Source organism: Uloborus diversus, chromosome 4 (assembly GCF_026930045.1).
Source record: "Uloborus diversus isolate 005 chromosome 4, Udiv.v.3.1, whole genome shotgun sequence".
NCBI classification, from domain to species: Eukaryota; Metazoa; Arthropoda; class Arachnida; order Araneae; family Uloboridae; genus Uloborus; species Uloborus diversus.
In genome coordinates, this window is record NC_072734.1 from 163,509,202 (window position 1) to 163,653,380 (window position 144,179).

The following is a 144,179-nucleotide window of genomic DNA, read 5'->3' on the forward strand; positions in this document are numbered from 1 at the left end:
GTGAGAGACAGCAGGCAAGTGTCATACTGGTCCAAGTAGAAGAGAACATACACCCTCTGTGACTTCCTGTTAACACAGAAAAGATTTGTACTTAGTTGCACAAATCAGGATTTGCATCAAAGAAAGGAAGAATGCTCTGGACAGGCGAAAGAGTTTTCTGTAAATAATCTGGTTGCTTTTACTTTCCACATCCTTTCTACTGCAAATCGAGGGGATTAGAAAGTCTACTGGGAATAAGAGGGTATTGGAATGCTCCCTCTTATCATGCTGTTGCTAATGGAGATCATCTTTATTTGCCATTTCATACTGATGCTGAAAATGTACTTAAATTTAAATCTTGTATAAGTTTCAATACATGCGCTAGTAAATTCGTGAACTGTATCGAAACTATTTGAAAATCATGTCAAAAAGGGTGAATGCTAATTTACTTGAATGTGTTGGATGGATAACTATTCGGTTACATCACGCTTTCAGATATATCACGCTTTTTCTTTGTCCCCCCAAAAAGCGTGATGTAATGAGGGGTTACTGTAAAAAACTTTCAATAGGTTAGCTAATTTTTAATATTTTGCCCTAAATAATTCCTATATAAATGTATGAGAAATTTTAATGCAATTGTCCTGCTCCGGACGGGGAAACTGCACATGCAGTGCTTAAATTTTCTGTTTTTTGTTAAATTGATTGTTATTTCATGTTACTGTTTCAGTTTCCAGAACTACTGTGTGCTTCTTATAACCAGAATGATGAATCACCTCACCAACCTGATGGAATTTGTCTTATTTGGAACATGAAATTTAAGAAAAATACTCCTGAGTATATCTTTCATTGTCAGGTTTGTGTTTTTAATCATATGAATAAAAATCTTTTTATTACTTTCTTATCAAATGAAATTCCTCATTTAATAATTTGTGTATTTATATCCAAGTATTTATATTTATTTGTTCGTCATTTTTTCAGTTGAAAAATAAAAGATGTTACCAGTGTTATTATTTATGTTGGAATTTGATTGTATATTATATTTTAAATACATGTTTACCAAGTATTTATCTTTACCAATCAACTTGTATTCTACTATAGAATTTGAAAACTTAATAAGTTACTACTTTTAGCTGTTTTGATAGCACAATATCAATTTAAAAAAAATAATAACTTAATTCCTTTCCGGGGATGTTAGGATTTTTTTTCTAGTATATGGTAGCAAATATTGGGCATTGCAATTTTTACAGCAATTCCCCACAAGTTATTTAAATCGGTTGTTGATAAAATCCTCTGAAAATCTTGGAACCAAGCTGAAAATAGTTAGTGGCTCAGCTCATATATGGAATTACAAAGTATTATATATTCTTATGTTTAGTATTTAAATATAGGCAACCTGGTGTCCAGAAATTGTTGATGCCCAAGTTTAAAATCGGAGGCACATTTTTAAAGTAAGTTCCGTTTTGAAATAAGAAAGAATAAGTACATGTAGAGCAAAAAAATTTATTGCACGAAAATCTGCCACCCTTATGCTATTTTTCGACATAGCTTCTGTGATTTTCCAAGCATTTGTCATAGCGTGGTACAGGTTCTTGTATACCTATTCATAGAAAGTTGCCGCCTGTGTAGTCAACCATGCTACAGGGCTCTTACAGCGCTTTGGCTGGGACGTTTTTGAACATTTTTTGGACTGTTTCAACCTCATTCGCAGCAACTTTCACTTGTTTCGACATAAGTCTTTCCTTAGCAATTGGTGTAACAACGAGATGATGAGCTCAGAGAGCATGTTACCCCATGAATGACTACACAGGCAGCAACTTTCTACGAATAGGTATACAAAAACCTCTATCACACTATGAAAAATGCTTGGGTAATCACAGGAGCAATATCGAAAAATAGCGTAAGGGTGGTAGATCTTTGCAATAAATTTCTTTACTCTATCTGTACTTGTTCTTTATTTCAAAACAGAACTTACTTTAAAAACATGCCTCGTACATAGATTGTAATTATTTTGAAAAGTATGCACCATGCTGTTTATGGTACATATCCATCAACATAGCAGAGTTTATAAAGTGTACAAAAATACTAATTTTTTTCTTATTTGTCTCAAGTGGGTGTTTAAATTACTTAATTTTTATTACATGTAGAAAGATACAAAATGCACGTTTTTTTCAGGTCAATAAAGTTTCACAAATAATGTAAAATGAAAATTTTAATGATCTAAAACTAAAGAAGTAATAATTTGTTTTATAATCAAAAACTATTTATCATGTGCTTGCACCGCATATCTTTGAGCACAAGGGGTTAAAAACCTTTAAGGAAATAAATTTGTTTTAACTAAAAATTTTAAAGTAGTAATTAAAAGAAAAGAGAAAAAACACATACAATATATAATAACGTTTTAACTAGTTAAATACCCCAGATTAAAAATTTCATAAGGTATCTTATTCATTGATGCTAAAGTTAATTAAAAAATAGTTAATGATTATTTATTATTTTAGTCTCCAGTCACAACAGCTTGTTTTGCAAAGTATCATCCAAATCTAGTCATAGGAGGAACATATTCTGGCCAAATTGTTCTGTGGGACAACAGAAGTTGTAAAAGAACACCTGTGCAAAGGAGTCCATTATCAGCTGTTGCTCATACAGTATGTTTAATTTTTAATTCTTTTTTACTACTTTTTTTCTCTCTTGATTCAAAGTCACTGTTCTATAAGAAAACAATTAGCTAAGTTCATATAGCTCAGAGTTGATAACATTATGTAAGAAATGAGAAAGATAGCAAATGTTTAAAAATTGAAGATTAATTTTGAACAAATTACAGATTTATTTAAGACTAGTGGTACCCGCACGGCTTTGCCTGTAATAGAAAAATTAAAAGGTCTTTTGGTTCGCCTGTATGTTTACAAATAATGTATGGTGAATTTTCTCGCCAATTGGCTTGTACAAATGTTACGGTTCCACGTTATGATAATTTCGTATCTTGCCAATTGGCTTCTGCTGATTTTACGGTTCCACTTTATGATAATTTTGTAGTTTACTCGTCCATCTTATAATTTTGTTCTTAAAATTGGAATAGAAAAGGAACCACATCGAATTTTCGAAAAATCGCTTTGAGGTGCCCACTCCCATGCTACAAACTAACTTTGTGTCAAATTTCATGAAAATCGGGCAAACGGTCTAGGCGCTATGCACGTCACAGAGATCCTGACAGACAGAGAGACTTTCAGCTTTATTATTAGTAAAAATTAACCTAAGAGTCAAAAATGCATATGCTTGTTTTTGGATAGCTAACAATTCTTTCTTTAATGTAGAGAAATAAAGAAATGAAGAGAGGCTAAATAAAATATGTTGAAAGGGTGGAAGTTAATTTATTTTGCCTTGTTTGGAGTATGCTGTTCAGTTTTGATCTCCTAATTTTAGAACGTTGACTGGCACAGCAATTTTTAGAAAACTGGTCTAAAATGTCGATTTGATTTAATCACATTATGTTATCAAAACAATCCTAGTGCTTAGTTATCGCCAAAAAGCTAAAAAATGAAACCACTTACCACAAAAAAAAAAGCTTCCATGCAAAGCCATGTGGTATGTATGTACCCAAGCAAAAAAATGGCGACAAACTTGTTATTTCTGTCCAGCCTGTAAAGAGCAGCTAGATCTTTGTGTGGAATCTATGTTTTAAGAAGTTTCCCCAAACAGTAAAGTATTATTTTATTTCTTGAATTTGAATTAATTTTTATAATCATATTTTTTGTTAGTTTTTTAATAAATTTTGTTTGCGCAAGCCAGCATTATTTTTTGTTCTTTTCTCAGAAGCCATCTATCGGTATTAGCACTGATATATTCCAAGTTTAATGATAGCTGCACAAAAATGGCAAGTAAAGAAGTGCAAGATAACTCTTAGTTGGCATCCTAGAAAATAACGCAATCTCGTAGTTGGCAGTCAACGTGTTAAGAAAGATATAAACTTTTTGAAAAAAGTTTAAAAGAGAGTTATACTAGATTAGTAAATAGGTTTTCAGATTTAGATTATAATTTCAGGCTTAGCTTAATGCATACAGTCTTGAGTAAAGGATAGCCGGGAGGACATGTTCCCGTTATTTGAAGTTATTAAAATGGAGGATATTCATGGGTTAAATTTTCGTTGATATGGTAGAACCAGAGGTCACTGTTTTAAGCTTTTTAAACTTTAAGCTAATCTTGAAATTAGGAAAAATTACTACTTTATTAGGGTTGTAGGCATTTTGAATAGCTTAATGTTGTGAATAAAATATGACAACGTATATATAGTACAAATTGAGAATGAAAAAAGGTTAAAAAATAAAGGTCCGGTTAAAAGAACACGAAAATTACGTCAAAAACCGGGATCTCAAACGCTCCTCTATTGCTCAACATTGTTGGTCCTGCGGTCATAATTTTATTTTTTCTTCCGCCAAAGTTATTCACGAGTGTTCGTCCATTCATGATTTAGATTTTTGGGAGTCAATGGAAAAATGCTAATTTAATCATCAATGATTTGTCTAGCACTCCCCCTTTTCCTGATTTAATTTTTGTCCGTGTTGTTTTCTTCTGAGTGCAACTGTCCTCTGGAGTTCTGACGTAACCTTGACGTTATCGTTTCCGGTACTGCTCTCATATCTTTTACAACTCGTCTCTCATTCCATTGTTCGCATCGACTGTGTTTTAGTCGGGTGAACCTGTCTTCGTTTTTAATGCACTGATGATGGCACTTGTATTTTAGAGTGCCGAAACAGCTGTTTGCTGGTTTTTTAACCTTTTTTCATTCTCAATTTGTACTTTATATACGTTGTCATATTTTATTCACTATGCAGTACAAAGTTTTCAACTACTTTTTATGTAGCTTAATGTTATTTGTAGTGAAATCTTCATTGGGGATTGAGAAATCAATAAGGATATGCCTAACTGGGCCCACAGCTCGTTGCTGGTCCTTAGTTTTGTGCTTGTATTTTTTAGTAGTCATGCATAAGTTAAAGAGTTGAAACTTTGCTTTTAGGAAAAGAGCCCCTCATTTGAGTAGCTCTACTATTTATTTTTCTTTTGTTCCCACTTATTTAATTTCCCTCGCAACATAGCAGAGCTAAGCACTAACCCCTTAGTGATGTTTTCCTCACTTTTTATTCTAATTAAAAAAGCCTTGAGCTTGAAATAGACAACTTGATGAGATTTAGTGAATAAAAATTCCAGTGTGATTCGTTTTTTATTTTTTTAGTGATCAATTTTTCAATTTGTTACTTTTTAGGGATTGATAGATACCCCACCTTATTGGAATTACCTTAGTTTGTATTTTAATCGTTATACATTAACAATTGAACTTTTGGAATGAACAATTATAAAACCATCAAAATTAGATTTACAGGGATTAAAATTCAGAGCTATATATTGAGCTTCCTACTATACCTCAAAACTCAAATTTTGAATTGGTAGCCAATGGCTACCAGAACCTCATAAAATGGTAGCCAAATCTCAAAAAATGATAGCCAAACTTAATTTAAATTATTTAATTTATTTTATTCCATTTATTTATTTAGAATGTGTGTATATGTCATTGGAGTAGCAAAGAACTTTTCTTATAAAATAATAATTAAAATAAGTAAATAAAAAATATTTAAAAAAAAGAATAAATAAAATAAAAAGCAAGCTAAAAAAGGAAAAGAGAGTTGAGGATTTTTTTGGGGGGGGGGAGGAGAATTGAACTGGGGGGAGTGGGAACGGGCAACTCTGCCCAGATATTATTTAACACATCTTTTGCAAACTATAATCTATATTAATTTCTTTAAACAAAACACATCACGATATTAAAATAAATAAAAAAAGAAGATTATTATTATTTATTTGTTTTTTCAGCTTTCAAAACTTCTAGAAACATCACTGCTTTCAACCAAAAGACGAGTTAGTTTCTTGATAAAGAAAACAACAAAATACCAAAAACTTAAACAGAATTTAAAAAAAAAACCTGAACCATTTGAGATTCTACAAAAATGTTTTTTTTTTTTTTTTTGCTTTTTCAAATGCATGCAAAATTTTTATAAAAATCGAAGCCTGAGTGTCAAAAAATGAATAAATAAAAGAAAGGCAAACAATATAAAACAAAATGAAGAAAAAAAAAAGGAAAAAAAAGATCCAGCAGAAGAAAAAAAGGGTTCCAGCCCGGTTCTTTCCACCTTCTCCAGACACAAGGGTGCCATTTTTTTTATTTATGTGTTTTATAAATACGATTGTACTTCTCTTTATTTATTTTGGAACAGAGATTTTCCTCTTTTTACTGGTGAAGATGGACAATCTACAACGCAGCCAGCGCCATTTTGAAAATTTACCGCGAAACTTAAAAATAACAATTTTTTTAGGAGAAATAAAGTAAATAAACGGATATGTCCTCTCCTCCAGTAGGTTTTTTTTTTTTTTAAAGAAAAAAAAAGGAAAAACAAACAATATGATTCAAACAAAAAATCAAAAATCTTGCAAAAAAATTTTTTTTTTTTTAGCGAGATATCGTTTTTACCTTGTCTTGATGCATTTCGACTCAAAGATGCCATTTCTGTTTATTCATATGTAAACCAAATGTACAAGATTAATTCTTTTCATTTATTTTGGAAAGGATATTTTCGTCTTAACTGGTAAAAATGAACAATCTAACAGCGCGACGCCAATTTGAAACCGCGTAGTTTAAAAAACACCGCAAAACGAAGAAACAGCCATTTGTTAAGGAGAAATAAAGTTGAAAAAGGAATTTAAGATCAAAAAAGCATAATTTACTAAATTGGTGTGTGAAATTTGTCTATTTTTACGATCGCGTGTAAAGAAAGCCGAGTTTTCAAAAGTTTTGTAACGAATTTGCCGTCGTGATTGCGATTTTTGTTTCTATTCAGAGCAAGCACAATTAGCCACAATTGCATATAAATATAATAATATTTAAAATACATTAAATAACTTGCATTTCTTCCTCCTTTCTCCTCCCCTATCCGATGGCCGAAAGTTTAGTGGACAAGAGGAGAATACTCCCCCCCCCCATCCCCGGCGATCCGATAGCCGAACTTTTAGTGGATAAAAGAATTTGGGGAAAGGTCATATGTCAAGACTATAGGTCAGGGAAGGTTGCATTGGCGAATGGTAGCCACATTGGCGACTGAAGTGAAAATAATGGTCGCCAAATTTTGAAAATTGGTCGCATTTGGCGACTGGCGACCGCGAGCTTTGAGCTTTACTTCCTACCAAATTTTGTCATATCTCCTCTTTGCATTTGGAGTCTGAAAGAAAGACTTCATGACTCCATGGAAAAATATTTCTATGAAAAGCAAGGGCAGTTCCAGAAGTTTTTCAAGAATGGGGAGATTGGGTTTTATTACTTACCTTTTACTACATACAGTGAAGCACCATTTATATATTTTTGAAGGGACTGTATGAAAAAAAGCATAGAAATGAAAAAAACATATTATAGGTATAGGTTAACGTGTATTAGACTGTGCAGGGACCAATTTAATAAACGCATAATTGATGAAAACGTATAAAAGAGAAACATATAAACAGTGCTTAACTGTAACTGATTTGCACATGAGAGGAAGAGAACCCTTCCACAGTCAAATAAATAATCTAGAGATGTTGCCAAGGAAGACCAAAGGAGGCGAATGGAGGTTCCCGAACCTATTCCTTTCAAGTCATTGAAGATATTCTAAAATTGCGTTGTTAGAACTTCAACTTTGAAAACCTTTTGGGAGATTGTTCCAGAACCTCCTCCCCTTAACATCATCAAAGGTCTTCTAAATTTGCTTTCTGAGAACTTCAGTTCCACAGGAACTATTACCCGAGATTTTATGGGAAATTACCGGAGGAAAGTCGCTGAACTCGATTCCACCCCCTTACATAATCTAAGAAGGTCTACAATCATCGTCTTCAATTTTGAAAAATTTCCTGGGGAAGGAAGGGCTTGAAATCCCTTTCTCTTAACATCATCAAAGGTCCTTTAAAATTGTACTTTTGAAGCTTAAATTTCAAAAAAAAAAAAAAAAAAAAAAATCCAACTCCCCATCCAAAAAACCTTAACACGGCTAAAAATAGCCTACAATTATGTTTTTAGGGCTTTAATTCCAAAACATTGTTGCTTACAAAATCCCTCAAGGGAGTGGTGATCGCCTCCATCGCCCTTTCCTTGTATCCACCCTTGATAAAAAGACAGAAATCTGCTTTTTAAAAAACTTGAGTTATCAATATTGTTTAATACTACAATTACAGTGGTCTTAGTATACCTAGAATTACGGCAGGGTTCATTTTGACCCTCTGAGAAGACATCTGCATAGTTCCCTACACAATGTTATATATTTGTAAAAATTAGTTTAAAATAAACATTTTTGTTATAAATACAGTTTATTTAAAGGACTCAGAGATTTTAAGAATATGTAACTAAGTATTAAAAAAAAAACTTAAAACACCCTTATAATAACCAGTGCTATTTCAGTTGCATTTTAGAAACTAGCAGCTAATTTTCCCTTTAATGTACAAAAGGATTATGAATGTTTCAAGTTCTTGCAATAATATGTTCCAGGAGGCATTTTTGTGCTTCTGCTCTATTTCAACATTAGTAAATGTATGTGCATTTCTTTTTTCCTCAAAGGGGTCAAAATGACATGTGCCAATACTACTTCCCTTTTCTTGGGTTTAACCCTAGCGTCAATGACCGGGTACCTGGATACCTTTTTGCGACTTTTATCATAATTTTTACGCTTTGTAACTAGGTCTTGGTAAAATTGCTTTTAATCCTTGTTATTTGCATGAATCTGAATTAAGCAAAGTTGTAACCGTGTTTTCAAAAAAAAATTTGGGGGGAAGTTTTTTAGCCTTTAAAATTTTTATACCTAGATTCAATAACCAGGTACCCGGGTACCCAATGCACTGCACGTCATAAGATGCCCCTTCAAAATGCTTCTGACACCAATTTTTGATGATTCTCATGTAAAATGAGTCCTCGAATCAAAATATGACCACTGTTCTCCCCCTCCCCCCTTTGACAATGCGCCCCCAAAGTGTATTACGTTTTCGGCAGTTACATAGTAATTATTTATATTTGATAGGGAAAACAGCATTGTATTCACCATTAATATTCCTCTGAAGGGTTAGAGAAGTCTATAGTTTGAAAGCATGACCATTTGTAGCAAGTTGGGACACTGGGACACTCAAGCGCGTACCCCCCCCCCCCAAAAAAAAAAAAAAAAAATCTAAAAAAGCCTCGGAAACAATTTTTTTTCGATAAAGGTTGGTTTTTCAATTTTTTTCATATATTTTCTTGGTGCAAAACCAAAGAATTGGACTCACTTCCCATGCCCGAAAATTTTTCGCGCTGTAAAAAAAAATAAAATAAATAAATAAATAAAAAATTAATAAACATTTGAAAACATTGCATATTACATACGAGTCACACTGCAGATCTTAGACGCAAAGAAAGTTTCCGTATAATTTACATTTATTAAAATTACATTTACAGATATAATTAAGATTTTGAAGAAATTAAGTACACTCATTATTATATTTCAGAGGGCACTACACCCGTTGGTTTTCACCATTCGATCAAATGCTTCAAAATTATCAAATCATTTGATCAATCGTGTCAACACTAGATTTTGTTTTGTTTTAAAACGAAATAGTTGTGACTTTTAGTCGCTCCAGAGTTGCTTTTGTTATGATGTGAAGTACAAAAAAATATTACGGCTTCTTCTCTTTTTGTTGATGTATGAACATAATGTTACATCGTCAGCGATACCGAATTAGGAACTTCGTAACTCTCAATATGTAGACAATAATATTTCAGTTGGAATATATTGTCTTTTTTTTTTTTTTTGAGTATACCTACGAATGTCAGACGGCATGACAGCAAAGGTTGAGCAAATGATAGTGAGGATAAAAAATACAGATATTATTTTTCGGTGCAACAGGCCTATGTGTATATGGTATGAGTTTCGTGGGCCCCATGTGGTCCGCGGGTCGTAAGTTGAACATCACTGGTATAAATAAATAAAATACTACGAATTCACTATGAAATAGAAAAGTGTAAAATCTAATACATCCAGTATTACGAAAAAACTGGAGAAGCACATTTTTTTTCTAACAGACTTAGCATGAAACATAAACATAAAACTCTGGAAAACAATAAACCATTTCGTTTTTTAGTAAAAACAGGATACACAAACTTCCCCAGATGAGGGTGGAAGAAAATGTTTCAATTAAATAGAAGAGCTGTCAGACAAAAAATTATTTTTCTGCTCTAAATCTTCGAAATTGAAAATGGGTACCCGGTTATTGAAAGTAAGGGAAAAGTTTGGTCATTGACGCTAGGGTTAAAAAAAACAGACGTAATTTTCTTGAAAACTTTATACTATTACACAGCATAATGATTTAGGAATAGTCGAGGAAGGATTAAGCTATTTATAAAAATACAGGGGAACAATTAGCGAAAAAGTTCGCTTGGGTCAAAAGCAAATTCTATTGTTAAAAGAGGGAAAAAAGTTATGTTCTCTTTTTACATCATTATGCTTAAAATATAATTTACTTTTTACAAAAACTAACGTTGTTCAATTTATTCCTGGGAGGTCAGAAAAATTGGCTGGGTAACCTAGAGAAGCCTTTTATTTTCGTTGCAAAACCTAGAAAAGTGGCTTAGTGTGTGGTCACTCTGTACATGTGTAATTGCATCAGTTATTGTTCCTATTCATGAAATAGGAACAATATCCAAACTATCCATGTTTGAAATATAATAATCTATGATTTCTCTAGCATCCAGTTTACTCTATATGTATGGTAGGATCTGAGAATGCTCACAATCTGGTGACCATATCTACTGATGGGAAGTGTTGTACATGGAGTGTTGATATGCTTTCAGCTCCCCAAGTAAGTTCGATGAAAAAAATTCTTTTCTGATAGATATTTCATGAGTTTTAATCATATCAAAAAAAAAAAAAAATAAATAAATAAAATAAATAAATAAATAAATAAAATAAGTAAAAGAAAGAAAAGGTAATTTATCACTTCTCGCTACTTACGGAGGATGATGAAGGTATTCAGCACTTAGTATATCCGACCCTTTCTCGGCATAGGGAACTCAAATTGGTTTCCGGTTTTTACAATTCTAAAATTAATGTGCAAAAAGAATATATAATCATAAAAATTTGAATTTTTTGCAAGCATTTAAAAAATTTGTGTTCAAAAATTTGATAAAATCCTTTTTGATTGAAAAAAATGTGTGCATCTTTCTATATGCAGGGCTGCCAACCAGATCCGTTCTTCACTAAAAGTCTTTTTTTGAAAATCAGTTTACGTTGAACAATTTTAATGTAAACATAATTTTTCAGCTGATTCCGAATTACTGGCTGATTAATCAGTTCATTCCTAATTTTAACATTTAAAAGTTAACATCCTTTTTTAGGCTTTAGGTCGCTTTTCTAACTAACTAAAAACTAACAAAACAGGACTAACTAAAAATCTGTCAATAGCCCTGATGTGCTAAATTTTGAAATGGAGTTAGAATAGTAAAGAGAACATCCAAACTTGAGCCAAACAAGCATAGAAGTTCAGATGCTTCAACTGGGCTAGTGAGTGCAGAGCAAATTTGAAGAAACATTTGAATGGAAAAAAATGTTGATAGCTTTTCAACTTAGCAAACTTGTAGACAGAATAAATTTAATTGAAGAATATTGATAAAAATAAGTAAAAATATTTAGAGGTATAATACAACAGGTTTATACTCGCCATTAAATAATTGGTAGATTTTAGAAATTTAGTAAGAGTGTCATCATCTGGTTTGTTTCAAAATTGCATTATTATGAATTAACTAATAACATATGCATTAAAAGAACATATATTTTTTAAGGATTCAATTGAACTCAATCAACAGAAACAGTCTCGCACTGTTGCTGTGACATGTATGGCTTTTCCTCATGATGAATTCAACAACTTTGTTGTTGGTAGTGAAGATGGAATTGTATATTCTGGTGAGCTGTTTTCTTATTTATTTTTAAATAAATTATTTATTTTCTTTCCTACTGTACAATTAGAAACATTTTACAAAATATTTTGTATATATTTTTTTTTTCATTGAGCATGTTATTTCTGATACTCATTTATCTATGAATTTCAAAAATTACATTTTTTCAATCATTTAAAGTAAAAATGAATTTCAGTAATGTACTAGAAAGAAAAAATAAATCACTGGAGAAACTAGTTGCTTAATTTCTCAAATGAAGTAATAATTTTGAAATTATACAAATAGCAATAAGCATTGCTTAATCATAATTATTTTTATCATTAGCATGTCGCCATGGTAACAAAACTGGAATTGTAGATGTATTTGAAAGCCATCAAGGTCCAGTCACTGCTATCAGTACTCATAAAAGTACAGTTTCTGCTGAATTTCCTGATCTTTTCTTAACTTCATCATTTGATTGGACAGTGAAGCTATGGAACTTGAAGGTTTTTAAAATTCTTTGTTTTCCAATATTTATTAATAAGATAATGCCATTTGATAATTTCTTAATGAATGTCTTACCACATCTGAGGCATTCAGAGCTAAAGTGGATCAAGTCCATAAACTATAGTTCTGAGAAAATCAAAATTAAAGTTAATTAACACTAGTTGAAGATAAGTGATTTAGACATTAAAAAAAAAAAAAAAATCTGCATAAATACTAATTTAAACATTGGGTCATTTTATTCTTTGAAAATTCAAGAAGAATAGTTCAGGTGTCAATTTTAAATCAGAAATAGTTTTGGATTAAATTCACTTTAGCTCTGATTGCCTCATATTCAGATGCAAGCAATTTTAATGACTTTTGAATTAAAAATATTTCTTTTGAGCTTCACTTGACCTAAATGTTTATTTTGAAATGTAATGGGTTGAAAAGTAAGATTAAGTAATTGCTTTGAGTTACTCACAGATTAATATCTAATTACTTTTATTATAAAAATTGAAAAATTTGACTTACAGCCTAAATATTATTATGAAAAGTCTTAATTTTTATTTTAATATTAAAACCTTATCAAACAGTTGGCTATATATTCTCTTTTTATTTATCACTATTGTTTTCAAAACAACAAAATATGAAGATTTTTTTTTTTAATTGAAAATATGGTGTGGTTTTAGATATAAAATTGTATGATTTGTTGTTATTCCAAAATAATATTATATATATATATTTTAAACTGAAAAAAGTAAATAAATAAAATAAATAATCATAATACAACAATGCATTTTTTCTTCCATCTGAACTTGTTTCATTTTTAACTAGTTTGATAATGTTTTTAAAAATATTTTTTCCATTAACAGGAAACTCAGCCTCTGTATTCTTTTGAACATAATTCAGACTATGTTTTTGATGTCAGCTGGTCGCCAGTCCATCCCGCATTATTTGCTTGCGTTGATGGTTTAGGAAATCTTGATCTTTGGAATCTGAACTGCGATACTGAAGTAAATATTGGTTTTTTATCTTTTAAAAACTTTGTTTTTGGAAGAAATCACTTAAAAATTTATTAACATGTAGAATTGATTCTTAATCATGCTCATAACACCCGGACCCTCTCTCTTCCACCCCACATCATGAAGTGAAGACTTTACTCAGGATTAGTTTCATATTGTCAATACTTGGACTTAGTAGTGGCTTCTTCATGTAGGGGGAAAAAAACTGACCCTTTATTATCTTTTCCTGTGTTTGAGAGTTTAAAATAATTAAGAGGCCCTCACTTTCATACACCCCCTCACTTTTTCGACCTCTAGGCAGCCTGCGCATTTGCATCTGAGGTAAGTTATATAAAAAGCATTTTTTCTGTTTGTCTTTTGTACACTAGCCAATTTTGTTATAACACAAATTTAGTTTTTTCTGAAAATTGTATGAGTTTCATGCTTACATAGAATATTAAATTTTTTCTTTTTTTTTTGGCGGTTGTAGGGAGGGGGTGGTGGAGTGACACCAAAAATTACCGCCCCGGGTGCCAAACCATGTTAGGTTTGCCACTGCATTTAGTTATCATTTATGAACAAATTGTATTCACTGTGTGTTAAATTAAGTTATTACCTAATTAAGTTCTTTATTGACTTAAGAATTTTCTTCAATATGTCTCCAGTACATACTATTCATTATTTAATGGGGGTTTTACTATCTCTAATTTTTAATGAAACAGTGCGAAAAATTAAAAAGTTTTTTTTTTTAATGTTTAAGAGAGAATACTGGAGTTGAATCGCAAAGAATTATGCTGAATATTTTAACAATTGATATCGCATTTATCCTGATATGCAGGGCTGTGGAGTCGGAGTCGGACTGATTTTCAGGTAAAGGAATTGGAGTCGTTAGAAAACATGCTGACTCCGGGCTTCTTTTTTTCTTTCATTTTCACTGGCTCTCCTTGCATTTTTTTAAAAACTGACTACCAATTGATATGTTAGGCAACAAAACATGTATAAAAAGCTACTAATGAGAAAATAACTGCCATTATAGCAATTAGCTAGCTTGAGTGCTTACCGAACTTTCTGTAGCCGTCCCTCAGTTTGCTTGCTTTTTTAATTAATAACAACTGACAGCAAACGGTTTTGTTGCCTAGCATTTTCACGTAATCACTTTCAAATAAAAATAGAAATATAGTGTTTTGTTCAATCTCAGTTATAAAATAGTAAAAGGAACGTAACAATTTAGTAAATCGAGGCCCGTTGCTCAGGTGGAAAGTTGTGAGGGTGATTGGCAAATTCAACTAAGCTCTGGCGCAAAAGCTTAAATCCAAAAGATCCGGTGAAATAATCTAATATTATTTTTCTTTATTAAGACTATTTCTATAAGCTTGGTTCTCACTAAAAAGCATGGAACAAAATAAGTGTAAATGATTTCTTGGTTACAACACTCAATAATTGCAGTTAATCTTAAAATCTTCATATTAAGGTTAATTCTAAAGCAACCAATAAAGTTTAAATTAAAAATTTAGCGACGAAGAAATATAGGTATAGTAAAAGCTATTCGTACAAATTTGTACATCGCCGCATTTTGTGTAAAATTAGCTCCAGATGTATATGTGCCCTATTTTTGCTGAAATTTTATTGTGATGAAATATAATTTTAAATATATTGGGGAAAATTTTCAGAAATAAAGTATTTAAATTTTTTATAAACTCTGAAATTAACTGGGTCACCTACCAGATGGGATTTTCAATTTTTTAAAGGGATTTTTAAGTCATCTCACTTTTAAACTCGTAACTATTGGAAAATTTGATTTTTGAATTGAATTTCTAACATTGTATGCATCTTGGGTTTACAATAAAAAACAAAATGCGAAATTTTCATAAAAAAGAAACAGTATTTCAATCTCTGTTTAGAGGTTTCCCCCTTCCCCTGAAGGGAGGAAGGAATTGAAAAAATACAATTAAATAAAAAATAATAAAAACATTCGGAGTCGACAATTTTCCTTCCGACTCTGCAGCCCTGCTAATATATGCAATAAGAACCTCACAAAACGTAAATATATGATTCTGACAGTGGAATTAAACAGATCTCTAGTAATTAAGACTTGGGTCATTTGTGAAGCAAACATCTGGCCTGCTGCCGTGGGCTCAGATTTTAGACTTGTGGGCCACTTTTGGTCCATGGGCTATAGTTTTGAGACCCCTAATCTACATTTATGAAGATATCATTAAACTAATGGAAAGATTTGAATCTAGTTAAGCTTTTAGAATCATATATCTAAAGATAATTTTAACAAGCTTTGTCAAAATCTTTCTTACTGTTATTAGTTTTACATGAATAATTTTTCATGACTCTAATTTGCATTCCCCCCCACTGCGCTATTTATTATTTATTAGTATGGAAATTTGGCTCAAAAGAAATTACAGAGGGGGCTAACATTTGTTTAGTACTAGCATTGCTCTGGCTATGTGGTCCTGATGTTTCTTTCCCATTTTCTTCCTTCAGTCTTGTTCTTTTCTACCATTATTTGTTTTGTTTAATAATTTTGATTTAGCAATTCATATTGAAAACTGATAAACCTTTTTTTATAGCTTCCTACAGTTGGTACTTTGATTGATGGAAGTCCAGCATTGAACAGAGTTGCATGGACACATTCTGGGCATCATGTTTCTGTTGGGGATTGTAATGGAAAAATTTGGTTATACGATGTTGGTGAGGTAAATTATCAGTTTACTGATTTTTCTGTAATTTTTTTTTGGAGCAATGACGAAATTTCTATTTATCCCAACTTGAATGAAATATTTTTGCACATAATAGATGTATGCTAGTCAAAAACACATGCCTGATAATCAAAAAATTGCCATTGAGTGGACTAGAGTCTAAATAAAGTGTATAACACTTATGTTATTGCTTGTTTCTAAAATAGCAATATTAATTTCAAGATTTTTTAAAAGAAGAATGATATCATTAAAATGCAGTTCCATGCTTGTAAATTATGATTGAGAAAATATCATGTACTATAAATTCTTATATTATCAGATATGAACTAATTTTTCAAAGTATTTAGACTAATTTTCATATTATTTAAAAAATAAATACAATTTATAAAATTTTTATTTTTTCAGCAACTTGCTAATCCTAAACCAGATGATGGGACCAGATTTGCAGAAACTTTAGAAGAATTTCAATCAAACCAATCATACTTCCATGGTGATATGTTAGCATCTGCGCAACCTACTCAACCTATGCTTTCGCCATCAATCTATGGAACCCCCGTGCGTTAAGTGGTGCAACTATGATAATCAGAATTTCTGTTTAATATCTGTGGTTGCAGAGCTATTTTGTGATAATTGTTTGATAAAGAATCTGTATGATAGTTTTATTTAGTAAATGAATTTCTTTTAAGGTATTTACTAGTTTTCTTTACAAACTAAGCATATTTCATTAAAAATAGCTGTCTAAGAACATATACAAGAATTTTCTCTGAAATACAAAATTGTTTTACAGGAAAAATGGAGGGGGTGGAGGTGGGGGTTTAATTATTTTTTCTTTTTCCCTTTGATTACTGATATGCCACAGCAAATAGCCTGTATTTTGTTTTCACTACATAACATATATTCAATCAGTGGTTATAATGGATTTACATATTAATGAGCTTCTAAAACAATTAAATTTAACTCAATATAAATTGATTTTTTTTTGTAAAGGTTGAGCCTTTTTGGTCTTCATTTAATTTTTTTGTATGCATGTAAATTTTTAGTCTATTACATCCTAAATAAAGCTGCGTTAAAATTTTAAACATATTTGTGTACTTACAGTGAAGCACCGTTTATACATTTTTGAAGGAACTGTATGAAAAAAGCGTATAATAGATATAAGTTAATGTGTATTAGACTCTGCAAGGACCAATTTAAAAAACATATAAATGGTGCTTTACTGTATTTAGACTCGTTGTCAAATTGAATAGTTTTTGAATGAAGTGTTTTCTTTGCCATAAAAACAAACACAAAGCATTCAAAAGTATAGCGATCTTGCTGATTGATGTTCTTGAAAAATCAATGCATTTCATTATTTTACTTTACAAGAAAGTTTGTTAAGTGTAATCTTTTTTGAGGTTAATAAAATGCATCCCAAAAATTAAAACATTTCAAAGGAAACATTTTTGATGAACCACAAAATATTATGGTATGTGTACCGAATTTTGAGAATAACATATGTTTTAGAACACAAAATATTTCAATGTATACGGATTAAAAAAAAAAATTACACTACAGCTTTTTAATTAGACAAGTGATATGCATTATTTTATCAACTTAAGTAAAATAACATGTTGCATGGGAAAGTAAAAGAAAAACCCTTTATTAATTCTTCAAATCGATGCAATTTACACATAAAGCTTCACAAATATGCACAAGGTAGCCCACAACCAAAAATTTCAACATTTTGTAATAGCTCACTTCAAAGGATTCTAGGGTTTTAAGTTGAATCAACTGTTTCCAGGGTAAGGTTCATGTTTTGATTTCTTTTTCTTTTTTTTCTTCTGAGGGTCACTTTTAATTATCATTTTTATTTTCCCATTTTCTTCTTTTCTTGTCACTAAGGAAAATGTGATACTTTGAAGAAGGTTTCATAGTTAATTTGAAACAAACATGATATATTCATTGATCCCGACAGCTTCAGAGCATTTTAGAGCAGTATTGTAAACATCAATACTGGTCAATAAAAAATCAATAGTTGGTTAAACTTTAACAATTTACACTGGTTTAAGAAATTAAAAGAATTTTCAGATTTGGTCAATTATCTCCAGAACTACTGAACCGATTTTAATGAAATTTCGTATGTGCATACATTGCAGGGACCGCGTTAAGCATTCGCCAATGCGCCAAATACGATAAAATCGGTGAACAAAATTCGAATTTGGCAAATTTATTGGCGAACAGAAAATTCTCTAAAATATACACAGAGGGAAAAAAATCCCCCTTCAGAAGTCAATCTAGATAAAAATTAAGTCCGTTCACAAAATTTGGTCCCCTAAAAACGAACCTTTCACAAAACTCCCAGACTAGCAATCTGAAAGTTGTTTTATCCTCGGAACACTCCGAGCAGATTGAGGTGTGCGCACGCGCGTTAGCATCGGATTGGAGGAAGGATGACGTTTGCCTCTCGCCTCTTTGCGTCACTGTACTTGCGCCTCTCGCTGATTGGATATCGAGTGCGCAACGTGGCTACTGAGTAAATAGTGTCGGCGGATGCCTTGTTGAATGGCACGTTTGTTTCATTGTGTTCGATGTCTGAAACATCGGAGTAAGATAGGAATGCAGCCTTTACTTCGTTAAAAGCTTTTATTTCTACTCTTAAATTTATTGAAGAATGATAAATATCACTTAAAGTTGTTTTTAGCCATTTTTTCCTTTGAAAAATTACATATCATTTGGAAAAACTACTTAATTTGCATTTTTTTTCTCACCAAATTCCTAAAAACGACAAAAATATATATTCCTGGATATACCCCTGCCCTTATCCTCAAAAAATTGTCAAAAATTAAGCTATGCTTCACTTTTTGGTTAAATATTTCTGCTGACAAAAATACATTTAAAATGAGTAAAAGTTAGTCTTTGACTAAAACTTTTGAAATTTGGCTAACACTTTAAAAATTCGGCGAATTTACTGGCGAACGATTCGAAATCCTTAGCGTGATCCCTGCATTGAAGCAATACAAAACAATAAACCCCCCCAAAATTTAAAATACATACGCATGATCATAAATAACACTCATTAAGAGTCGGATGGCATGAAACAGCGGTTGCAAAATTAGACAAAAAATGGGTTAGTAGGGTGCATGGTCCCCTCTAACAGACGTATAGGCCTCGCAGTGTGACTCCATACTTGAAATGAAGCAATTTATGCTTAAGCAATTAATTTCACTCGTTCTACAACGCCATTCTAAGGCTATGGATGGTTCCCGGAGGGGTGTTGCGAGTTGTTATTGCCCTCCCGAGAACGTCCCAGACATGTTGTATAGGGTTGGAGTCTAAAGATCTGCTTAGCCAATCCATCGAGTGAATGTTCTCCTCTTCCAGAAATTTGCCAACCAGAAGAGCTTTCTGTGGCCTTGCATTAACATCCATTAAAATTAACTTGGAGCTAACAGCCCCCCTCAAGAAGTGAGCATAGAGCTCCAAGACCACATCCCTATACCTTGCAATTGTCACAGAGCCGCTCGCAAAGACATGGAGGGGTGTGCGGCCATCCAACATGATGCCTGCCCAAACCGTCAAACCACCACCATAATGGTCGATTTCTCCAATATTGGAGGGTAGGTAGCAGGTTCCTACTTCTATACATGTAAACGTAGGACAAGAATAGTCGTTTAAGCTGAAATGTGACTTGCTATTTGCCTTCTAATATCCGCAAAATCGACCATTATGGCAGTGGTGGTTTGACAGTCTGGGTTGACATTTTGGATGGCCGCACACCCCTCCATGTCTTTGAGAGAGGCTCTGTGACAGTTACGAGATATAGGGATGTGGTCTTGGAGCCCTATGATAAACTTTTGAGGGGCGCTGTTAGCTCTGAGTAAGTTTTAATGGATGTTAACACAAGACCACATACAGCTCTTTCTGGAAGGGGAGGATATTCACTCGATGGATTGGCCAAGTTGATCCCTAGACTCCAATCCTGTAGAACATGTCTGGAACGCTCTCAGGAGGACAATAGCAACACCCCTCCGGGAACCATCCATAGCCTGAGAACGGCGTTGTAGAACGAGTGGAATTAATTGCTTAAGCATAAACTGCTTCATTTCAAGTATGGAGTCACACTGCGAGGCCTATATGTCTGTTAGAGGGGACCGTACCCCTACTAACCCCCCTTTGTTTTAAATTTTGCAACTGCTGTTTCATACCATCCAACTCTAACGAGTGTTATTTATGATCATGCTTGTGTATTTTAAATTTAGATGATTATTTGTTTTGTTTCAATGTATGTACATACCAAGTTTCATTAAAATCAGTCTAGTAGTTCTGAAAATAATTGACCAAATCTGAAAATTCTCTTAATTTCTTACACCAGTGTATAAAGAATTCCATTAAAAATTTTGAAGGTACTTCTTTTGTTTTAAATGCTCTTTATTTTAACATTCAATTACACAAAAAGTCTTAGAAATACTCTACACATTCTTGATTAGAAAGCATAAAATAAAAGTAACATTTCACGAACAACCAACATTTTCACAAATGAACTTTAACTAAGATACTGGAATCTTTCAAACCATGATTAATTTTCACTAATTTTAAAAGAAGATTCATGTTCCGGAAAAATAAAAGTTACATACTTGGAGAGAGGAAAAAGATTTTCTGCCAACAGTTTGCATTGGTAGTAAGTATGTATATTTTTCTGGTAACAGTTCAACTTCAAAAATTGATTACTTGCATTTATTGTTTAAGAGCAATGTAACAAAATATTTTGAAATTTGCATGTTAAGGAACTTAGGAAGCCATCTTTGAAATTCCCAGTAAAAGGTTCAAAAGATGGCTTATTTTATTAATTCTAAAGCAAATTATAAATAAGTAAAAGTAATTATACTCAGTGAAATGTTTTATTATGGCTATGTCTCAAATTTCATTAGTGTCCCTAATATTACCCCCCCCCCCCCCCCCCCCGTCTTCACACCAGCAAATCCCCAGACATTCTGCAAAAATCTCTTTGATATCGTAGCTGGGATCGAACAGTAAAAAATCAGCCGGCTAAGTTTAATAGTTAATGGATATATATATCCGATGCATCCCTAGTTTCTAAAGAATTCCATCTCAAATTACAGCTTAACATAATTTTGAAAACACTTCCCGATTTCCATATACGTATAAATTATAAACCCTTGTCTTAACTTCGGATTCTCATAATACTGCTGTATGCCTATTTTATTTTAGAAAAAATAATAATAAATACAGAAAAATGCAATAAAATCTTACCTAAAGAATTGGAGAATTCAGGACTGGAATGATCAGTTAAATCATAATTAGAAACAGCAGGAAATGGGCTAGTTTCTTCAACAGTGTCAACATCAATTGTCTCATATTCATCTTGAAAACTTGGAGATGGCTTATAGCTTAGAAAAAAAAAGATATACAAGCTATTAGTTGGCTCAGTTTCGAAAATAGGTATAAACTTTACTTGTTTTCTTATTTTTAGTTAAAATATTCATTGAAATAGTTGACAATTCAAACTTTGTGCTTGCGTTTGAATAAAAATACAATTTTAATTGTTTACCAAAATATGACAGCATATTTTTCAGGCATATGTTAGCTATGCTACTTTCATTTTACCCAGGGGTGATAGTGGACTCAAGTAAAATTTTTTGAAGACTGAAATTTTCAGAAACTATGAAAGTTTGACCCCTCCTTCTCATCCCCCAAAATCTCTTCAAATATGCATACAAAATCAAAAAAAAAAAAAAAAAAAAAAAAACATATATATATATATATATATATTTTTGTTTTAAATAATTTTTCAGTTTTAGAATGTTGTCAGCCTAAAATGTTCGGAAAGGGCAACCCAAACCTTTCAGAATTTACAAGGTCACAAACATCCTTGATTTTACCAAATGCACGTGAATAAAGTTTGTGCGACTAAAATTATTTTGATCTGTTAGTAAAAAAAAACGTAAGATTTTAAGAGAATTTTTAGCGATGATGACTCTAATGTTGAGAATCAGTGTTAAGACTTCTACCATACACTGAAGAGCCCAAACATTATGAACACCTCTAACTTTTTCAAAGAACTCGTCTGGAGGATGTGGAGACACATGATGAGGTGGGATTGGTATATAACTGGGGCTGGAGAAGGTAAGGCTTCATTCGAGCACTTTCTTTTGCAAGTTATGGGAAAGGGTAAAAATCTTACGAATTTGAGAGAAGGCAGGTTGTGATGGCCTGAAGACTAAAAACGAGTATCTCAGAAACTGGAAGACTGGTAGGTTGTTCACGATCTGTCGTTGTTAGTACTTATGCAAAGTGGAAAAACGACGGTGAAACCAACAGTAGGAGTAAAGGTGTTGGACGCCCATGCATCGTCAAAGATAAGGAACATCAGAGATTAGGCCGCTTGATCAAGCGAAATCGGAGGCAGACTTTTGGAGACTTGGAGGCAGGAGATCAACTAACAGCTCAATACAATGCAGGTGTGAGGGGAAGTGTTTCCAAACACACAGTTCAGCGGACACTTTTGGATATGGGACTGCGCAGCAAATGTCCCACTCGTGTGCCTCTATTGACCAATCATCATCGCCAACTACGCCTGCAGTGGGCTCGAGAACTCAGAGACTGGTCCTTGGATGACTGGAAGAGAGTTGTCTGGTCCGACAAATCGCGATTTCTTGTTCATAACGTGGATGGTCGTGTCAGGGTTTGCCGTCTTACAGGTGAACAGTTGTTCCCGTCTTGTACCGTTGGTTGTAAACAGGCTGGTGGTGGCGGTATTATGATTTAGGGGACTTTTTACTGGCAGGCTCTGTGACCCTTAGCTGTGGTAGAACATACCATGAAGGCTGTGGATTATCTGAACATCATGGCAGATCAGGTGCACCCGTACATGACGTCAGTCTTCCCTACTGGAAATGGCATCTTCCAGCAGGACAATGCTCCATGTCACAAGGCTAAAATTGTGCTGGAGTGGTTCCAACAGCATGATGAATTTCAATTAATGCCTTTGCTACCAAATTCACCGGATTTTAATCCTATAGAGCACATTTGGGATTTCATGGAAAGGCAGCTCAGAGATGAAACACCACCATGTAAAGATATCTCAAATTTGCGTGAACGCTGCATTAACATTTAGTACAATCTATCCCCAGACGTATATCAAGGGCTTGTGGCATCCATGCCAAGACGAGTCGCAGCTGTTTTGCAGGCCAAAGGTGGCACAATGCGTTATTGATTGGGTGGTCATAATGTTTTGTTTCATCAGTGTATTTAAATTACAAGTGCACTCTTGCACCTCCCCATCAGCATCCATGCTTGGTACATCATTTAACAATGGAATTGGTTAAGAAGAAGGCAATATTTTCACCCAATGAATTTCAAATATTCCCAGTCTTGACAATAGCCTAAATATGTTGGAAATTTTAATGCCTACAATCTTTTTTTTTTCAAGGATAATGCAACTATTTGCATAAAATGAAAATAGTTCAAGGCACTATAAAAATGTTGTTCTCATGTTTGCATGTTAGTTAGAATCAGTTGATAGTTTCTGTCATCAAACATTTCTTCTTAAAAACGTTATCAAACAATATTTTATGAGATAAATTAATACCTGTGTGCAGAACAGTAATGTAAGAAATAACAACATCAGAAAAGCACAAATTCACAGATTACTGCAGACACGTGTTTTGGCGTTACAGGAAACACCTTTTGATTTCTTTTCATACATAAGCTCATTACTTTTTGCATTGAAAAAGGCATTCCCTGTAACGCCGAAACACGTGTCTGCAGTAATCTGCGAATTAGTGCTTTTCTAACATTGTTATTTCTTACTTTAATATTTTATGAGTCAAATTCGGAAAATTAATTTTCCTTCAGAGATTCTCTTTCGCATTTTGGACAACACTGAACCTGAGCATCCCCACTTATGAAAAATGGTGCTGCTGTACACATGTAGATAATTAAATGTGAACAAATATTTTTTAAACAACAGAAATACCATGTATGTAAAAACATATTATTCATTTAAATAATTAACCAAATTAATTGCACAGTTTGCAAACCTTTACTCATAGATGTCATACTTTTAAAATTGGAAAATTATCTAATAAGTTAAAATAAATGTAATTTAAAAACAATTTACCTAGAATCTAACTGAGGCATGGTAGTCTTTGTTTGTGGTTTAGATGCTGAACAACTGCCTTTTTTCGTACGTTTATTGCCAGATTTTGTAGCATGACCATCAAGCTAAAAATAAAAAAACATGCATGTAATTATAATTTAAGAAAACATAGTAAATATGAAGATAATTCCATACGAAAGATGTACTTTTACCATCAATGTAAAAGTAAATCTATTGATTTACAGGGCACAAAAAAACTTCTGATAGGACCTGTTTAAAAAACAAAACAGGGCAATTTTTGGGGCACAATTAAGCACACTCAAGACTATTTCACTCATAATACATAATTTTCAATGTTTCCAAAACAGTATGCAAAGTTTAAAAATAATAGATTCAGGAAAAATAATAATTAAAATAGTTTTTAGAAATTAAAATTATTGTAAGGGCAAACCTAACCTGGCAGCATTGTGAGGCTGGTCAGATCCTAATCACAGCATTTAGATGCTGCCATGTTAGGTTTGCCCCAACTATAGTTCATTTACACTTATTAAAATACAATGATTTACACATAAGCAAGAGTACACACGCAGAGCTTATGGTGATTTTTCCAAAACATAAGTAAAATGTTTTACAAATTTCAGGAATATGACCTACATATACAGTGGAACCCCAATTTTACATTTTCTGTTTCATACATTAACCTGCTTCCGGTGTCATTTTTTGTTGGTTCGTGAAAATTGTTGTACTACTAATATTGTTAAAATATTTTGGATTTTACGTTACACTTTTACAGAAAATTTGCTTAATACCTTTTCCTAAAAACAGATCACATTAAATTTTTTCTCAAAAAGACTCACAAAAAATTTCTTGCGGGTTCTTTTTCTCAAGTAAAATTTGTTTTAGGTGTTTAAAGCCACTACGTAATTTTTTTTTAGCGTCTCATTGCCTTTTTTTGTGAGTTGTAGGCCCAAAGGGTTTTCTCTGATCGTCCGATCACTGGATTGTTTCTTTGCAGCATATAAAAACCATTTTTGCTTCAAAATACAAGCACTTAATTACTTTCTAAGATACAGTATTTTAATTTTGATTATTTTTCTGGAAAAAGTAAAATTTGTTGCCACTTATAATGCAGAGCTCCTTATCGCTTTTAGATTCCATGGATTCCAACTGCTATTGCATTATCTGACCATGCTTTTATTGTAGAACTGGTTTCAGGTGGTGTGTGTTAAAGTTTTCCTTTCAGCAACATAGCCATTTTTATCATTTTAGAAAGTTTAGTCACTGCACTCTTTACCTGTAAGAAAAGTCTCAATTCAAAGCATTAAAACTCTTAAGGCAATTTATATTTGCAATTAAAAACTGAGAGACAAATTTAGTTATCAAACAAGTAAATACAGTTGGACCCTGATTTAACGAACCTTTATTTAACAAATTTTACTTTCCCCCCCACCTCGACTAAAATGAAGGCAAAAACCCCTATTTACCGAATAATAAACCCCAAATTAACAAATTATTTTAAAAACCAAAAAAAAAAAAAAAAATTTTTTTTTTTTTTTTGTTAATTTGAGTTAAGGAAAACTTGGATTGTTTTCCAAAGGTTGTATCCATATTATCCGAAATAGAAAAAGTCTTTCCTTGGAATCAATCTGCAAATTTTGACGGGCGAGGGGGCAGTCAACGAATATTGATTTTGATGCAGAAAGCAATAATGAAACTCACATTAAAACTTAACTTTTTCAAATGCTTTACCTGGCCTATTAAACTGTAAAAACATACATATCATACGGAAGGCTGCAAATGATATAGTATTTTCTTCTCTCCATAAAGCCGAAAGAAAACTACTATTTTGAGTCAAGTATCAAGGAAATTGTCAAACATCAAACATCATTATTCAGTAGTTTAAAATTTCAAATTAACTTTTGTGCATTCAGTCGTGAAATGCTGAATAAAAAGTTTCTAATTCAGTTTCACTTTCTAATTATGGATATTTCTGCACAGTTGCTTGTTAGGGGTTTCAGATAAGGCAAGTGCAGTTTTTGAAAAAAATTTTCAGACCCTGATATTACGAATAACCACGTATCAGCGTACAAAAGTTTTGGTCCCGATGAATACGTTAAATCGGGGTACTACTGTATTACACTCACTAGTTCATTTGACTATCAATTTACAATGCTTAGATCGTTATCTCCGCCCACGGTTTTACATCTTCCTGCTTAGTGCGTTTTTTATCACCAGTCAGACGTAATATGTAAAATTGGGGTTCCACTGTATAGGAATTTTTTACATTTAGTAAAATAGAGCACATAAATTTAATGTTCCATTTCTGGATTGAAAATTACATTTAGTCAAACTTCATTTTCACAACACTTGAACTTTTGACAAAATATTGTTATAAACAATGAGACACCCGAGCCGGAATCAACACAAAACACAAAATTAAACAATAGCACAAAATATTGTTAGTATTTTTAGGTTAACAATATTTTAAAGGGTAATTTAAACTGAAAATAAAATACTGGTGAAAGAGGGTGAAAAATTAAGCACACACTACGTAAATGTCCCAGCCCATAAACAACATGCTAGGATAGAGTACTATGGCCCGAGGTGAAAGAGTAATTCTAAGGCCCTGTACACAAAATACTCAATTTTTAAAAAACGAAAGTGTTTTATTATTAAATCAAAAAATCATTCTGGCTAGATAAATAACTAAAAAAAAAACATACCTCTTTAGAGTAAAGATCACTGTCATCTAAAAACAAAATTTTTGATTAATAAAGCTTCAGTACCTAAAATAACATAGAACTTAAAAATAACGCATAAAATAAAAGAGAATAATTTATATCCCTGAAAAACAGAAGAAAAAAAGAATTTATTTGCAATTTATATACGTTACTTCAGGCTTTGAAAAATACTTTTCTACACTTAATTTTAAGCACTCAGAGGATTTTGAAACTGTAAGCAGATATTTTGTCAAATTTTGAACAAAAAACTTTTTTACCATAACACATTACAGTCGAGCACCAACTTACGTAAGGGATGCATTCCCAGGCTCCTTGCGTAAGCCAAATTTCACATTGTGGAAAAATATACATATACAATTTTTTAGAAGCATACCAAATTCTTTTAGACACTTGTAAACACCCCTCAAACTGATTTAAAGCCTTCCTTAACTATACATTACAGTTTCTTACATAAAGAACTGAACTTTTACTGTATTTAAAAAATAAAAAAAGGTGTTTTATTAAACATAAAATCCTTTAAGATGCACAAAATGAATGATTGATGGGAGGGAAAGACATTAAATAAAACACAGTATGCACAGTATGTAGTAATAATAAAATGTTGTACTATAAGAGTACAGTATTGTAGGTACAGTAATAATATTTGTAATTTAAAAAATGAAGTTGATGATTTATGCTCCATGATCAGATTGTTATTCTTATCTAATACATATTTAAATACGGTTGCTTCGTCTTTTCTTTTATAACGTTTCCATTTATGGCAACAACCCCTCTTCCTGATTTCTTTAATCCAGAGTACAAGAGCAGCTTCCATTTTCATAATATTTACTTTGCTTAGACTGCAAGCTTCAATATTGAAACTAAGTTCTGAACTTTCACGGATATTTTTTTGTTTTGACTTACAATGGTACATATGGAAGATTCACTCATTCTTATTGTCGTGCTACCGTCGACGTTTTGCAGTTGTTCAAGCCTATCGAGAATCTTGACGCTTTTTTTTTTGTCAGAAACTTTCATTTTCTTCCCATCTTCATAAAATTTAGATGAAACAGCGCACTATGGTGCCATTATATTTCATCAATTTTAATATTCAAATACAAATACAAAAGTGACGACCAGCAGCAGGCTATGGGCCCAGCTAGGCTGGTCCTAGTCAATTTACAATCCCCAGTGAAGATCAATGGCCCTCTTAAAACTATCTACCCCCTTGCTCATTACCATCTCTTCCAGTAAGGTGTTCCAAGGTTCCACTACCCTGCTAAAATAATAATTTTTCCTAATATCCATGTTAGCCTGAGATTTAAATAGCTTAAAACAATGACCCCTTGTCCTGTTTCCAGTGCTAAACTTTAGCCCCGTAACATCTTAAATTTTAATAAATTTAAACAGCTGAATCATGTCCCCTCGGTCTCTTCTTAGCTCAAGACTACATTTTTAGCATTCTAAGCCTGGAATCGTAGTCTAAATGAGAAAGTCCATTTATTAGCCTTGTAGCCCGCCTTTGAACCCTTTCCAATATATTGATATCTTTCTTAAGATAAGGAAATCAAAACTGAACGGTATGCTCCAAATGAGGTCTTACCAAACTTCTATATAAGGGCAGAAGAACTTCTTTAGATTTGTTTGAAATAGATCTATTGATAAACCCAAGCATCTTATTGGCTTTGTTATTGTTAGATTTAAGACTTTAAATCAGTTTAAAACAATCAACTTCATTTACATAATTTTACTTAAGAATGTTTTTTTTTTAATCGGAATTTCAGTTTGACAACACTCTTAAGGTTTTGTACATTCTTCAAGATTCAGTTTAACAGATTATTCCATGTTTTGATGTGTCGTGTTTGGTAGTTATGTTATATGTTTAATATGTTGTTTGTTAGCCATTTTTACTATTAGTCGAAATAAAATTCTTTTATATGAGAATATTGCTGAACTCTGCTGAGTAATTTAACAGGTTTTGGTCCCAGGCATAATTCTCTACAGATAAATAGTAGAATTTTGACTATAGGGTTTGTAAAATGGCGGAAGAAAAAGAAACCTTCGTGAAACTTAACGGCACAAATTATGAAATTTGGAAGTTTAAAATAGAAATGTACTTGACTGATAAAGACTTATGGGATGTAACAGTGCATGGTATGCCTGAAAAGGCTGGAGATGAACAGAATGCTTGGGTTAAAGCAAATAAATCAGCTTGAGCTAAAGTTGCGCTGTGTGTTGAAGATAATCAGCTGATTCATATCAAGCATGAAGAAAAGGTATGTGGAATTCCTTACGGAAAATTTATGAACAGAAGCATTTAAATACCAAACTATTTTTGCAAAGAAAATTGTATACATTCAAGTAGAAAGAATCTGTTAGCATGAAAGATTATATTCAAATTATTTTAGAAGTTGTTGATCAACTTAGAGGTTTGGGAAAAATTATTCCTGAAGATGATATAGTGGCATTACTATTGTGTGGAATGCCTGAAGGTTATGATTCGCTAATTACAAGTTTAGAAGCGCGACCTTCACAAGCATTGTCATTAGAATACGTGAAAGGAAAATTCATTGCTATATATGTACGTAAGGAAGAAACTAAAATTTAACTTCGAGCAAAATGTGTTAAAAACAGCTGTAAAATCTAAGAAGATTAAAACTGAAAACTTCAAGACGATGTCTGAAAACAAATTTAGAAGAGTTTCATTTTTGTAAGAAGCCTAATCATATAAAGAAATTTTGTCATTTGTGGAAGGCGGAGCAGCGTAAATTAGAAGACCATAAAGTCAAGAAAATTTTAGATGAAAATAAAGAATGCAAACATATAGAAGATAAAGAATTTCAATGTTTTAAAATTAATTCTAGGAATTCTTGTAAAAATTGGTACATAGGTTCGGCTTGTTCTGCACACATGACAAATGATAAAGATTTCTTTTCTGGAAATATGAAGTCAAAACAGGGAAAAGTAAGAGTTGCTAGTGGACAGCTATTGGATATTAAAGGAATAGGTGATGGTTTTATTGAATATGAAGGCAAAGATAAAGAAACCAAGTATATAAAAATCTTCAAAGTAGTGTACATTCCTGAATTAGATAATAATTTGTTATCTATCAAGTGTCTTGATCAGAAGAACTATTTTATTATATTTGGATCCAGTATGTGCACAAGTAAGAAAGATAATGAAACTATTTTTGAAGGACATTTAGAAGATGATTTATACAAATTGAACACTATTGAAGTTGCAAGTAAAGTTACAGAAGAATCGCATGTAAATTGTATACCTACGTGGCACAGAATATTTGGTCATCGTGAGCCTCCAGCGATTCAACAACTACAGGCAGGGTTCATACTCTATTCAGATGAAAACATTCCATGACTTTTCCAAGACTTTTTCATGACTTCATAAAAATTTTCATGACCTTGTTACATGAGGAGAATAGCACTCTATTTAACGTCAAACTTGCCATTTTTTGGAAATGAGCATTAGGGCAATTCCATGGTGTCAGACGTAAAAAATGAAGAAAAATTTCTCAGTTTTAATTCCATTTACCAAACATAAACTGTTCCAAAATGATCAAATTTATTTACAAGATACTTACTACATCCCACTGAATAAAAAATCATGTTAGTTTTTCAAAATAGATCCCTAAAGTATAAATTAAAAAAATTTAAAGAGTTGGTGTCGGACCAGGGTTGGTTAAAAAAACCAAAAAAAAAAAAAAAAAAACGGTTTTTTTGATTTAAATACTATTTGCGAGAAAAACAATTAATTTTCGGAAGGTAATTAAGGTTCCATGTAATTAACAGTTATTCAATAGTCACATTATACCTAATTTCTTGATTAATTAAAGAGATTAGAACAAAATTTTGTAACTAAATTAAATAATTAAAATAGCCTTCTGAGGGGAAATATTGATTGAAATGTTTGACTTGATTAACATATTAGTATGCATGTATACATAGACCCTTTATGATACGAAATACTGGCTTCATTTTTGATTTCATCTAATGAAAGCCAGATTAGGTCTTTTTTTCTACTAGAATTAGACATTCTTTTTAAAACAATATGAGTAAGTAACTTTTGTAAACTGCACAGGTAAGCTAAGGCAAAGCAAATACCAAAATCCCAATTCCGATGAACAAAAGGGGGAAAAAACTAAGAATTATCTGCACCCAATAGTCATAAAGCAGCATAGGTGTATAGCCAATCAAAATCTTTTGAGCACACAGAATCCAAAAAAAAAAAAAAAAAAAAGACACCAATGGAGAGTGTAGTTTATATGTGAAGATTTATATATTTCACAATCAATTTTTACACATACATTTGCATTTTGCTCTGGGAATTTAAAAATTTTTCTTTTAATCTTCCTACATTATAATATAAGGAACTATTATGTATCATAATATGAAGTATAAGCTTTTTTTTTTTAATTTGATTCAAAAAATATTATTTGTGTTCACCTGCAGAACAAATCTTAATTTTTAGGTGCAAACAATTAAGTTAGACTGTTGATTACCTTACAAGTCATAGTTAAAATTCCAGGAAAGTGCAAATAAATGGGCAAAAATGTCACACCCCTGCAACAGGAGTGATCAATATAATGGATTGCATCTACAATAAAAGATTCAATCCTTAGTAAATCTTAACTAATCATGCAAATTAAGCATAATGATGGAAGTTGACTGAAATCTGCTTTATGGCACATATATGAAATAAAAAATATATTAATATTTTTTTTCGATTAAAGCTTGTAATACATTTTGAAGAAGCAACTTTGCAATTTTAGTATTTATCTCTGCAACTTAGCTAGGAATTTAGCATAAATGGAATTTTACATTTTTCAATATGTGTGGGGAAATCAATGTAAACCTGTAAAATGGATTGTTTTTTTTTTTTTTTTTGCCTTTTTAAAAAAAAAAAATTTTTTTTAAAAACCGCATGGTTTTTTTAAAAAACCAATTGGTTTAAACTATGATTAAAACCATGGTTTAAACCAAACAACCCTGTGTCGGACGTAAACACACAAATAGTAAAACTGATGGTTCACTTAAAAATTGATAAAAGTCTGTGAATTGGCTTACATTTTAATTTTGAAAACAACATAAATCTGAAGTACACTTATGATTGAAGCATATATTACAGTTTTCAAATGATATTATAAGGAATAAAATTATTTAAAAAATATTTTTAGCTTGGTGTCGGACGTAAATTTTCGGTATCGGACGTAAATTGTTCATATTGGATGTAAACTATTGCTCTTAAATGTAAATACATAACAATGATTACAGTTATAAATATGTAAATTATAGGTTACATATACTGAAGCAAAATTTACCAAGTAAATTCAAAAGTAGGGTTGATTGGGGGAAGTGGGACACTGGGAAGTGGGTCACCCCTCCAAAAACTGAAATATCCATATGGTTTTTATACTTTTTTACATTGATCATATCATGGTTCATCATAGTGATTAGTTTTGCATATATTTGGGTTAAGTGGAATTTTTTTCTAGGTCAGAGAACTTAGTCAAAAAAAAAAAAAAAAAATCTGAACAATATTTTTTGGCGAGTTTAAGCAGCATTTTTCAAAGAAGTGTTTCCCGGTTAGCATTTATTTTTTTACGATCATTAAACATTCATGTACAGTTTAACTTAAAGTGCATTTTGCAGTCAGAATTTTTGAGTAAAATATTATTAAAAACTGTTTTAGAGGAGGGGCCCCACTTACCCCGTAAAATTTTGCTATAAGACGTCCCCACACTATGGGGTAAGTAGTCCCCCCCCCTAACAGTGAGGATTTGAAAATCAAAAGCAACTTTGATGAAATATTTGTATTACTGAAATACAAGACAACTATGATGACTTAGTAGGAATTGATAGTTCAGCTACAAAAGCTGGTGATTAGTTATTTGTGAAACTTACATGAAAGAAAACCATCAAGATTTATATGGGTTGAATGTTGATAATGGTTCTTCCTAAGCCAACTTTACATAGACGCAGTCATTTAGTGTTTCTAATTTCTTTTTACACTTATAGTTTTGGCAAATTTGTCAAAATTGATCTTAATCAACTGTATTATGTTCATTCAACACACCTTTTCTCAAAAGGGGTCCTACTTACCCCTATCAACCCTAAATGTATATACAATAAATTCACTAAGTTGTTTTTTATGCATGTTTCGCTTTAACTTTGAAATTAAAGGCAAAAAAAGGAGAAACACAGTTGAAAACATATGTTATTTAAAGGAATGTAACAGTGTCGGACGTAAATGGTGTCGGACGTAAAAAAATTTTTACGTCCGACACCTAGATTTTAGTAAAAAATATTCGCTTGTTACAAAATTAAAATAGGTTGCATCAAAGAGATTGAAATTCTTACTTTGTACCCAAAAATACATGTATGTAGCTTTAAAATTATTGGCTCAGCGTAATTAACTGCCCATTTTGGTGTCGGACGTAAAACACTTAATGTACCCCAGAGGAATTCTTTTACAAATCAAAATGAATTATATTTTGACGCATTTTTGCAACATCACCAGCAACACTCTGTATCTTTAAATGGTTATTCATCTCAATTCATAATATTAGCATGTATTTTTTGGAAAAAACAGAATTTCTTCGAGAGTCTCCAAACATGGTTTGAAAATACTCAAGATGTTGACCTTGGTTTAAGCTGCTGTAACTTATTTATAACTGAAGTGATCAAATTTTAGACAGGCATTTCAAAATATACAACTCTTTACCTTTAAAATGACACCTCATTTGTTTACATATTTTAGTTTTGAAAATTTGATCATCTGGTTGACCTTATCATGGAATTGCCCATTAACAAAACTGCTATGTGAATGCCACTACCTCTTAGAAGCTTGTGATGGAAAAAGTATAAATGTAAACCTAAAAAACTAAACTATTCTTATTTCTCTATATCATATAAATTTAAGTAAAGTAAAAATACAGTGAATGGAATATAATGATGCTTAAATCTTCATATTTTTTTTATTAACAGGCAGAATAAAAATGAATGGGACAAAGGTTGAATGAGTCATACGTTTCAATAAATTTGCTTCAAAGGTTATCTTTTAGTGTCCACAGTGCATTTAATCATCTACATAACTTAACAGTTTTTTGGTTCTTTAAAGTAAAGCTGCATTCTTTAGTAAATTCATGTTTCTAAACCAGATATTTATTTAAATAAAAAATTCAAAAATGAATAAATCTTCTCATTCAAATGTACTTGTTTGTTTATTTGCACATTTTCAAATTCATATAAATTAATAGGTTCAGGAATTCCAGAACATAGTGTTTGATTCATGATGTTGAACGCAGCAGTGGGTCACGTGGATTATTTTTGCGGGCCCTATGTAGGGCACAAAATCAAGAACGTGCAAGTTTGCTATTACAGAATATAAACTATTAGAAGTGTTGAAAACAATGGAAAATTCAAGATGAGTGATGTCCAAGCAGTAAAATCAAATTGCCAAAAAAGACGAGCGGCTGCTACAGAAGTGGATGCAATGAGATTTCAAAATTCAAATTTGTTTTTGAGATCGCTCAATTTTCCAGTTTTATTAGCTTTTATAAGTTCAATACTGTTAAATCACTCTAGGTTTCCAATGCTCTTTCAGCTACTGTTACTTTCTCTCTGGCCAGGACATTTTCCCATGACTTTAAATAAATTTCCATGACTTTAAATGAAAATTTCAATTTTCCATGACTTTTCCAGGTCTAAAATTTGCTTATTTTTCCCCCATGATTTTCCAGGATTTCCATGACCCGTATGAACCCTGTACAGGATGAACATTTAGCTACCAGTCTTAAAATGAGGAACTGTAAATGTAAAATTAAATGTTTATGTTGCGTAAAGACAAAGATTGTTCAAATTCCTAATCCACAGAAAAGTGAAAATAGAGCATTGAAAGTTGGAGATCTCTTTCACTCTGATCTTTGCGGAGCATTTCCCCTGCAAACTCCAAGTGGAATGCGTTACATGTTGACTTTGATAGATGACGAGTCAAGATTTTTTACAGTTTATCTGCTAAGACAGAAGAGTGGAGCAGCAGATAAGATAATAGAATTCTTCAATTATGTAAAAACCAAGTTCGAAAGAACTCCTAAAGTACTATGTACCGATGGAGGTGGGGAATTTGTAAAAGAGAAGCTGAAGAATTATTTTGTAAGGAATGGCATAAAGCATCAGCAAACAGTACCCTATTCTGCATCTCAAAATGGAGTCGCGGAAAGGCGAAACAGATATTTGGTTGAGATGGTCAAATGTATGCTGGAAGATTTCAAATTAGATCAAAAGTTTTGGGGAGCTGCAGCAATAACAGCGTGCTATTTGCAAAATCCTTTACCAACAAAAGCGCATAGCTTGACTCCTTATGAAATATGGAATGGAAGAAAACCGAAAGTTCAACACCTAAAAATATTTGGTAGCAGTGTTGTATATTACACTGTAAGAAGGAAGAAGTTGGAAAATAGAGGAAAAGAAGGTTAGGTATATTTCTCGGTTATGCAGAAAAATCAAAAGGATATCTAGTATTGAATAAAGAAAGCAACAAAGTAATTGTAACAAGAAATGTATTTTGTGTTGACAATTGCAACAATGAAATTTTAACAAGAGTTGAAGAAGATAAATAGCAAATTAATGAAGTAACTTGTGATTTATAGGAAGAAAATGAACCTAGGTGTGAAGTTAAAGAGACAAAAGACAAATGTAGACATTCTGAATGATCGAATAGGGGTGTATCTCCAGATAGATATGTATGCACTTATAAAACTGTTCAATCCCTTGAAGAACCTTCTTCTCGGAAAGAAATGAAAATGTTGCTGCAGGAAGAGCAGGAAAAATGGATAGAAGCAGCAAATGAAGAAATAGAATCTATCGAAAAGAAAGATGTATGGGAATTGACAGATTTGCCAAAAGGAAGATCAGCAATTGATACAAAATGGGTATTCAAAATCAAACAAGATGAAGCAAGCGAAATAAATCGCTATAAAATGAGGCTCTGTGCAAGAGGTTTTAACCAGAAGCCTGGTGAGGATTTCAGTCAGACATTTGCTCCAGTTTCGAATAATGCAACATTAAGATTATTGCTCACATTAGCAGCAGCACGCAATATGAAAATTAAACACTTAGATGTGAAAAATGCTTTTCTCAAAGCTGAGATTACAGAAGAATTATACATAAAATAACCAGAAGGCTACATTAAAGAAAATGAAAAAGAAAAAGTATATAAGTTAAAAGAAAGGTCTGTACGGTCTAAAGCAATCTGCAAGTGCTTGGAATGAAAAGATCAACAAAGTTTCAGCTTCAAATGGTTATTTGAGTAGTAACGTAGATCCATGCTTTTACTCAAGAAAAGAATCAAATGGTTGGAGTTCTATTCTACTTTACGTTGATGACATTCTGATTTATACTTTGGATGAAGATACAGAATTAAGAATGATAAATGTGTTAAAACAGCATTTTGAAATATCCGATTTAGGGAAAATCACTACTTAGGTGTTCAAGTAGAACGACTTGAAGATGGAAGCTTTGCAATTAATCAAGAAATGAAAATTAAGCAATTAGTAAAGAAATATGGATTTATTGAAGCAAAAGAATCAAATATTCTAATGAATTCTGAATTTATAAAAGATGAAGAAAAATCAGAGGAATTGGAAAATGGTGTCGCGTATAGAGAAGTAATTGGACCACTTCTATACATTTCAACAACATCGGGACCGGATATAGCTACAGCAGTTGGAATTTTATCAAGGAAAGTAAGCAAGCCAACAGAAAAGGATTGGAAAGCAGTAAAGCAAGTAATGCAATACTTGAAGAAAACCTCTTATTTCAAACTGAAATTTGGAGCAGATACAGCCAGTTTAGAAATATTTGTGATGCAGATTGGGCACGAAAATATTTCTGATCGAAAACCAACAACTGGTTACGTCATCATGCTTGGAAGTTCATTGATTGTACGGGCAAGTAGAAAACAAAATTCAGTACCTTTGTCTTCAACTGAAGCTGAATTTATTGCAGTATCGGAATCATTTAAAGAAGGCAAGTGGATAGTACAATTACTGAATGAAATCAAAGGTGATAAAAATAAAACATTTGTGGTGCATGATTATAATCAGGGCTGTATAACAATGGTCAAGAATGAAAGGGTGAGTCAAAGATCAAAACATATTGACTTTAGGTATTGTTTTATTAGAGAACTGTATGAAGGAAAAGCTATAGACAATAAGTATTGTGAATCAGAAAATATGATAGCAGATATATTTACAAAACCTTTAGGTAAACTTAAATTTGAAAAATTTAGAAAGAAAATTATTTCTGATGTAGCTGATTGAGGTGGGGTGTTTGATTTGAGACTTTAAATCAATTTAAAACAATCAGCTACATTTACATAATTTTACTTAACAATGTTTTTTATTATCGGAATTTCAGTTTGGCAATGCTCTTAAGGTTTTGTACGTGCTGCATTCTTCTAGATTCCGTTAAACAGATTATTCCATGTTTTGATGTGTCGAGTTTCGTAGTTACGTTATATGTTTAATATGTTGTTTGTTAGCCATTTTTATTATTAGTCGAAATAAAATTCTTTTATATGAGAATATTGCTGAACTCTGCTGAGTAATTTAACAGTTATTAGATATGCTGCACTGTTGACTAAACTTTAAATCCTGACTTATTAAGGCGCCCAGATCAGTAACTTTTTCTGCCTGACTAATGACTGAACCTTGCAAATAATAACTTGTACACTTATTTCCTTGCCCTAAATGTAGCACTTGACATTTCCGAACATTAACAGCCATACCCCATTTATCAGCCCACTCCGTAATATGATCTAGATCCTCTTGCAGCTGATTTTCTTGTTCTTCATTTTCTACAATCCCCATAACTTTGACATCATGAGCAAAACAATTCATGTTCCCAAAAATATTTTTATGATTATCATTCATAAAAACAATGAACAAAACAAGCCCTAACACTGATCCCTGTGGAACCCCGCTTAAAACCTCACTCCATTTAGAATAATTTCCCCTTTCAACTACCCTTTGTTTCCTTCCGGTGACTGGTTTTTTACCCAAATGAAAATTTTACCTCCTATTCCTATATCAGCTAATTTGCTGATATAGGAATAAAAAAAAAGAAAGAAAGATGCTAAGTGAATGCTATAACAATGCAATGCGTAGACTAGTTTGGTGTGGGAACTTTCACTGTTAGTGATGCCTAAAGGGATATAATAACATTCACGAAATCAATATTTAGTAGTCAATAACAAAGCCAATACTTCCTTCCAAAAAAAAAAATTGTGTTGTGGATGAGGAATTGGCGTTAGCTCTTAAATTTGTTACTCGCAAAAAATTCGCATTATAGCCATTTCACGTAAGTTGACTCGCATTGTAGCGGGAGTTGACTGTATATTCCGTTCTTAAAAGTCATAGTAATTCAAAGTAAAAAGCTAAACATTGTAATGAAAATAAATTATCAAGTTTACTTTGTTGAGAATAAAGATTATTTGGAGCTAATATCAGTACAATACAAGCCGAGATGTAACCAATGCCAAAGCTACAAACATCTGAGACATGACTGTGCGGTTTCAGCGTTTAAAAGCCCAAGTGGGATAGTTCCACCCTCTAGAGCAGCGTTTCTCACCCAATGGTCTAGCAGACTGGCACCAATTTGCAGAAAAATTTGACTGGTCCCCTGAGATTTTTGCTTGTTAGTGTTAAAAAAAGTTCCTTGCTTTAAAAAAAAAAAAAAACGACAAGGGGGAAAAAAAAATTCTATATAATGTCTCGTGCGTGAATTTTGTGATTAATTTTCTTACTTTTCAATGCTTTTTCAGCAATGTTTATCACTTCTGTATAATTATTACAATAATTACTTATCTGATGCTTAACATTTAAATATTTCTTGGAGCAGTTCTTTAACACTAAGTAAAGTTTTGTTTTTATAAAACTATTTGTATTATTATTATACATTTAAAAAAAAGAAAAAAACCTCAGTCCTTCGCAAAAAAATGTTTTTATATGTTTTTAACGATCTGCAAATGCAAGTTTTTTTTTTTTTTTCAGAAAAAAAAAGAAAAAAAAAAAAAACACCAGTCAACAAATTTTTTTTAATGCTCTTGCGAGTCAGCAGGTAAAAGAGGTTGAAAAATGCTGCTCTAAAGTCTGACCCAAAAGGCAAATTTGCTTCTTTGTTTTAATGTTTTTTATGCTAGGACAACAAAGATAGTAAGCCAGAACTGGAAAAAATATCAGAACGGCTTCAAACAGCTAAGACAAACATTTATCCTAAAAAACTCCCAGAGAAAAGTAAATGTGAATCTTGTAGGGGAAATAGGATTTGGATCCATTTTCAGAAAAACATATTAAGCAGATTTTCTGAAAAAAGGTAAAATAAAATGCGAATTTTTTTTTTTTTTTTTTAAATTAGCGATTTAGCAATTTTCACGGACCAAAGGAAAACATTGTTTGAAACAGGACAACATATCAAACTCTGGAAAATTAGGGTTCCCCTTTATAACTTAGATGTTTTCTTAAAGTATCAGCAATGTTTTCCAGATAGAAGTGAAAACTGATGTTTTATCTGAGACATCATTAATCTTTACTAATAATAAAGCTGAAAGTCTCTCTGTACAGAGGATGTCTATAGGATGTCTGTAGGATGTCTGGATCTCTGTGACGCGCATAGCGCCTAGACCATAGGGCCGATTTTCATGAAATTTGGCACAAAGTTAGTTTGTAGCATGGGGGTGTGCACCTCAAAGGGACTTTTCGAAAATTTGATGTGGTTCTTTTTCGATTCCAATTTTAAGAACAAAACTATCATAAGATGGATGAGTAAATTACGAAATTATCACAATGTGGAACCGTGACATGGGCACAAGCCAATTGGCGAGATACGAAATTATCATAACGTGGAACCGTAACATGGGTACAAGCCATTTGGCGAGAAAATTCACCATACATTATTTGTAAATATACAGGCAAACCAAAAGACCTTTTAATTTTTTTATTACGGGCAAAGCCGTGCGGGTACCACTAGCAGTAAATAAAAGAATTGAAAGGATGATTATGACATTTTTAATTATGGTAAAATGAACAAGCATTTCTACTAACCTTGCAGTAACCTGACTTTAGCATTCTTTGAAGCTCCTTTCTTAGATTGTTGCCTGCGTTTTTTACCTATCAATAAATATATAAATGAATGAATAAATAAATACAAACATCAAATGTCAGTACATGTTACACATAAAATAATTATATAAAACCTTCTACGAGTGCACATCAGTCAAAAGAAAAGTAGAAGCGAGCAAAGGAGACAAAGTTTTAAAAAATGTACAAAATATCAAGAAAAAAAAGTAAGTCACATTAAAAAAAAAAATTGCATTGCCTTTAGAGATAAAAATACAAGCAATCATGACACTTATTTTAGCTAAGAGATAAATACGTGGATAAAATCATTACGTAACACTAGAACAACTATAGTTGAGGCAAATATAAGATGGCAGCGTCCTTATGCTGTGATTGTGATCTGCATGACATTCAGAATGCTGCCAGGTTAGATATAGCTTAACTACAGAAAAAAATTAACCAATTGAACTTTCAAGTGAAAAAAAAAAATGTTGTCTAGAAATAACAATTATCTCAATTTTGACTAAAATTCAAAGAATTCAAAAGAAAATGCAATCTTACTTTTGCTTTGATCAGGAAAACTGTCAACTGATGTCTCAGCAAAGTTAGGCTGTGCTCTATAAGGGAAAAAAATCTAAAAAGATGTTATTTTGACATAAATTTCGGCAAGAATCTTGCCCTGAATTTTATCCGTTGGAATTATTTTTCAGATACGAGAATATTAAAGTAAATATGGTACACATAAAATTTTATTAAAAATGTGTCTCACCTCGTTGTATTTCGTTTGCTCTTCCGAGTAGTCAAACGCATGCATTTACCCAATTCTACTTTATAATCTTTTAAGTCATGTTTGTTATTGCAATTAGGACATGTGACAGTAGTACTCAATGGAGGTTCTTCTTGTTCTATAAAATGATTTTTAAAAAAAGAAAAAAGATTACTCTCTATTTTATATAAATATATTACAATTGAGGCAACTAAGTAGCAAAGGAATGTCAGTGCCAAAATTTAAAAAAATGGAGATAACCAGTACAAATAGTAGGAGAACCTCTCTGTTTTAGGGCAAGAGATGGTACTAGTAGTCCTGCTAAGTTCCGATATACAGCACGATTTAGAAAAAAAATAAAAAATAAATTAATTAATGAAAGCCAACCTAGGATCTAAACTTTAAACTTGTTTTACTCGAAACTTGAAATAGCCCACTTACATCCCCTTGCCTCTCATTGCCTCAAATAGCAATGATTACAAGTAGTTATTTAGAATTATTACAATTAGAATGGTGATTTTGCAAAAAACTAAAATGTATGGCAGCATTAGAAATCAGTAAAAAATCCTACTGGCCCTTCGGACCAGTCAACCTGAATATGTACTGGCCTGCAAACAACATCACTAGTACACTTTAAATTTAAATCTAAATATGATTGTACCAAAATTATAAGTTACTTTAATCTTTCTTGGTTCACTTTTAGCTAACTGATAAAACTTTAAGTGAAACAACAAATTGCAACTATAAATATTGAGATAGATATACTTAAATATACAGAATTACTGTACTGCAAGAAAAGGTCAAAACAGTAAACATGATATTAAATCACAATGCAAACACTTAAAACTGAACAGCAATATGAAACAAAAAGGCAAAACGTTAATATTTTCTCTACTGATGAGGCTTTTAAATATATTTAATGTTTCAAAATCAAAATTTTTTTATTTGGCAAAGTTTGTCAATCAACATTTAAATATGGTATCTTAAATAGAAAAGTGTACAGTCTGAAAATCTGTTTTACTAAGCAACCCTTAAAATAGGCTACCAAAAATTTGAGAATTGACCATTTTGACTTAGTTTCAGGATGTTAAGATATCGCTTCCTGAAAATGGAAATTTTAAAGAAAATCTAGCATTAAAAGGGAATGTTCAGAGTGAAATTAATAAAATACAAATAAATAGCTAATTTACCTGAAAAAATGAAAAAAAAAATGTATCAAATTTGAATAGGATAAGATCTGATATTAAAGCAATGCATCATTTAGTAATTACATTTTAAAAATGTATAAATGTAGTACAGTAAACTGTATACAACAATACTGTTAGGACCTAAAAAAAATATTGTAATAGACAGGTTATCCTTATAGACAGTTTGATTATTCATGCTGACATTTTTCTGGGGCCAAAAAAAAAAATTGTTATAGACAGGTTATCGTTATAGACAGTATCGTTATACACAGGTTTCACTGTATTTATGTTTTCAAAATTCAATCAAATTTGAAACTGATTAAATCTGAAAATGAAGTATTGCTTGATTTAGTAATTATTTTTAACTACATATTTATAGTTAAAATTAAACAGCAAAACATAAATTTAACTGCATTATTAACATCACAAAATTAAAACTAAAGTGCATTGTATTATGTCTTATTAAGTTACACATCTGACACATTATTTAAGTTGACTTTTAAAAAGCTTTCGATACATGTAGTACCACATGTTGCTCTGTTAAGGAAACTTGTTTGTATAGGAGTAAAAGGTAAAACTTTAATTTGGGTTAGAAGTTGTATACTGGGAGCAAATAAAGAGTAGTTGTTTGGGGTGATAATTCTCCATGGACTGATATATATATATAGTGGTGTTCTACAAGGGTCGTTGCTTATTATTTTCATTAATAATACAGTGAAAGGCTTTACAGGAATATTAAGATTTTTTCTTTGCTGGTGATGTCAAAGTTATAGAGACCCCTTTCCTTTCCTTATGCCACTGTTCCCGAGGTTCACTACGAATACCCAAAGTTTGGCAGAACAGTTTGAAGGTTGTTATTTTAAAGTAACAATAAAATGAAACATTGATTTTTTTAAATTTAAATTGAATCAAGTGAAACTAAAATTAGTTGATCAAGACACTTACCTTCATTTGTTTCTCTGCATCAACAATCAGTTTCAAGACACATAATTAGGAACAGGGAGAAAAAAAAATATTATTGAATTAGTAAGAAACATACACAAAGAATACAAAGTTCTAAAATTCCTCTTTATATAAACTGCAATAACTTTTAACTTTAATTAGCTGCAAATATTGCAAAATGAAAATTGGGGAGAGTTTTATGCAAATTGATTTCATGACATAAATGTGAATGCACAGAATTTTTTTAATGCTTGAAAACTAAAAGGAGTTTGTTTTAAAATTAAATGGGATTTTTCAAGTTGAACATGGAACAATGCGTTAAAATTATAATGCAATATTTGGCCAAAAATTGAAAATTTTATTAAAATATTTATCTTTTTACTATTGCCAATTGAAACTAGAAGATGTTTAACTATTTTTCGAAATGTAAATGCATTTTTATTAAACGCCCTAAATTTATCTACATTAAAAGTATAATTATTAATTTGCAAAATAAATAAAAATGAAAAAAAGTCATCCCCCCCCCCCCAAAAAAAAAATACAGTGAAACTTCAATAAATCAAAGTTACAGGGAAAGTGAAAAAAATTTGAATAATCAAAAATTCGGTTATGAAAAACAAAATGATAGAATAAAATTAAACACTACCGCTGAAACCCAAATTTATAATATGAGTCAAAATTAATTGAATAATGTACCAAGGAGACTATATATCTACTTGACATAATCAACATGTAATATAATTGTTGTATAAATTCAACAATTTGTATAGGTTGGAAAACAAATTAAATTTTTATGCCGAAATATAAAAAAATTTTTGTAACAAAAAAATTTTTTTTTACGAGAAATTTGTTCTTTTATTAAATCATCCTCAGATACTTTTATTACATCAAACGGCAGCATTCAGACGGAACTATGAAAACGTGCAATACATCTGCTGCTCTGATATCTTGAATAGAAGGTAATTTTGCTACTAGCTCACAGGGTTGGCAAAAACCCGGGTTTTTGTGGGTTTTTCTAGGTTATTGCGGGTTCTTGTGGGCTTTTCTAGGTTTTAGTGGGTTTAAGTTCTGTATGCAGGTATTGTTATATAATACATTCATTCATTAATATAAAAATAGATTCATTAATTTAAATTTCTGAATCATATTTGATCAATGTTACTAATTATTATTATTAATAATATCAATGATATTAATTAATATACAATAACACATTTTTAACAATAATATTGTTAATAATATCTATTATTAAATTTTTTCTCCTATTAGTATTTAACAATTTGTAAAGTTAATTTGATTTCTTACTACTTTTGCATATCTGGAATATATTTTAGTAGCCATAAAAAATATATAGTTTTTTTTTTTTTTTTTTTGTAGTTAGAATATAAATTCAACCCATTTTTAAAGCAGTAATTCAAAATAAATTAGATCCAGAACCAGTTAGACTTAAGTTCACACAGAACTAAGTGGAGAAAGAAATTTCACCTACCCAGCATTTTGAACCAAGTTATCAAGGTTCAAAAATATTTCCTTAATTCCTCATAGATTGGTCAAAGATTATGATTGTTTGATGCCTCAAGTGCCTAAACAATAGTTGTTGAAATTCACACAAAGAGCGCATTTCTAGCTTTTTGAAAAACTATCAGAAATATGTAACAATTGCATCTGAGCACCAAAATGAATTTGGGAAAGAAATTGCAAAAACATTGGATTATGTTGCAATTTACAAGGAGTCCTTGAATTAAGACAAGCAGCTTAGAATCATATCTTCAGCTCTTGAAGAACTGCAAAAAGTCTCAACTACATTGCCATGTTCCATGGAAATTTGGAAAATTTTGATGGAGTCAGAAGAAATAAAAAACAGCAAAGTTATATAAAAAAATAATGGTACCAGCAGATTATTCGACCAGAGTACTAAAGAGCTCATTGATAATAATGATAAGTATTAGTAACAATAAATAGTAGCATAATTAGAAAATTTTTCTGAATGATGAATTCAAAATTGAAAATTTAAGAAATTTTTTCCCCAGAATTTCTTTGTGTGAAAGTATTAATTATATGTAATTGTACATTTCTACGTTCAAAGAATCATTAATACTTGAACGTAATTCAAATGAATTGGTAATATTTTTGATACCTTCAAAATGGAAAAAAAAGCTTCTTTTTTAGAAGGATCAAGACTTCCTTTGGCGAAAAAAAAAAAAAAAAACCAATAGTTATCTTGACAAGAAATTCAAAAAAGTTCAATTAATGAAATTTATTAAAAAAAAATAAATAAATAAATATTCCGAGACAAATTGTCTCAAATACACCTGATTTCTGATTTTTATTTGCTTATTTTTTATTTTGATGAAAGATATGAGCTATCTCAGAAATTAACTTTAACAAAATCCACTTTTCAAAAACACGGGCGGAAAACCTAAGCGGGTTTTTCTGGGCTGGGTCCACTTTGCCAGCCCTGCTAGCTCACAAGCCTTTCTTTCTCTTCTTCACCAAAAAACATTTTCGACACAATAAAATATCTTTATCAGTAGGGTACTGAGTCACTTAATTTCCGTCATCAGCTGAAACAAAATCCATTAAATCTGTGTTTGATGGAATGTTCATTTTCTTCTGTAAAAGAACTACTGATTTTGTAAATTTAAGTCAGAGATTCATTAGATTCATTCGTCCAGACGTCTTCTAATGCAATGGTGCCGGTTTATTTATTTATTTTTTCAAATTTAAGAAAAAAAAAATTTATGGACTTAGACTAGCAAGAAAAATCCGACATTAGCTAACAAGAGAATTTTGACATTAGCAAGAGAAACCAGATGACGGTAATGAAATAAAATTCTGGTAATCGAATATTTTGACACAACGAAATTTGGCTTATCAAAAATAAATAACACTAATTCTTAATTCAGTTGGAAGGAATCAACGTTCACTTTGGCTTGTTGAAGTTTGACTTAGTAAAGTTTCACTGTAATATAATAAATAAATTTTGTTTACATTTATCTGAAATTCTGCATAAATTGATGAGTTTCTTCCCGAATACCAATTGATCATTTGACAACTGATAATCATGGTAACATGTTATTTTAAAAATCAAGAATCTTGTAGAACACCTAACGTTATTGTAACACAATTTCTGTACCTCAGAGCCAGACAGACGTTAGACCAAAAATTCTGATTTTCCGTTTATTAGTGCACTGTAAGCAAAAGCCAATTCCGCATTGAGACATATGAACGTAGTTCCGTAAAAATAATTCTTCTCAATTTTTTACCAGGGTTAAATAGCACATGTCCCATCCTCTGCACGTGTCAAAAAAAAAGGTTTTCCTCCTGTAAATTCACCATAATGTGACTTGATTCTCTCTGGCTTTGAGCATGGGCCCCACTAGATGGCGCCGACCCTTTACGGGCCTAGACAATTTGTGATGTTTCTATGTTAAACCGATATGCCACTATGATCTGCTCTGGAAATTCTCGAAAAATTCAAAACTTCATATGTCGCCCAATTTTACCGCAAGAGGCACTGAATCCAATTCTGTGCATCCACCAACAATGTCAACGGTTCCAAGTTTGTTAATTTTTGATTGGACGTTGCCCATTTTGACCGCAAGAGGCGCTGAACCCAATCCTGTGAATCCACCAATTAATAGCAACTTAATGGAAAACAGGGATCCCCTGTAGCACCCTCTTTGTTGCCATGAGTTTCAGCGATTGTCACGGCCTATAAAAATTAAATGCGGCCATGCTCTGAGGCACAAATTTAATGCTATTATATTTTGATTACAAGGATTAATTCAGATTGTTGTTTTTAAAGAATATTTCAAATTTTAAAGGGGGTAAAGCATTAAAAATAAAAATACAGAAAATATACATAAAAAAAATCAAAGTGTTTCCTTTTTCATATCATCAATCATCTTTTTTATGAATGACGATGATTGATAATTTTTGACAACAAATTTTTTACAAACACATATTCTCTAATATAAACAAATTTCCATGAAAAGAATTCAGAATTAATTGTTTTAGTGTTTAATTAAAAGATTCCCCCCCCCCCCCCCCGATTTCCTCTAATTACACAAAAATCCCTTCCTTTGGGGAATTCTTAATCAAATACAAATACAAATGTGATGACCAGCAACAGGCTCTGGGCCCAGCTAGGCTGGTCCTAGTCAATTAATTAGTCCCCAATGAAGATCAATGGCTTTCTTAAAGCTATCCACTCCCTTGCTCATTACCGCCTCTTCCGGTAAGCTATTCCAAGTACCCACGACCCTGCTAAAATAGTATTTTTTCCTGATTTCCAAGTTAGCCTGAGATTTAAATAACTTAAAACAATGACCCCTTGTCCTGCTTTCCCCGCAAAAATTTAATCCATTTACATTTTTCATTTTGATAAATTTAAATAACTGAATCATGTCCCCTCTGACTCTCCTTTGCTCCAAGCTATACATATTAAGCCTATTAAGTCTGGTATCATAGTCTAAATCTGAGAGTCCCCTTACTAATTTAGTTACCCTTCTTTGAACCCTTTCCAATACAAAATACATATACTTCTTTCATAAACATTACAACTTTTGAAGTAGCCATTATAACTTCGGATTCTTTTGAATGAATCTTGAAAGGTGGCAGCTATGAAATAAGAAGCAAATTAAAATGTGTGGCTCAGATGCTGTATGTCTCCCTCTTATCAGTTTTTGAATAATATTGGTTTTTTTTTTTCTTTTTGACCAATTAGTACGCGATATTTTTTAAAAACATATTAAGTCAGGCAATAGAGACGGATTTATGTTATTGTTTGATCCTTGAAGTTGATCATCAAATTTTGAAGTGCTTCTTTTTATTTTTTGTGAATTGTGTTTAATAGGGAAAGTTATTTTTGCTTTTCCACTTCAATAGTAGTTTGTTGATGCATAAAACTAAAAAAAAAAAAAAAAAATCTGAGAAAATAGTTTCTTCAAGCTTTGACCGTGATAATGTTGGGGTGTGTCGCAGTAGGGTGATTGCTTGGTGCCTAAAGCAATGAGCTATACAGTGGAAGGATCATTTTGAGTTTTAAAGCTACAGTTAAATCTTTTTATTAGTTTTGGCAAATAGTTTGAAATTACAAAGGGACTTTAATTAGGTTTTTTGAAAAGGTGTGTATGCGTTTTAGTTGAAGAAAAATGATCATTTGACATCAGAAGAGTGGGGGGGGGGGGGGATTGTTTTTATTCAACGGATTTGCTTTAAATTCTTAGCACGGACATCGAAGTGCGGGTACTGCTAGTAGAACATAAAACATGAGAGGTTGAAGAAATAAAAAAAAGCTCGAGTCACAGACAGGTCAAAATAATGGTAAAACACACAACTATTAATTTTCAAGCTGTAGAATTCAGTTTTACAAAAACGAGCGAGCAACAAAAGGAGATGCAATCCAATTGAAAAATGTGTAAAGAATCAGGACTTACACATAAAAGAGTGAATTTTTCACTTAAATATGTTCAAACACCATTAAATCACTTTGAGAAAAACTGAAATAAATCACATAACAAGCCCCAGTTTGAATATATTGGTCATTAATGGCAAAAGATGGACACTCACTTTTCATGCTCCAAGCATTAATGTTTACAAAGCAAAAATATTGTTAAAGTAAAAACTGACAAAAAGGACATTAACTTCATAATTTACTTGATCATCTCAGTCTGGAAAAAATATTAACAATGCTTCTGGTTAAAAAGCCGACAAGCGATTTTGATACTATTTAAGTTATTAATGGTCAAATATTCATTAACTTACTCAGTTGCATCATCAAAAGTAAGTACTCCAAGTTTTGCAGCTTGATGCATTCGAAAACAATGCTCTATAACTATTTCTTCAAAAATATCATCTATAATTTCTCCTAAAATTGATCTTCTTTCAGCTTCACTATCGTAAGGGGAATCATCATTATTACAGGTACATTTTTCTTCATCTGATGAACTTTCATGCGAATGTGCTGAAGCTTGAGATGGTTCAGAATGATTAGATTCAGAATTGCACTCAGGTTGCTGAGTATTACTTGCAGAATGCTGATAAAGTGGAATGGAGGGTAAATCATCTTCAGTTATATCATAAGGATCAGGATAATAGTTAGTAGAGCTGCTAACTGAAGGTTGTATTGGATGAGAGTTGCTAGATGAGGGTTGTATTGGATGCGAGCTGTTAGATGAGGGTTGTATTGGATGAGAGCTGATAGATGAGGGTTGTATTGGATGATAGTTGCTTGTTGAGGGTTGTATTGGATGATAGTTGCTTGTTGAGGGTTTTATTGGATGATAGTTGCTTGTTGAGGGTTTTATTGGATGATAGTTGCTTGTTGAGGGTTGTATTGGATGATAGTTGCTTGTTGAGGGTTGTATTGGATGATAGTTGCTTGTTGAGGGTTGTATTGGATGATAGTTGCTTGTTGAGGGTTGTATTAGATGATAGTTGCTTGTTGAGGGTTGTATTAGATAATAGTTGCTTGCTGAGGGTTGTACTGGATGGTAGTTGCTTGCAGAGGGCTGTACTGGATGATAGTTGCTTGTAGAGGGTTGTATTTGATGATAATATGTTATGAAATCCCTATTCTGGAGGAAAAGATATTAAATACTGAGATTACACCCATACGAATAAAAAAAATGAGCTATAATTGTTTTTTTTTATTTCAAGGTTTTTAACTTAAACATTAGGAAAACATGCAACATAATAAAGCATGAAATAAAAATCATATAATTAAATCATATTAAAATACAGTAGAAGACCGTTATAACGCACACCTTGAGACTAGAGCTTTTGCGTTATACAGGTTTTTGCATTATATAGATCATTTCACAAATTTTGAAACTAATATTCAAAATATATTTATATATTAGCACTTCAGAATGAGTTTTATCTGCAATGAGTATTAAAGCACTAATATTACAATTAGTTATTCACAAATAAATATGTTTCACAATCAAAATCCTGTACTACTGCTAGCTTCATGGTTTGCATAACAGCTGCATTTTCAAGAGCCATCTGGTATTTTCTGTTTACTGTGAGTACTAATTTTCAATTTAAAAGCTTTGAAATAAGATGGAAAGATAAAAAACTTTCAAAATTTAATTTGCCTAACAATTTTTTTTTTGCAAAGCAAAACAGAGGGATTTTTTAAACTTCAAAACCTATTGTTTACTTCTGAAAAGTAGTGCGGTTTATAGAGAATTGCGTTATACAGGTCGGCGTAAACAGGCTTCTACTGTAATAATAACATAAATAAATCATATTGTGATTTTTTTTCCCCCTTTAACACCAACGCATTGAACCTAAATATTTTTACAGTAGGATTCACCGATCCAGACCCTACGCAGACTGAATGTTGTTTATTTTGCAAAGCATGCATGTTCTTCTTCGATGCCTGCCTGTATGTTGGTTATTTTACGTTCCTTGAATGTTCCTCTTGGCGATTCAGGTCATGTAAAATAAGCAAGATTACAGTGAAATAGGTAGCCATTTGCACAAGATTAGCCCGTTTGCTCCTTTGTCTTGACTCTTTGTTTTTCAAGTAATTAGCATACTATAATCAAGATTTCAAGAAGAAATCATTATATTTTAGATTATATTTCAGATAAATTTTTATTTATGCCTTCAAAGTAATTGAGTCGCCTATTTTCAAAAACGGCCTAGTGCAGTGATTTAAAATTTTCAGGAGGGCCGAAAAACTTATTACAACTATATCAATCAATTGTGGTGTATCAATTGTGGTTCTATCTATACTTCTAGCCTAGTATATTCAAACTGAAAGATTAATTTAAAAAATAATAAAATTAACTAATGGTAATTAAGAAAAGTAATTTGCACTTGGCCGGGTTTGAAACTCAATATGTCACTTGGCCACTTTTGATACTCAACTATTAGGTTAACGATTAAAATAAATAAACTGAAAACATTAAAGTAAATATATTTAAGTACAATATATATCTCAAAAAATTAATACAATACTTTTGCCTCATAAACTCTTTTACAAACTGAAAAAATTATTCAAGAACGAAAAAAAAAATCCCAGAAGTAATGCAAATTGATAAGGAAATAAAAAACTTGAATAATAAAGAACGATTAAAATGAAACTCAACCCCTTACTTCTTCATCTGGATCGATAATTAATTCGTGACAGTCTTCGTTATTTTCTTCAATAATATCATCCTGGTGTGGGCGCAGTTCTGAGTAAAACTTAAGGGTATTTAATGACCTCCAATTGTCCCCAAAATGCTTTGACAGCAAATTATGTACATCATTAATTTTCGCAGGAGCAATGGGTTTCCCAGTTGGAATGATGTTGAGGCGAATGTTCTCTGCTTTCTGATTTTTTTTTGTTATGGATTTATATTGTCCCAAGTCAGATTGATAATTTACTTCTCCTTTTATTAATATCCGATTCCCAGATTTCTTAAGAAAAAAGCGTTTCGTGGCTGCAAATTTAAAATGCCAGCTTTGCGGAGGTTTCATTATAATTTTGCACTCAGATTTCCAGTCGTAAACAAGGCAATCAGAGCCAAGTTGCTCTACAGTCCCATAATTTTTAAAAATATCGACAAACTCCTCAGGGCGCACTATGACTTCTAATTTTTTTAAGTCACGTTCTATAAATCCGAAGACTCTGTCAGGTGGGAGGAAAGAGTGTCCCACCATTGGAAATAGCAACTCAATAATAATGTCTTCTGGGGCAAATTTTATCAGCCAGTGGTGTAGCATCGTTATTATTGTTGAATTTTTATTTTGCCCGCCGCATCCGTCCGCGACTAACCTCAATTTCTTAATTCCAGTGAAATCTGTGTTAACCAAGCGATGGAAAACGGCTGAGGCGATTTCGTTGGATCCTTTGGGTAGAACAGTTTCATTCCACACGTATATGAATACGTTGCTGGGGTTGAGAGGAGTTTTTGAATCTCCTTGAACAATGGTGAAATTGTACATTGGAATTTTCCTACTGAAGTATGACGCCTGGTCGGGGAGCCGAGGCAACATTTGGTTTTTTTGACAGTCGAAAGAAATGGTCAATAAATCAGGACGACGTTCCTTAAGTTTTTTATAAAAAGCTTTTCCTTTCAATAAATGAACTTGTTTCAGAGAGGCTAGTACTTTTTTTTCGTTCTCACGTTTTTCCGCTTTTATTTTTTCATTATACTGGGTGCAAACTGAGCATACATCACTCCGAGGTGTACCGAAACCCAAATTGTAATTTGTATTAAATATTTTACGAAAATAACTTTCCTTAACATGTTGTTCCTCATTACACTCCGCCTCATACATTTTCCACAGTTTTTGTACGCTTAACTCGGATGGAAGGTACATGCGAGCAACAGTTTTACTCCGACAGTAGTGTGACTCGCAGCATTTCAGTTTTTCAATAAACTTTTTAACAGATGAAAGTTTGTCGCGATTATTTGCAGATTTATGGTCGCCACCACGACCCTATGAAGGCATTGTGCCGCTTAATTTATGTCTCTTTATTATTCCCTGAACCCGATGCTTTTTAAGGTTTAGACTTCGTAAAAACGTTTGTCGACATACCCTTAGTTGAGTTCCAGATGGAGTTGGCACAAAGAATTTCCCAAAAAACATCTTTGGTTCTCTGTCTAGGAAAGTTTTAGACTTCCGGGACGGGTCATCAGCGATCACATATTTTAGTATGAAGGCATCTTGCAGGATTTTAGTTTTATGCGAATAGAAACGATTATGAAACACCGATACATCTTCCCGGCGAAGATCTGCACACTTGTAAACTTCTTTATTTTCATGTTTGCAGTTTGGCATTAAGGGTAATCCAGGATCACTGTATCGCATTCGTTTTTCCTTGCTTCGTTGCCAAGAGCTCTCATTTCGAACCCTTTTCCGTGCTAAGGCTGGTTCAACACACTGCGGATTCACTTCCATTTTTCTTTATCAAGAAAAAAAACATGAAACACTGAAAAAACTGACTTCCATAAAAGATTTTAAAAACAAACCTCAAACTCACTCAAATAACCTTACTTCTCTAGAGCCACAGACGAAAAGTCTACACCTGTCTGTTGCTATAGTAACGAGACATGTCTCATTTCTCCGAGGGCAGTTGAATAACGGTTAGAGCTTTAAGTGCGGTACATTGGCTTAGATTTTTTTTTCTGGGGGGGGGGGAGGAGGCGAGGAAGAAATCCTAGCCTCCCCCCCCCCCCGAAGAAAAAAATCTAAGCCAATATACCGCATTTAAAGCTCTAACCATTATTCAACTGCCCTCGAAGAAATGAGACATGTCTCGTTACTATAGCAACAGACAGGTGCAGACTGTTTGTGTGAAGGGCGCTCCAAGCGGATTATATGAGAAACCCAACTTGGCCGGTTTTGAAACTTAACCGAATCTTTCCATGTTAATTTATCATTGAAAAAGGCCGCTTTTGAACGTAAAATTTTAGTTACCATAGCGCTTAGTAAAACTGAGTGGAACTTATAAAATGAAAATCGAGAATTTTTGCACTTGGCCGGTTTTGAAAATAGGCGACTCAATTACTTTTTCACGTTTTTAATTTAGTTGCTCAAATGGTATGTTAAATTCCAACTTGATCTTTTTACATCGTATTATCCGCAGATTATACAAAGATTTTTTTCGTCTGGCCGATTTTCGGACCTGCGGGTTATAGGCCGCCCGCGGATAATACGCAGGAAAATACGGTAAACCCAAAAACCCTCAGCCTTAAAAAGTTACGATATCTAGTTTTCCCGCCAAGTATCTGCCAAACTATCATTCTCCCTGTTTTCCTCTTTCATTACAACTATTTTCGCTAGAACCTGCCCCCATCACCAACTGCTTACCAGTGAGGATAGATCCTATAAATTGTTTTCAATCCTGTTTAACGGCTAGCTCTTCTCTTGAAGGAACTATCTGAGTTAACAAAGCTTCCTGCCAAACAATTTAAACTGGGTTGTTTAAATTTAAACGACCCTGAAAACAATTTATAGGATCTATCGTCACTGGTAAAGAGGTCATGATGGGGCAGGTTCTAATGAAAATAGTCGTGATGATAGAGAAAACCAGGGAGAATGGTAGTTTGGCAGATACTTGGCGGGAAAACTAGATATAACTTTTTAAGGCTGACGGTTTTTGGGTTTAGGATGAAGGCCTTCTTTTTTGTAAGAAAGAGTTAAAAGTTTTCTTTGCGGTGAAATTTTTACAACAGGGTTGTTTTTGATGAGATATCACATCTTTTTGCATAGATATTACTTTGTCTGTGTTTTTAGAGTGGAGAAATTCAAGTCATAAATTTTCAATTGAAACAATGTATTTTGTGTTTTTAAGAAATAATAATGGCAAGCTTAATTTTACGTCATGATATCTTCAGACCAGTAAGATTCTATGTTCGTTTGACGAGAATTGGGCCATTTAAATTTTATTGCAATCTTTGTATATACTCTCTGTAGCAAAGAAAATTGCTTGGATGATAAAATACTACATGTTTTAAATTATTTTGTTTTCGAGTGTTTTACAACTTGGCAATAAATTCGATTACAGTTTCTTTATTTGGCAGGTGTTATTTTCATGAAGTTTTTTTTAAATGTTTTATAGCTTGCGGGCTATTTTAATCTAGCTTTTTGACTTTTTTTCTTAAATGATGGATTATTTTACATTTTATGGGCTATTTTCATTTGTTTGGTGATTGATCTTTCTTTTTGATGCAGCTCTCAGTCTTGTTTAACGTCTTTGTTTTATTTTTCCTTAGTTCAAGACAAAATAGCGTACGGTATCGCTAAACAAGTAATGGCGGCAGTGAATAAAATAAAAAATATAATCTCCACTAGGTTAAAAATATGCCAAATCACGAGCCTGTAGTGGAAAAGTAGAAAGCAGTCTTTATGCTGGCGGGGGTTACTTTAATTGAGGTTTTCACTTATTTTCAAACATGGGGGATTATTTTACATTTTAACTGCTTATATTACAGTAAACTCCCGATTATCCGCGGAATTGGGTGGCACAAGTGCCGCAGATAATAAAAATCGCGGATAACCGCAAAAGAGACTAAAATGGGGGACAAATCAGGTAAAAATTGTCCTATCTCAAGTTCTTAACTGTATTGATGCATAACACTTTCTGCAAACAGTGCAAATATATATAGAGTACAGTACAAATGTTTTGTATTTTTGCACAACCGTCATACATCATCCGTCGTCATCAATAACAAACAAGTGTATGTACGATGAAGAACGCACAATAATAATAATAATAATAATAATAAAATTAAATCAAATCAATCAATCAAGCAAAAACAACTGAGTGTAAATTTACAATTTTTCAAAAAAAAAAACAGCCACTGGTATTCGCTTTTTACTGCGAAAATACATGTTCGTGATTGTTGATTGATTCACGGATAATCCGCCCCGTGGATAAACCGCTCGCGGATAATCGGGAGTCTACTGTAATTATTTGGTGATTTACTTTTCATTTTAATAGAACTCTTTGTCTTTTTCAATACCTTGTTTGGTGTAAAGTTTAATAAAAAGACGAAACAACATATGGTATTGCCAAAAAAAAAAGAAAACCTAAGCTATTAAACATATTAAACTTGGATGCGTCAGAAGATCTATGCAACTGTTGGATCTGTTTTAGCCTTGATTGAATTTCCTTTTCCTAAGACAACCTTTTAATAACTGTTAGATATATTTCATCCTTGCAATTTCAGTCAGAGATGAACAAACCCTATGAGCTGTAAGTAAGTAAAAAGAATTTAGGGGAAATTAGTGATTTTCAAATTTTAATTACTCTGGCCCATGATGTCCCCGGTGACTGAATTTCTGCATATGGCCTCAATGACCCCTCAAGAATATTTATACAAAAGATCATTAACAAAGATCCCCAGGGGGCAGTTACAGACCTCCGGAAGGAATGATTTGGGCGATAGAAATGGGAGAGGGGGTTCAAATGGCACGAGGAATGTCAGCGAAATTTCAGCTCGATCCTTCTTTGCGTCTGGGCTGTATCCCTGTCAAAGAACACAAAAAGGTTTTGGAATAGCGATTTTCTAACTTAAATTTCTCCTCCCTTGATGGTATTTTGGAACAATTCATCAGGGGCAACAAGAGATGGAGTATACTAAAAATCAACTCCGTGGGTTTTCATGAGGCTAAGATACAGAGGGGTGAAAACACCCAACTTGTTCTGTTGTGTAAACTGTCATTAGATGCATGTTTAATTTCTTTCGTCTTTCTTGGCAGTGGATATTTGGCTTTGTTGGTGTCTGACATTTGGTTTTCTTGTTGGCTAGGACGCTATCACATCCTGTGATCAACTATATGCTATAAATTTCTCCCCCCTCCCATTTTCTTGCTAAATTACTTTGAAAGTGTCCTACATAAAATACAAGCACAGAAAAAAAACCCTGGCGAAAGCATGGGCGCCCATATGCAAAATTTTAAAGGGGGGGGGGGGGGGAAGGCTCAGATATTTTTATCATGGTTTAGCAGGATATTTTCTCATGGTAACCGATTTCAGTACAGATTAGAGACATTAAAATTTGACATTTTCAATTACATATTCATTTATGGCTGGAGAAGAAATTTTTTATATGTTTGCAAATTAAAAATTATTAAAAACAAGGATGTCACATTGGTCCCCCCCCCCCCTCATATGGGCGCCTATGGGTGAAAGCAAGAAAGGATAATGCAAAATATCTCATTTCAGCAGCAACACTGTATTACTTTACATACTTCTGAAACACTACTTTCAGAAGAGCACGAAACGGAATTATCTTGCTCCATTTCTAATATACAACACTCAATGCAGAACTAAAACTTTCCAGAACACACACTAAATTGTGTCTTTTGTCACATAGTTAAGCAACAACATTTTACTGAAAAGGTATTTTCAATAATAACAGCGATCGATGGACAACAAAGCAAAGCAAAACAAAACAAAACCGAACCGACAACAATTCTATTCTATTCTATTCAAGAGTCACAACTGACTACAACTGTATTTATGTCGAGGTCTGCATACTAGTGCCTTGCCTCCATTATTTTATATACCGATAGATGGCAGCACCATCACCGGATCGAACAGTTAATGAGAATTTAGAACTAGTCCAAGAGCTAATAGCTACCTGGTACTAGCACCCCCAGAGGTATCATTTCACTTGGAGGACATTGAGACCACGAGCATATTTAACGTCGCCCAGTCCCCTTTAATGACGACGGTGGGTCTTCGACCAGCGGGGATCGAACCCGAGCCCCTCCGGCCCCGAGTCCAATGCCCTACCGATCAGGCTACCACGGCCCCAACCGACAACAACTTCAGCAATTTCGCAATCACGCAGTACAGTTGCCAAAACGAAAACTGAAACATATTTACAATGAAAATGAAGGTGGCAGAGTCACTGATTTTGCAAGAAATAGACTCTCCTGGAAAAATCTTAAATGAATTTTCCGCTCCAGAATCTCGATGAAGAAAAAATCTTCCTTTTGTGACTTCTCCGAATTTTTTCCATGTGCAAAGTGATTCTTCATATGCACTAGAGTCCCTATATGAAAACGAGGGACTCTAATATGCACAGGCAGAAGATAAAACCAAACGACCGTAGTTCAGAATATTAGCAACTCCAACGAACTATAGGGGGCACTAAAGTCGCTGTCTAATGGCGGACTTAAAAACTAAAACAAACGCACATGGTAACGAAGGAAATGCTAAAAGTGTTGTGATTTTTGTTCGTACGTATGATTTTTTCGCTTTATTCTTTTTAAATTAATTTTCAAAGTCTTGTGAATATTCTGGCTAACGTAGAAAGAAATGAGAATTCAAGAAGCATTACTAAACGTCAAAGATTAATGCAAACTACGTAGTTCGTAGTTCTAAGCAGCTATTTCCACAATGTTGAATTCGATATTTATCAATTCTTGATAAAACTAAATAATAATTGTGGCCTGACAAGAATAACAATTAATGCTAGAAAATTCAATATGACATTACAAATTGTTATCGAAAGAAGATGATACTTTTTTGCCTTGCTTGGCTAGCGCTTATTGTTTTCCATTTGTAGCTGAGTTATTTCTCTCGAATTCCCGAATCGGTTAATTTAAAAATTTTCTGTTTCGATTTTTCTAATTTCTGAGTTACGATTTAATTGTGTCATGTTATGCAAATCATCAACAAAATTCTCACGGATATATGGTGGTAGTTTTCTTTTCAGTTGATTGACCATTATTTCTTTTCACTTATCGAATTCTGTAATCTTACTACCATTTTATTCCACTCATGATAAAAATTAAAAATGGTTTAACTAAAAATGCGAAATCTCGCCAAGGCTACTTTGCTCGCACTATACTAAAACTATAACCCTAAACAAATTTGGCGAAACCTTTCAGCTGAGAATAAAAGGAATAAAGTAAATTCTTTCTCGGTTATTCATTTTGTTCTACGATAATATATTCAAGAAAATATTTTGCATACTGTCCATTCCAACTAAATGCTGCTGTAAAATATGGTAAGTTTAATTAATTTAAGATTAAAAAAAACCCCATATTCTTACAAATTCATACAAAACAATAAATGTTTTTACCTTGTATAACGTTATCCAAGTTTGTTAATCCAGAATTTTCGCTTTCACCAATTATTAAGGAAATAATGAAAACTAACATTATTTTGAGAAGCTCGAGAATGCTACTAAGGGACGAATTAATTTCTGTAGCTGAAAGCAAACTAAGACACATCGATTGCGTTAATAAATACTCAGAACAAACTGCCTGTGTTTACGTCAACAGACACACGTGGAATGCAACGTGGCAATGTTTTAGTTTCATTTGCAGTTTTGTAAATCACCGCAAGGTAGCGTATTCGAGAGCTGGAGTTCCGAATGGGAATATACATACGGGATGATTCGGAGAGATAAAAAATATATTCAGTAATAAGTTATCGCCCTATAGTTAAGGCAGACATACATGAAGTACAAAAAATATATTTTGGAGTATTTGTAAGTCATAAAATCTACACACGGGGAAAATATAGAAAATAATACCTTGCAGAATCTATACACATTTTCTACGTTATAAAAAAAGTATGTTTTCTCAATTGATAACCTATTTGACGTTGAAACAGCAAAAATTGGACAAGAATATTTCAAATCAGGATTTTTTTTTCTTTTTTTTTTTTGCGTCCTCAGCACGTTACGTTGCAAATTTGTGCGCACTAAATTCAATTAAAATAGTGAGTTTTGCAAACGCTATACTTTTTGCACACTACGGGGAAGGTTAAAATAAATAGAGACGAATAAATAAATAAATAAATAAAGATAGATGTGTAGGTAGATAGCCGCCGAAGGCGTCAATTTCGGCGTAAAAAGGTGAATGGCAACTGGATTTCGGCAATTTTGGCATAAGAAAGGTGAAACGCAACTGGAAATAGGTATAGAAAATATTTTATTCAAATTAATATCGAAAAAAATAGATATGAATAATTAATACCACTGTCAAATTTATTTAAACGGCCGCTGTAGGCGGTGAACTCGGCGTAAAAAGGTGAATGAAGAGTAAGTCAAACAAAAAGGCGAATGGCGTAAAAAAAACGAGCCAGCTGGTCGCCGCAGGCGGCTAAAAGGTGTTTACACATTTTAGTTCATGAAAAATGATCATTTAAAATTAGGGGGGGGGGCGTAGATTTTTTTTATTCAACGGACTTCTTTTAAACTTTTAGCACGGGCATCGCCGTGCGGGTACATTGTTAGAATTTAAAAAAAAAAACTTGCATATAAACAATATTTTTGTTTTTGGCAGTTAAATTGTGCCTTCAAAAAAAAAAAAAAAGGAAATTTTTCATTTTTGTTTTTCACGGAGTAATATGAAAAATGAAATATTTTTCGAATGAAAGATTTTCTATTCGACTGTGAAAAATAACTTTGAACAAATAAATGATCAAACAAAAGCATAATTGAATAAATGAAAAGATAACACAACAGAGTAAACTAATAAATAAATAAGTTAACAAGGAAAAATAAATGAGTAAATAAAATAGTGACTGAATAAGAAAATAAGTGACTGAATGAATGAATAAGTGAATTATTAAAAAAGTAATGTAAATAAATTAGTGAAAAATTGAATACATAAGTGATTTTTAGTAAATTATTGAATGAGTAAACGAAATGAATTATGCCCCATCCACTTTGCCCCGCATGCACTTGATTAATCGTAAAAAATATTAAAAATATAATTAAGCTAAACATTTACTAAATAAATAAGGCACTGACTATTAAAAAGTCCCAATTAAATGTTTAAAGTGATAAAAAGAACTTTATTTGTTAATGTAAGAATAATTTTTGACTTACAACAAAATATTACAATTTGAGTATCCATTTTCGAAAATTGCGAGCATTATCATATAGGCGTCCCTTGTATAACACGGTACTTCTACAACACGATTTCGATATGACACGGTAACAAATTTGCGATCATTATAACACCGTTTCGATATTACACGGTACCAAATTTGTGATCATTATAACACCGTTTCTATATTACACGGTACGAAACTTGAATTTAATGCTTCATGGTTTTCATACAACACGAATGTTATGTTTATAAAAGATAGAATTTCATTTTTGTTTAATACATTCTGTTAATTTTTGCTAATAACTCTAACACTTAACTTTGTTTTTATGAAACTTGGTTTCGATACAACACAGTACACATCCCTCGATTTACATTATTTCTAAGTCTCGTATAACACGGTTTCGATATAACACGATACATCTTATATAACCTGATTTTTCTCATGCACATACATAATTAGTATTAAAAATTAGTAAAAATGTTATTTTTTAAAAAAAGTGTCGTATAACACGGTTTCGATACTACACGGGGGACACCTTGATTTTCACAGGTAATTTTTTCTTGACTGAAATAGGCTACATATGCCACGACTAGGGATTGCAATACGGGACCGAAAATTCAATACCGGTATTCGGTATTTTTAAAACGAGATACCGGAATATCGGTATTAATACCGGTATTTGAAATTTCTTAAAAATTGCTTCAAAACATATTGTTTCGTTGCCACATTTCATAATTTTGTACAAAAATTGTATTATTATGAAAACGTGTTGCGTAAAAATATAAAATGAAGGAACGAATGTCATAATAAAAAATCAATTCTGTAAAAAACATAATGCATCTATTGAATTGTCTCTAAGCATGGAACTCATATTAGTGCTCAACTTTCCTACAGTTGAAACTACTCTTTCTGAATCCTCGCAGGTCAGTGGTACTGTTAAGAATGCGTGATACACCTCCTCTAATTCAATTGCCTAAAAGTATTTTATCTCCAAAAAAGGGCCGTGGTAGCCCGATCGGTAGAGTGTCGGATTCCGGGCCGGAGAGTCCTGGGTTCGAACCTCGATGGTCGAAGACCCACCGTCGTCATTAAAGGGGACTGGGCGACGTTAAATATGCTCGTGGTCTCAATGTCCTCCAAGTGAAACGATACCTCTGGGGGTGCTAGCACCAGGTAGCTATTAGCTCCTGGACTAGTTCTAAATTCTCATTAACTGTTCGACCCAGTGATGGTGCTGCCATCTATTGGTATATAAAATAATGGAGGTAAGGCACTTAGTATGCAGTCCTCGACATAAATACAGTCGTAGTCAGTTGTGACTCTGAATAGGAATAGGAATAGGAATCTCCAAAAAAAAAAAAAAAACGGTCTGTCGCATAGCATTTTTCGATAAAACCTTTTGTATGTGTGTGTGTGTTTCTTTCGTATTGTGTGTATTTCTATTATTTCTTTAATTTAAAGCTAGTTGAAATTTCTTTCCTGAGAGACGTTACTTTTCCAATATTAACATCATTTTCTCTTGAACAGGAGGGGTTTGTGTTTATTTTTTTATTAGCCCTTTGGTTTGAAACTTACGATCAACGACTAAATTTAATCTTGTTGGCTTCTCTTATTTGTTTTAGCTTTCTTTTCAAAATGCTTTGCAATTATAATTATGTAAATATCTGAAAATATCTTTCAATTCGTGGAACATATTTATGCTCTTCCTCTATGCAAATTTTCAAGGCAATATATAATTTCTAAACATTATCTTACCAAGTATGAAGCCATATAGCGAGACGGCACAACAAACCAATACTGGTGCCAACAAATTGTCATTTGTTATGCTAACAAGAAACGGTTTTTGTCAAAATATAGTACGGTTGAGACAAATAATTAAGAAAAAAAAATCATAAAGCATTCCTGCAATCAATGGTTTGAAAAATTGTTCATCGGACAAACTGGGGGGGGGGGACATTCAAAATCACACACGAAATTAATTTTCCCAAAAGAGAAAATGAGCGTACAGGGTAATGGAAAATAAATACATGGTGCACACCATATGGGGGGAGGGGGAGGGGTAAGAGGGGGGGGGGCTTAAGTCCCCCCCTCTTGAAATTTGAACTTTCTTGCTTTTAGTACTTTTTTCTTTGCAAAATGTAAAAACACTTCTTCTCCAGTAATTCATGAATAAGTTATTAAAAACGTCAAATTTTAATTACTCTAATCTGTACTGAAATCGGTTTTTATGGGGAAAATATTCTGCTGAACCATGGGGAAAATATTTGAGCCACTCCTTTAAATTTTGCATATAGGCGCCCTTGGCGTGCACAAAATACTTTTGTTAAATGATATTCTATTAGTTTGTGCTTTTGAAGCAAAATTTTTACATCAATAAATTGATTTCGGTTCTGTATCATGGAAAAATAAATGTACATCTTCTTCTTTACTAATAATAAAGCTGAAAGTCTCTCTGTCCGGAGGATGTCTGGATGTCTGGAGGATGTCTGTGACGAGCATAGCGCCTAAACCGTTCGGCCGATTTTCATGAAATTTGGCACAAAGTTAGTATGTAGCATGGGGGTGTGCACCTCGAAGCGATTTTTCGAAAATTCGATGTGGTTCTTTTTCTATTTCAATTTTAAGAAAAAAAAACTATCATAAATTACGAAATTATCATAACGTGGAACCGTAACATGGGCACAAGCCAATTGGCGAGATACGAAATTATCATAACGTGGAACTGTAACGTCGGTACAAGCCAATTGGCGAGAAAATTCACCATACATTATTTGTAAATATACAAGCGAACCAAAAGACCTTTAATTTTTCTATTACGGGCGAAGCCGTGCGGGTGCCACTAGTTTAAAATATAAGTAGATTTTGAATAAAATAAATTGCAAATTCTTGAATTAAAACTATTTATTATTTTCAGCTAATACCGAAAATACCAGTATTTTCCCCAACAAATACCGCTACAGTGAAACCTGTGTAAGTTGACCACTTGCGGTGCAGTACTTTGGTGGTTAATTTAGACAGATGGTCAACTTATAAAGGGGGTAATGATTTTTAGCCTACTTTCCCAGTAAAAATCAGAAAAAGAAAAAAAAAATTAATTTGAATTCTGAAATTTTGAATTTAAATTATGTTTTTCGCAATCACGAACTGAGACAAGACCCTACTCACTGTAGTTATTGTTTCTAGAAAAGGCTCCTGTCCCCCCAAGCCTGCCTCTCCTCCTGGGCGGTTACGTGTGTATAGTTGTGTGTGTAAATGTGTAGGCTTGTGTGTGTGCGTAGACCTGTGTGTATGCACGTAGGCGTGTGTGTGTATGTGTGTGAAGTCGTGTGTGAGAGTGCGTGTGTGTAGGACATGGACGCCTCCGACCAGGAGAAGCGGATAGCTCAGGAACGGAGCAGCCGAGCAACGCCGCCTGCAGAGGACGGTGAGCGGTGGTGCTGCAGAGGCTTCTGGTCCAAGCTGAAAAAGGTACGGAACATCAAAAACGGTCAAATGAGAACAATAAGCAATCGTGATTGCTCAAAAAGCATGAAAGAAGGCTTAATGCATCTTAAAAATATCGCGAAAAACAAAAAAAAAAGTCAAAAATAAATAAAACAATTAAATAAATATCGAAAAATTAAAAATTGGAAAGTAGGGTATTGAGATGGGGGAAAATGTCTGTCGGTCTGTCGGTGTGTCCCCCCCCCCTAATAACTTTTGAATGAATAGTCCGATACGAACAAACTTTTTTTTGCTCGAAAGACCTCGGCGAGGACACCTCATTCCCATATTTCACTTTTTGATTTGAACTGTTTTTTGTTCAATTTTGAACAGTTCAAAAAAACTTAACATTAGCGCCTACTGGGAAATTGAAGGCAATTCCGAACTGTGAGGCGAATTTGCTTTAAACAAACTTTGTAGGAAAAAGCTTTTGATAAAAAACTTGTATATAAAATACCTTTTTGATTTGAACAATTTTCCGTTCAATTTTGAACAGTTCAAATCTCTTAACATTAGCGCCTACGAGGAAACTGAAAATCAATGTAGATTCCGTACTTGATGGCGGGTTTACTTCAAACAAATTTTGTTGGAAACAGCTCTTGACGCCTAACTTCAGACTCCGATTCCGAGAATTTAGGGGCACCTGACTCACTCCGACTCCGACTCCTGTGCCCGAGAATTAATCGGACTCCGACTCCCCGACTTCGACTCTGACTTCGTAGCTTTGGCAAAAATTTATACACGGAGGACAAATGACTGAGTCAGTTTCTCGGATATTCGACTCCGACTCCTTTATCTCAAAATGAGATTGACTCCGACTCCTACTCCGCAGCTATGATTTTAGCTGCGAAATAATTATTGTTGATATGGCTTTTTTTTATTTTCACGCTAAAGTTTTAATTTACAGTGGCTCCCAAAAGTGTTCGTACACCTACGACTGAATGAAATACGCCTTTATCGATTGGTTAGAATTAATATTTCCGAATAGGTATTTTATTATAAGATCTATGATTTATTTTTAACAAAACTACATGAAAATTTTTAATAAAACATTAAAACTTAATTTTTAAAAAATCAAAAACCAAAAAGTGCCGGAAATTTTATCTCACAAAAGTCTTCGTACACTTTGAAAAAACGTCAAAAAATTAGTAAATAATCTAACTTTTTAGTAAGTTATTATTTAGTAGAATATCATGCAGTAACAGCAACAGCTTTTAAACGTCTGGGAATAGATTTCATTGTTTTTTCTTTCTTTTTTTATGCAATTTCTGAGTAAGGGTTCAGCCGCTCTTCGAGTCTTACTGTTTCTAGTTCGCTTTTCGTTTCAGTGATGTAATTTCGTTATCTAGCCGCCAGATATCTCCAAATACGTTCCATTAAGTTTAAATCTGGCGATTGAGGAGATATTTCTAAGTTTAAGGACAATTTTTGAGGCACTAAACGCAAACGTGTACTTCTTATCATTATATTGATAAAAAACAAAGTTGTTTCCGATTACCAAATATTGGGCTAATAGTTTAAGATTGTTTTTTAAAATATTTAAATGAACAGCATGATTCATTATTTCTTCTAAAAATTCTAAATTTCCTAGTCCTGATGCAGTTATGCACCCTCACACAAGAACACCTTCACCGTCCTGATTAACTGATCCAACTAAGTTCTTAAGATTAAATTCCCCATTTTTTCTTCTATTGACAGATATACAACAACTTAACCCAAAATATTGAATTTATTTTTATCTATAAGTAAGCCGTTGTTCCAAAACGTTTTGAGTTTATTTATCATTGATTTTACGACGGAAAGCGTAAGCTTACTGTTTTTCGCACGATCAAGAAAATTTCTGCGTGAAGAGGTCCCCTTTAATCCAGCTAATCAGAGAACTTAGCGAAAAATTTTAAGTGAAAATTAAACATAAAATGTTTCATTGAATTCTGCAGAAACTTTTTGAGCACTCAAATGTGTATTTTTCATAATTTTTTTTAACTGTAAACCTCCGATCACGCTTCGTTAGCTTTGCCAGTTGACCTTTTCTTACCTTGTTTTCGATCCGATTTCTATCTCAAAAGCATTTTATCAAGCACTTCACTATAGAATGGTATAAATTAACCAATTTAGAGACATTTCAAACCAATTTACCGCTACTGTGAGGGAAAAAATCAAATTTCCAATCGTGTTTGTTGTTTTCTACGCATACCTGCCATTTTTAAATAATAAGCAGAATATTAGGGAATAAATACACAAAAAATTAAAGGCAAATGACTTTATAGTATCATTACAATGCAAAAATAATAAAAAAACACATATGATAATTTTAATTATGAATTTATTTGAAAATATTTCAGTGTACGATGACTGTTGTGGCGTATCTCTTCTCTGTCTCTTCGTTTTTTGACAAATTTCAAAAATAAAACCTGGTAATATTTTGAAAAAAACTACTGGGTTTTATTAAGAATGGCATAGGAATGGTGTGAAAAAAAATTGGACTTCATATTCGAATTCATTTTTGCGTTATTTTGGTTTTACTACAAAATTTCAAGGTGTACGAACACTTTTGGGAGCCACTGTAGGTATTTAGTTTTCGGGGATTAAACTCGAAGTCATTTATGTTTCTACATAAAGATATGCGCAGACGATTATTATTATTTATTTATTTATTTATTTATTTTTTTTTTTTGACAGTGAAAAGTATTTCTTTGGGTTGTGACATTTTATTGTTAAAATTTATTTTGCTAAGTGCATTAATTCATTTTAAAAAATATTTTTGGCAACAGGGGAAAAAAAAACGATTTTTTTTGATATGATGTATTTATTTTAATGAGCTTATTAATTTTAATTATTATTTTTTCGTTTTGAAAGCTGTTAAAGATTTTTTTTAATGGAAAAAAGTGTATTAGCTGCTTTGTTTAAAAGGTGCTGCTATTTTATTTGTTCGTTTTTTTTAAAATATTTTTTTTAATTTATTTATTTATTTTTTTTACGCATCTAATTTTTTTAGATTAGTGAGGAACATTTTATTCCTAGAAATTAGCTCAAAATATTTAAAAAATATGTTTGAAACAATTTGCGATTTTATCTGTTTTTGAGAATATTGATCAGGTACTAGAAAGTAGTATGGATATACGGGAAAGTAGGCTCTTTCAGTTCTAGACAGAATTTCTTGTTTTTTTTTTTTTTTTTTTTTTTTTTTTTTTTTTTTTTTTTTTGTCATTTCTTGCACTATGTATTCATTTTTTGACTGATTGACACTTATTCTTTCTGCTCAACTCACTTTCATTGTTTAGCATTATTTTGAAACAATAATTTAAAATGTTATTCAAATATTTTTAGAGATTATTTTCCCAGAATGAGGGATAATGTGTCACGCAAATTAAAAATTTCAGTAAATTGATCAAAAAAAAAAAAAAAAAAAAATCTTATTTTTTATGAACAGTTACGCATTTGATATTAATAGTTATGAAAAATTCATAGCTTCTCAAAAATTACGAATTTTTCTCATACATTTAAAACCCCATGATCTATTTTTAGAAAAGTAACTCCTTATTGAAGTTCGGCACACTTATTAGATTAATTTTGGAAATTCCATATGTGTCCCAGCTAATTTTCTCTGGATTTCTCCCTTTTCAATTAATTTTAATATTTCATACTTTTTATCAATTTCAAGTTCAACTAACTTTCTTTTTTGAAGCCATTTTATGTAAAACTATAACACAAAGAGCAACAAGCTGGACTCTCATAGTTCAAAAAGGCAGTTGAAAATGAAAATGTCCTATCTCTTAATCCCTTGCACCAGAAATACTGCAATACAAGTAACTTTACTCTTTAGCACAATTCCATTGTTGCCACAAAATATTGCAACTGGAAAAAAATACTTTGTACTTTTCTAATGACATTTTTTTTCATTGAACAGAGAGTACAAAAGGCAATCTCAAATAGATCAACAAAAGAAAAACAACTTTGGGGAATAAAAGGATGCTCAGTAGTTTTCCATGTGGTTAAACTCAAAAGGAGGTTTAGTTAAGCTGCTGTTTCATTTAGTGAGTGAAATGCTGGTCTGCTATCAAAAATATTCTTGGAAAGATATTTAAAAAAAAAATAAATAAATAAAATAATTTGCTAAATAAAATTTTAAAAAATAAACCAAGTGGTCAACTTACGAAGATTTTTTTACAATACTCCAAACCAAATTTGGTGTTCATTAGTGATCAAGATAGACAGGTGGTCAAGATAGAGAGGTGATCAAGTTACAGAGGTTTTCCTTCATTATATAAGATAGGACTAATTCCGTTGCTGACAAAAGCGGTCAACAAAGGTGGTCAACTTTACAGGTTTTACTGTATTACGAAATTGCTTGTAATACCAGTATTCGGTATACCGGTATTGCAACCCCTAGTCATGATATAGTTAAAATATTACTAGATTGGTTGCACACACACACACACACACACACACACACACACACACACACATATATATATATATATATATATATATATATATATATACAGGGTGATTCTGAATTCATCATCAATATTTGGTGGGGAGGTAGGGAATAGGAAAAGAACACTATTTCACATAGGAAAGCATGGGCACAAACGAACGCATGACGGTGTAGAGGGCGGTGTGTGTCCGCATCTCCCATGAACGCGCATAGCTGTCTGCCGTGTGCAGCCAGTCGTCATTTGACAAGGTGACTTCGCAGAAGTAACATGAACCGGTACACGTTTCAAGAACTTGCAGATATGCATCTAACTTACGGTGCCGCAGGAGAAAGCTGTCTTAGAGCTAGGCAAATGTATGCAGAGCGCTACCCCAACCGGCGCGTGCCACAGCATCAAATGTTTTCACGTGTGCATCGACAACTGTGCGAAACTGGATCATTTGCTGGTATTAATGTTGATCGAGGCAGGCGCCGATCAACACGGACAGTTTCAGTCGAGGAAGCCGTCCTACAGTCTATCGAAGAACAGCCAAGTTCTAGCACACAAGGTATTGCTCGCCAGTTTGGAGTTTCACAATCGTCAGTGTGGCGGATACTACACGAGGAACGTTTACATCCTTTTCATTTGCACACAGTGCAGTTACTGGAAGCAGAGGACTATCCCAAGCGTGTTACTTTTTGTCAGTGGTTCATGCAGAGAACAGCCGTTGATCCCAATTTCCCAACGTATGTTCTTTACACAGATGAAGCGTCCTTCACTCGTGAAGGTGTCTTCAACACACACAATTCGCATGTGTGGGCTAATCAGAATCCACACGGTACGAGAGTTCGAGCTGCGCAACAACGCTTTGCCGTCAATGTGTGGACTGGGATCGTCGGCGACTGTTTGCTGGGACCGTATTTACTACCATCCCGTTTAGATTGCGCAAACTACCTCATATTTCTTCAGACTGTGTAACCGGGTCTTATGAACGAGGTTCCTGCTGTTATTCTCCGGCGAATGTGGTTCCAGCATGACGGCGCTCCAGCACATTTCGCAAATGATGTGCGTTGTTACCTGACCAGAAAATTTGGAGCTCAATGGATTGGTCGCGGTGGACCGGTTTGTTGGCCACCACGGTCACCGGATTTATCTCCAATAGACTTCTTTGTATGGGGTGCCATGAAAACCATGGTGTACGAGACCCCTGTTGCCAGTGATATGGACCTTGTAGCACGCATATCGGTTGCCGCCACAAACATCCGGGAAACGCCAGGCATATTCCAGAAAGTTCGGTTGTCCATGCAACGTCGTTGTGAGGCATGTAATCTAGCAAATGGTCAGAATTTCGAGCACCTCTTGTAAGTCTGTACAAAAGATGCACAAATAAATGTTTTTTCTCTTACCACTTTCTTGTTATGTTTTCTTTCCATCATTTAACCGGATTCATATTGCCCTACTACATGACGTCTGCGCCCATGCTTTCCTATGTGAAATAGTGTTCTTTTCCTATTCCCTACCTCCCCACCAAATATTGATGATGAATTCAGAATCACCCTGTATATATATATATATATATATATATATATATATATATATATATATATATATATATAATTTTTGGTATAAATAGGGAATAGGAGAGGTTTAGTTTTCCTCTGACTATTTTCAATTTATAATTATATTATTATTTTAAGAATCAGGCTTATTTTGCATAAGAATCAGTTAGAATGGTGTCAGAAGCATTTTGAAGTTTTTTTTTTTTTTTTTTTAATTTTCTTTTCTTTCTTTCTTTTTCTTTCTTTCTTTTTTTTTTTAATGTCACGCAGTGCAATTAAACCTTAGTTTTAATTTTTAGCTAGAAGGAGAGCTAAGGGGAACAGCATTTTTATGAATCTTACTGTCAAACTGACTAGAAAAGAAGGGAATAAAAGGAAGAAAGGGAAACGCAATTTGCTGACCAATAATTTGCATCTATTAAAAACTTTTAATTTTAAGATTTCTTTTTAAAACAATTAAGATTTTTTTTTAAAAACATTATTTGCTTTTTTCTGATCAAAATGATCTTGTTTTCTGAAGACAAGTTCTTTTCTTTTCTTGAATAAGAGGCACGGATCCCCTGACCCCCTCTGGTTGCGCCACTGCTCGAGTGCCATCTAAGGTATAATTGCTATTATTGTTATCGTTGCTTATTTATTTATTTTGTTTGAAGCTAAAGGTAGGGAAATTACTTGCGAGCAAATTTAAACCAAATAATAAAAACAATCTTTAGTTATTTATTTTTCAAGATATTTGGAGTGGCTAAAGCCCCCTGGGCCGCTTCCTTATATTTGCCCTTGTAGCCAAGACACTTCACGGCATTCCAAAATGTGTAGCGACACCTAGTTCCGGAATGCATGTCTTTTCTTAAAATAGTTTTTGCCTACCCATTTTACTTTCTTTCTTTAAAAATATCGTACAGCAGTTGGAAGATTTGTCAAATAGTTACTTAAAAATGAGTTTTGAGAACATTTGTTTTAAGTTTATGCATGATAAAAAGAAACTATTTTTTGTGAAAAAATCCTTCTATCTTGGGGGGGGGGGGAAAAAACTACGCCGTCTTGATTTTGTTGCAGACATTTTTATGATTAAACCTTTAATTACTCGAGGATAAGTTTTACTACTCTCATTTTAACCTCGCCACATAAAGATAAAAGTTACCGTCCCTTGGAGCTAAGCAGAATTGCAAGCAAATACCAAATAGCTTATTACAGAATGTAGAGACCGCAGCCTAGCTGGCACAAGACAACAACAACTAGGAGAAGTGGACGTGTATATGGAGAAAGGGAGAAATGTCCTGAAGTATGGTCTGGAATTGCTTTTTAAATTAAAGCAAAATATTGTAATTTTTGGTATACATATAGGGAGTAGGAGAGGTTTGATTTGAGCTCATTAGTCTGAAGTAACCATAGAGGAGTTTAAGGCAAAAATCTGTGAGCATATGTTCCACAAGCAGTTAAAAATATTTCAGCACATCAGCGAAAGATCCGCAAACAAGGTGTATGGCTTCATATTGAAAAGTGAATTTTAAAGCTAGGTTGATGAGTGCAATATGAGTACATGTTTATAGGCTACTAGTGGTACCCGCACAGCTTTGCCCGTAGTGGAAAATTAAAAGGTCATTTGGTTCGCCTGTATATTTACAAATGATGGATGATGAATAATAGTAATTTATTCGTCCACGTTGTGATAATTTGCTCGGTAAAATTTTTTTAAAATTGGAATATAAAAAGAACAAAATCGAATTTTCAAAAAATCGCTTCGAGATGCACACCAGCATAATACAAACTAATTTTGTTCCAAATTTCATGAAAATCGGCCGAACGGTCTAGGCGCTATGCGCGTCACAGAGATCCAGACAGAGGAAAAAATGGAATCATTTCGAAAATGGATCAGTTCACTTTGTAATAGGTTGGCTGCTAGGTAGTGTTGTTCTCCAAATTATTAACATATATGGGGTGGTTTACTTTTCGGGGCAAATGCAATATTAGTATTAATAAGGAAGCATCGGAATAAAAACAATGAATAATGTTATTTCACATTTGTTAAGATTGATGTGGACGTCATTGATGATAGAAATATATTCCTAAGAGAGGAAACAAGATGTGTAATTTCAAGCAACTACGTATAAAGTTGTGGTAATACGGCAGGCATGTAACTAAATGTTTGTTAAATATTATTAAGTACTTTCTAAATTGTATAACTTAAATTCCCCCTTCCCTCTTTAAAAGAGCAGATGTACTTGAGGAAACTAATACCACTCAAATCTTGTCTAAACCTTCAAAGGCATCTCCACAAGCCGCAGTTGATAGCTCTTGACATCATTTCAACTCCAAGGTCGAACTGCATTATTTTAAGGCTTCCACATGGTCGATGTAAATGAAAAGAAAAAAATCGTACAAAAGTAAATATTTGCAAATGATTTACGCAATATTTGCCGAGCAGAAAGAATTCTCTTTGCAGAGGGGTGGCTTTTAAGTCAATATGCCGAAGTGTCTTCTACAACCTTCACAAATGCTTTTAATTCTAGAAGACATTATCTTCCGAACATTTTCAATGAGTCGTATGAGGACGGAAGTTGACTCAATATGAATTGGGTAAGAACATTCCCGACGAAATTGGGTTATATGTGGTATCTTATGAACCCTTATGACCATCTATTTGAAAATGTGGATTCTGTGCCGGATTACTATAAGGAGGTGAGTTAATATTTTACAACTGTGGTAACATTCTAACTTTATGACTTAGTTCAAAGTTTAATTACAGATAAATTTATTTTTAGAACCTAATTCAGTGGTGCTCCTCCCCCTCAAAAGTAATGGTGCACTAACCACGATTCCTTGTAATTAAAACAAATGCATACTTAACTAACCTTAGAAATTGTTATTGGCCATGGCAGAGTACGACAGTCAATATATTATATAAACAGAAGAATACTCAAAGCAAGATATCAAGCAGTCAAGAAATATTGCTGTAGATATGAGAGAATTTCTGCCACCAACATTAAGTTTTGATGTTTTGAATCTTTGAACTCTGAAGAGTTGATTGACTGATCTCTCGTTGTCTCTCTCAATGTGTTTTTATTTTAACTTCGAATGTTTTAACTTTATGTTAACTTTATATTCCTTGAATAATGAAAAACATGATAAACAAGGATATTTTGGTAGTTACTCGCGTTCATCAATACCAAAACTGAGTACTTGATTAAACCTTGACACAAAAGTAGTTTATGCGTAGTGACTGTAAAAGTAAATATTTACAATATGCAATATAATATAACTGTCCTACTTGGCTGAGTGGATGGGGAAAGTTGGACGGAACGCGAAGAGGCAGCCACCTCCTCATGGTGGGCTCCGAGTTGATAATGTAATGAATTTTTTTTTTTTCATTACAGACACACACTGCGCAATTATTGCCAAAAATGTAAAAAAAAATGTACTGTGCAAAAAAAGGGAATTTTTGGTTACTTTCACGAAACTTTAGACCTTATGCGTGACATAAAACTAAATGACTATAACTATTTTAATGATACATGAAAACTGTTAAAAGGAATCACTTAAATGGCATTAGGACAAAAAAAAAAAAAAAAAAAAAAAAAAGTGGTTAAATACATAAACTTTTCAATTTGCACTTAAATTTTTTTTTCTTCTCCAAACATTAAAATTTATACGCGATTTAAAAAGGTAAGTATTGCGGTTTTTTCCCATATTTAGAATGAAAAAGCACAGCATTGTTTTTGCTATTTGATGTCGCTTATTTAAATTATTCATTTTTCGGCCCATACCAATGGGCGCCTTTGTCATTGACACAAATGTCATCCGAGCTTAGATATGAAATAAAATAAGCTACTAATATCATTCAATCAAAAATGCAATTGGTCTAAAAATTAAGATAACTCAAATTGATTTGTTCCCGTAGGTGACACCTGCTTTTATATTTGTTATTATCTTAGAGCAATGTATCCGTTTATTGCAAGGGAGAAAAATAATGCGACTGAACGATTCAGTAGCGAATATCTGCCAAGGAATGCTGGTGGAATTATTTAAGTAAGTACATAAAAGAACTGTCTTCTTTTGTTTCATTTAAATTCTATTACTATTTTTGTTGCCTTATTGATCAATTATCTACATTTATCAATAGCTCTGAAATAGTTTGTGACGACATTTTTCATTATTGTTTTGATTCATTGTCGTAGGAATAAACGGGGAGGTCTCTAGGTCCAGAAATCTAAACTGAAGCTCAAAATTATTCTCCAATAATGAACTAAACTGACTTGTGTTTAAATTGCGTTTTTCATCATCTGATCAATTTTATTAATGTATCACTGAATCACTGTATATAATTTAACATTCAAATTATGGCTGCTTTCATTTACATTTCCAAGCAAGATAGTTGACTATTTTTAAGCTGAACATTTTCTTGAGGAGTTCCTTTATATGCCAATGTTTTGATTTGCCATTGATAATGTTCTTATCGAGTCTGACGTCATAGCGAAGTTTATTAAAGTCAGCATAATAGAATTACTTTTTATGTCCAACCATACTGTAGTAGTCCTTTACAGATGTGACTGACGTCAAAAGAAATCCATGAAAAGCCTCTTGAGTATAGAGCTTTATAGAATTGCCTCAGAGCCAATGGAGTACGGGACTCAAGCAACTGTTCAATTTTCCTGTACAGCCAGGGCCTGATTACCGCACAGGCCAACTAGACCTGGGCCCCCACCTAACTCAGGGGCCCCATTTTAAAAAAAACTTATACATAGCTTTAAAAAATCATGCATTTTTGCGAAAATAATGAAAAATAATGATTTATTAATTGAAAACATACCTCTAAAATATTGTTAAACATTATTCTGCATTGATTTAATTTGATAGAATAGAGAGGGGGGCTTCAAAGCATTGTGGGCCTTGGGCCTCACATTTAGTCAGTCCGGCCTTATGTACAGCAGTGTTTTTTAATCTTTCCGAACACTTAGACGTATCAGGTTTTCCGTTCCTGTAGAAAAATGTCCTTCTGACCCTCATCTCTGATCTTACATGGTCAACTTTGACATGACGTTTTACTCGATGAATGCATTATCAATAGCAAATTGAGCAGGGAAAAAAAAGGCTACACAAAGTGTTTCAGTGCAGTTAATAAATGCAGATAACACCAAAATGGAAATTAAGGCCGTTTTTTGGATGAAAATGTTTTCGTGAATACAATACTTCCTTTACTTCGTAAAAGGAAGTAAAAACAAAAGCATATTTTCAGTTTTTTTTTTTGACACATTAAATATTTATTTCTAAAATTTTTGAAAAATTAAATATTTGAAGAATAATCTGTGAAATTTCATAAATTTTATGAAGAAATGAGCCATTGACAGAGATTCTCCGCGGACGTCTCTAAAAAAAAAACAATCATTGCAAAAAAAATGAACTTCATTCTTAAAATTGCTAAACAAGTTAGTTGTTGAGTTTCGAATCACTTTTTCTTTTTCGATAGAATCCCCTTGTATGGAATTGAACTTATTGTATATACCTGGATTTACAACAACTGGCGCTTTTGTACTTTGCCTTGGGATTCCATTTGGACTTGGATACTGTGCCTCATATGTACTGACTTCGGTTTCTATTGGATGCACAGAGCAACGCACCGTAAGTTACAAATTGTTGCCTTTTTTTCTTCTCGTTTTTCCGAATTCAAAGCAAAATTGAAAACAAGTAGTGAAACCTGTGTAAGTTGACCACTTGCGGTGCACTACTTTAGTGGTCAACTTAAATAGGTGGTCAACTTATAGAGGTTGAATTATATGATAAGATCTAATTCTGTGCCTGAAAATAGCGGTCAACTTATGCAACATTCACACTACGTCCGCACATCCGTCACCGACGTATGCTTTTCTCCCTAAAACCAGTTTTCGACCGGCGTTGCCATGACAGCAAGCCGTATTGTACGGGACCCGTCGACGGGACGAGAAGCCTGATATCTGACGGCTCTGACGTCCGTAGAGTTGGGCGTCGCATTTCATTGGTCTCCACGAGATGAGCGCGCTCTCTCTATTGGGTGAGAGACAGACATGTGCCTTTTTCGCGTTCCGCAAAGTATGAATGCTTCTCCCTTTTTGGAAAACGTTACTCTGTCCGCTTTACGTTTCGAACGTGATGTGCGGACGCTGTTTGAATGTTGCATTATGCAACATTCACACTACGTCCGCACATCCGTCACCGACGTATGCTTTTCTCCCTAAAACCAGTTTTCGACCGGCGTTGCCATGACAGCAAGCCGTATTGTACGGGACCTGTCGACGGGACGAGAAGCCAGATTTCTGACGGTCCGTAGAGTTGGGCGTCGCATTGCATTGGTCTCTACGAGATGTGCCCGCTCTCTCTATTGGATGAGAGACTGACATGTGACTTTTTCGCGTTCCGCAAAGTATGAATGCTTCTCCCTTTTCGGAAAACGTTACTCTGTCCGCTTTACGTGGCGAACGTGATGTGCGGCCGCTGTTTGAATGTTGCATTAGACAGGTGGTCAACTTACAGGGGTGGTCAACTTTACAGGTTTTACTGTAACTAGTTTTCTTAAAAAGAAAGATGTATTCATTTATTACTAATAAAAAAATAAATACAAATTGAAAGTTAATTTAGTAGCTTCAAAGCTCGTCACTTAAAGTCTGTACGAGAGAAAACTTAATTTGCAATGAAAAGTAATTTTAGTGACTTGCTAGAATTTTGAAGTTTTAAGAAGTTATTAAAAGTATTTCACTTGTTTTCTGTAGTATTTATTGTAGTACAGTAAAACCTGTCTGCAACGATACTGTTGGGACCTAAAAAAATATTGCTATAGACAGTTTGATTATTCATGCTGACATTTTTCTGGGACCAAAGAAAATATCGTTATAGACAGGTTTTTGTTATAAGCAGTATCGTTATACACAGATTTCACTAAAGAAGCTTTCAACGTTCATTATCTAATTTCAGAAATAAGCATATTGTGGCTGTTCCATGAACCACACCACAGCTCTGAAGACTACAATATGACAACACCATTGCGCTTGAGTATTTTTACAAGTTCTACACTTTGGGTAAGTTCGATGCTTTTCTTATCACTGATACGCAAAAATAGACACTCAAAATGAGATGTAAAAAAATGTTTTTCTCATGCAATTTTTAAACTTGCCTTTTGACATTGTGTTTCCATGTGCGTGTGCGGTGGATTCTCTCTACCTGAGCACTCCTTAATGTGAACAACCCGGTATTCTGAATACATTTTGATGATCCAGGTAAAACTCCACAGACTTAACATAGGCTGACGTCTCTGCACTCTGAACACCTTATATATGAACACCCCAGTATTATGAACGCCTTTTTAACCCTGTTCAGTTGCTACGTCTCTATATACAGAACATGTTCACAATCGGTACTCGGGAGTTCCTATGAACCAAATTGGAAAAACCTGAAATACATTCACAATTTTACGACAACGATTGAAGAGCATTAAGGGGGAGATGGAGAGAGGAAGAGGAAAAATTATTTTCCTGGAATGTTATAGCATAACATAAAATTATTCAGCTGGGCAATATGAGCCTGAAGTTTCTGCCCCTGAACTATATTTACAGGATTCAATCGTTGTCCCAATTAGCATTCAAAATATTTTAAGTTAGATTGCTTTCAAGCAAAATGCGGTGATGAGCTCCCATGAGTGTTCAGAATAGAGAGAGTCCACTGTACTTGTTAAATTAAGGTATACAAATGGCCTCGATTGGGATGTGGTGCTGATTAGTTTTGGGTGCCAATAGCACCAAGGTTTACTACAATTTACTATTTTCTTGTTGAACATGACTGCTATTCAACTTCATATTATTCATCTGCTTAAAATAAAAAAAAAAGGAAAAAAAAAAAGCTTCAAAGGCGCCAACAATGTGCCAATATGGTTGCAATAATACACAACTCGCACTTCCACCACAACAGGAAATCAGACCCAGCAAGTTGCCAGAACACGTAAGCTTAAGTACCGTCAAGAAATCAAATTTGGGGAGGAAGAAAGTTTCGTGATGGCTGCAACATACCGTTTTTGTTTTTGCTTTTGTATATTTTTCGCGGACAACTCAATAAACATGAGTTTTACTTTTTTATTAGTTCATTTTATTTACGTGCAACTTCTTCGGGAGTATATTTTTCTAAAATTGATTTTACTGTTAACTGAACTTTCATCAAAGCAGAAAATCTTCACACTTTAACCCATGCTCCCCAAAATGAGGTCACACTGTAATTCTTTTACATCAATTAATTCACAAACTTACCGAGTAGTAAGTCTGGTTAATCAAATTGATATTTGAAGTTGAATAGGTTTATTTAGTTTTTGCAACTAAAAAAATAATTACTATTCTATATTCATTTAGCTAACGTATTTACCAATGGCGTTTGCTGTTCCACCGTCTACTTTCCTGGTGCATTATCAGCTAAACGTGATATTTCAGTATTGGCTTCATACTGATGTAAGTATGATAAAAGGATTCTCATAATTCAATTTATTTTCCAGACTTGAAATTACGTTTAATATAAAAAAAAGTAATGTAATACTTTCAGAGTGTCTGACAATGTTTACTGCCATTTTTACGCTTTTAAAAATTTGGTTTAAATGAAACATTTAATTTTTTTTTTAGAAAAATAAAATCCATTAAGCTCTTATTAGACATTCTTTTTATTGAGTCACATATAAAAGATAAATTTATACCAAATTTATTTGTGGATTGTTATGAATTTGCATAAACTATAAGCTTTATTCAGTTAAATCTATTTCTGACTGAAGGATTATTCTATGAGAACACGAGTGTGAGAACAATAAAATGAAACAAATAAATAAAAGTGAATAACTGAATGAAATAACTTTAAAAAATAGAAATGATAAGCCTAAATTAATTTTAACATGAATGCTTTCTTAGATTTGTAAAACTGAGAAATTGAATAACACTGTTCTAATATCAAGTTATATATTTTTGCGTTATCCAAAATGAAATATTGTCGCGCAGATGTGTGTATGAAATAAACGCAATGATTTCTGTTGCTAGAGGTTAGTGATGTAAGGTTGGCTGATTGTTTACCTAATGCTTTAATTTAAACAGCTTATAAGCGTATCTGAAGTTCATTTCAAAATGGTGACAGAAAGTTTATGTTCTCATTAGAAAAATAGGATCGAATTCGAGTTGCAAAAAAAGTCAAGAAAAAAAAAAGTTTTTTTTTACTGTTTTCGCGAAGTCACGATTTGTTATATCATACTTGTTTCTTTAATCAGAAATAATTTCTTCTCTTTTAATACATAGAATTTTTTTTCTTATAATGTACCAGATTATTATGTACCAGAATAAAATCACCAAATGCAACACTGTTACTAATTTTACAGCTTTTTCGCAATCTGAATTTAATCTTTATCCCTCTAGCAGGAATAACCACCTACTTTTACGCGCACTCTCACTTTCGCATTTCTCAAGAAGGGTGAATCTTTATAAATATAACAAACAAAATCACTGATCGAGTAACGCTCTGACGTCATCAACAATGAAACTTGCGATAAAATGTATGTACTTATGTCCGTCAATTCCTAACTTAGTACGAAACCACAGGTTGTAAATGATTAGCGTGAGGACATTATTTCATTGTTGAAGCACATAAAATTCGGTAATTTCATTTAAAAAGGAAAGTATAAATGGAAACTAATAGATGCGCCCATTTCCGCCCGTAAACTGGATATTAGCCTTTCCACCTCATCGTGGTCAGACTGTATGAATAGATTTATACTCTGCATTAAGTCAAAACAACGAGATTTTGTTTTGATACAATACATGTACCTTCACATGTACTGACTAGTTTTATAACAGCGTGCTTCCCAATTTTTGTATGTAGTAAAGTAAACTAGCGTTTTTACGCTCTTCTGAAAAGAAGTGAAAATGTGACTTACATCGGCCTAGCTTTGAGGTACAGATATTTATTAGATCAAATTTGAAGGCCAATCTCACTGATAAAAAGGCAATTTGCCTACGTCATACCATGATGAGTTGTTTTCTAGTTTCTTAAGAAATGAGGATGAAGAACTATAAATAAACTACTTGTGTGATTAAAACTCAATATAATCAACATTAAATTGCAAAAAAACATTGAGAAGACGTGCTTTGAGCTTTTTGAAACATATTTTTCTTCTGTGATTCATTAAACTGTTATAAAAAAAATCGTAGTTATTTTCCCCAAATTCATTTTTACACTAGCTAAAGAAAGGACAGTTGAGAAATGAAATTAAAACAAGAGCTTCTTATTTTAATCACACAAATTTTATCATGAAGAAAGAGGCTCTGTCCAAACCAAACTATTGGGTTAAAGTTTTGAAGCTTTCACCCTCTTATTTAAACTGAAATTAATGTAGTCTAGTCATATCATCTAATGTCGGGGGATAATCTAATGTAAATTAACAAATGTTTATACATATCTACGCTTAGTTACGTAGTTTTAGACGCAAAAATAGCAAAATTTATATATATCACTATTAAATATTAGTGAAATTATTTTTGATGTATAGTGGCTCCCAAAAGTGTTCGTACACCTACGACTTTCAATGAAATAGGCCCTTATCCAATGGTTAGAACTAATATTTCGAAATAGATATTTTATTATAAGATCTATGACCTATTTTAAACAAAACTACATGAAAATTTTTAATAAAACATTAAAACTTAATTTTTTAAAAATCAAAAACCAAAAAGTGTCGGAAATTTTATCTCACAAAAGTCTTTGTACACTTTGAAAAAATGTCAAAAAAATAGTAAATAGTCTAACTTTTTACTAAGTTATTTTTTTGTAGAATATCATGCAGTAGCAACAACTGCTTTTAAACGTCTGGGAATAGATTTCATTGTTTTTTCTTTCTTTTTTTCTGCAATTTCTGAGTAAGTGTTCAGCCGCACTTCGAGTCTTACTGTTTCTAGTTCGCGTTTCGTTTCAATGGTGTATTTTCGTCATCTAACCACCAGATATCTCCAAATATGTTCCATTAAGTTCAAATCTGGCGATTGAGGAGATTTCTAAGCTTATAAGGACAAATTTTGAGGCATCAAACGCAAACGTGTGCTTCTTATCGTTATCTTGATAAAAAACAAAGTTGTTTCCGAATACCAAATTTTGGGCTAATACTTTAAAATTATTTTTTGAAATATTTAAATGAACATCATGATTCATTATTTCATTAAAAAATTCCAAATTTCCAAGTCCTGATGCTGAGATGCACCCTCACACAAGAACACCTTCACTGTCCTGATTAACTGATCCAACCAAGTTCTTAAGATCTCATCAAGAACAACCCTGTTGTAAAAATTTCCCCGCCAAGAAAACCTTTAACTTTTCCGCACAAAAAAGAAAACCTGCATCTTAAACCCAAAAACCCTCAGCCATAAAAGTTATGATATCTAGTTTGCCCGCCAAGTATCTGCCAAACTATCATCCTCCCTCTCCTCCTTTTTCATCACAGCTACTTCCATTAGAACCTCCTCCCACCTTCAACTCCTCAGAAATATGGATAGATCTTTTAAATTGTTTATCTTGTTCGGCGGGAAGCTTTTTGCTCACCAATAAGGAGAAGGAAGGATGATAGTTTGGCAGATACTTGGCGGGCAAACTAGATATCATAACTTTTTATGGCTGAGGGTTTTTGGGTTTAGGATGCAGGTTTTCTTTTTTGTGCGGAAAAGTTAAAGGTTTTCTTGGCGGGGAAATTTTTACAACAGGGTTGTTTTTGATGAGATATCACATCTTTTTGCATTGATATTATTACTTTGTATTTTTAGAATTGAGAACTTCCAGTCAGAAAATTTTCAATTGAAACAACGCTGTTTTGAATTTTAAGGAACAATAATGGCTAGCCTAATTTTACGTCAAGTTATTTTCTGACTATTAAGATTCTATGTTCATTTTGCGAGAATTGGGCGGTTTAAATTTTATTGCAATCCTTGTATCCTCTCTGTTGCAAAGAAAACATCTTGGATAATAAAAAGCTATATTTTAAATTATATTGTTTTCGAGTATTTCACAACTTCGCAATAAATTCTATTACAGTTTCTTTATTTGACAGATTATTCAACATTTTCATGAAGGTTTCTTTAAATGTTTTACAGCTTGAGGGCTATTTTAATCTAGCTTTTCACTTTTTGTTTAATTACATTTTTTCTTGAATCGTGGATTATTTTACGTTTTATGGGATAATTTTAATTGTTTGGTGATTTATCTTTTTCTTGATAGAAGTCTTTGTCTTGTTTAATACCAAGTTTTGTTTAAAAGTTCATTTAAAAAACGAAATAACGCATGTTGTCACCAAGCAAGCAAAAAAAAAAAAAAAAAAAAAAAAAAAACCTAAGCAATTAAATTATTTAAATTTGAATGTGTCAGAAGATCTATACAACTTTACTCGATGTCAAATCGCGGATATCCCAAATTTGCCATAGCGAATGCGCATGTTGCGCGCGGACTAAGCTCATTAAAAGTCTTGCTTAAATTAATTGCAAAAACTTTTTCAGCTAACAAATTACTGCACACTACGGATATCCACACACGTATTTCATATATTTTCAATTCATTATGTGTTGTTTGTGAAAAATCCATTAATTTAGAAAGTAAGCAAACCAATAAAAAAAGTGCTATTTTTCGCTTTCAATTAAAAAGTTATATGTGCCGTATTCATATGCGTACAGTTTCATATAATTTGTCTCGTAAAATATTGTAATGGTTTAACCCCAGTTTCGCGCCGACATTTAAAATTTCTTCCCTCCATAAATATATTAAAACTGAAAAACAGGGGGAAAGAAATTTCGTATCGGCAAAACTTTGGGGGGGGGGAGGACAGCATTCTAATCTCATTCATTAATTTGTTTCTCTGCTTAAATATAAACAAATAACATGGAATCTTAAAAACAGAAAGCCCAATGAACCAAGTCCGCGCGCATGCGCAGTCGTTGTGGCAAGTTTGTGATATCCGTGATTTAACGTCTAGTTGCAACTGTTGGATATGTTTTAGTCTTGATTGAATTTCATTTCCTAAGACAACTTTGAAATAACTGTTAGATCTGTTCTAACCTTGCAATTGCAGTCCGAGATAAACAAACCCTATGAGCTGAGAGTAAGTACATAAGAATTTAGGGAAAATTAGTGATTTTCAAATTTTAATTACTCCGGTCCATGATGTCCCTGGGGGTTGAATTTTTGTATATGTACTCAATGACCCCCCAAGAATATGTATACATAAAATCATTACCGTAGCCGCCCGGGGGCTGTGATAGAACCCCGGGAAGGTACAATTTGGGGGGTAAAAACGAGGGGGGAAGGGGAGGGGGTAAAATGGCACAAAAGGCATATCAGTAGGCCACAAGGAATGTGTGTGCGAAATTTCAGCTTGATTCCTTTTTTCGTCTGGGCTGTAGCCCTGTCAAAGAAAGCGAAAACTTTTTTGAACAGCGATTTTATAACTTTGATACCTCCTCCCCCCTGATGGTCCAGGGGATTGTATTTTGGTTTACGGCGTCAGGGGCCACTAGAGATTGAGTGTACCAAAAATCAACTCCGGGGGTCTTCATGGGGCTGAGATACTGAGGGGTGAAAAACCCAAAAACCCGAATTTGTTCTGTCGTGTAATCTTGTTCTTGGTCGCTTTTATTTTCTTTCGTCTTTGGCGGTGGATTTGCTTCTGTAGGCTGCTGACGTTTGGTTTCCTTGGCGTTACGGGACGCTCCCGCGTCCCGTGATCTTGGTCGCTTTTATTTTCTTTCGCCTTTGGCGGTGGATTTGCTTCTGTTGGCTGCTGACGTTTGGTTTCCTTGGCGGGGCGGGACGCTCCAGCGTCCCGTAATTAAATTCATCGTTTTTTTTCCTTCCATTTATAACTATACAACAGCTAAACCCAAAATGTTGATTTTATTTTCATCTATAAGTAAGACGTTGTTCCAAAACGTTTTGAGCTTATTTAGCATTGATTTTACGACGGAAAGCGTAAGCTTACTGTTTTTTGCACGAACAAGAAAATTTCTGCAGGAAGAGGTCCTCTTTAATCCTGTTAATCAGAGAACTAGGCGAACGATTTTAGGTGAAAATTAAACGTAAAATGTTTCATTCAATTCTGCAGAAACTTTTGCAGCTCTGAAATGTGTATTTTTAATATTTTTTTTAACTGTAAACCTCCGATCACGCATTGTTAACTTTGCCAGTTGACCTTTTCTTACCTTGTTTTTGATCCGATTCTTGTCTTTAAAGCATTTTATCAAGCACTTCACTATGGAATGATATAAATTAACCAATTTAGAGACATTTCGAACCAATTTACGGCTACTGTGAGGGTCAAATTTCGAATCGTGTTTGTTGTTTTCTACGTATACCTGCCATTTAAAAATAATAAGCAGAATATTAGGGAATAAATAAACAAAAAATTAAAGGCAAATGACTTTACAGTGTTATTACAATGCAAAAATAATAAAGAAACCACATATGATAATTTTAATTATGAATTTATTCGAAAATATTTCAGTGTACGATGACTTTTGTGGCGTATTTTTTCTCTGTCTCTTCGTTTTCTGACAAATTTCAAAAATAAAATTTGGCAATGTTTTGAAAAAAACTACTGGGTTTTATACAGAATGGCATAAGGATGGTGTGAAAAAAAAATTGGATTTCAAATTCGAATTCAGTTTTGCGTTATTTTGGTTTTACTACTAAATTTCTAGGTGTACGAACACTTTTGAGAGCCACTGTACATAAAAATGTTCGTAAAAATATTAGTTAAGTACATTAAAAAAAAACTAAAACCCAGTAAACATAATAAACTAATAAATACATTTTAAAATTTTAGCTGGTTAAAACTCTTGGTATTATTGAATATGTATTCGTTACGCCAAGTCACCATAGGGTACACCATGGTAAGTAATGATTATTTTTTTCCTTTTATTTACAAAATGATTTCTACAAAATACAGAATCGAAATAATATTCATTAAAAATATTTCATTGGGCAAAAAGGATGAATTTATTTGCTTAAATGTGTTGTTAAATATTGTGAATTTTTCATTGGGATTAATATTTATCAAGAGAGAGTTGATTTCACTAGGTTCACTTTTTGGCCATGAGTAGTAATCTTTCGTAATTTTCTCCTTTCAGTTGAATCAAAGCAGGCAGTTTATACAATTTCTTATGTTCAAATTTTTGATTTTAAAAAGTATGCGCGTTCCATTTTTTTAAATTATAATGATTGGTATTTATACTCAAAACAACATTTTGGCATTTTTTCAGAACATGGAGGGTCTCAAACTCTAATGGTTTGTCCAGAAATTCGATTTTGTTCTTTTTTAAAATTGCAATTAAAGTGAAGTTTTTCATGAAATTCTTAAACATCGAGATGAAAAACAACAACTTGCAATTAAAATGTTTATGCTATCAAACAACCTGAATCATTTGCACTAGATGAGGTTTGTAAGAAGCTTTTGAGTTCAAAATAACAAAACTAATGTTTTTGGCACAAAAACCAGATTCATTTGCATTAAGAACGATTTTTAATTACCTACTAACCGGCCAGAGCAGCTTTCTTCGGCGGCCACCTGGACCTCGCTGAATACGACGGCTCGTATAACCCGCGTGCGATGGGCTCTTGTACTCCGCCTTCGGCAGTGTGCTTTGTGGGCTTCACCCCCTTCTAGTCGCCACCACCTTCGGTTGTGCACTTCGGGGGTATCTCCCGTTCTTGCTGCCAGCGACGGTACATTAATATGAGCGGTACATTAATTTTCGGCCTGGGCGTGCCTCTAACTTAACCGTCTAAAACATCCTTTCATTTGGGATTTTTCCAGTAATAAATGATCATTTTGCAATCACTTTCTTATATCAGTGTTGTCCTCTTGTATGTAAAACTTTGTTTCATTGTGCCAATTTCTTCTTGTAGTGCGTCGATTTTTTTTGTTATAGAATGTACATAAACGCAAAAAATGATTTTATTATACGTGTTATAAATTTTTTATAACACATATAAAATTCATAAAGCACGCTTAATGTGCATAAAACAGAGGAATGAAAGAAACACTTATTATTGTATTTTCCAGTAACATTAAAAAGGTCTTTGTACGTAAATAAATTATCACCCAGTGAAATCGTTAACGAATTTAAAAGCATGTCAAAACTGCATATGCGAGTTAGCGTAATATTTATCGAATTTAAAAAGGGAATATATACTATAGTTTGTACTTTTTGTGAAAGAATTGAATACTTTCAGCTAACTTGACTTATAATACTATTTTATGTGTATTTAATTATAGGTCGCAACAGAAGATGCATTGATAAAAACTTTGGTAGCGTTTTCATCCTTTGGGATCGAATGTTTGGGACATTTGAATTGGAAAAAGACGAAAAAATTATTTATGGAGTTACTCAACCTCTGAAAACTTTCAACCCGATCCACATACAGGTAAATATGAATGAGTGGTTTTTCAATCAAAGTGTCATGATTTGTAAATGTACATGTAAACTCAGAGATATACCAACTCTCTGATAGCACAACATGTTATACCAAAGTCACAACGGTCACAGCCACATAGTGAAAGAATTGTGACGCCTCAAAAAGAGTCATGGTCTGACACATTTGTGACGTATTTCATGTGACTTTACTATGACGTTGCTGCAACAGTTAATTAGTAACCGATCAGTGTAACATTATGAAGGCGTCGCAGCAACGTCACTTTGTAACGTTGCTGTGACTTGCTTGTTTTAAGTCTATTTCGAATTGATGAGCCCCAAAACAAGGGCGAAACTGCAGTCTCTGATTGCTGTAACTGAGCTGTTTGGTATTTGCCTGCAATTCTTCCTTTCCTCCGGCTTTGGGATGGTGATTTGTTGCCTTTTACCCCTGTTGCTTTTGTCTTCACTTTTCATGTATGGAGTCATATCGCATTTCCGGACCTCTCGCTGGTGCGTTAATGTATTTTTGGCTACCAGAATGAAGATATACTCAACTTATATATGAGTTTGTTTGCCTGCTGCTCAGTTGTATTGATATTCCAGACTGCTGAGTTTAAAACAAGCCTTTGTGGATGTTGTAACCGAGTCGTTCCGTATTTACTTGCAATTCTCAGCCTTAGCTCCGACCATGGGGCAGCAAAATGCAGCTTTTAAATAGTTTGCTAGTTTTAGTCATTACACTACAGTCCGCCCACGGATTGTATGGAATTGGCAAACGTCCAGATAAGACGAATCTATCTGAATGAGGGGAAAAGAAAATTTGATACTCGTGTTCACTCATTTGAATGTCTCTGCTTAATTTAGAGGCTAACATGCTACATCTGCAAACGCTGACATCCCAAAAAACTAATAGACGCATTCATTTCCGTCTGTAAAACGGATGTTCGTCTTTCCATACAGTCCGTGATCAGACAGTATTAAAAAAGTAAATGAACTATATCTACTAAATAATGCGCTAATGCTGCTTTATATGAAGTAAGCAACCCTACCTTATTTTTCTTGAAACATAGTGTGAACAAAATTCAAGCTAATTCGCGTTTTATAACTTCTTTTCTTCCAATTTCAGACAAACCATTTGCAAACGATATGGAAGAAGTTTAACACAGTGGATGGTTTCAAGAACAAACTATTTGCCATAATCAAAGGTCCTGGATGGAGTCCTGGGAAACCTTGGCTAGGTACAATAGAAGATATTCCTGAAGTAGGTACAAGTTTAACAAGTATAACGAATGGTATGAAACACAAATATTGAATTAAATTTTCATTTGTTATTCTCCTGGACACTTTTAGAATTGAGAGTAATAAAAACCTTTTGACTGCAATTTAAACAAAAACTTTTTTAGATTTAAAATGTTAGTTCAGCTTTTACTGCCGAAAAAACTAGCAAGTAGGTGTAAACGTGACGAACTAGGTACACTGTTGAAGCTAAACTCATAAACTTGATACTTTCTGGAATAATATAAAATATAAAATCCTTCTGACCAACTGAAAAAAATTACTGATAATAAGGGAATAGTTTAAAATTACTGTGTAAAAAATTTTATCTGCGAAAACTTTTACTTTATTCCTAAGGAAAGGTATTTGATAATAGAAAAAATTGTTTAATTAATTAAGAAGCACTAATTATGGGAAAAAATTATTAAGAACTATGAAAAAAAAATTTAATGACTAAGGAAAGAATTCCTAAGATCTAAGGAAATAGAGATGATGACAGAAGAAAAAAAAAGAAGTTAAATAATGAAATATCCTAATCATTAGAAGAAAAGTTAAGAGTAAAATCTGCATGACCAAGGAAAAACTCGAATTGTACCTACACACAAATCTTAAGAATAGAAGAAATATTTCTAACAACTGAGAGGAACTTTTAATGTGGAACCTAAGGAGCCTGAACGGATTGTAATAACGAAGAAAAAATTCTAATGATTGATGGAAAACTTTTGAAACTGAAGATAACGTTCTAAGAACTAGAGAGAAAAGCCTTTAAAGTTCTACGACCGAAGAAAGCTATTTGATTACGAAAATGGTCCTAATAAGCACAGGATCAAAATTCTTCTGGTTAAATTGAAAATACTAATACAGTACCCTCCCCCTCTCCCGACCCTCATTGGTAGGCAACTAAAACGCGCTATATATTCGAAAACGCGATTAAACGGAGGTCAGGAAGAATAAAACGAATCTTTTAACTTACAAATCTCTCTCTCAATGCACCCAGCTACCAAAAAAAAAAAAAAAGAAAAATTTATTTGAATTTTGACACCTTGAATTCAAATTATGTTTTTCACAATCACGAGTGTGTGTGTGTGTGTGTATGTAGGCGTATGTGTTTGTGTATGTGTGGGGGGGGGGGTATGTGTGTTTGTGTGTAGGGGGTACGTGTATGTGTAGGCATGTGTGTTTATGTCTGCGTGCAGGTATGAGTGTGTGGGTAGTTGTGTGTATGAGTGTTTGTGTGTGTGGAGGGGGTAATGTGTAAGTGTGTGTAGGCATATGTGTTTGTGTCTGTGTCCAGGCATGATGAGTGTGTGAGTAGTTGTGTGCAGGCGTGTGTGTATGTGTAGGTGTCTGTATGTATGCGTGTGTGTGTATGTGTTTGAGTGTGTGTTTGTGTATGTGTGTAGGTGTATGTATGTGTGTGTTTGTGTGTGTGTACATGCGTGTATGTATGCGTGTAAGTGTAGAATATTGACGCAACCTGGAGCCGGTTTTCGCAAGAGGAGCAGCACCGTGAAGTGCGACACCCGGTCGACGGTGGTGCTGCAGAGGGTGCTGGTGGGAAAATAAAATGATAGGACACCAAAACAGTCAAATGAAAGCAATAAGCAATCGTGATTGCTCAAAAAAAAAAAAAAAAAAAAATCGTTTACTGTCATATTTACTTTAGACCCAGACTAACGTAAATCCGAAAATTGCGATTTTCCTTTTATTAGGGCACTAGCAAAAATACCCGGCGTTGCCTGGGTCAGTAATAATTATTAGAAAAAATCGTTCCTTGCTTTTGTTTTCTGTTTTAAGTGAAAGAATTTAACACACATCTTTTTGACGTGATTAAAAATCGAGTTTCTTCCTTACCCATAAAACTAAAATAGCAATAAGTATAAAAAACAAAGTAGTATTGATTTAGAAACGAAAGCACTATATTTAAGCATATACAAATTTAAAAAACATGAAATTAATCTTCTCATATTTAAAAAGATTAATATGTTGATACTTTTTTTTAACATGGAGTCTAAAACCTTCTCTGTATGGTTAATGAAGTACGAAGTGATTAAAAAAAAGTAGCTGCGCTCGTAATCCCCTTATACTTGCTTTAGTTATTTCGGGAAATTTCAATCATTGTGGCTCTTGGTGCAATTTTACCGAATTTGCGAAAGTCGTTTCGGGGTACCTTCGATGATGCTCCCCCATTCTTTCCTTACTTTGTAAAACGATATGATATTAATTTTCGTTACAGAGATATCGTCGCCAGATGCTGAGATATTTTTGGTCACCATAAAATGGCGCTAAACAGTTTCATCCGAAATGTTACCAAAATAAGTAATACAATTTGGTGATTGTTTGAAATTGTGCAAAAAGGAAAATTAATGGACGTTTTTGTGCTGTTTATGGATTTGCCTAATTTAGTTGCTGGATTATTTAACACAGTAAAAAAGGTCTTTTGAAAATTCTTTGATTGGCGATATTTTGTTTACATGGTGAAAGCTGAGAAACATTATGACGTAGTCTTCGGCTTCAAAAACAGCAACGTTGAAAAAACTGCCAAATGCATCAGCTACGGAAATCTTTCTGCAAAAATTTTGGCGATCTGCTGGTTGTTTGGATAATGAGTAAGTGTTCAATCAGCATAAATAATAATAAAAACCATTAATTACATCAAAGTTCCGTTGGAATGGAAAATCATCAGCCAAATCATGTATTATTTGCCAATCTTGTGCAAAAATCTTACTTCAAGATTTGACTTGAGAAAAGCCTTGAACAATCACGAAAAGCAAAGAAAGTCAACAATACAACAATTGTCGCTATCGACAGGGAGTTGAGATAATACACTATATACTGTATTGAGTTGAGGAAAGCCTTCGAACATGGATCTAAAAAGCTCATAACTCGTTTTTTATTCTACTTAGAAATTTCGAACAGGTGCCATCTTCAGCAGAAAAATCAGAGCTTTCGATGGACATATAATGTAAATATGTCCAAGTATTTTTTCATCCCAATATTAGAGAATTTATACAAAAACTGTGTTTTATTGCCCCCTTAAGGGGGTTTTGCCCCCCATAACGGGACGAAAACTACCCTATGTGTTATTCTGATGCATAAGCTATATTATTGTAAAGTTTCATCAAAATCCGTTCAGTAGTTTTTGCGTGAAAGAGTAACAAACATCCATACATCCATACATCCATACAGACAAACTTTCGCATATATAATATTAGTAAGATTGTATGAAAAAGCTTATTTTGCATTGAACTATGTGAACGTAATTCTTAAAAAAAAAAGAAAAAAAAATCTTCAATCTTTTTACTAGAGTTAAAAAGAGCGCGCGTTCCATCCTTTGCATGCTTCAGAAAAACGTTTTCCCTCTCTCCTGCAAACTTGCGATTATGTGACTTACGTCCGTCTGGCTCTGAGATATAGATATTAGAATTACTTCTTGATACAAAAAAAAAAAAAAAAAAAAAAATCAGCTAATAAATTGATTTGAAAAATTAATAGATAAAATGAAAATATTTCTAATATTTCTATTGTCTATTAGTGCAACAAAAATATAAAGTTACTGCTTAAACTACAATGAATTTAGATCAATTGAAAGCATACTAGTTTTGTTCATTGATTTAAAAAAAAGGAGAAACTAGTTTTTCTGTGAAATGCAATATTTTACTTCAGTAGTCTCCAATTGAAAGCAAGGTATATATTAATTTTGGGGAGACAATGAAAAAGCGCCATATATCCAAACGTGCATTATACTGCCGTGCCAGGCGCAAAAGCCGTATCTGCAGCAGAGTTCAAAATGAGAAATTGCAGTTTAAAGTTTAGAGGCTCTTTGTATTTGATTCAGATATAACGTTTTCAGAATTAAAAAAAAAACAAAAAAAACTTCCCATTGACATATGACCGTGACTTAGGTGAAATATGTGACAAAGAGCCACCTGGTGACCGTTACTCAAATTTGATAAAAAGTGCAGATACGACTTTTGTGCTTAGCACGCAGTATAACAAAATGTGATGTTATGAGGAGTTTCTGTAATAAATTTAAATTGAACTAAATGCTTGAAATACACCGCCAACTCAGTCAATTCCAGCCAAGGACTACAGTTTCGTGATGCTAATAAGCACGAAACTGAAGTCCTCGGCTGGAATTGACTGAGTTGGCGGTGTATTTCATGTATTTCTGCCTTAGCATTGGCTACGGGCGGTAAATTACTCATTAAACTAAATGCCTCAAATTTTAAGGAAAAATAATAATGACTCACATTTCGGTGTGTGTTTTGAGCATGATGGCAGAATAGGTCACAATGAATCTTATAACAGCTTAACATATAGATAAGGCATTTCGAAAGGCGATTCAAAAAATATCTTTTGAGTTCATGTTCTTAAAATATAAACTCTCTCTTTCAGCCTAAAGATGAAGATTTAATATATGACCCACGTATACCTAGGTGGCTGGAGTTATACATTATATTGCATATGGCTGCACTGGTGATTGGCTATTTGCAACTGATTTTGAGTCTTAAAGTAAGTAAATTATTGGTGTTCATTCGAAAGTTAATGCACATTTAAAAATTATCCCGCCATATTTATGGAGAAGCTTGATAATGTATTCAAACCAGAAAATTTAACAATTTTTGAGCAACTACGCATTTCATTGAAACAGGTTTAAAGAAATTACTAATTCACAGTCCATTCAAATGAAGAAAATATTTCCTCTCGCATAAAATTAGTCACGACTTCCGATTCAATTATTTCTCAACTGGGTTGTTTCCTTTTTTTCAAAAATATTTTTTTCCGAAAGAGCATGGTCAAAAACATGGGGTGAATGATTTTTTTTCTTCTAAAATTAGACTTTTGTTTTCTAAAATTCTTATTTTTCTCTGTTAAAAAAAAAAAAATCTTAAAAGACGTCCAGTCGCTGTTTTCATTTTCTTTGCTGACATCACAAGTGAACAAGTCGCTAGGGTTACAAGAACAAAATTTCAAGACTCATTGCCAAATTTCGACAAATTAATATTTTATTCAACTAACAAGTCTCGTTCCGCTAAAAATTGATCGCAGTGATAAAAATCATCAAAAAGTGATATCTTGCCAGAAAAGACAACCACGCGCCCCTATTCGAGATGGCTATCTTCATTTGTGACGTCACTTGATGAAACAATTTATTTTAAAAATCTATTGAGAAAACAAAAATTGAAATTTAAATGTTGGAAAAATGAAAGTATTTTCTGGATCCGTGTTTTTTTTTTTTTTTTGCTTATTCTATTACTCTGAGTGAATAAAAGTAGTACTTTTGACTGAAGGAATTCCATTGCATTCCGGTGCTGAAAAATTTATGAATTCACTCCTGAGAATATGTATTCAATTTCAACTACAATTTCATTGCAAGTGTGAACCTTTCCGCGTTTTGTTTCATAAACGTAAAGTCGATTTAACTCAGTTAACTAGTTAATCTACAAGCAATAAATAATCTTGGGACACCAGTCTTAACCGGGTTAATGTTATCTATACGCCGCTATTTTTAGGTGCAACGACAGATGCCTCTAAATGTTAACTTTAATGTTTCGGGAAATAAGAAGTTGAAAAAATATTTTAAACACTGAATAGTTTAGATAAAATGTGTTTGTAAAAGTTCAGTTCATTCACTGGCTTTCAATTCGTTCATTGAAGTTCAATTAATGAACAATTTATAAAGTTTTTATTCACTGTAAAAAGTAATAAATTCCTAAACGTTCCAGGAAAGCAGTTTGAAGCTAGGGTGCCTGATTTCTCGCAGAATCATACCTTAGAAACAGGAAAGTTTCCCGTTAAAAGTCAGTAACCCTTCCTGAAATTAATCTGGAATCTTTCTAGAATTCAGAAACCTACAGAGAAGAACCGTTAGAAGACCGTTATGTTTTTGGAATAAATCATTAACCTAAAGAGAAAACTTAAACATTCCTAAGTAATAGCTTGTCTTCTCCTTGATTTTCCTAGAAAGCTCCTAAAGTAAAAATGCTAAGGCAGAACTGCAAGCAAATACCGTAAAGGCTTCATTTGCCAAAGAAATTCTTGAAATATTACACCATCCAAAAATAGTTGGCTGGTTCCAAAGAAGAAGAATATATTTTTATACTGGTAGCTAAAATGTTTTTCACAGCAGTGAAAAGTAAAATAAATCATAGTGATGTATTTTACATGAAATTGGTGGAAACCCATGTAATCTCGGTACGTTACCCGGAAATAGTATTTCAAGAGTATTAGTGAAAATGAAATGTTAGTTGAGCATTCTGCGCCAATAAGAAAATCAAGTCATAATATTGGTACATTAGAATGATTTAGTAATAAAAGAAAGAAAGAAATGCTGACAATGGTTTCTGAAACAACTAGTAATTGAACTTTCATGAAAGTGTTTGAAATTAATAGACCGAATTACAATGCATTGAATCACTGCATGAAAATTCGGAAACGTCAGGTTATTTCCTGTTGTTCATGCAGTGATTCAATGCATTGTTAATTTGGTCTATTAATTTCAGGCACTTTTAGGGAAGTTCAATTACTAATTGTTTCAGAAACCATCGTCAGTATTTCTTTCTTTCTTTTATTACTAATTCATTCTAATATACCAATATTACGACTGGTGATTTTTTATTGGCGCAGAATGCTCAACTAACGTTCCATTTTCACTAATACTCTTGAAATGTTTGAGCGAAAACATATAACATTAGTATATCGAAGACCGAAAAGGGGAAAAAACATTTACCACCACACTGTATCAAGCTTCATCACGTTATACAAGAATTTGTTATTTCATAAATCCAATTCGACGAATTGTCTTCTTTTACACTCAACGGCCTCGTATACACACACACACACACACACACACACACACACACAATTTCTTTTAAATATTTAGCTGTAATGTGAGTCTCACCCAGGGTTTCCAGACCTCCCGGATTTCAAGGGACAGTCCCGTATTTTGAAAAGTTGTCCCGCATCCCGGGGAACTTCATACGGGACGGCTTAGGTACCGTATTCTAGCTAATAACAATATTTTACTATACGAAATAGTATTTAAGGTAAAAAAGTAAAGTAAAACAAAAAATGTGACTAAACTATTCAGCACCTGTTTCTATCAACGTCGATCTGTATATTGAACTTATTATTGCATGCTTTATTCTTTGAGTTAGAGTTCCTCCAAATATGTACTCATCCATAAATATACTGAGAGGAATTTTCGAAAGCTATTAAAACATGATTGTTTATCACCCCTTAAAAATACACCATAACCAGTAATTGCCCTGAACCACAAAAATATCCCCCCCCCTCTTCACTCTTAGAAGCTTGTCCCGTATTTACTGTTCTTAAATCTGGCAACCCTGGTCCCACCCCTCCATAGTATAAACGATCTAGTAATATTAACACTGGTATTACTTTTAATTGTTATTTTTCATTTGATTTCGAGCCACCTCCATTTTTTTTAAATTTATTTATATATTTTTTTCATTTGCAATGCGAAGAATTTTCTTTCTTGGGTAATATTTTTAATTTTCTATTAAACTGTTTCTTTTTACCTTTCAGATCTTATCTACATTTCTTATTACTGCTTCTGGTCTTTATATCATTTTCACAACAGTAGCAATTGGTTGTTTGTTGGATCTCAGGTAATTATTAGTTACATAATAATCAATAGTTATTGCACAAATACATTGACGTTAAGAATGTAAAATGTTATTCATTTTTATGTTTCATTTTCAAACATGGAAGCATTTGCGTTCTCGACATTTTACTTTTCAACGTTAGGAAAGCGATGGTCATTTGTTAAAAGGCCACATAACAGGAGACCATCATTCCTAATACAGAAAATAGATAACTAGATTAACCATCTAGAAATGCCACCACTAATCATCTCCGCCTGAAGCGTAGAGCAATAATGTACACAATAAAAATGTGAAAGGTTTTAAATTGCGTTGAAAAGTGTCTCTTACCTTTCACTTAGTTATGAAGCTGTTGTTCCCTCTAAAAAAATTGCTGAAAATGATTATAGTGTACGCGTAAAACACCTTTTTACACAAATGCTTATGAAAAAAGCGACACTGGCGCACTCGGCTGCTGAAGTCGTTAAATACAGTTAAGTCTTGGTTTCGTAGGAGCCAATTCGCCGATCGTCGGCGTTGCTCCTCGACGAGGAAAAAACGTGATTCTTCTGCGCATGCACGCCCGAGCTAAATCGACGTCGTGAATGGCCACACCGGAATCCAGGTGACTTTGATTTCAGCGTCACAGCGAGGAGCGACGTCGAAGATCGACGATTCGCTCCTAGGAAACCAGGGCTTTACTGGGGTATTTTACTTGGCGGAACGTGATACTCCGACTAAGCCTATCGGTTAATTTATCAAGATTTTAAATATTTAGTAAATTCCAGCATGTGATCCGTTTGTGGTGCGACACAAAGAGTTCTATAATAGGGTAGAGGAACGACTCGGATACTGCTTCCATTGGTCGCCATGACCAAGCACGGAGACCGGTTTGAGAGAGATTAGAGTGGCAAGAACGGCAGTTTCGTTATGAAACGTATTGAAATTTCAAGCGGTGATAAATGTTTTTTACTGCGTCAAATTGTTGATATTTTTCCTCAAATGCAATTTCAAATGGAAACAACGATGGAATGCTGGGAATTTTTGTCAAATAATTTGAGGTTAAACTGTATAAAAAGTTTTAATGAATGATGTATAAAAACATAATGCACTGATAGAATACAGTGATTTTCAACAGATAAAACGGGAAATTTTTAATCAGTACTCAAGAACAACAAAAAACTCTACATATTTTATTAAACAGATTATAAAATATAGTGTTTAAATTGTTGGATCTTTTGGATCTTACTTCATAACAGGATTGATAAAAATCAAGATTTTTAAAAGTATATACATAAAACTCGGATTTTTTTAATTTAAATCGGATTTTTTTGATTTAAATAGAATTTTTGAAATTTAAATTTATTTAAATATAGTATCTAATATTAACAAGTTAAAATGCCCTAGTTAGATGTTAAATTAGATAATTCTTTTCCTATATATGGTTACAAATTCATAAAACCTAAGTTTGAATTATTCAGAAATCAGTAAAAAATAATTACACATAAGAGCTTGATAAAATCTTGCTACAATATATAAGTCCCATATCCATATATGGGTGTATTTCCCAGACATTTTTTAAAAATCAAAACAAATAACACCTTTCTTTTTTCTAAGGAAAAAAAGGAAATAATATGGAATTACATAAACTGAGAAAGAATAAAAATAGCGTAGAACCATTGAATTATCCCCCCCCCTTTTTTTTTGGAAAAATAACACCTGAAATAAAATGCACGAAGAAAAAAAGGAAACCATATGCTTCTTGTATTTTAAATATTTTAATAAAACTCATCAAGGACTGAAAAGAAGACTGTTTTTTAGAATTATTATCTTATAAAACGCATGCATATTTTTTTCCACTGTTTTGACTTACTGTAAGTTGAGGATGATTGTATGTTTATTTTTTAGTGAATAAGTAAATAGTTTAATTAGGGTGGTTCAAAAATAAATGTAAAAAAAAAAAAAAAAAAACGTTTCTCCTAGATAACAGGACACCCCTCAATATTTTTAGACTTGTGGATAGTAATATACCGGAAGGATTTTGACTTCTTATTTCAACTGAAATAGGGTGCTCAACTCCCTCACTCAAACATCGGAAGTATGGGGAGGGGCGTTAAAAATTACATTAAACTGAAAAAACAATGCTACATATTATAATATACAAAAGTAATATGCATATACATTGCAAAAAAAATTTATTTGCAAAAACACAGCTGGGGAAATTAAATGTTTCCAAATTTGTGACATTTTCCATGCTACGACTAATGTTAAATTGAGCACGCTCCTAAAATTTGAGAAAGAAACTAAAACTTTTACAGCATAATACTATTTGTAAGTCTAAAAAAAAAAAAAAATAAATAAAATTAAAAAATAAATAAATAAATAAATAAAATAGGGTGTGTCCTGGACTCTAGCTAAAAAAAGTTTTTTTCTTTTTTTGAACCACTCTAAGCTTAACTCTTAATAGGTACATATCCAATTTAATTTATTATTTTTAATCTCGTTTCACATCTATCTACATATATATATATATATATATATATATATATATATATATATATATATATATATATATATATATATATATATATATACACAATTTCTTTCTCTTTTAATGGTAATTGCTACTATGATTTTTTTATATTTTTTTTTCGGTTTCAATTAAATTTATTTAATAACAATATGATTTTTTTTGTTTCTTTTTGTAAGATTACTTATAATTAATACTTGTTTGTTCATTGTTTTTCTAATAAAAATACTCTGAACTTCATGTCCATCAAACTCAGCCTTTTGAACTTTTAAAAATTTTATCTTTAAAAATCATGATTTTTGTGAATCAATGAATTATTTTTAAATCAACTGATTTAAATCACTCAACCCTGCTTCATAAGAAAAAATAAATAAAACTTTTATGCATCATTTTTTATTTACAATGTCACATTTATTTTTAACGAAACAAACAGTCTGTAAGATGATCCTCTAATTTTAATAACATGAAACAAATTTATTTGCACTAATTTATTACTTCTGTATGTTGTATCCAGCAAGAATACTGCGTTGCCTTTGAGTAAACTTCGGACAGATTTACTAAATCACATCACAATGAAAAGTTAATTGTACATATTTCACAAGCCATCTGTCATCATACAGTTCGATAATAGTTTGAAATATATTTTTATCAAATGCAAAATTATTCATTTTTGTAAACACTAACACAATACACAAGCATGAATCAAGTTTTCTTTTTTAATTACTCATCTAAAAATTTTTAAACTTTGATTGAGTGCGGCTGCTCTTTTTGTGCAACCATATGATGAACAAGATTTCACCATTTTAAAAACATAAACAAAGGCGAAAAGCAAAATTAAAATCTTTTAGTCGACTCGAACTCAATACAATATATTTTGTATTCTGCCGATTCTGCCACTCTAATTTTTCCCCTTACTGAAACATGGAACTGTTGCCAGATTCAGTCTCTACCCTATTATAGAACTCTTTGGTGCGACACACATCCAAAGGCAACCCTTTCCCACGTCATGATCAGCCAGCAAAAACGTTATTCTCGACGTTTAAATAGAAAAAAAGTCAAATATCTTAGAAAAAAAAAGTCAAATAAGGGCATTTGAGAGTCTAAGAAGTAGTCCATAACCTTCCAATGCACTTATTGCAGAATCCAATGCTTCCTTTCTACCTATAGGCTACGTCAAAGTTTCCCGAACTAGGAGCCGGGGCATCATGGGGTACCGCCGGAAGAGGTGAGGGGTGCCACAAAGTACCCATGGTAAAAACAATATGTATATAATAGAACTGCACTAGGAAGCCGTGAGAAAATTCTAGTTTTTCAAAGGGCGACGCGAATTGGAAACTTTGGGAACCCCTGGTCAATGTAATGAGAATCGGGGTGTCAAGACAAAATAACTTCCCTACTCTCCACTGCTTTCCCCTTCTGGTCGTCATGATTACGGCACTATGAATCCCCCCCCCCCCCGTTTTTTCTGCAAGTGTTGCAGAAGCAACGCGGGGGAAAAGTTCATCGTGTCGTAACCATGACAACCAGACGGGGGAAAGTGTAGAAAGTGGGAATGTTATTTGACCTTGACACGCCAATTCTAACTACATAGACCATAGTGTTGAAAAAACGAACTGAAGCTTTCATACATAAAATTTGATGAGCTATTGATTTCTTCCTCATTAACTGACCTGACCAAACTCATATGGTTAACTCGTATGTTACATTTACTGAAAGAGCATAGAAAGACCTCATTAATCAGGACTAGAGGATCCAGATCGTCAGAATTAATAAAAGTACAGATTAAACAAAATAACCTATAAATTGAGCCACGTTGCGTAAGTAAACTACTGTTAACAGTAAAAATTGTATTCTTAATTCAAGATAATGAAATACAAAACGGCATTACAGAAAATTAAAAAATACGAATCATTACTTGCAAAAATACATCATTTTACCACCTTTTATTATTCCTCCTTTTATTTATGCAGTACATCTGAGTGGCTGTCCGGATAAAGCGAAGTCCGGTTTAATGAGATCCAGATTTATGAGGGTTTACTGTACTTTGGTTAAAAAGAACGCTCTTTCTCTACTCACTACTAATATTCTGATTTATTTCAGCATTTGGGGCCCTGTACTCGAGCTTCTGAGGTGTGTCCTGTATTTCATGGTTGATGCGCTGGTGCGAAAAGAGTTATCAAGCTTATCAGTGCTTCTCAACATCTCACTCCACAGTTTCCGAATTTTGTCGCTCTTTTCTTTAATGTTTTGGATATTTGCTTCTCCTTTTACTGTTTTCATAAGCCAAAAACAACATGGATGAATTAAAACATATTCAACGATGTATTCTTTCACAAACTATTTCATAGCAATATTCTTTCATTAAAATTGTCTTTTCACAAAAGCGCAAATGCATATTCACTGTTAAAATTACGGGTTGCATTTGGCACTTTTCAGGGGAGAAACGCTTGTAGCACCAGCGGCACCCAATAAGGAGCCGAAATCGACCCTTAGATGGGGAAAAAACTGGCACCCGACATTAAAGTGGTTGAATTTATGCCGGAGCGCATGCGCAAGCTAGGGTCATTTACGGAGGAAAATATTTTGCTATTGATATTGCGTAGGCTGTTGGCACCTTCATTAACGTTTTTCATCCATTGAGGTGCCAAAAGGCATCGCAACAATATTTCCTAGCCTCCAATGCACCCCGAGGCTCCGCCTTCGCAGCCTAGGGTGAAAAAATTCATCCATCAAGCAGCTCTGGTTTTAACAGTGCACGCACATTAGCGATTTGATATTGAATAATAATAATAATGTGAAACAAATTTCAGACAAAAGTAATGAAAAGTTTAGTGATAAAAAAGTGATAATATAGAACAACAAAACATTATTTGGAAAAAAAAGAAAAAAAAAATGCGGGTAATTTTTCCAATGATTTGAAAAAACAAATTAGCACTTCAGTATTTTTTTTAGCCTTGCAATAAATTGTCACTGTCCTTAAAATATTTCTGATGTTTTTAATCTGTCACAATTTTTTTTTTCTGAAGCAAAGGCCAAAACTGAAACAATGTAAAATTCTGTTTCGCAGTATTTTTGGCAAGTAATAGGATACTAAATATACGGTGGCGCCAATGCTCTAATTTGTTTTCATTTTGTCACGTAATTTTTAAATATTTTTAATGACTGGCTGAGAATTAAAATATGAAGTTGAGAGGCCGGGAGTAGATTTTTTTCAGCAGTCTGCGACACAGATTAAGAATCACAAAAGTTGTCTGAAAAATTATTTTGTCGATATAAGATTAATCGAAAAATGCATAAAAATAAGACGCCAAACTTGAAAACCCCAAGTACATGTTACTTGTGGATTATATCCCAGAACCCAGGAAGTACAGTATAAATATTCGTTTGCTGAAGTCAAAATTTTTTCTCTTTAAAAGTTTTAAGTTTTTTTTTCCGCCACAACTAAAAAAAATAGTCTGCTGCCTTTCGCAAGAATCCGCGACGTACGTCGCAGCGTCGCGTCGTGCTGTTTCTGCTACCGGGGTTGAGAGTTGAATAAAATAAATTTTAAAAAGGATTCAGCCCATTTATTAACAACGATTAATGGGGTGGTTTCCTTCAGTCAAAAGTACTACTTTAGTCACGGAAATTGATAGAATGAGAAAAAAAAAAATTAATTTGAATTTTGGCATCTTGAATTCAAATTATGTTTTTCGCAATCACGAGCGTGTGTGTTTGTGTAGGCGCATGTGTGTGGGTGCGTGGGTGCGGAAGTGTATGTATGCATGTGTGTGAGTGAGTGTTGTGTACGTGCGTGTGCGTGTAGGCGTTCGTGTGTGTGTGTAGGCGTTCGTGTGTGTGTGTGTGTGTAGGCGTTCGTGTGTGTGTGGGACATGGACGCCACCACCCAGCAAAAGTGGATTTCGGGGGACAGTGGTCAGGACCAGCCGCGCCGCCGCCGGTGGACGGTGGTGCTGCAGGCCTGGTCCAAGCTGAAAAAGGCACGGACGCCAAAAACGGTGAAGTGAGAACAATAAGCAATCGTGATTGCTCAAAAAAAAAAAAAAAAAAAAAAAACAGACCTAGAAAATACTTATTTTCCCAAAATTTTTTTAAATTAGGTTTTTAAATGTCCGATTTTTCAAACAAGGCGTGGTCTTGATGACATCACAAATGATGCACTTTGCCGCATCAACAGCACAACAGGCATTTTTTCAGAGACAAAATGCAACACAGCTTAGCAAGAAAGTGAGATCGCTCCAAAAGTAACGAAATATACACGAAAAATACCATTTTAAAAGGATAAAACAACAGCCCGTTTTTTTAAATAATGCTTGGGAATTCTTGTTATATATCTGAAGCTCCAATTCTTGTTATATATCTGAAGCTCCAATTCTTGTTATATATCTGAAGCTCCATAGTTACTTCCACGTTCTTCAATCTTTCAAATGGCGAGAAAGAAGAGAATATTTTGAAATAAAACCATCATGTGATTTTTTCCTTTTCCGGATTATTTTGCGAGAACGACGGAAGGAATTTTTCTACTTGAGATATATTTAGAGGATACAATTTTCAGAATATTTTTTCTGAGCTTTTATTTCAACGGAAAATTTAGAAATAATGTAAAGCAATGTAAACTAGCTGTCAGAGATGAATTCAGGTGCTCGATGGATCCCCATTGGGTTGTTTTTTTTTTTCCCCATTTTTCAAAAATAATTTTTTTGAAAGAGCATGATCGAAAACATAGCGGGAACTTTTTTTCCTTGATTTTCCCTTATTTTCCTTTTAAACAAAATATTCTTGAAGGATGTTCAGTCGTTTTTTTTTCCATTTTCGCTGCGGACGTCACAATTGAACAGGCCATAGTCACCAGAACAAAGTTACTGGACAATGCAGAATTTCACCAAATGAATATTTGCTGACAGTGAAAAATCAGCAAAAGGTGATATCTTGCCAGAAAAGACCACCAAGAGCATTCAAGATGGCTTTCATCACTTGTGACGTCAAACGATGAAACAATTTTGTTTTAGAAATCTGACATTAAAAAAAAATAAAATAAAGAAATAAATTAAGAAAATAAATAAATAAAAATAAAATTAATTTGAATTTTGACATCTGGAATTCAAATTATGTTTTTCGCAAACACGAGTGAGTGTATGTAGGCGTCTGTGTTTGTGCCTGTGTGCAGGCATGAGTGTGTGCCTGTGTGCAGGCATGAGTGTGTGTCTGTGTGCAGACATAAGTGTATGAGTATGTGTGTGCGTATGTATGCGTGTGTGTGTGTGTGTGTGTATGATATGGACGCAACATGGTCTGGAGGAGCAGCATCTCGGGATAGTCCGGTCGACGGTGGTGCTGCAGAGGGAGGCGGGGGGGGGGGGAAATAAAATCATAGGAACATCAAAACCGTCAAGTGCGTCAATAAGCGATGTGATTGCTCAAAAAAAAAAAAAAAAAAAAAAAATAATAATAAAATAAAAAATAAATAAATAAATAAAAAATAAATAAATAAATAAATAAATAAATGTTTGGGAAATAAAAGTATTTTCTGGCTCGATGTTTTTTTTTTTTTTGCTTATTCTATCAATTTCAGTGACAGTAAGACTTTTGACTGAAGGAAACTCCCCCATTACCGTACGGCGGGGTTTCCTGCGGAATAAACTTTGAATTTCTTTCGAAATTCGTCCATTTCCTTAATCTTGAACACAGAGCTATTATAATGAACCACAAGGCTTAATTTGCTCGCAGCTAATGGGCGCTCAGCTCTTAAACTTCCCCTCTTTCAGTCAGTGGCGTACCCTGGATTCTGTTTTAGGAGGAGCCCAAATGCGAACATTAAAGAGGCGATCACTTTAACTATTTTTCATTAAATATGTTGGAAAATTCCGTGAAAATTATAACCTTTACGATTTTGTTTTTAAATTAGTTATATCGGAATGAGTTTACGAATTATTTCACACATTATACCGTGGGCGTCCATATGCAAAATTTTAAGGGAGGGGTAGGGGCTCAGACATTCTCCCGGTGGTTTAGCAGGATATTTTCGTCATGGAAACCGATTTCAGTACAGATTAGAGTTAATAAAATTTGACATTTTTACTAACTTATTCATTATGGCTTTAGAAGAAAAACATTTTTACAAAGAGAAAAGTACTAAAAGCAAGAAAGTTTTAGTTTCTAAGAGGGGGCGGGGCTTGAGCCCCCACTTGATCCCTCTGGGCACCTATGCATTATACTTTATTCACTAGCTTTATATGAGCCAAGTGAAATACTTTATTATTTCATTTAAAATATTGTCACTTTTATCGTAATTAAGGGAAAAAACATTCTTGTCATTCTGTCACAGCACAGAAACTTCATTTTTTTAAAATTCAATACGTGAAAAATTATTCAGATTAACAGTTTCTTCTTAAAAGTACTCATTAGTTAAAAGAAGTCAGAAAGAAGTATTCACATAAATTTCGTTTTGTTGTAAGAAGTACGAAAGCTTAGTTGACAAAAATGTTATTCCACTCACGAAACAAACCAACAGCGTAAAAATTGAAAAATAAAGCTACAAAAAATAATCTCTCTTTTTTTTGTTTTAGCATTTTAGTTATATAAGATGAAATAGAAGGGGGAAAAAATGCCAGTTTTAATGAAAATTACTGAAATACCTCAGAAAAAAATGTCATTCCGTCATACTTGAATTTGCCCTGTTTTTTCCTAAACTTTGTTATAGATTATGCTGAAGATTCGTAACTGCTAATTTTTATTAAAACCAGTTAAGCACCATTTGGGGGTGATGAAAGAACTTTTATTTTTTAAAAATATTAATTTTGTGTGAGGTGTGGGGTGGGGCATGACACTACAAATAAGCACCGCGGCGACATTCATGCTAGGCAAGACACTGTACATAATTTGAAGATTTATAGGGCTTCTGCACTTTTCAAAGTAAGTAAGCTCTGATAAATCGTACTTCTCAATTTATCTTCAAAGTGCTGATTTAATCTTGCTCCTAAAGTTTTTATGCTTTTACATTTTTAAAATCATAATCTAGTAGCAATTACAATTTCCCAACGCTTTTTGGTTAACCTGCTACGTTTTGGGTTTTCACACAGCACATGCTTCATTATGGAACATATGATGAACTTTCATGCCTCAAGATGGCAGCACTATTATTGTACTTTAAGATGAAGTTTCCCAAATTTTAACTGAGAAACCACTTGGAGGCTCTCCATGTTCATAAATGAGTAACGCTTCTTTCCAACATTTTGATAAACTGCCCCCTTTATGAGAAAGTGCCACACTTCACCTTTCCCCTCCCTCCCTTTGTCATGTGTCACGCAATTTTTTATAAACATATCCTTTATGATAATGCGTGCTGTTGCCATTTCTTACCCATCCCTCTCGCATGTCACACACTGTCACAATTTCACGACTCCCCCTCCCCTAAAAGTGTGAACAAAATGCAATACAATAGTCAAAAGTCAATTTTAAGCAGAAATGGCTCCGTACTAGTTCAAATGTTTGGCTCTTTTGAATTTTGAAAATTAATGAATTGAAATAATAAGAATATTTTTGTGTCATTAAAAAAAAAGGGGAGAAAAATATGGATTCAATAAATCTTAGTAATATTTCATGACTAAAAGATGAAAATCGACATTTAAACGAGGCCTATTTGTTGACAGATTTATGAAAGAGTAGTGAAAACGTACAACTTTTTCGTGTAAAAGTTGTACGTTACAAAAAATCATCCGTTGCTAAAAAAAATCTTCCAGCACCCAGCCTCTGGTATTCTATTGAAATTCGATATCTTGTATCTACATTATGTTTTTCGTAATCACGAATAACTACTGGCCGTACTGGTTCCTATTCGTTGGGTTTCTTATTTCTATGAACTGAAATGGAATGGAAATAAAAGGAGAAATTCGCAACCGTCATATCTGTACCTCAGACCCAGAAGGACGTAAGTCACATTACGATAATTTTACAAGAGAGAGGAAAAACTTTTTTCTGGGCGCATACAAAGGATGGGGCGCGCGCTCTTTTACACCTGGTAAAATATTTAATTGATTTTTTTTAAAAAAGAATTACGTCCACATGGCTCGAGGCCTCCATACAATGCACTAATAAACGGAAAATCACAATTTTTGGACTTACATCAGTCTGGCTCTGTGGTACAGTTGTTATGACTGATGATTTTCTAGATTAATCGTATCCATAGAAAAAGAAATGGTAAGCAGGATGCGGAATAAAGATACTGTCGGACTATCACGAGAAAAGCAACCGCCGAAATGTCTTCGCATGTCTACTGCTATATCAACGAGGCCCGTCTCAGTTTTCCAAGGGAAGCATAATGTTGGAAAAACACGTACGACTGCACAAAGGCGAGCAGACGAGTGGCGAAATGGCGCCAAAAAGCCTTCCTGCTAACCCTTGCAGAAAATGAACGAAGTCCGTTTCTATGGCAGTAGACGGCTCCGACTTGACGGCGGGAGCTTTTTTCGTGAAAGACAGACAGTAAGATTATTATGACCATTTTGCAACCCATTTACTTCTCATAAAGGTTTTATTTACGGTGTGTAAAGTCATTGTATTTTTATTTATTATCAATCTTAAATGGTGAGAATTATTCATTTGGAAATTTTGTATTTAGATGGAGGTTTGCTATTAAAGTTCATCCATACAGGTGTTTTTCCTGCAAAATGTGGCTTTAATCAAAATACCCCGTTTTTTAATGTAAAATCCGTTTGAATTAAGCATTGAATGAACGTAAACGATTTGTACCATGAGGACGCAAGTTAGTCTCTGTAAATAAATATCCAAACCAACGAGATAGACTTATTCTTGCCGTCTTGGCAATATCAAAAATTAAAGGAACGCACAAATACGGTCAAATGAAAAAAAAAAAAAAAAAAAAAAACTCGTTGATTGCTCGGGGGGGGGGGGGGACTTCGTTTTGTTAATGAATTTGTATTTTACATGTACAAGCATTTGAAAATTCTTTTCTTTTTATCAAGCATGAATTGTTGCATTTGTTTCATAAAAGTTTATAATTTGGTTTTTCAAAAGGGTCGTGGGTTTTGTTTTTCAAAATCTGAGGTGAACCTCTGTTTTTAAGTAAGCCATTTTTTTGTGTCACTGAAAATGCTAATTAATTATAACTACAGCAGTAAAAGTATTTTTGAATGTTTTTTTTAGCACAGAAAAGACATTTTCATTTATGCAATAGTAAAATATATAAATATAAAAACATTTGATTCAATCTTTGCCCAGATTCTTTGAGAGAACTTCCTATTTCGCGATGTTTAAAAATGCAATAAAAGCTGGATACTAGGTTTTTGAATGCTTCGGGGTTGACTTTTAGGGCGACCTTTAAATAGCTCCTCATATAAAATGGCTTTATGTGCTTCACCTTTATGAAACATGTTTTTGAATATTTACTTCCAATAAAAAAGAGAAAACGCTAGAAATTTCTTTGTTGTCAGAGTTTGGCTCAGAAAAGAACGAAGGAAAATGGAGAGGGTTCTGAAGGTGAAAACGCCATCCATCTTTAAGCGTTAGAAATAACTTTTTTCTCCGTTAAAACTTGAAATTTACTTGTGATATGATTTCTGCTTCAGTAACTTCTTTTTGTACGTAAGAAAAGCATTTATTCAATGAGAAAAGAAATAAAAGCAATCATACTTCAATTTCATGAGGCTAAATTAAACATACGCGAAAACAAGTACAGTAAAACCTGTCTACAACGATACTGTTGGGACCTAAAATAATATCGTAATAGACAGGTTATCGTTACAGACAGTTTAATTATTCATGCTGACATTTTTCTGGGGCCAAAAAATATTGTTATAGACAGGTTATCGTTATAGACAGTATCGTTATACACTGGTTTCACTGTATACTACAGTGAACAAGCATATAACATTTTTTAAAAGTCAATTCCTACTCAATTCCTACCTATTTCATACTTGTGAATTGCCTCCTATTTCATAATTGTGAATCTCATTTATTGTAATTATTTTTGTTGTTCATACATTTTTGTAAATATGTCTTGCAGTTTTTCAACATAAAGAGAATTTTTTTTTGAAGTTTGCAGAAAATGTTATCCGAATGTTTCACCTTAAAACATCATTTGGCACCTTTTTCATTCTGTGATAAACGAGACATTACGAAAAATTGACAGCTAAACATTCCAAAATGTATGTTATAGATGTGTGTCGCGTTACGAAAGGCGCACTTATCGAACATTTGTGAGTGAAAAAAAAAAACTTTCACAGTTCATCTTTATTTGTATGCATCATTTAAAGTGCTACGGCAATAGTTTAGGAAATATACATTTTTAAAACCGGGATATTATTTTATGCTAACCTTGTATAGTGTAGGGAGAATGAATTAATAGTAGGAATTGGAAAAAACGAGCTGATGTGTGCATCACATGACTTCCTTTTACTCCAATTTAATGTCGTTTCCCAATTACTGGCAATTTTAATGTGATTCAATTGTTTACTCTCTAAATATCACCAACAGTGGCCAAATTGAAACCAAATTCAAAAAAAAAAAAAAAAAAAAAAAAAGTCAAAACTTGGCGACCAAAATACTGACGATATATTGCCAAGCGTTCGACAAATTATTACACCACTTGAGTTTACGAAATTACGTGCTCGAAATTAACAATGATTCCCCCCCCCAAAAAGGGGCAAAAGACCCCCCTTAGGAACATCCGAATGCAACCAAAAGGGAAGGTGCACAACTAGGCCTCACTAGGAGTCGACGTACCAAATTTCAACTTTCTAGGACATACCGTTCTTGAGTTATGCGAGATACATACACACATACATACGTACATACGGACGTCACGAGAAAATTCGTTGTAATTAACTCGGGGGTCGTCAAAATGGATATTTCGGGTGTCTGTAGGCAGGGCCGCTCCGTCCCTATGTGCAAGGTCGTGCGGAGAACGACGGCGCCAGAGTCAAAAAGGCGCCAAACTCTACCAATCAAAAATGCTCCAAATAGGGAGGGGGGAGGGCGATTTCCAACTAAAAAATAAAATTAAACTTTTCATTATTTTTATAAAAGTAGCGGTGAAATTATACTGCTCATTGAAACAAGCAATTCTCCTTGCTGACTATCTATAAGGAAAAGTTATTGCCTCGTTGTGTCTACATATGCTATTCGAAAGCTCAATCTTTTACACTGAAAACACATGATGCTAATTAATGCATACATTAGAATTTTTGTTCATATGTTGAGCCATGAATTTTATTTCGGTATGTCTATAATTTCACAAGGTTGAGCATACGGAGCAGCGCAAGAAATTTGCTATTCCCCATTTTGGTTCTTGCGATGAATACGTTATATTATAACTCGTGCAATATGTCTTTTTGTGATTTTTAACTATTGTTCATGGTAATTCCACTGCATCATCTTACCATCCATTTAACAATACGGCAAGCACATTTGCATGTTATTTACTTGTGCGTAAAATACATACATTGTAGACAATAATTTAGATTAACTTTTTAGTTCCGAAAAGTAACGACTTGACCCTAATTACTCGGTTCTTCCATCCCCATTTTTTCAACTATTTGTGTATTAAATTAAAGAAAGAGCTTTGGACAAGATGTTTGTTTTAGATATTAAATTCAATGCCTTTTTAACGATTTCGTATTCCCGAACTATTTGTTCTACCGGCAAATTTTACCGGAATGCTTAACTCAATGTTTTTCAAAAATATTTACAATTGAAGGGGGAAAAAACGCGTCTTCGGAAAAACAAAGTGATTTTATTAAGGGGGAAAAAAAAAGATGTTGGGGTAAAACTTTTATTTCTTTAAAAAAACTTCGAGTTGAAAATTCTCAATACTTTTAGCTAATTGATCAGCTACTACCCCCCCCCCCCCCCCCGTCCCTACTTCGTTTCTTTTTTCCTTATATTATTTATCTTTTTCCTAGTTCACCCAAAAATAAGAAAGTTTCCAAAATGCTACTCGTCCGAATCCCCCCCCCCCCCCCACAAAAGCATTACGGAGCATCTCCAATTTCGTTTCCAGATCTTCAATTTCGCGTAAGCTCCTCAATTCGAAACAACATTGCTTAAAATTACATTCGAAAATCACTTAAAATTGCATTTTTAGAGCTTCAATTTCGAAAGATTGGCCGCTCTAATGTTACCAAATATCGTCAATCACGGTTTTTAAGACTTCAATTTCAGAAAATATTCGGGAAAGGTCCTCCGAACCTCCTTCCTTTAATATCATCAAAAATTAGGTTTTTCAAACATGACTTACGAAAAACTTAAACTAGAATAGCCTCTGAACCACTTCTCTCAATATCATAAAATACTGCTTAGGTTTCTAGCACTTTAGGTTTCTAGAGTTCCAGAATTCCCTTCTTGAGAAACAATTGCGTTTTTAGAAGTTCAATTTTGAAAAGAGTGGGAGAAAAAGAATTAATTTCTATCTATTTCTCAAAAAAAAAAAAAAAAAACGATCGGGTAGAAATCCTAGAATTCCATTCCTTATTCTAACGTCAAAAAATATGGCCTATAATCACGTTTTTAAGGCTCCTACTTCTATAAATCTCCTTGGAGCCCCTTGTACCTTTTTTTCCCCAACAACACCACTAAAGACCGCCTAAAATTGCGTTTTTCAAACTACAAGTTTCAAACATTTTCCGGGGTGAACCACAGGACCTTTCTCATTAAAAGAGATATATATATATTTTTAATTTGAGCTTCCCTAAAACTATTTTCTAGTTGCGCCGCTGCTCCTGTTGTCATGTTTTGAAAGGCATAAAAGTCTTATTAATTGTTCATCACTTAGAGATTAGATAGATATTCAAAGTGGCTGTAACTCTGATATTAAAATATTTTCTTCCTCAAAAACGCATTATTAACATATCAGAGGAGCTGCTGAACACGAAATAATTTCGAGATATGAAGTAAAAACGTACACCATATTGCGAAATTAAATATTTACTCATCGTTTTTTTTCATAAATTAAATACCAAATGTATTTTTTTACCATTTTACATTTGTCTACAAAACCTCCCTCCAGGTATTAACTATATTTTCCTCGAACGCCAGAGCATAAAGGCGCTCCAAAGACATTTGCACGACGGCGCCGATCAGGCTTGGCGCGGCCCTGTCTGTAGGTTCCTAGTCATATATCCACGTTTGGCAGGTCAAAAAAAAAAAAAAAAAAAAAAACTTGCAATACATCCTTTTTTGTAAAAGGAAGTAAAAAAGCCTTAAAAATGACTTTAAATTGATTACTTGAACTGAGGAAGGTCTGAGAAACCTGGATTATTTTCGAAATTTGTCGAATTTCAAGACCAATAAAAGCTATTGTCAAAAGTGTTAGTAGGCTTAAAATATTTTTTGCGAGGCAGTTTTGAAACTCAGTTGCTAAAATACATCTACGCACAATTAAATAAGATATGTGGAATAATTTTGTATTCAGTTTTGTCACTCCGGAACTTACACTGTAACCGTAAAGATGCAAGCATAATATAGGGGAAAAGGGGGCACATGTGAACACGGGGCACATGTGATCATGATATGTTTTACTAGGATAACATCAAGCAAAAAATCTCCAAAACTTCTCAAGTAATAGCACTACCAGCCCTACTATTTAACCAAACTTTCAGAGCAAGGAGCCAGTTTATGTTCCTGTGGTGACAGCTTCTTTTTTTAACAGATGCTGATGTACTTTTATCACTGTCTTCTTCGTGTAAAAACATATTTTAAACTAATTAATAAGCTAAATTTAGTTATTGCAAACCATTATAAGAACTACTTAAAATACACCGCCAGCTCAGTTATTCCATCCGAGGACTGCAGTTTCGTGCTTTTTAGCACTCATCAGTCCGGAATAGGAATTACCTAAACTGGAGGTGAAAAACCTCTTAAGGGAGCCAAGAGAGCCAAACAAACTGGAAGCTAGGGCGGCAATTTACTACATTATAAGAATTTTCACTTAAATTTATCCCAATGTTTAAATATTATAATTAAATTAAAAATTCTTTATTTTTTAAAATTCGTTCTAAGGTAGATGCCAGGGCACTTGTGAACGCAACATGTAGGGGCAAATGTGAACAGTTCCCATACCCTCGCCGCAAATATAAATATTAGTGTAAGCTTATTATAAGTGTTAAAAGAGATGTAGAGATTTATAATTATTGTTTTACTGCAATCAGAGATTATAAATTTATTGTCACTTATTATTACATAATTACTAATTATTTGTTTTTTTTATTTTTATTTTTTTAATTCGTTAATTACTAAACAGTTGGCTAAAAATTTTGTGATATAATATTTGCCCGGAAAATAAAGACAAAATATTTTCCTTTAACTAAAACCTGAAGTTTAGAAACATTTAAATATTCGTCATCATATTCTGTATGAAGCTTAAACGTACTATATAACAAGAATATACTTTACATAATAAAATATTCTTTGTATTGTTTAATAGACTTATACGATTTTTTCTTGTCGATCTATTGATTAGAACATGATATGAAACTTTGAAATTTGACAGTGAGCAGAGTTATGTAATTGCGAAAAAAATGTTTTCTTAATAACAGCTACTGTGCAATTCAAACTGACAGCATAGGTTACAAGCCCTTGAATGTAATTAGTGCATACGTATATGCTTCATTATAACGATTTTTTCGTCGAAATATGATGCTCGTCCTGAATTTTACTTTTTTTTTTACAAAAAAGGAAGTATTGTATTCGCGAAAAAAATTTCGCCCAAAAATCGGCCTTAATTTCCATTTTGCTCACCCCAAAATGAATATTGAGTTTCTTTTTCAACCCGACCACACGTGGATGTGTGCCTAGGAACGTACAGACACCAGAAATATCCATTTTGACGATCCCCGAGTTAATTTTTCTCGTGACGTCTGTATGTACGTATGTATGTGCGAATGTGTGTATGTATGTCGCATAACTCAAGAACGGAATGTCCTAGAAAGTTGAAATTTGGTACGTAGACTCGTAGTGGGGTCTAGTTGTGCACCTTCTTTTTCGGGTTCCTTCTTCCCTTTTTGGTTGTGCATTCGGGTGCTCCAAGGGGGGTCTTTTGCCCCTTTTTGGGGGAAAATCACTGTTAATTTCGATGTAAACTCAAGTGGAATATAATTTGGCGGACACTTGGCGATAAATCAACAGTCTTTTGGTCGCCAAGTTTTGTCGCCAACTTGACGATTTTTAAAATTTTTTTTTTTAAATCTGGTTTCAATTTGGCAACTGTTGGTGATATTTAGAGAGTAAAAAATTGAATCATATTAAAACTGCCAATAATAAGAAAATGACTTAAAATTGGAGTAAAAGGATGTCATGTGATGCACACATCAGATCGTTTCAATTGTGTTCACATCTGCTCCCTATAGGGGCACAAGTAAACAATTGAAGGCATTTTTTTAAAAATTCAATAAAGTGTAAAAAAATATATATTTTTTTAAATCTGAAAAAATCCATGGCACAACAAAAAGACTATTCAATCATAGGGACTCTTTTTCTGTGATAAATTGAAATTATTTTCTCAGTAATCAAGAAATGAAAAAAAAAATGTTCACATGTTTATCCTTTCCCCCTACTTTTATTGTTTTTTGCAATTAACTTAACGTTAATAAAGAAGTTGGCCAATCATTTCAAAATTTTCAGGGGAAAGGGTGGAAAAGGATTAATCCATCTATATAACGAGCTGATGTGTGCATCACATGACGTCCTTTTACTCCAATTTAATATCATTTCCTCATTATTGGCAGTTTTAATATGATTCAATAGTTTACTCTCTAAATATCACAACAGTGGCCAAATTAAAACCAGATAAAAAAAATCGCCAAATTTGTCGCCAAGTTAACGAAAAAACTTGGCGACTAGAAGACTGGCGATATATCGCCAAGTGTTCGCCAAATTATAACACCACTTGAGTTTACATCGAAATTAACAATGATTTCCCCCCAAAAAGGGGCAAAAGACCCCTTTGGAGCATCCGAATGCAACCAAAAAGGGAAGTGCACAACTAGACCCCACTAGGAGTCTAAGTACCAAATTTCAAATTTCTAGGGCATTTTGTTCTTGAAATATACGACATACTGACACACATACATACATACATACAGACGTCACGAGAAAACTCGATGTAATTTGCTCTGAGATCGTCAAAATGGATACTTCGGGTGTCTGTACGTTTCTAGGCATCTAATCCATAGATCTTTAAAAGGGATAGATAGGCCTTTCTCCTACAACGCAGCGTATTTCGCCCGGAGAAAGTGGGGTCATCATGATTCTGCCGAGAATCACGTGATCAAGGGACATCGTGTCTCCCTCTTCTCGGGCAGCAGTGATCAAACAATGCGAAGCGTCGTTAAAAGTCTAGGATTATCTGAAGATTTTCATTATACTTATAGGAGAAATCTCTATATGTGTGAATCTGAGATTTTCTAGCGAAAGAGGGTTTGATGAATGCGATGCTGGTGCCAATTTTATTAAAAAATAAAGACATAGTGGACTTTCTGAGTAACAGAAATCTTTCTTTCTGCTAAAGGCAAAAAAAGTCCCCTGCAGAGTCGAAATTAAGAATATTTTAAGCAATTTATTGTAGATGCCGAGCATTTTATTAAATCACTAAAAACAAGCGATGGAAAATTAGTTATAGTATGTCCTCGAAAAACTGGATTTTTAAGTTTCCTAATTTCTATGAAAAGTGTGCTGGGAACAAATGAAAAGTATGTAGGTGCCCGAATTTCCAGTTCTAAACTGCATAATGACTTATAAGCTTACTCAGGATCACCTTGAAACTTTTTTCAGTGCGATCAGGTTGTGAGGGGGGGATTCAACAATAATCGTCGGACAATTTTGAAGTGCGAAAAAAAGATTATTCATTCATATGGAAATTTAAGGAGTTCAGTTCTTTAAATTGCGCTGATTTTAACAACCTTCAAATGCTAAGATTAAATTTGAAGCGTAGCAAAAATGATTTGAAAGAAAGCCTTTTTTTTCCGATTCCTTTGACGACAATTTGGAAAATTCAGAAATCATCTCAGTTAACATGACGCGGTATATTAGTGATGTTTCTGACTACGCTGGATTTTTTGTTTGGCAAGTGCACTCTGTTGTGAACTGCGACGACTGCAACGCAGTCTTAACTACAATAAACTAAAAAATAGGCATAATAAAATTTAAGAATTTTGAGACACATTCAAGTATGATAACTTATTGCAAGATTGCAACCATTGAAATATGTACATTTGTGAAGAACAACTGAGCGAGAATGTGAAAAAGTTTTGGGAGTAAAACACAAAAATATAATGTTACTCATGAAGCCACAAGAGTTATGAGAAAAAATTCTAATTCCGTTTTTCTAAGTTTAAATAAGCATATGTTGGAAACAGAAGCAGCAGATTTTCTTGTTAACAAGTTTATAAAATTAGTCGTTACTAAATATTGAAGCGTTGGAATGTATCGCGCAGTCAATTCAAACAATGAAAATAATTCACAAAGACCAACAAGTAGGAAAGTGACAAAATTAATATTGTTGAGGGACAATAATCACTAGTTTTCTTCACCCTCGAGTTTAAATTGTCAAAATTGTCATATCCTGCTGGACGAAAAAAAAAAAAAAGAAAAGAAAAATTGGGGAGGGGGCGGAAGTCAAATGACCATTCATGTAGTTTATAATTGCAAATGAATTTATTTTCTGAGTACTTAAAAAAAAAAAAAAAAAAAAAGAAAACACTGAAGTTGCTTAAAAATCAGGATCAAACCAAAGTTATTTGTTTGGCTAATAGAGTGTTGGTGCGAAACGCATGCGAATCTTAGAATATTATTTAATTGAGTTAATTGACATTCGATACTATTTACATTTGTATTTCTAATTGGTTTATGGTTTTAGATAGGGTTTTATGTTAAATTGTTGCATTGGCTTCAAAAGTTGTGGGAAAAAGCACGCATTGAAACCATTTATCTGTATTTGAAAAATTTGATTGAAATAAAAGGAAATTTATAAGGTCAATTTTTGTTGAAGATTTTTGAAGACGTCTATTTCTACTCACTATTGTATTTAAAGCACTTAAAAAAAGTTTAAATAGCTTGTGCGCCTGCTTCAAAAGTTATGATTGGGAAAATATCTAATGGACCATTCCATGAAAAAGCTGTCATTTTGTCCCACATTTCATTAAAATGTAATAACTTAAAAAGTAACAAAGGAAATTTTTTGCAAAAGTACAACAAATACATTTGCGATTTCTTAATGAAAACAAAATTGTTACCTTTCTTAGTTATTACTTTTAGTGAAAAATATGAGGTGTTACGTGAGGGACAGAGTGTTCCCCTTTTCTTTAATAATGGGTTAAATGCTTTAATTTAACCCATGCTTAAAGCATTTAACCCATGGGTTAAATGCTTTAATTTCCCTTAATTGTGCAAATGATCGCGGCGCAAAGTGATTCTCTTCGATAGGGGAAACAGTTTCTTGTGAGAGGTGTCCCTTGATCACGTGATGTCCAACGGGGGATGTTGACGCGCGCTCTGAGGAGAAAAGTGGGGAGAAGGCACATCTATTCTATTTTAAGATCTATGATCTAATCAGGTGTGGTCGGGTAGAAAAAGAAACTCAACATTCATTGGGGGGACGGGGGGAGCAAAATAGAAAATAAGGCCGATTTTTTAGTGAAAATTTTTTTGCGAATACAATACTTCCTTTTTCGTAAAAGGAAGTAAAAAGGGTTGTACTTTTTCGTGTGTGTATGTGCGTGTGTTTGCTCCTCATACAAATCCACAGTTGACGTCGAATCTTAGCTAAATTTGGCAGAGGTCCTTGATGCTCAGGAATTCACATAGGTGCTTTTCGCCAGAAAATCCGTGAAATGGAATGTTTACGCGTTATAATAGCACTGACTGAATATTTAAAGTTTAAAAAAAATCCAAAGAGGTCTAAATTTCAATTTTGAGTCACAAAATTACTTTTCTCTACAAATTTTGACCGGAAATTTTACATTGTTTTTTTTTTCCTCTTTCATCTAAGCCTGATTGTTGAGCCTGTGTCACTACACGCAACCCTTACTTTCGAGATAGACCGTGTGACGCCTGACAACGCAACTACTACTCTAGCACACTAGTACGCAACAAATACACCAGTACACTAGTACTAGTACACTAGTTGCGTACTAGTGTACTACTAGTACGCTAGTGCGCAACTAGTACCCCCATAGGCTTGCCAACTTTCTGTAATGCTCAACCGGAACAACGGACTCAAAAGTGTACCCACTGGTTTTTAAAGTGTTTTGGTAGTTCATTCTCAGTGCTATGAATAAATGGTTTTTAATTATAAACCTATACCATGAGTAATAATATATGTCGCAAGTAGGTAAACTTAAACATTTAATTTTTTGCATGTTAGTAAGTGTTATGTAACTAAATATACATAAATTAAGTAAGAAGAAGCAATTTGAATGAGGAATAAAAATTTTACCATTTTCATGTGCTTTTCATAGGCTAGGCCTTTTTTTAGAAAGTCTTTTTGGTTTTAATCTTGTTGTAAAAATCTTCAGAAGCTAATTTGATAAAAATTTTACCTGTCAGTGTTACAAATAAGAAAGTTATCGTTCGCTGTTTGTTATTATTAGACTTTTTTGGTTATCGATAGTCAGATTTATCATTTTCCTGGACATGAAGTAAACCGGCATCCCGGGTTTGAAAATCGGAACTCTCCTTGTTAAACCGGACATACCATATCGGTAAAAAGAAACCAAAAACCACACTCACATTTTTATGAGCTCATCAATGTTTCAAAGTTGGGAGGTGGGGGTGGAGAGGGGCAATCCTCCCCTCCTGACCCAGTTAAAGGACTGGAGTGTGGACGGGAAAATCCTTGAGAAATGTAGATATCATAATTAGTTTACTATAAAATAAAACATTATAAATTTAATTTTATGGCTGCAAATTAAAGGCTTTGTCCTAGTTTCATAATCAGAAACGAACTTCTTATCCAAGCTTTCCTTGGAATTTCTTCTGCCGAACAATCTTACCCCCCAGTACATTATTTCACTTGAGTGAATAACTCTACTCTGATTGGATGGCTCAGCAGTTGTCTTATGCAGCATCTTCTTGTTTGCTTTATGTAACGAGAGCAAGGATTTACTCAAGACATCAGAAGATTTAGTGTCAATTCCAAGTTGTTGTGTAGCGCATTATTATCGCTCTTTCAATGGACGAAATATAGAGTTGGAGATTAAGGGAAGAATTAGTAACTAGTTAGCTGGTTTTGTAATTTATTGGCGAAATACGTTATTATAGTTATTGTTTCTTCAGTAAATCGTTTTTAACTTAAGTTGCTGCAAACAGTAGGAAATCAGTATCTGTTACAGATCTCTGATAAGTCAAGTGAGAATTGAAAGTTATGTAGATTTCATAAGCAAAGCTATCGTATGACTAATGGTGAGCATTAGTAGCTTAACCAGGACTGTTTTCTAGGGAAGAAAGGGGTTCAAAAAAATTTTACCTGCAGAGATAATATCCAACGAAGATATAGTTTTTTTCTCTCGGAATTTATCTCTATTATGGCCTTACTGTTTTGTACATATCACTCACTCAAAAGGAATTTTACTCACTGGAAAAATGTCAAATATATTCAGACGCCTTTAAAACAAAGCCTAGATATATCTCTAATTGCAATAGTGTCCGCCTCGTGTAAACGAATACGGTCGGTTCCAACGCATAATATTCGACTTAGCGGGGTGTTTGATTGAGCAGGGAAATATTCTCTACCTTACCAAACTGATAGCGCTTCATTAAAAAGGTAATTATAAATCAGTAGCTATTTAAAAAATTGAAGATTAGAGGTAAAAAGCTTTTGCAATAACCTTAAGAAACAGCAAAATGATATAATAACTAATGATTTATTTAATAAAAATACGTACTAAACTTTTTAAAATGTTAGTAACTTGGAGCTTTAAGTGCAAAATCTTTGTTTTGGCATTTCCTCCCTACAATAGTTTTTGAAAAGGTCCATAGGAGATTGCTTGCTTAAGGAAGTGTTTTGGGAACAATTTTTTATATTTTGTACCTCCTTTTCCAAAATATGAAGAACATCATGATTCCCACTTGAATTTTCAAAGTGACTAGTATTCCCTAACCCAGCGGCAATATTTTGGCTGCAATTTTTGCTTACAGAAGTATCATTTTTTCACATTCCAAATGGCTCCCAGCACTACCCAATGAAAAAAAAAAAGGTGTTGTCATTTTTTGTTGTTATTTCCTTTTTTAAACATTTATTCATTTTTTTTTGTTAGCAAAACTGTAGACAAAAGCAGACCAGTCTTATTAGAATTCTATTCTAATTATCTCTATTAGTTGAAATTATTATTTTAAACGGTTTTTTTTTCATTGCGCCTAAGGGAATATATTCGGTTGAAGAAGGTTTTATTCTTATAAGCGGAGTATTTGCTTATCCGTTATTAGATTAAGCAAGACTTGCAGTATTAAATTGATATTTTCAAAATTTTAAGCCAAAAAAGTGCATACATTAATAGCGATTTCAACCATTAGTTTTTTTAATGAGTTCAAATTATATAATAATTATTTTTCTTTAACCATTAAGTTTTCTATTAATTTCTGCAGTTATTGATAAAATTAAACGGCACGATTTAAATTGAGGATCTAGAATGGTCATGAAGCGGAAAAATATTTGGTTTCTGTTGAAGTGCATAATTTGCGAAGTTTTAAACAAATTTAGAAAAGGCTAATCAAGCACTGAAAGTAAACCCGAAGACTTTCATTACTGTTTTAAAAAAGAACGTATAAATGTTTACAAGACGGACAATTTTGTTTAACACCCCTGCAAAGAAACAAAAAGAAATTCTTTGTCTGTCAGTTCTTAGGAATTGAAGCTCATCACGAACTTTTCAAGTTTTGAGGTCGCAGAAAATGGAAGAGGGTTTTTACTTTCTCTCTTCGGATGCTTTTATGTAGCCAACCTCAAAGAAATTTCAAATGAATTTACTGAACTATTTTTAGAAGGAAAAAATGAGAAGGAAAGGTAATTCTTCACTGGCGAAAGCTCAGAGAAAATGGATCAGGGGACATTTTAAAGCCATTTGCATTTCCTACTCTACAAAGAATTTTTACTTTTTCGAGATAAGTAAAATTTAAAAGGATCGAGTTGGATATTTAACCTTTCAACTAAATAGCCTTCTACATTTAAAGCAGGAAATATGAGGTACTATAAGAAGGGCTAAAATGTTCTAATTTAAATAAATCTAATAAAAAAGGTATAAATAGTTCAGTAGAACCTGCGTTAACTCCTTCAGACCTGGTGTCCGGTATACCGGACAACCACTTTAAACAGCTGCTAATCATTTCATATTTGATTTCATTAGTTGATTTTTTTCGTAGTTGACTCTTTACATTCTGCTTATTATAATCTGTGAAATAGTTTTTCGTTTTGGGATTGACAACCCTGACATATAAGGATTGAGAGATAGAAAGTGGCTCATTTTTCCAACCATGGATTTTCATCTGAAAAGCGAGGTTTTTTTCCTGATTTTTTTAAAAATATATAATTTTTAATTAATCGTTTCAAACGCTTATATTATGTTTTATAATTGTTTGTAGAACATTTTATAATGAAGTTTGTTTGGTATTTTATCGTTTTTGTATATGAAATATTGATTTCGAAAATATAAGTTTGGAATATTGGACGTGCCATAACTCTTTTAATTTTTCTCCTACAAACTCAAAATTTTGTCTATAAGATACCCTTTACCATTTTACACTGTCTACCAAATATCAACATTTTTGGTCAAATATTTCATAATTCCGACTGAAGGGGTTAAACTACCTAAGCTGGGAAGTATTACGTGTCCATGTGGTAAAACGCGGAACTAAAACCGTGTTTTAATACATTGGTGCTCAATCTGCGATCCGCAAGACATATGTGTCCTGTGAAGCTGATTGACGTGGTCCGATGTTTCGTTCAATGCCACGAATCAAAAAATGCTCAGGAACTCCAAAACAAGCGATTCTCTTCATTCGGTGTTAGGAATAATAGTTACGAATATGAAGCCAACAAGTCAGAAATTGTCTCTATATGATAAAGAAAGGTAAGGTCAAAAAACTGTTAAAGGTTTTTCTGCGGCGAGCCTGCATCCAGGAGACCCCCATAGCACCTACAGCCTTAAATTGTTGTACAAAATTACTTCGAGCTCTGGGGGTTTGCTCCTTTTTTTATTTTTTAAATTCGAATTCGTTCTGTTAGGAATTATTTTTTTAAGCTAAAATTTCACATAAATTGCCAAAGGGGTGAAATATTTCCCACATCCCTCAACATTCGATTACGTTCGAAAGAGTTTTTTCCCCCATCAAATAAAGCTTGTATTAATTTTCTCAGTTAATAAGAAGAGCTGTTATAAGAGTTTCTGTTTCAGCGAAAAATTTTAGGCAAACTCAATTCAAGCTCGGAGCTGAAGAGCAAAATATAGTATTACTAGAGACCACGAATTTGAAAACGACGTACAAAACTGCTGTTTGGCAATCCTCAGGAGCCCCTTAGCATCGCTGTGCAAGTTGGTACAAGTTAGTATGAAACCGGGAAAAGGTAAGGGGTGCTCTTCAGAGCGTTTTGTAATTTTTTCAATTCCTTGGTTGTGCATATTTCTGTCATGTTCTTTTTGTTATCGAGTGGGGAACGGGAATGTTTTCTAATTATAAACTCTTAACTTAAATTCCATTTTCTACGAGAGGGAGGGGGGGGGGGGGATCTTCATCTTATTCGAAACGGAATTCCTGACTCGCTTTTTAATTCTGATTCTATCGAATAGGTGATTTAATGTTTTGTGAATCAGATAAGATTGCGAAGCAATCTTCGGGGGTTTATGAGCATGGACAAGCGAGGGACGGAGCCCCACAGTGTTCTAAGAAAAAAGATAAAAATTTTGTATTAGTAAAATAAACGTGCAGAAATGATAACAAAAATTCTTGGTGTGTATTTTTTTTTTCTTTCCTATGTTTTCTCGTGTTATCGAGAAAAAAAATTAAGTAGTACAGTTAAACTTTATATTTGTTTTGGACACTGAGATTCATCTTAATATCAGGCGCGAACCTTGGGTTAAAAAAGGTTGCACACGACTATTTCACAACAGTCAAACTTTGATACAGGAATGCTAGAGGCAGAGACATTTCAGAAACAAAACGAATTACTTTTTTGATTGAAAATTTTTTATTGAAATTAATTTTAAAAGAATTTTTATATACTAATTTAATATCATTTCATTTGAGAAATCAATGTAATGATTTCAACTGCTTCTACCATACAAATTCACCAATGCCCACTATAAAGTCATGAGTGGCCAATCTAATGGAAATGAAGATTGTAAGATGCGCTGATGCAAACTTAAAAAAGACCTCCGGAAACTCAGAAACTTGACTCGAGACTCAGAAACTTGAAGCAGTAAAAAAGACAAAGATTTCTTCCAGATGTTAAATTAAAGAACAGGGCCCGTCTTTTAATTAAATCACGTTCGTTTGAGGACATTTGATTTTATAAAGCAGATGATTTTAAAAACTGGCATATCTACAATTTGAAAAATAAAAATGTTTTAAGGTCTGAATTGTTTAAAAAGAAATCAATTACTAAACTTATATTTTAATTTTAATGATTCCTTTTCTGCAGTTGACATTTTCACTAAGCATGAGGCATTTTTTTATTTACACTATGGTCTTAAAACGTTAGCGAACTTTTGTTTCATTAACAGTACTTGAAGGTCAAGATTCAACATCATTTAAAAGTTCATAAAAATGCTTGTAAGTTTCAATATTACCTCCTCTTTGCTCTAAAGATCATCGTATGACATCAAGGGCTTTTGTAATAGTATATTTTTCAATCTTCAACATATGGTCTCCTAAGTCTGAATTGTATAAAAATGCGATAATGATTTTATTAAAGAATGGATTTAACATACGTATTTTGATAGTGTAATGATTATGTTTTTCCAGAATTGATTTTAAAAAGCGGCCGATTCTATATTACACTGATTTCATAAGTGACGGCTACTGTACTTATTAAGTAAGAAGGAGGAGGGTCAACCGATACGGACTTGAACCCCTATAACTGGAGGGGCCGACGCATCCGCCATTTTGGAGCAAGCATACAACAGGGAAAGCTATCTTTATTGGCAATCCTTCGCCAAACAGGGAACGAGAGAGTCGGAGAGCGAAGGTGAACATTGGCGAAATTTTGAAAACAGTTGGCATTGTTTCCAGGCTGCCAGTCACTTAGCGGGCTATTAATTATCCATTTCTTTTTTCTTTCTGCATCTGCTGGAAATCTGAAGAGCTGAAATCTTTTTTTTGAGCTGTGTGCCCAATTTACAGCCGAACAACCACCCATTTGACTCAATTTAACCCAATGCTAAAGAAATGTAAGCATCAGCAGCAATGCTATCGCTACAAAGCACTGGATCAAGTTTGTTCCAAAATGGTGGATGCGCCGGCAACGTATGCGGCCAGACCGAGAGAGGACGGCAAGTTGGACAACTATGTTTTAATATAAAAGTACGATAGTTTTTTCGGTAATTTGTTAATATAAACTTTAAAATCGTTTCAGTAAATTATGAAAAATACAGTGCATTATCTTTTTGATTGTTATTACACATTCCTTCTCGTAAGGGCAATTCCACGGGTCTGACTGACATTTTTAAAGCAAAATAGTAAGTATTTTGAAACTTTCAATACAAAAAATACGTGTGCAAATTTTTTTTCTCCTGGATTATTGTACTTTTCAAGCTAAATTTAGTGGTCCAATTGAATTCTCGAAATATATTTTGCTTTATTTTTAAAAATTTGTTAAAAACACGGTAATTGCCTGACATTTTAAAAAGTACCATGTCAGTCAATTATCGTGCTTTTGATAATATTTCTAAAATCATCCAAAATGTATTTCAAGAATTCAATTATATCATTACATTCAGCTTAAAAAGCACAATACTCCAGGAGAAAAGATCGTTTGCACAACGTATATTTTGCGTTGAATGTTACAAAATGCACAGCTTTGCTCTAAAAGTGTCAGTGAGTTACCCGTGGAATTGCCCGTAAAAGTATTAAAGAAGAAAAAAGGTAAAAATAAATAAATAAATAAAAAGGGATTAAAAGTATAAATAAGTTTGAGTTACTAAACGAATTTGCTTTTATGTTTAGTGCCTTAAATTTCATTAATGTTACATGTAATAAATTAAGTTCTTGTAATTAGTAATATACTGATATGCTAAAAGATTATTTTAGTTCACCCAAAAGATCTCGATAGTAGGCAGTGGAGAATATTTACATGCGAAATTGTTTCTTAGCAAAGATGAAAATTCTGATGTTGAAACTATAACAGAACAGTTTTATAGTGTGCTTGAATATTCGCTTCAAAGTAGTTGGATTTCAAACCTATTTGAAAGGGCTCAAAAGCAAAGGGAGGAAAAGGTTCTTATTTCAAAAGACTTTTCTGCTAAGGTGGGCCCAGACGGTTCGGGGAAATGTTCTTCGATTTCATTTTTTCTCTTTCTCGCTTATCGCGTCTAGCATCATATTCGCAAAAGTGGAATCGATTTTTAGAGATAAAAAAAAAAATTGAGACGTCCCGTGAGAAGTTTTGAAACAAAAGAAAACTGTTTGTTGGGGCACTTTCAAGAAGTGATTTTGCGTATCTATTGAAATTGTACACCGATGGATTGCTCTGAGACTGCTTCTCTTATTATTATGCGATCTTTTTTTTTTTCTTTTTCCAGATCCTATAAGCTGTTTGCTTCTTTCTTTATTTCTTTGAATTGCTGCATTGCCTCAGAGAGATATTATTCAAAAGCTGTTATCAAAATACGAGCCTTCCCAATAGGGTTAAACAGTAGTCATTCAGGCTAACTTTTCAGCAGCAATTTCTCTATTTTAAACTAATGCACTCACATAGTTTTATTACAATTGTTGGTATAAAACGGAAGAAACCCTCCAAAACTTATGTATAATTAACCAAAATTAAGGAGTTATAGCTGCTAAATCCATTTAAATTGAAGTATTCTCTTAGTAAACCTAGGAAATTGTTTAAAAAACAAATGGGGTTAGAAATTTGGTGTGAGACTATTGCTATAACTATTACCATATTTTCTTGTTTGATCTTGTTGTTTTGATATTTGATGTGTTTGTTTGTTTCCAGTAAACTCCTGATTATCCGCTAGCGTTTTATCCGTGGGGTGGATTATTCGCGAGTCAATCAGCAATCAGGAACATGTATTTTTGCAACAAAAAGCAAATAGCAATTGCTGTTTTTTTTATTTATTTTTTATTTTTGTCAAAAAATTGCAAATTTAAAGGCAGTTGTTATTGTTTGGTTTATTTATTTATTTTTTGTGATTTCTTCATCGTACATACACTCGTTCTATATTGATGTTAGGTTCTGATGTGCAAAAATACAAAACATTTTTACTGTACTATATATATTTTCATTGTTTGTAGAGAGTATTATGCATCAATATTGCTAAGTTGCTAAGTTTTTGAGAAAAGACAATTTTTACCCTATTTGTCCCTCATTTAGTCCGCGATTTTTATTATCAGCCGCACTTGTGCCACCCAATTCTGGCGATAATCGGGAGTTTCCCGTATTTCTTGTCTGGAACATCACAGTTGCAAGACGAACGGAACAAATACGGTGTACTTATTCCACACCAAGAAACATAGAATTACTCGAATAACGACCATCCTTTTTTTTTCTTTTTTTCTGTTCTCTTCTAAATAGAATTCGCAGAGCAAAGAAGGCGACAGTACCTTCAATGAATCGAAACCTATTTCAATCAGCGCTGCATCAATGTCCATAGCAATAAACTACGACCTTGCGAAGAAATCCCTTCTTACCAGCACTTGATTAAGCCGCGCATTTGATTCCCGTTCTTGTTACTTCTGTTCAAAGAATTCTCCTCCTTTCATTCATTTATTCTGAACCAGGTTACGCGCACGTTGATAAATAAATACAAGAAAGATTTTAGCACCATTGATTGAAGCTGGTCTTCTCATTAGTGTTCACTTACGCAATTTATTGATGAAAGTATTATAATACTTTACATTTCTCTATGACATATTTTTGTCAATTCTATTGCTGTTCTCCACGTAATGTTACGTTCACTGAAATATACTAGTCCAAGAGCCCATGACGTCATAGTATCAAGGCCCAAAAGTTTTCTGCGTAAGCACATCACAGCAGGTAAGAAAGGTTCGCTATTAGTTAAACTGAGTCGCGCTGGCTTTGGCAGGAAACAGGTCGCAAAGGTGCTTAAAATTGCTGTAAAAACTTATCATCATCGATTTATTTCATGTCTGGTAAACTGATGGTCCCCATCCAAACATTTCCAATTTAGTGGACGTTCTAGAGAGGTACAGACATGCTTTTGAAACTAATCTATACAAATTTTCAGCTTCCAAGACACAAATCGTGAGGATCTAGGATACCTCAAAGAGAAGAAAAAAAGGATTCTAAAATGGTTTCTAGTGTGAAACCGTGCTAAACATGGTAATTCGTTTCACAAAGCTGATCAGCCATTTGAGTAAATTTTTTTAATCGATCCTAGATTTTCAGGATTTAGGTCTTGGGAGCTGAAATTTTGTACAGGTGAGTTTCAAAGGCATGTCTGCATCTCTATAAAATTTCGTTCAAATCGGAGATGGGCGGGTGGAGACGACGAGGGCACTTGACATGGAATGACTCAGTTTTTACGCTTGCTACCTGTTTCCTGCCACAGCCAGCGCGACTCAGCTTAACTAAAAGCGAACCTTTCTTACTGTTGCTATATATTATTTTCGGGCATTGTTGAAAATCTTAAAGAAGAAGATTATTATTGCCTCATGTATGCAAATTAGTTTCATTATATAAGAAGAGGCATTTCTGTGTTTTTTTTTTTTGTGTGTGTGATTGAGATTCTGAATTGCTAGTATGCTGCCTTTTATTTACGCTGTAGTTGTTTTTAATAAAACTGTTACTGTTGTATAAATGATTGATGTTTGTTTTAAACGACGAAACTGCAACTCTGTTATGTTGGAAATTTTTCTAAAATTGGTCATGGACCCGACACTAAGTTTAAAAAAACTGCTATAATTTTTTCTTTTCACGTCTGAAAATGGATTTCGAGAAACAATTACTTATTTCAAATTCCTTTCCGAAGTTAAACCCAAGGAACTATTCTACATGGAAGGTAGATATGAAAGTACTTCTTATGGACCGGAACTGTTGGGAGTTTATAGATGGAAAACCTGAACTACCCAAGGACTGTACTGCTCAAGAGACTAGATACTTTAATTTAAGGAAAATTCGGTCATACACTTCAATTCATCAAAGTATCGAAAGACTGTTTCAACCTTTAATAGCACAAACTAACGATGGCAAAGAAGCTTGGGATATTCTCAAAACGAACTTTGAACCAACTTCGAGAGCGAGAATAGTCGGTTTGATCGATGAATTTTATGAAATTCGGTTTAAACCAGATGAAGAAACAATTGGGATTTACTGCAAAAGACTAGCTGAAAAACGTGCTGAAGTTAAAGATGCTGGATTCGAAATTCCGAAATTACTGACTTGTTTTCAAATGATACGAAGGTTACCTGCTGAATACGAAAATCTCGTTCAATATTTGTATTGTCTTGAAGATGGAGAACTTACCGCTGACAAGATTGAATCACAGTTGATTGCAGAATCTGGTAGAATTCAACAGCAGCAAAAAGATAACGGATTTCATCTTGTAGAAAACGCATTTTCATCGGAACAGAAGCAACTTCAGAAATTTAATGGTGAGCCAAGAACTGGTAAAACTGACTGTAAAAACAATGGAGCGGTGCTGGGTAAAGCGAAGAACCCAAATAATTCTAAAACCGAAGGAAGAAACGCAAGTGGCTATCAAACGAATCAACATAGAAGAAATTACGGGAAAAACAAATTCAACAACTATCGCCGAAAGTTTCCTGATGACGAAAAGAATACGAAAGGCATGTTTTACGGCGAAGCAGAATGTAACACTCGAAGGAAGATAATTTAGAAATTCAATCAACAAGTACAAGAAAGGAACAGTTAAAATTAAACGAATTCCTGCTGGACAGTGCATCAACTTCACATTTTTATTTTGAAAAATCATGGTTCGAAAATTATAGAAGTTTGAAATCACCCACTAAAGCTTTGATTGGCGATAAGAATTGCGAGTCCGAAGTTCTAGGAATAGGTAATATTTTTTACACACACACACACACATTCAAGATAGGAATCATTTCGTGAAAGTATATTACGCCCCTAATATGAGACGTAATTTAATCGGGGGAGCTAACTTAGATTTAGCAGGATATAGAATAAATTGGGGAAATGATAAAATGATAGTGTATAATGAAAATAATGAGTATTTTTTTACTGTAAATCGAGTTAACAAATTGTACATTGTTTATGGTTTATCTGAATGCCGCATAACTGAAATTGATAGTATTGAAAATTATCATGTTAAAGTAGATGTAAATTTAATTCATAGACGTTTCGGTCATGTTAACGTACCCTTGTTAAAATCAATGAGCAATCTTAATTGCGTAAAAGGAATAGGGGACATTAAAGGTAGTTTAAATTCTTGTGGAATTTGCAATGTAACTAAATCAACTAGACATTCCTTTAATAGAAACTACGATAGGTTGACGAATCGAGTTTTGGATAAGGTGTATATGGATTTATGGGGTCCCGCACCTGTTAATTCATACGGGGGGAATCGCTACTTTTTGTCAGTAATTGACAACTATTCGCGTTATGCTACAGTTTGTGTAATTAAGAATAAAAATTAAGTATTCGAATGTTTCAAATTATATTTAGCAAAAGTTGAAAGAGACCTAAATGTAAAATTAAAATGTGTTAGGACAGACAATGGATTGGAATTCTGTCATAATCAATTTAAAGCCTTTTTAGCCAACTTAGGAATTAAAGCTGAAAGAAGTTCCACTTTTGCACCTGAACAAATGGGGGGTCGCAGAACGTTACAACAGAAGTGTAATGGATGGTGTTCGTTCTATGTTGCACGATAGTGGTTTGCAGGGAAAATTCTGGGCAGAAGCTTTGCATACATTTGTATATATTTCTAACCGTTGCAAACACAAAAATTCGAAAGATAAAACACCCATAGAACTTTGAACGGGATTCAAACCGTCAGTTAGACATTTCAAAATATTTGGATCTCTAGCTTTTGTGCATATTCCGAAAATTGAAAGAAATAAATTACAAGCAAGAGCCCAAGTAGGTATTTTTGTTGGTTACGCAACTAGTACTAAGGATTATAGAATCTACATTCCTTCTGACAGAAGAGTAGTAGAAACAATTCACGTGAAAATAGACGAACGTAGGAACGGGGTTCGTGCTTTATTTGGGAAAGAAAGAATGTGTGAGTGAGTACGTGATATTTAGAGACGAAGAGGATTTTACTGAACCTATTTCTTCAACCGCGAAAGCTAAAGTTGAACTTAGATCGCATTCTGATGACGGAGGTGAAAAGTCACAAACACTTGAATCAACAAATTGGAAAAGAATAGAAAGACATGGGAAAATGAGCAAACGAATTGATGTTTATTATTTCACTCCTTCAGGGGAACGTTTGAGATCTATATACGATGCGAAAAATTTTTGTGAGAGGGAAAATGTTAAATTTGACGAAGATTTTTTTAATTTTAAACCATTAAAATTAGTTAATATCAATGAGTGTTCTGAAACAAGTGAAGTTAAGTTTTCAGAGGAATCAAGTGATGGGGGGGACGAACTTTTAGACGCAGATTTTCAGGATGAAATTCACGCTGTTGAAATTCCAAAATCATTTGAGGATGTTCAAGTATCACCTGAAAAAACTGAATGGGAATCAGCGATGTCTGAAGAACTTCAGATTTTGAATGAAAGGGAGGTATATGAAATTGTTGATCGCCCACCTAAAGCAAAAATTATTGGTAATCGATGGGTATATTCCGTTAAAACGGATGAAAACAATAAAATAAAGCGTTTCAATGCCAGAGTGGTCATAAAAGGTTATAACCAAAGGCCAAATATTGATTTTAAAGAAAAATTTTCGCCCGTCATTCTTTTTTCAATTGTAATACTGTTATTTATTGTATATGTATCGTATTTATGTTGGAGCCATGCACAAGTCGATGTTAAATCTGCGTATTTATATGGTAATCTAAATGAAAAAATATATGTGTGTCAACCAAGGGGATTCGAAATTAAAGGTGAGGAAAATAAAGTCTGTTTGCTGAAAAAAGCAATTTACGGCTTACATCAAAGTGGTCGCGAATGGTATTTAGAACTCATCATTATTTTGAAATCATTAGGATTTAAAAAATTAGAATGGGTTAATTGTGTTTACAAATCAAATAATAATGTAATATTATTATTTTATGTCGATGATATCGTAATTTTTGGGGGAAAATACTAATCTTGTTCAAGATGTAATAAAGTTATTAAAAACTAAATTAGACATAAGGGAACTTGGTAAAGTTAAATATCTTTTAGGTGTTAATTTTGAAAATTGTGCAAATAAATTTTATCTACATCAAGAAATTTACATTAACAAACTAGAGATAAAATTTCGTGATTTACCGAAAAGTTATGTAAATTTACCATTTAAAGAAGTTATAAGATTACCACACAAAGTTGAGGAGAAAGATATATGTGAAAATGAAATTATGAAAAAGTTTCCTTATAGGACTTTAACAGGATGTCTATCGTTCTTATCTAATAGAACTAGACCTGATATTTCACTAGCTGTAAATCTGATGTAACAGTTTAATAATGGTTATACCTACAATCATTGGCTGATAGTAGTAGATATATTGAATTATGTATTGCGAACAAAAAATTATAAAATTAATTGATCTAAAATTAAAGAAATCACTTTAAAAAGTTATTCTGATGCTAACTGGGGAAGTAAATTGACTAATCGATATTCCACAGGGGGATATTTAGTTTATATTGATAAAGTACCATTTCAATGGAAATCATTTAAGCAAAAATGCATTGCTTTAAGTACAATGGAGTCAGAGTTCATAACATTATCGGAAAGTGTAAAAGAGTTAATCTGGTATGCTAAAATTCTTAAGGAGCTTAATTTAGTATCTACAGATTTCATACCAGAACAGAGTTGCGATAGCAAAGCAGCAATGTATTTTACTAAAAATCGCCCAGAAAACGTAAAAACGAAACATATTGACATTAGATATCAATTCATTCGAGAAATGTTCATGAATAATGAATTTAAGTTAAAATATGTAAACTCAAAGCTCAATGAAGCTGATTTTCTTACTAAGCCATTAAGTAAAGAAAAATTAAAATGGATTGTGAGTAAAATTTTTGTAATTTAAAAAAAAAATATATATATATATATATATATATATATATATATATATATATGAACTTTATTTCAAATGCCCGATGGGGCCGATATGTTGGTATATATTATTTTCGGGCATTGTTGAAAATCTTAAAGAAGATTATTATTGCCTCATGTATGCAAATTAGTTTCATTATATAAGAAGAGGCATTTCTGTGTTTTTTTTTTGTGTGATTGAGATTCTGAATTGCTAGTATGCTGCCTTTTATTTACGCTGTAGTTGTTTTTAATAAAAATGTTACTGTTGTATAAATGCTTGATTTTTGTTTTAAACGACGAAACTGCAACTCTGCTATGTTGGAAATTTTTCCAACACTTACCTGCTGTGATGTGATTACGCAGACAATTTCTGGGCCTTTATACTATGACGTAGATCAGGCGCTCGCGAGATCTTGCTCTATACTTTAAATATGCTTAAATTTGATATTATCATTGAGTTAGAATAAAAATCGTACCCACTACTGCAAAAGATTCTGCAAGTCTTTCATTATGAATGTCTGACACGACTTACTTTAGCATCTAGTTGAGCAAAAGTTGCCTTTGACGTTGTGATGCCTGAAATTATTGACCCAGTTACGTAATAGTGTTGATGTAAGGTATTTCTGGCAGATATACCTGCCTGTGTAAAAACATTTGAGACGGTCTAGCTTTCCATTCAAGTAATAAGATTTAAAAAAGTTTTTCATACACATTTTGTATAAGATTCATTTTCATCTTTCTAGTTGAACAGCCTCATATTGCACATGATATCACCACAACTAGTCCACTATAATATTAAAATCTGTTCGCGTCTGTCTGTCTGTCTGTCTGAAGATCTATCTTCTCGAGAACCGCTGCGAATCGGGAGTCAAACGAGATACCAATCAATTCGAAATTTCCCAAAGAACCAATCTCGTAATTGTGCGACTTTAATTAGCGGAGATATTAATTAAAACGTTAATTAACATAACGTTATTCGGGAATTTTATTTCTTTCCTGTTGCCATTTTGAATTTGCGTGAGCAAGTAAATTCAAATAATTGTTTTAAAAGATTTTTTTGGCTGCTGTCCAAATCTTAAAACAACGCTTCCATCTAGAATTTCATTTTAAATTAGTTTAAAATTGGTTGCTCTATTCGGATATAGCATTTATTTTATCGTCTGTCCTTTTTTTATTTTTTACATTCAACGTTCTTAACTCCTTTCAACATATCTTTCAACATATGAAAGTTGTTCCTTTAGCTATGTTTATTGATTGTAGTGTAAGTTTATCATTCACCGGCCTCATATTTTGGTACATTTAGGATGTGCGACTAATTATGTTTATTTTGTTAGACTTTTTCCCGTCACATGTGTGAGTTTTCGAATTGTAATAACTCTCTTTTTCCTTCCTGTTTCTATTTTTGAAATACAGTTTGTATCGTTAAAAGAACATGTTAAATTAAGATTGTTTGGATTTCTTTAAGTGAAACAGAGTTGAACAAAAATATTGTTTTTAAGGATTTTAACTAAAGCTTAATTCGAATCTGATGACTTGGTATTAAATTAATGCTGATTGGTATTTATTAAGTCTTGGTGCTTTAGTTTCACGAAAGCAACCAAAAAGTATGTGTCATTTTATGTAAAAAGCTGATCGTAATTGTTCATACAAATGTTTCAGGTATAGTCTATCAGATTTAATTCAATTTAAAGAGAGCACAGATTATAATTGATAATGCATATATTTTCATCTTTTGTGCTAATTGAAAATACTCATAACTTGCATCATTGATAACTATGATTAACTTTAAAGAGATTTTTGCCAAAAATATGCTCTACTGGTGTTTTGCAAACCTTGCATTACGCGTATTTATTTACTCCTTAGCGCTTTAGAAACTGATGTCCGAGTAATACAAAAACATCAATTGGACATCTCTTTCATTTTTTAAGCAGCCCGTGCAACGCCGGGCACGCAGCTAGTTCTAATAAAAAAATTGGTTCCAAACTCCACTTCAGCTCTATGAAAACTAACTCATCTGCACTCAGTGAACAAAGACCGAGTTTATTCCTTCTTAAATCCGAAACTTGGGTAAATATCTACTAGCCGACAGCATTAAGATGAACCAAATCGTTGAAAGATTAAACGTTTACTATGAACCTATGCAAAGGTTAGGATTTTCTGACAGTACAAAAGCTTCATAAAAGCATTTGAGAAGTTGTGAGGCAGCTTTCAATACGAATAGAGTTTAAAAAAGTTTCTTGTGTACAAATTTTGTTACAATTTCATTGCAATCTCAGTTAATAGTCTTGAAACGAGTGTAACAGAACAATAAATATCCATTGATAAATGAGGTGTTACGTAGTGTTTAAATCAAAGTTCATTCAAAGAAGTAACAAAAATAACAAATAAGGCTCTTACCAGTGGGATGGGCTAAACTTCAGGAAATCGACGACGTTTTAGATGAACACTTTAGCTCCAGGACAAACCACGTGCACAAAACACTGAAAATACAAAATTTGTCGTAGGAAGAACTTTTATATACTACTTTATAGTGCCGCTGCATTAAAGTTTCAACCTAAGATAAATTACTTCACTTGAGAAATTAAAACAGGAAACAGATAATTCAAAAATTTTGAGCAGCAGTATATTCGACATGATTTCATCAAAACTAATGGGGCTGTTTCCTTCAGTCAAAAGTACTACTTTTAGTCACTGAAATTGATAAACTAAGCAAAAAAAAAAAAAAAAAACATCGAGCGAGAAAAAACTTTCATTTTCCCAACAGTTATTTTCTAATTAATTTTTTAAAATGTTCGATTTTTCAAATAAGGCGTGGTCTTGATGACGTCACAAATGATGCTCTTTGACGCATCTTTCTACCGCATTTCCACGGTATGATAATCAAGAAGCGAATTAAAATTGCGCTCTGCGCTTGCTATAAACCCTATCGTTGCCAATACACGTGAGTAAAGATGCGAATTAAATATTTTGCTCTGTGCGTGGCAACACTGAATGGCATTTCATCATTTGTGATGTCATCAGCAGAAATATAAACAATGAAAGCGCACCGATTTAAGTATTTTTTTAAAAATATTAAACTTAAGCAAATTATTTAAAAAATGGTCAGATTCTACGTTTTTAAACATGCTCTTTCAGAAAAAAATACTTTTAAATTTTTGGAAACTACCCCATTCCAATAAAAAAGAATTGATTCTAAACTTCACTTCACCTCCATGAAAACTAACTCAATTGTACCCAATAAACAAAGCTCGAGGTTATTCCTTCTTAAATGAAAATTGGGCAAAATAACTACTAGTACACTGATATTTCTAAGATAGAGATAGGTCGCATTACATTTAATTATATATCTCTGATAAAAAATGAATAATGTAAAGCAGTATAATGTAATAAACTTTACATTATTCATTTTAAATAAATGAATAAATAATATTCATTTAAATAATGTAATGTAAATGTGAAATAATGTAAAGTAGTACTGAACTGTTCACGCTTAGCGTGGCTGTATACGTAATTTTCAAAACATTTCCAATAGGTAAGTACTTTTAATTAGAAAAATGCTTTAAATTATTATGCAAGATGTTGCATTTTATGCTGTTTGAGTCAATAACTAAGGAGGACCACCTGGGGATGGGGGGAGGGGGGTTGACGCAGATTGCGCCATTGATATTTTTAGGGGGTGTTTTGAGCGTTATTTTTATTTTTAGGGAGGGAGGTTCTTGCTCTTGGGGGAGTTCTTTACGATCTTTAGAGGGGCGCGCTCTTGCTCTTAGCGGGGGAAGGAGGGAGCACCCATGCAGTAATTATATTCCTAAAAAAGTTGCGCAACATATATTTTTATATACTTCTCTTGGCCGTCTAAAACTAGTTTAAAAATACACTATTACGTAATAAAAACATTTTGCTCTCGGTGCGACTAGCACATTCAACTAAAATTAAGGACACAATTGAGTTGAAAGTTTTATTAGATCAAATTTAGCACAACACAAACGGTGGGACATTTATTTCTGACGTAAAATAAAGTCGAGCCTAAAGTGAAAAAAAAAAAAAAATTAAAAAAAAAAAAAAAAAAGAAAAACAAAGGATTAACTGCTTGGGTGCTAGTTTTGTCATTTCCTGCTTGCATGAGACAGAATTGACAAGAATTAAGAGAGAACAAAAAAGTATCCCTATTATTCCATCACTCTTCATACTAAATTAGGCCTTTTCACGAATATTTTGAAGACTTTTGAAAACTCTTTTGCTGGATTTCAATTCGTTATACCAGAATTTCCGCGTATTATTCATATAAAGCTTAATGAAGGCATATTTGCAAAGCCTCCCAGTGCCCAAATGAACAATGTTGGCTAAATTGCAAGACATGTAAGAGGGATTTTCCTGATGCCAAATATAGGAATAAATAAACAATCGCTAAGATTTTGATATATTTTTTTAAGTGTTAATACATGCGGATATATTGATTCAAACTTCAATTGCATGTCACAAAAACTTTGTTGGTAAAGGAAAAAAAAACCTGTTTACATATTTGAATTCAGCGCATCATTTTACACAAAGATCAATATTTTTCACCATGTGGTACAAAAGAAGCGTTATCGTATGTAGAGTAGTGTTATTCATCAGTAAGATCTTTTCATTAAAGACTATTTTTTAAGTTAATTTCTCTGTGATAATTCCTGTCGATTCCACTTCTTAATAGTTGCCAAAAACAATAAAAAATATTTGCAATTATAATGTTAATATTGTTAATAATAGTCACAAATCCATTTCAAAGCTGAATTTAAGAAAGCATAGATTTGGATTTTGGGCATTTTGAATTTATTAAATAATTCAGGTTTTCGAATATTTTTTCGATTGAAGTCTGGTCATAAGTTTGAAACCGTTTCTAAAAACTTTTTCCTCTACATAGTTATTCAAAATGTTTTTAAATTCGATTATACAAACATGTATTGCTGCGGATTAGCGGTAAATATGAAATATTCTCTCTTTTATGAGCATTTCATTTATATTGAAATGAAAGTGAATATTAAAAAATAAATAAATATAGGTAACAAGTAAATATATTTTAAATTTGAAAAAAATTACACCTCACATAAATTTAAAAAAATAATAATAAAATAAATAAATAAAATAAAACATAAAAAATAGTTTTTAAATTTAAAGACTTTTTATAAGCTTTTTTCGCATTAAAAAGCATGAAATAAATGAAGTATATGACTTCTTGATTGCTCAACGCTCAAAAATTGCAATTGATCTTAATATTTTTATATTTAAGTTAATTTTAAAGCAGGCTACAAAATTTAAACGAAAAACTTGAGGGAAGAAATAGGGGGTATACAACTATGTGCGGAAAACTTTTACAATGCCTCCTAATTTCTTCTTATCTCAATTTTTGATTTAAATTCTATTGGCAGCTTTAGAACTATCCTAAATATAAAGATGTTAAGATTAATTACAGTGTTTAAATGCTGTGATCAAGAAATCATATACTTATTTTATTTCAAACTTTTTACTGCGAAACAAGCGTGTAGAAATTAAAGATTAAATTTTTTTTTTATTTTACTAGATTTTGAATTTTGCTTTTCTTGTCTTTCGTTTAACATGTGCTTTCATCAACAGCAAGGTATATGAGTTCATTAAAAATATTCACCAAAAAAAGTTTTAGTCTGGGAAAAGTGTAATAATTTTTAGTTCAGATTTTTATGGGATTTTTTTTCTTCATTCTACTATGGTCAAGACATTGAAAAGTAAGGTTTTCATCTTCTTTGGATATTCCTTCCTGCATTGATTCTTCTAAACTTAGAAAATAACTTTTTTCCTCTCCAACTTTGATTATAAAAGTAGGTTAATGATGGTCTCAAACGTTTAGAAGCACATAATTTTCAGGCAAGATGAAAGTAATTTACTTTAGTTATTTGTGTATGCAACGGGTAGATACAGTATTTGTTTTTATATAAAGTCTTATAAAACGACACTGCAGTAAAATATTGTCAGAAGTTTTTGCTTAGTTTTAGAAACAGAATTAGTACAGATAGTATATAATAATAATAATAGCAATAATAATAATTAAATAATAACAATAATAATAATTTTAATAACGGATGGATTTAAAATAGTTATGAACACAAAGTATTTATACTTTTCATCAACTCTTAATACCACTTTGATTGTCTTCCGGGGCGGACAATCACAACCGGAGGGGGGGATACCCCCCTCACCCCCTCTCCGCTGTAATGACGCTATTGATAAATCTAGCTATTGATCTATCTCTGAATAAATCTTTTTGCATGTGAGTGCGTATGGAAGAAAAAACATGTGCAAACAAAATAAAATTTCGTTTCGAAAGGATTAAAACAATTTGTGGATAAATATTTTGAGGCCCAGCGTTCTTTCTTAGCAGAAAATATTACTCGAAAAACAAAACGCGCTCATATTCAATCATTGTATACAAATATAATCAGATATAATGGAACGAAGACAAAAATAAAGTATTAAGTAAAACATATGTAATTACATAAAGGTGTAGAAAACGAATGCCTGCAATTCGCGTTGGAAAATCAAATCAGTTAATTCTGCATCCGAATTACTTTCTTTAGCGACGAACTTCTTGATTAACGAAAAAAAAAAGAAAAAGAAAAAAAGTCTAGAACTGGAGAATTGCATTGGTTTTTCTGTTTCTCACGTCTTGTGTGAGTTACTCCCGAAGAAGTAGACAAAAGCAGTGTTATCCATCAAAAACTTCGGCGAAAAGGTGTTTTCATGGAATTAATCGGTTCTCCCATTTCAGATCAGGGCTAACAAACAATGTGTTGTAATGACGCAGAGTGCGTAATAACATGTTGCTGTTTTTGTCTGTTACTAATTTCAGTACAGAAAAGCGAATTTATTTGCAAATAAAACCGCAAGAAAAGATCAAGTTTTTCTAATATTAATGAAGGAAAGGTGGATGAATGTCCTTCGTATGGTCGAATAATCCAGTTTCGTTCTTTTATTACATAAAATATTTTTTTTTTTGAAACTTATACAGTAATGTATTATATTGTTAAAATTTAAAATGGTTTTTGTTGTTATAATACATAGAGAAGTCAGCAGAAATTGGCACAAGAGTGAATTAAAAAAATAAAGAAGAAGAAAAAAAATAGGTACGGAATTAGGGGCACATTTAACTCTTAACAGAATTTGATCGAATAGAACGAGATCAATTCTATCTACCAATAGCTCAGTGAGAAATTTCCTTTGCCCCACCCACAAGGAAATTTCTTGCCACGCTATTGGTAGATAGAATTTGATCGAAACGAACACATTCGAGGTGAATCTATCACTTAGTTTTTTACATGAAGGCGTTAGCAGCGTCTCTATGTATTAGGCTAAACTCCATGAACTTTTTTTGCTCCTACAACGACGACTATAAAGATTTAAGTGATTTTTCAAGTGGTGTTACATTCGACGCATAAGAGATGGAATACAGCGCCTCCTTTTAATTAAATACTTTGAATTTTTGCGTACGACCATTTCATAAGCAATAAGGAATTTGAAATTTTGCTTACGACCATTTCATAAGCAATAAGGAATTCGAAATTTTGCTTACGACCATTTTATGAGTGTACCGCGACTACCAAGTTTCTGATAAAACATCAAGGGTTTTATTTCAGAAAATACATCGGTAGCATTCCGCTTAGGAAGGAGTCATAACTCCTCCCTCAAACCCTCTCCGCATAGAAAATCCGCAAACTGAGATGGTTTGAAAGAGGAGTTATGACGGCATTTTGATCAGCCAAATGCTGCTTCTGTTGTTTTTTCGCTTCTGTGTATGTTTTGTCTTTTAAGTAAAGGGTAGCGCAGAAAGGGTATCGGTGATGGTACTGTCCAGCTTCAAGAAGTTGAGCTATGGCCTTGAGCAAGTTCATTTCTTTCAAGGGAGAGCATTCAGTAAGAAGAAAAATTGTTAGGTGCAGAGTAGGGCTGCCATTGCAACCCTTTAATTGGCGAGAAAATCCTGTACACCTTGTTACTCTTACCTGAATTATACTGTTCGCCAAATGGGCAATAACACTGCAAACTAAATCTAACTCTAAAATTGTTTTTTTTACCCCTATTTCAACAAATGGAATGGTTTCATCGGTCGAGCAGCGGAGCTCAACTTGCCAGAGATGGACAATACTAAGCTCACACAAAAAATAAATAAATAAATAAATAAATAAATAAATAAATAAATAAAAATTAAAAAAAATAATAAAATAAAGTGTGTATGATAGTTATATCATTTGCCTCAAATGCGTAGAAGTTTTAGAGGAAAATATGAATTTAATTTCTTAAATATATTTCTAACATGATTTTCTTAAATGCTGAACTGCACGTACCCAGATGTGGGCCACAAATGTTGAATGTCACCTAAACTCGATTCTGTGCGCATTTTGCCTTCTGACCAACTTTAACAATAGTAACAGAAAAGCGTACCTCACCATTCGTCGAGAGTAGCTCCTGATTATTCAAGAACAGTGATTCTCAACCGGCGGACCGGCACCGGTCCGCGGAAAAACTTGATCGGTCCCTCAGAGATTTTTGCTCGTCCACATTAAATAAACTTCCGGACTAAAATCTTAAAAAAAAAAAAATAAATGAACACAATAAAAATATCTTAAACATTCTTTACGTGAATTTTGAGATAAATTTCCGTTCTATTACCGCTCTTGAAAATTAATTTAACTACTTTTGTACAATCGTTACAATAATCATTTATTTTTCATTAAAATACTCTTTGTGAGTTCTTTAATATATCAAATAAAGTTTTATTTATTTATCTCTTCATATTTTCCTGTGAACACGGTGGGGGAGACCTCATAATTTTTAACTGGTAGAGAGTCTGAACATTTTTTTTTGTTGTTGTTTTACGTGTTAGTGATCTGCGAGATTTTTTCAAAAGCCTTAGCCTGTTCGCGGGTCTAAAAAGGATGAAAAACGCTGCTCCAGAAGGTGTCTTAATAAATTTAGCCACAACTATACACCTCTAAATTCTCGTTAAAGGAATGTCGATGGAGATGACACATGTTAGATATCACCAATATCTCTAATCGACACTGGATTGGGTGACTTATTTTTGTCGATACATCGCCATTCATTCCAAAGGGTGCAAGTTGTGTGTGTACCCTTGTCGACACAACGCAAAGTTACCAACCAACAATTGCCGATAAAAAAGCGATCTTTTGCCGAGAGGTCACTTATTTATTGCATCACTTCAGCTTGCACTGAAATTTAACTAGGATTTCCCACGCAAAAACGAGTGCTCTTTTGGAACATGTGATTGCAACCAAAAGGGGATTTGCAGACTCCATGTAGACACTACATGTGAAATTTCAACTTTCTGCAGTACACTGTTTGGGGGGGGGGGGATGTTTGATACCCGTCCACACTGTATCATCAAAAGATTTGAGACATTTTCAAAAACTTACATTTTTACTGATTTCTTAAGGAATAAGTGACGAATTGTTCAATTCCTTTTTGTTACATAAAAGGTATGCTCCAGCTGTCATTTTCCAAAAAAAAAATAAACCTCCTGTGCATTTATTGACCAGCAACATATTGAGAAAGCAACAAAATATTTTTGATCATCCTTCATCGTAAATAGCTGGGAATAAGCTATAAATTTCAGAAATAAAATTACGAACTATGTAAAACGTAAATTAAATTTTATAATTTGTATCATCATGTCCAGATTTGAGGTTTGGAAACAGCTTGCTTATTTGTACTCTGAATACTTCTAAAACTAATTATAAGAGCACTTACTGGTGAGAATATTCAAAGCTTATATAGATTTTCTTAAGTGCTTCGAAACACACCAATTATTATGATGAAAATAAATTTTGAGTCATGCTGGTACCCTTAGCTTCGTGAGTGCTGTGAGCATCTTAGATATAGCACACTTTTCATGAATTCAGCAATCTTCTTTTTTCTTTACTTCCTTTTGCGATACAAAGAAAGTGTTCCGTCAAAAAAAAAAAAAAAAGCCTGAATTTCTGTTTCACTCACCCCCAAATGAATGTTGACTTTTTTTTAGCACGACCCTATGTGCATATGTACTTAGGAACGTATGAGCAACCAAAATATCTTTGACCATGCTCGAGTAAATTATTACGAGTTTTCTCGTGACATATTCTCATTATATACGTATGTTGGTTATCCACGTGCCAAAAAAACAAGTCAACATGCATTCGGAGTTGAGTAAAACGGAAATTTAGGCTGAAATGCTTTTTTTTTTTTTTAAATATGACACTTACAGTTTGACCACGAAAAGTATGCGATTGGCAATCTGCCAAGTTAAGACGATTTCATTTGAATAAATATATAGCAGGAGAGAAAGGACAAAAAGAAAAAAAAAAGAGAGAGAGAGAGAGATCGAGAGTTTGATGCACGCGTTTTCACTATGGCCTTATTTAAAATAAAATGAGGGAAAACAATAAGAGTTTATATGGAAAGAACAAAATAAAATAAAATGTTCTCACTTCGTCTGCAACTGTAAAAGCAAAATGATAAGCTTAATATTATATTATTAAAATAATAATAATAATAATAATTTTTGCAGTGAGAATATTGATCGAACATAGTTTATGTTAAAAAAAATATTTCCCTCAACAGAGTGTCATTTTTACAAAACTGCGTCTAATAATTAAGTGGCAGAAGCGCACATGTGTAATGAAAAAACCACCACCCCTGTCAATTAATAGATGCGTGCATTTCCGCCGATAAACCGGATGTTTGTTTTCCATATTATCGGTGGGCAGATTGTATTTTGTATCGTTAAAGGAGGTATGTAACAAGGATATCGCAGACTGCTCAATTCATGAAAACTGTGTCATAATCTAAGATGCTTGCGGCACCCACGAAACTAATGGTACCAGTATGACTGAAAATTTACTTTCATCATACTAACAGTAAATGTGTTTCAAAGCATTTCAGAAATTCTAAAAGCTTTGAATTTTCATACCAGTAAGTGCTCTCAGAATTGGTTCTAGAGGTATTCAGAATATAAATAAGCAAGCTGTTTCCAAACCTCAAATCTTGACATGATGGAATACGTGACAAAAATATGTATTCACGAACAATGAAACTTAGCGGACGAATGTTACAGAGCTGCGGGTATGAAGTGAAGATCAAATTCGCGAAAAACGAGGAAATTAATTTTTTTTTTCGTTGTATGCGCATAGTTTGTTTTAGAACAACGCTTGTTTTTCTGAAGTTGCCATATTTTACCATTAAGTGTGGATATTAACAAAAAAAAAAGTGTTTACAAAAAACAAAATTTGAAAAATAAAGAACCTTATTAATAGTACAGTAAAATTAGGCCAAAAAATGGCCAAACCCAAACATAAAAAAAAAAAAAAAGAAAAAAAGTGAAACCTGTTGCAAATTACTTCGTACCCTTCCAGCAAGAAGGGGTAAAGAGTCCCAGCACTTTGCGCGTCGGGTTTTGGGGGGAAGGGGGGGGGACGAAATAATCCTCTATTTAAATAAAAATAATTTCTACCACCTTAAAAAAAATTCTCAAACCTCGCAGAAACCACTCTATAAAAGTAAAATAATAAACTCTCACAGAAAAAAATTCTAATTAACAGGGGTGCACAGGTGGGGGTAGGAATGGGGGGGGGGTCCATGGAGCAGCTTTGCCGTCATTGGAATTTTTAAGGCAGTTTTTTCAAGGGGTATTTCTTTCCTTTTTGAGGGCTTTTATTCTGGATGGGTACTCCGTCACACTTAAGGGATGCACCATGGTTTTTTTTTTGGGGGGGGGGGACCCTGAATTTACATTCTAAAATTAACTATTGCAGTGAAGTTCACAAAAAAAATTTCCTTGATTTAAACTTTTCCGAAGTACAAAACGCCACACAATGATATGGTAATGTCAGAATGATAATTCTAAAGATCTAAGCGAGCTGAGTAACCAAATTATTTGTGACTGGAGTTATTAAACTGTTTAGAGCGCTGGAAAACAAAATTCCTGTGCAGCATAAAAAAGTCCAAATTGACCAAAGTTTCCCTACTTCTTTTTGATTAACTTACTTCAACTTTTCTATAAGCTTTTGCCATCACCGTGAGGGGGGACAAACCGGAATAGCCAATAGTGAGACGGGCAATGCTGCAATTCTGCACCCTCTAAGTCGGTGTTGGTTCTCATTTGCAAACACCAAGCTACCTCTCTTTTACGCAGCTGGTTATGTGAATTATGCTAAATATGCGGACATATACTTTCAACACTATCTCAAACTTTTGAGTACATTATGAGATAAAAAAAATTTGATCACATCAAACATCAGCTATCCAACGATTTAGCGCAGTGACAAATTCAGGTGGTCTAGAACCTGTAGTGATTCAACGATAAAACAAGTCTTGATGAGAGCAATGAGCAATACAACAATAGAATGCTAAATATTTACACCTTTTTGTCTCCCAGTTTGGAAATCACAATCAGTTTCTAAGGCCCCCAGAAGTTTCTTCCCTCTCAAGTTGGTTGTGGTATTGCTCGCTGATGATAAGGTGAGTTGCGATGAGACCTTTATTAACTTTCGGGTAGTAACATCAAAGGATATTGAAGGCAAACAATTTTGTGGCATTTCTTTGTAAAGGAATTAAGCAGTTATGTCTTTAGCTTCTGTTACGAGAGTAGTTACTTTCTGTAAAGATGTGTAAGCCCAAACCATCTTTTACACCGGATGGTGAACAGTAAAGATGGAATAACAAATCGCTAAAAACTTCTGGTATGAGTTATTTGCTGATTCTCCATCAGTATTCGATGAATCTGGTTTCAGAAGGAAAGAAATCCTGTATCGTTAAAGTGCTATTATCTGAAGCAAAAGGTTCATCCACCATCACAGAACGAACAGCTGATGTCATATATGAGACAGTGAGAAGCAAAGGGATGTAAGTGGACATTTTCAAGTTTTGAGTAAAACGCGTTTAAAGATAAGATCCTAGGTATGCTTTCAATGATTTTCTTTTCTAAACCATGCTGTATAGAAGCAACTACCAGGTCTACTAGTACCATCTCTTGCTCCAAGATAGAGGAGAGGTTCACCAACTATTTGTACTGATTATCTTCAAATTTTTAATTTTGCCACTTACATCCCTTTGCTTCTCACTGCCTCGTACGTAATAGATGGAAGATATAACTGCTTGATCATATTTTTGGTAATGATCTGTAAGCTTCAAGGAAATATGTCAGTAATGCAGTGTATAGGTCACTT

The 144,179-nt window shown here is 33.2% G+C and overlaps 4 protein-coding genes across 5 annotated transcripts in view; 2 read left to right on the plus strand and 2 right to left on the minus strand.

Moving 5' to 3' along the window:
• Positions 1–16,821, plus strand: part of LOC129221435 (cytoplasmic dynein 1 intermediate chain 2-like) — a 39,158-nt gene extending 22,337 nt beyond the window's left edge. For both annotated transcript variants that reach the window (XM_054855920.1, XM_054855921.1), the window contains 8 exons: positions 707–832; positions 2,478–2,624; positions 10,756–10,869; positions 11,849–11,969; positions 12,287–12,447; positions 13,300–13,440; positions 16,008–16,133; positions 16,542–16,821. In XM_054855920.1, coding sequence (XP_054711895.1) covers positions 707–832; positions 2,478–2,624; positions 10,756–10,869; positions 11,849–11,969; positions 12,287–12,447; positions 13,300–13,440; positions 16,008–16,133; positions 16,542–16,700 — 1,095 coding nt within the window. In that variant the 3' untranslated portion in view covers positions 16,701–16,821. The remainder of the gene's footprint in view (positions 1–706; positions 833–2,477; positions 2,625–10,755; positions 10,870–11,848; positions 11,970–12,286; positions 12,448–13,299; positions 13,441–16,007; positions 16,134–16,541) is intronic.
• A 938-nt stretch (positions 16,822–17,759) lies between these two features.
• On the minus strand, positions 17,760–40,987 carry LOC129221442 (uncharacterized). The gene is made up of 7 exons (XM_054855927.1): positions 40,856–40,987; positions 40,648–40,703; positions 40,072–40,137; positions 26,958–26,983; positions 24,256–24,359; positions 21,387–21,523; positions 17,760–18,012 (listed from the first exon to the last, which is right to left on the minus strand). Exons 1-7 carry the CDS (start codon positions 40,894–40,896, stop codon positions 17,903–17,905), a joined length of 540 nt encoding a protein of 179 aa, XP_054711902.1. The 5' UTR covers positions 40,897–40,987; the 3' UTR covers positions 17,760–17,902.
• Positions 40,988–48,743: 7,756 nt separating this feature from the next.
• LOC129221439 (MAGE-like protein 2) lies at positions 48,744–56,900 on the minus strand. Its single transcript, XM_054855923.1, has 2 exons — positions 56,686–56,900; positions 48,744–49,562 (listed from the first exon to the last, which is right to left on the minus strand). Exons 1-2 carry the CDS (start codon positions 56,734–56,736, stop codon positions 48,747–48,749), a joined length of 867 nt encoding a protein of 288 aa, XP_054711898.1. The 5' UTR covers positions 56,737–56,900; the 3' UTR covers positions 48,744–48,746.
• A 15,381-nt stretch (positions 56,901–72,281) lies between these two features.
• On the plus strand, positions 72,282–99,953 carry LOC129221444 (alkylglycerol monooxygenase-like). The gene is made up of 11 exons (XM_054855929.1): positions 72,282–72,431; positions 73,651–73,778; positions 75,217–75,368; positions 76,695–76,798; positions 78,116–78,211; positions 84,589–84,655; positions 86,041–86,189; positions 87,306–87,440; positions 91,853–91,969; positions 95,006–95,088; positions 99,692–99,953. The coding sequence occupies exons 1-11, from the start codon at positions 72,321–72,323 to the stop codon at positions 99,891–99,893; spliced, it is 1,344 nt and encodes a 447-aa protein (XP_054711904.1). The 5' UTR covers positions 72,282–72,320; the 3' UTR covers positions 99,894–99,953.
• The last annotated feature ends 44,226 nt before the right edge of the window (positions 99,954–144,179 follow it).

What these genes read in the sequence shown, in the direction of transcription:
- LOC129221439 (XM_054855923.1), bottom strand. Translation starts at nt 56,736, where the DNA reads ATGGAGCAAGATAATTCCGTTTCGTGCTCTTCTGAAAGTAGTGTTTCA. An exon ending in CTGAAAGTAGTGTTTCAGAA is followed by an intron (nt 49,563 to 56,685) that starts GTATGTAAAGTA and finishes CTTTTCCTCCAG; the next exon opens with AATAGGGATTTCATAACATA.
- LOC129221444 (XM_054855929.1), top strand. Translation starts at nt 72,321, where the DNA reads ATGAATTGGGTAAGAACATTCCCGACGAAATTGGGTTATATGTGGTAT. An exon ending in TCACCATAGGGTACACCATG is followed by an intron (nt 84,656 to 86,040) that starts GTAAGTAATGAT and finishes ATTTAATTATAG; the next exon opens with GTCGCAACAGAAGATGCATT. An exon ending in CAATAGAAGATATTCCTGAA is followed by an intron (nt 87,441 to 91,852) that starts GTAGGTACAAGT and finishes TCTCTCTTTCAG; the next exon opens with CCTAAAGATGAAGATTTAAT.
- LOC129221442 (XM_054855927.1), bottom strand. Translation starts at nt 40,896, where the DNA reads ATGCGTTTGACTACTCGGAAGAGCAAACGAAATACAACGAG. An exon ending in GTGATCTTTACTCTAAAGAG is followed by an intron (nt 24,360 to 26,957) that starts GTATGTTTTTTT and finishes TTTTATTTTTAG; the next exon opens with CTTGATGGTCATGCTACAAA. An exon ending in TGAATTCTCCAATTCTTTAG is followed by an intron (nt 18,013 to 21,386) that starts GTAAGATTTTAT and finishes CATTTTCCTTAG; the next exon opens with TGACAAGAAAAGAAGAAAAT.